This window comes from Melospiza georgiana, chromosome 7 (assembly GCF_028018845.1).
Source record: "Melospiza georgiana isolate bMelGeo1 chromosome 7, bMelGeo1.pri, whole genome shotgun sequence".
Lineage (NCBI taxonomy): Eukaryota > Metazoa > Chordata > Aves > Passeriformes > Passerellidae > Melospiza > Melospiza georgiana.
Genome location: NC_080436.1, coordinates 40,772,168 through 40,911,692, shown reverse-complemented (window position 1 = coordinate 40,911,692; position 139,525 = coordinate 40,772,168). Strand labels below are relative to the sequence as shown.

Sequence of the window (139,525 nt, the reverse complement as noted above, 5' to 3'; positions counted from 1 at the left end):
AATGGCAAAGCAGTACATTTAAAGTACCTCTGCTTTATCATGTTCTTTAACCATATCAACAATATGGAAACAGGCAGATTTAAATCACATCATTATTAACAGTTACTATCCTTAAATGTCTAGTCTTACATCTCTTCACAAAAAGGGAATCACAAAAGCTGTTTTTTCCACAAATGGCTAAACTTCTTCTGGTATCTGTCCTTCAATAGGTCATAGTCTGGAATGTTAGGATTATCAGAAATCAGTGTTGTCTAGCTGAATATTTTATACTTATCCCTATTAGTAAGTCATTCTTCAGAAAAATTCACTTTTAATAACCATTTGGAGATCGTTTCCATAGACTTTTTGTTAAATTTCTGAGCACATTTTTTAAAATGCGATTTAGACTGCATCTTGAATATTCATTTGTTATGAAGGATTTCAGGCAATATCCTAAGATCTTAACCTTCTTCTTAGAGAGAGAAAAGGAAGCAAAAAGGTTTCAAATCTAGAAAATGGATTTTTATATGGCAAGTTATAGCATAGATGATCCTGAATATTACAATAGCCATTTCTGAAGGTGAGGGGCAGGAAGAAGACCTCCATGGATAGCAGCCATTGTGTCCAAGATAAAGGAAAATGCATCCTTGAGACAGAAGTCCATTTATTCAACATTCACTATGAAATACAGTTTTTAAAATACATCACCTGCCATGGGTGTGTGGCTTAGACAGCAGAAAAGGAATACGTTGAAGAACTTGCAGACAAGACAAAAAACCAAAACAATCTCAAATCATCCTTTTAATGTGTTTTTTTTTCTGCACTAAAATGTTACTTTAGTTTACACATGGACTTTTTCTTTTTACTGTGTCAGCTAGAACAAGGACTAAGAAGATAGTCCCTATGGTTGATGCTATGCACATTCCTGGGGCTGTCTTTAATGAATTGAACCCTTGCCCTTTCTTCTTTCTGCAGACTGTTGTGTTGGGCACTGGGCAGGCTCCCCAGAGCAGTGGCCGCAGCTCCGAGGCTGCCTGGGCTCCAGGAGCATTTGGACATTGCTCCCAGGCAGAGGGTGGGATTGCAGGGGTGTCTGGGCAGGGCCAGGAGTTGGATCAAGGATCATGATGGGTCTCTCCCAGCTCAGGAGGTTCTCTGATGCTGTGGGCACTAGAGCTACTGAGCATGACACTAAATGTACTAGAGGTTCCCTGGTTCCTAGCCTGCCCTACGGGGTTGTGGGCTTGCCCCTGGCTGACTTGCTAAACAGTAGGTCTGCACCATATAGGTTGTACAGAGCAAGGAAAACTGGGATGTGAAGAAAAGCAGAGTTCATGTTCAACTGTCTAAGATAAACATTACACAAGAAAGATTTCTGAAAGTGGATGGTAAACCAGAAAGCTGTCCTCAGAAAATAAATCCAAATCACAGTTCATAGCTTAAACAAATATGGTAAATGTGGTGTCTGTAAAAGTCTCGTGATCTCTATCCAAACTGTAAGATAAACGCTGATATTTAAAAAAAAAAAAAAAAGGAAAAAATAAGGAAAAAATAAACATTGCAGAGAATTTAGAACAGATTAAGGCATAAAGAAACTGTAATACTGACAGTGAGAAACATGGCATAATTCTTATAGAAATAAATATTTTTTTTTTTTTTGAGGCAAGGTTAAAATAACTGCTTTTAATTTTTTTGATACAGGAAATTAATTTAAAACCTAATTTTGATATAGGAAGCTTTTTGAAACTAAAATACTTTTTAACATTATCAAAATCAAGCTGTAATGATTTTGGCCTATATGGATCCCAGTTTTATGAGATAAAACACTGTGGTGCACACCCATATTAAAAAGGTTTCCTTTCCTTCTTGTTGTTTTACTTTATAAATTTATACTTTTATAATATCCATCTAAAATCATTGTCCAGGGTTCCTGAGAATTTTTTTAAGCATAAATAGATTTACTTTATCATGTTACCAATTTAATTTAATCAAGAAGCTTCTTTGTGCCTTCTGAATCACATCAGTGTAAAGTAAAAGGCAATTAAACCACATTAACAGATTAATTTTATATGTGTTGCTATACCTTGGGTACATGGATCAAGTGTACCTGCATCTTCTTTTGAAATTTTAGGTTTTGGCTAAACTTATATTTTGGAAGCTAAAAGAATGTGCACTTAAAATTACAGAAATCATTAGAATTTTAAAAATTATTCAGCTCTATTTTTTAAAGGTGATGAGTTCTTTTTTTTCCCTTGTAATTACTATTTCTGGAATTCTAATACTATAGAAAATGTCAATGTTTTAAAATCTTTCTTTACTTCTTTTCTTCTTCCCATGTTCCAAGTCAGGAAGAAGACTAAAGCTCTGTGAAGCACAAAATTGTACTTCTAGTACTGTTTTATTCACCAGGGAGCTCTTACTGCTTATTTTAAAGAACACTGATCAGAATGCTTCAGTTGGTTTGTTTTCTCAGAATACCTACATGCTCTTTCATTCATTTTTGTGGAATAACCAGTTTTCTAAATAGAGACATATAAAGTTAAAACAAAAAAACTACTCAGAACTTCAGCAGACATCTGAAACAACTACCTTTTCCCTTTCCAATAGCTTTATGTTTAAAAAGAAAAATCTAAATATTTGTATACCTTGTGTATACCTTCCTAATAAATAGGAAGAATTCTTCACCTTAAATCACATATGTCAATTGTTTCTCATTTTTGCAATAGAAAAACCTAATAGTGAAAAGTCACAACACGTTTTAGAGAAAAGAGAGTGTTTAGACATCAGTGTTTTCTTTCATCTTCCTATCCAGGAAGATGTCTTCAACCCAGGCTAAAGCAGTGGAAATTACTCCACTGGAGATGAAAATATCTTTGTTTATTGTCCTTTAGCAAGAAATTTTAGCTACTAAAAGCTTGGATAGCCTTAAACTGTTTTTCTATATACCTATTATAAAAATGTAATAGTTGCACAAAACCGACACACATATACATATATATATATATGTGTAAATATATATATGGGATTGAAAGAGTTTTTGAGCAAGAATAATAGCAGTGTAAGATTTTACCAAAAACTGAGCTCTGCTACTGAGGATAGTATGTAAGTAGGGTGGGGAATGCAGGAACGCAGTATGTTTTACTTCCGTTGATGAGCTGGACTGGAATCCAGATTCAACATAATTATTGTTATTGTCACATGGTGACTAATTCAGTGTTAAAGCAGAGAAGGAAGTGGGAGGAGCAAAACATCAGGAATTATTATTACAGTACATTCAACAAGGAGTTCATTCTGCTTTTCCTGTACTTGGCAGTGGAATTGTCTCAAAAGTTGTCTCCAATTAATTTATTGATTTACCTTAATTTTTATGTCAAACACTTTTATGGGTAGGAAAAAATGACTGTGATTAAAACATAATTAAAACCAGAAAGCATTTGCAACTCTTGATGAAACTAAACCTCTCTCTTGCTCTTGCTTTATGATTGACGAGATTAATATCCCTTTCTTAAGGTTCCAGTAGGAAAAAATGAAAATGAACATCTGTGTTTTGCTGGGCACTTAATAGGACCAGAGTAAATCTCTTTCTCTTGTGCCTTAAACAAATGAGAAAATAAATATCAACTAGATTTGACTTAATGAATCATGTGTAGGATTAGGCATATAGGCCTTGTTTCTACTGTTGTATGTACTACGAGTGTATTTCACCTGTGGAAAGAGGCTCAACTCCCCATCTGGCTGATTTTTTCTTTTGTTTTGATTTTTTTTTTTTTTTAGGTTTGCTTTACAGTACAGATGTGGTAGATACAGTGGTGCATTTAAAAAATGAAAATGAAAAATCATTCTCATTCATTTAAAACTAAAGGGTGTGTACCATAAATATAACAAAGGCCTAGCTAGAATTTACATGAAAAGTGATTTACATGTAAAAGTCCCTATATGCTCCACTGTGCCCATTTTTAACCAGCTTAAGATAAAGAAATTGAAGGAGAAAATGAAAGGATTTTGTTTTGATCAAGGACAGGGAACCACCAGTCGGCAGAGACGGGAAGGGAGAAGAAGGTAAATGAGGTGACAGTCCTGCATTTGGATAAGGTATTATTCTTGGAGGTTTTTATCAGGGAGGCTCACATGGGCCTGAAACAATGTGTCTTCACCTTTGCCTCACACAGAGGGGACTGGAAATAACGAGAACACAACATAGCCAATGCCAGAAACAGTTCAAGAAGTGAAAATTGACTTCATGGGATATTTAACACCAGAGGTATTTTTGCAACCTTAATTTTTTTACTGGTGCTATGATAGGTGCTGCCCGTGTTACACAGACTGTGAGACTGGACACCCACAGAGTTTGTGGAAAGGAACACCAAATACCAGACTTGCATTTCAGAGCTATACATCAAAGACAGGTAGTGGCACACATCTTTATGATGACTGGTTATTTTATCCTCACAGACACATCCTGTAGTAGTAATTCCAGAATTTAGCTTTGTGATGTGCAAAAAAAAGGATTCTCTTGTTGTTTTCTTAGAACTCATTATCTGATAATTTAATTTGATACTTCCCAATTTCTGGAATAAGTGAAAGAACAAGAAACTGTTTCATTTTCAAGTTCTGACTTTATAGATACCTATCATCTTGACTTTGAGTTTTGCCTCTCCTGAATTACAGGATTCTAGTCCATTTTTCAGTTTGTGAGTTCTTCTGTAACTTTGAACATCCTTTTAGTTTATTTCAGTGGCTTCTGTGAAAAAACACGGGAGTTTCCCTCTTGTCCAACAGAGTTCCAGCTGTCTCCAAGACAGACCCACTGCTGCCTAAAGCTGAGCCCATCAGCAATGTTGGTGGTGCCTCTGTGATAAAATGTAAGAAAGTGTAAAAACACTGTGGAGCAGCTGGGTGAAAGTGGAGTGAAAAAAATGTGTAATAATCCTACAGACAACCAAGGTCAGTGAAGGAGGGAGAGGAGGTGCTCCACACACCAGAGCAGAGATTCACCTGCAGCCCATGAGGAAGACCATGGTGATGTGTGTTGAGGCCCTGTGGACTATGGAGGACTCCACACCAGGACAGTGCACCTGCAGAAACTGTGCTCCAGGGAGAGGTGTCAGGAGCTGGTTTTCTAGCAGGATCTGTGGCCTAGGTGGGAGAGGAATGGGGTGGGAGGGACCCACACTGTAGCAATCCCTTCCTGAAGAACTGTACCCCGTGAAAAGAGCCCACACTGGAGGGAGCAGTTCTTGAATAACTGCAGCCCATGGGAAGGACCTATGCTGGAGCAGTTTGTGAAGGACTGTACCCTGTGGGAGGGATCCCATGCTGGAGAAGGAAAGCGCAGGAAGAGGAAGGTGTGGTAGAGAGGCGCATGCTGGTGTGCACTGAGATAATTTTCTTCATAGTAGCTCATACGGTCCTATGGTTTGGATTTGTGATGAAAACAGTTTTGGTACCAGGAATGCTTTATTGTGATAGCGCAATCCCCATTCCCCATCCCCACTGTGCTGCTTATGGGAGAGGAGGTAGAAGAGTCAGAACAAAGGAGTAAAGTTGAGCCTGGGAAATAGGGGAAGGGAAGGGAGATTGATTTTCATTTTGGCTTGGTTTCTTACCATCCTGTTCAATTTTAAATTGGCAATAAATTTAATTAATCTTCCCCCAGTCAGTTCTGTTTTGCCCCTGATGGTAATTAGCAAGTGATCTGTCTTTATCTCAAGCCACATAATTTTTCATCTTATTTTCTCCCCCTGAGCTCTTGAAGAGGTGGAGTGGGAAAGTGGTTTAGTGGGCATCTGGCAGGCAGCCAAGGTTAACCCACCACACAGACACTGTTGGAAAAAAAGACTGTCTTGGATGCTCATTTTCTGATCTGATATAGGCAGACTTGTTTGTTTATTCCTTGAATGTTCCATAAGTAGGAAATGTGTCAAACTAAATCTCTGTCAACTACTGACTTTTTCTTTCTCACAAGTATGAGTTTGATAGCTCTACTGGGAAGATGGCTCTATTACTGCTATGCACATACCCCTAAATAAATCTGTATCTTCCTGCCTGGAAGGACTGAACCTGAAATCTGAATCTCTGGTTAGTGACATACGGCTTTTTCATTTGAGGCAAGTTCATGTGAAATTTGGCAAGTCTGAAACAAATTAATTAGATTATTTCCTTTCTAATACTGTGCCCAAACCCATTGGGTGTCTCACATGCAGTGCCTTACATAAAAAGGGATTAGTTTTTGGTCATATTACCTTGATCTGAAAAAGGGGAAATTTTTATGTGTTACTTTGTTCCAGCTAGTGAAGGTATCTTCTCAAAATGCATAAAGGAAGTGACAGTTGTTAGTAATCTTCACTTCTTTCTTTTTATCCGCTGTCTCAAGGGTCACTTTTTGTCCTCTCCTGCATGCCAGGATGCATGTGTGATCCAGAAAAGTTCTAAGAGCCCTGACCCACTGCCTGAGAAGTTGTGCAGAGGGGAAAAGGATAGGAGGGTTACCCAGGATGGAATTGCGAGTTGTGAGTGTTGCAAGTGAGGTAGCATGTTCCCACCCTGCAGATCCCATTTGCTTGGGGGTTTTTGGTCAGAGCCTTAGGAGAAATACATAGTCCTTATAGAATACAAGGCCTATTGCCTTTTTGTGTTCCATTTAGAAATAATACCCTAGTGACTCAGAGGGCTCTGCTCTTCATTGTGGAAATCAAGATGTAAGATTCAGGAATAATTAAATGCAGACTTCTCCTGTTCACATGAATCTTAATTTCATAACTTTGGCTGGGTTTGGGTTTTAGGGAAACAAGAATGGCTTTGTCTTCCACAGCTTCAAGTAGTTTATTTCTGTTTGGTTTTTTTATCTTCCTTCTCTTAATTTTAAATATCAAATACAATATGAAAGGCTTTCATTTAGACGCTTTGTACAATTTTTGACTTCTGTAAATAATGAATTGGTTTTATCCAAACTGTACAGCCTAAATAACAAATATATAACATCACATTTAGAATAAGAAAACTTGGATTTTACATTTTAAATCAGATTCTTAATATAGTTAAGTAGCACTTAACCTTTTCATTCTTAGAGCTTGAGACTACTAACAAATCTATTACTTCCAAAAATAGCCAAAGGAGATTTGGCTACAAGCTGTCAAAACAAGAAATTATCACAGCTAGAAGTATCTGCTTTCTTTGCAGATGTTTGTTGAGTAGATGGGAACTAAAATGTTAGTGAAACAACTGCATTTTTCAAACCACAATTCAAATTAATATTAACATAAAAACCTTTAGTGTTCTGACTGATGGTTTAGTTGTGTTTTGCAGAAAGTCATAGAAAGAAAATGCATGGCAGACTATTAGCATATTCACTTCTAATTAAAGATTTAAAGGATAAAAAAATTCTAAAAATACAACCAGTAACATTTTACTTCTTAAACAATGAACTGTGGGGGAAAAGGCTTTTACAATGGGAGCAGCTCTGAATAGAAGCTGGTAGAGCCTATTTAGAAGACTTTTGTGTGAATCCTATGCTGAACAAAATGTGGAATTTAAGCTGTTGTTAAATGCAGATAAAGGTCAAAGATCATGATCTCCAGAGACAATTGTTTGGAGTATTTCCAACTTCTTTTATGTACAGGACACATGTGCAATGCAAAAAAGTAGACAAGTCACTGCAAAATAAGGTTTTCTTGGCAACAGAGAAGAATTTACTGCTCCTAACAAAGACCAGCATACAAATGGGTTCAAAATTCAGACACAGACAATTGTTGGTATAAAGAACTGATGATAAGCATTTGTCTTGCATCAGCTCGTGGGTAGGAAAAGGATATAATGTAATTTTTTTTTCCCTAGGAAGTTGCCCCTGTGTCACTGGACTCCTTTCATATGAGTTCACACTTAGAATCTGTAATTTGAATTTTTAGTTATAAGCATTTACAGAACCTGTAGTTCATAAATACTAACATGGCTTGTTATGTCCTGTGGCACTCTGTGGTATGGAGTACCCCTTCGGCCAGTTCAGACCCGCTGTCCTCAACATGCTTCTCCCCAGCTTCTTGTGCACCTCCTTGCTGACAGAGCACACGAAAAGGAAGAGTCCTTGACTTAGGATGAGCACTGCTGTGCAACAACCAAAAGCATCAAAGCATCAATATTATTCTCATACTGAATCCAAAACACAGCAGTCACTGGACCAGCAACTGAGAAGAAAACGAAGTCTGTCCAGGTTAAACCAGGACACCTGTGCAGACACTGACATCTCTTCATATCCTAGGAAAACTAATATTGTGTCTAGTATCTGCTAGTGGTGTGATTACTGAAGTGGTTCTGCAGACTTCACTCAAGTAAATAAGTGATATGTAACTGACTAACACTACACTTATACTTACAAATATTACATCCTCTATAAGACAGCCTGCGACATTCTTTCTTAGCTCTCTAGACTGATTATCAAGCAACAGCTCTGATAGGCTGTGGGGCTTATGGATCTTCTCAAAAACCATAATGGTTAGCATACTCATAAATATTTGTAATACAAGTTGTTAAAAGCAGCAAAAAAAAAAAAAAAATTGATATGAAGATACTGTCTGTGCCAGCACTGTGTTTCCAAGTTTGTAATAGGAAGTTGGGCTTGGATACCACTGACACATATTAAAATGGATATTTTATAATTTTTTGAAAACATATGGTTTTCTCTGGAAACAAATTTGGAATATCTGTTTTCACTGGTTTGGAAATGTAACTTTGTTTTTATTCATTGATTACCTTGCGATGTGGCAGTCTTCTGGACTAACTACAGTAATTTTTTTATTTCGGAAATACTGAGAAGCCTGCAGTCAGGTTGCTTGTATAATGTATGCTGTATTTCTTGTTCCCACTGAGACCTGTGCAAAACTAGAAAGCAATTTAATTTCCTTTATTTAAATGTACATAGTCCTAATGCTTTTGTATAAATGCACTAAAACTTAGTTCTAATTAATAGCAATCTAATTTACTCATGAAAAACAAAAAGAATGGACGGACACTATAAAACAAGGACATTGTACTCAGCCAAAAGGTTTCAAATAGAATGGACTATTTCAGCTGGAAGAAACCTACAACAATCATCTAGCACATCTGCCTGACTTCTCAAAGGCTCACCAAAAGTCAAAGTTTGTTTTTAAGGTCACTGCCCAAATGTCTCTTCAATACTTAGGACATACACTCCCTCTCCAGGAGACCTGTTTCAGCATATGACCACCCTCCTGGTAAAGAAATGTTCCCTCATGTCTAGTCTGAACCTTTCGTGGCACACCTTTGAGTCATTCCCACACATCCTTCCCTGGATCCCAGGGAGAAGAGCACAGTGCCTGCCTCTCCATGTCCTTTGCTCAGGAATTGGTAAAAAGTCCAGCGGTTGCTCCTCAGCTGCCCTCTCTCCTGCCCAGACAGGCACAGAGCCCTCAACTGCTCCTCCCAGGATGTGCCTTCCAGCCCTTCACCAGCTCGGCTGCCTCCTCCAGCAGCATCTGAGGAGCTTCATGTCATTCTGCAACGCTGGGGCCCAGTGCTGCACATGGACCGCGGGGTGAGGCCGCACCGATGGTGGGCTCAGAGCGACCATCTCCTTTGGTCATCAAATGGCTCCTGCTGAGCTGCTGCCACCCAGCACCCACGGACTGGGAATTGAAAGTGTAACAGACACTGATGCTCCTATACAAGAAGTAAATGAGATACACAAATGCAAATACTCTGTTGGAAACTCAGGAAACACATCATTAGGCTAAACACAGGACTGCCAGATTATTCTTACATAATTGTATTGGTAAGAGGAATTAGCTGCGTAATAAAAGAACTGCATCGCTTCATGATCAACTGATCCTTGCCTAGGAGAGGTAAAAAGCAAGTTCAGTCTCCTTCTAGGAAAGCTGTCCCTATCTTTTATGAAAAGTCCTAACACTATTGGCTAGGTTGTGTATACAACAAAATAAGGAGGGTGGGTTCTGTCATTTTAAGCTGCTATGTAGAAAAACATTGAAAATCATTCAATATTCATGAAACCAGGAAACAGGATTATTTCTTTTAAAACACCATTGCCTTTACTATTAATAATCAGACCTATTCACACATGAACAATTAGGGTTTTTTTCACAGAAACAAACTGTTCTTCTAGATAAAAAGATAACTTTTACATACATATTTTCACATCCAAGACATTATTTAAAAATTAAGGACCTATTTGGAATGTTAATGGGCATAAATGAAGGCCTCATCCAAAATCTGGGTGGAAAAATTGTTTGAAATCACACTTTTCTTTTGCTGATCTATTATATTTTCTTCCCTAAGACATACAGATTTTTGTTGAACATATTTCTCTTGCCTTATTGATGCTTCCTACATGATCCATCATGTTTTAGCCAATGCCTTCATAATACTTTCTTTCATATTATCTGTAGCATGAAGCATACATAAACAGTAATGACTCAAAAATGATATTTTTGAGATAACTGCTGCTCTAATATAGAGAAAGAATCAAAGATAGTCTTAAACCCCAATATCATTCAAAGTTGTGAATAAACAGCATAGGAGACTATGAAAGCGTATTTCTCCACTGGACGGACAGTGGTCTCAGCAAAAGGCCATCGTGTTTTCAAAGGCCGAATTCTAATCCTTAGGTACAGGAGAGCAATGTAAAGATTGTTGAGACTTAAGTGCGTAAGGGGTCTGTGATCCTTGCGGGTCGCTTCCAGCAGAGAATATTCTGCGATTCCGTGGCGCAGCGCAGGACTCAGGCGACGCTCGGAGGCAAATCGCGGCTGTACCTCGGCAATCCACCCGGTGGCGCCCGTCCCCTCGCAGGGCCCGGGCCCGCATGTCGTAGTTATAAAACATATCGGCTCTGCAGGAGGAAAATTGCTAAATACCTGTAAAATATCTACTGCTTTATTAGAAATCCTGGAAAATAAAAAATTCTGGTTAAATAAAATGCATTTAGCCTTTACCTGAATTTCCAAGCCTAAAAATAAGAAGAATTTAGCCAGAATCACATACAGAGCCAACTCCAGAATTCGCAGGAAATGGTGAGTTTCAGACCAGCAGGTGGGGCTGGAAACAATCCTGTGGGGGTGGCATTTATCAGTTAACCACTGAAACGATACACTGCCAAGATGTCATGTACAAAAACTAAAGAAAGCAATAGTACACCAATAAAACAGGAAAAAACTTTCACAACATTTTATTTATTTAAAATACCCATATGTAGCTAGAAATAAGTTTCTAAAACATATCCCAGGCTCAGTTCCTCTATTGCGTAATCACATAACATTATATGAGGTTTTTTCTCTCTTTCTATCTCAGTACCCATTTCCCTCGCTAAGGCAGCACGGTTTCTTTCCTCTTGTTGTAACCGTTTATTAGCACCATTTGACACAGTAGCACTGACTGGTGAAATCATAATCAGACACCTTGGGCTGCAGTAACAACTGACTTTGATGCATCCCAGGACGCTATTTCTCCATTCTCTTATGAAGACTGCTGTTTACGTGAGTAGATCCTGCTCTGGAAAGCAACACATTGAAGCAATTTTATAACTGAATGATTATTGATTAACTGATTCCCAGTGATGTACAAAGAGGGAAAAGAACACACTGCAAGACAAACTGTACCATCCCAATCCTAGTACTCTCAAACTTTTAAATACCCTTTGAGAAATTGTTTTGGTGCAACCCATTATGCTGCTTTTATTATGTTATTTGTGCATACTTTTTGGAAGTTATATGAGAAGGACAAGGTCACCTATTGCACCACTGAAATAGCTGAGTGTATATACTAAGGATAAGTAAGCCTCTTTCATCTTTGAAAATACCCATGGCATCTGCATCTTCTAATAAATGTACTACTTTTCTTTGGATGCCTTGCTAAAGGCTTGCATCCATGTAAATGCATGCAATTTCACCAGACTGCAAAACACCAGATTCGCCTTGTTTCTGTGTCATTATCAATATTAAAGATTCTTTTCATAAAATATTAGAGACTTTTATTTCCGTTAGTCATAAAGGCTGATGCCACTTTATGCCTTCTGAGTCTCAATCCATTAAGAATTGTCAGGTTTGAAATCAGTCATGGATTTTTTAACTGTCTCCTGCTTCTTCTTCAAGCTCATGTGTTTTCTAATCTCAGAGTACAGCAAGAATTTAGCATTTTGCTGAACAAGTAATATTGCCTGGAATTTAAGTAACTGCCTGGAATTTAAGATTCAGTAAGAAAAATATTTACATTTGAGGAAAAGTGGATTAAATTATGGATTACTGCTTATCTGTGAAGTCAAAATCCCAGATTTAGGCTAACTCTGGAGAGCAAAATAAAGATCTCACAAAAGAAAGCTTATATCTGACATTTTTTAAAACATAACTCAGCCTGCTTCTATTTATTGTGCAGAATTAAAATTTCTTACGCTAATAAATTTAGGTTCCCATGATTACGCTTAGCACAATTAAAGTTAGAATGTGGTTTATTTTTGGAAGGTATTTTTTATACATACAGCCTCAGCATTATTGTCCCTTCTTAAAATAAAAAACAAATACAGTAAAAATACTTGTAATTTCTCATCATTCAAGGCACATTCATGGCATTAGTTAAATAACTTAGTATTGTAGCTATCAAAACTATAGGTTCTTTTGTTTACTTTAGTAAATAAGCATGGCTGCCAGTATCATATGAGGAAATAATGCAGAGAAAAGCAAACACATAACTTGAGTTCCATAACCAAGTTCTAGCAGTTGAAAGTGAGAGGTGAAAACAAAATACAGTGTACTCCTTTAAAACCATTGGTCTGCATTACTCATTGCCAGTTCTAACATAACTGGTTACAGGTTTATTTTATGATAAAGAGTCATTCAAACAATTATCCGAAACCAATATATGCAATTAACATTGATTGTGGTCCTGAATCCAAATAGAGGAAGGAAGGAAGGAAGGAAGGAAGGAAGGAAGGAAGGAAGGAAGGAAGGAAGGAAGGAAGGAAGGAAGGAAGGAAGGAAGGAAGGAAGGAAGGAAGGAAGGAAGGAAGGAAGGAAGGAAGGAAGGAAGGAAGGAAGGAAGGAAGGAAGGAAGGAAGGAAGGAAGGAAGGAAGGAAGGAAGGAAGGAAGGAAGGAAGGAAGGAAGGAAGGAAGGAAGGAAGGAAGGAAGGAAGGAAGGAAGGAAGGAAGGAAGGAAGGAAGGAAGGAAGGAAGGAAGGAAGGAAGGAAGGAAGGAAAGGCAGGCCACAGACAACCAGACTATAAATGAGCTTGCATGTTGCACCTTCTCAAAATTTCTGTCACAGCTCATTTAGATAACAGTTCTAGACTTTTAAAAGCCCAGTGCCATCTGAAGATTCACACAGGATTTTTGAAGCCTGGATAAAATTGATGTTCAAAGCCTTGGGCTCACTGGTACCAATTTACCTGGCATAATACTAAGTGCTTTATAAGGATCCAGACTGCTGGGTTTGGCCTCAGACTAAAATAAAGGTTAAATTATGCCTTTCCACGAATTTTTTTACTAATAAGTTTGGTGCTTCTTGCAGTGACTTTTCATCAGATTGGTAGTTATTATCCTGACCTGAGATACTGGTGACATTGGTGGGGCTTTCTGTGCTCACCTTCCCTGACGTGCTAAGACATGGCAGTATTTTTGATACAGCATTTGGAAAAAAGTTGTGCACTGTGAGCTAAGACCATTGCCCATAGAAAAAATAACATTATGACAAGGGGAAAAAAACCCCACTAATAGCACAATTTACTTAATCACAGTCTGCTTACTCCATCCAACTTCTGTTGCACATCTCTTTCTTAAGTTGCTAAAATTGTTTTCTGTGTTCTTTGCTTCCTCTATGTTGTATATACATATGGACTGATTTGGGAGTCCTCCAAATACGAAGTAGGATAGCTTGTTTAACACTATACTAGCCCAAATATTTATTTTACTTTTTGCCTGCTTTTGCCAAATAAATGTTTCTTTCCACTGGTACTTTATAATGACAAAAAGGAGTATCCTGTTAGAGGCAACAAATCAAGACTCAGGAGAAACCATCATAATTGTCAAAGTGAAAAAGAATAAACATGAGAAACTTGTGTCTTTATCACATGGAAACAAAGCTAATGGAAGAAAGCTTAGAAATAACAAAAAAAAAAAGAAAAAACAGTCTCATTATTTTGAAGAAATTATCTTAATTTTGTACTAAAAATATTGCATTAAAAATTATATCTATCTCACTATCTTATCCAATGATCTACAATAAAAAATAGCAATATGTACGTGTTCTTGGAGGAGTGTGCAGTTGTCTGTATGCATCCATTAAGGACAGCAAAGCAGCTAGTACCATGCTGCTAGGAAACTTGCAAATGCCAGGAGCCAGCAGGCCTCTTACCAATTACCTGCTTGAAACCTTTCTGAAACCATTTATGGCACGTGGCAATCGTTTCCTTTGTCTAGATGATTGCTAAAAGAGTTTTACACTTGAGTATTGTATAAAGTCAATTTACCTGCTTAGTTTTAAGTAGTAAGCCAGTCTGTTAGTTTGAGTGCTTTGTGTTGAAGTATACCTTGAGAATTCTGCTCCTGCCGAGGAAATTAACTTCAAGTGAAGATTAGAGTAAATATTTAAAAATTATTTTAAACAAATTCTGGTAAGATATTTCTTTCCATAGCCCTAAGTAATTTTTCCTCCCACAACATGCCTCTGTTTATATTGTGAATAATCTTTTGCAGATATAAGAAACTCACAGCTCTCAAAAATACGTGTGTGGTTATGCCTGCCTTCTTCCTTTGTCCTCACACACATCTGCCTCCTGCTGCCTTTCCAGAAAGGTTTACTTTCAACCTCTGCCATTCTTGGCTGTCACCCTTTTTAGACTTGAAAAAGATAGGAATAATTATGTAAGCCATTCACCAATTACTTTTTCTTTCATATTTACATGTCTGATGTTAACAGTTAGCATACATAAATTTCAGTGTTTTGTTACAGACTTCTTGTGAAATCCTGGGCAACGGATGTGCCCAGGTCTGATGGACAGGCTTTGATGGAGGTGTGCTCTGAAAGGGGGCAACTTCTTATCTCTGCTTACCCTGTATGTGGAGCCACTGACCCCTGCAGAGGTGACAGTGTTTGCACCAGCATGGTTGAGACATAATTCAATTGTGCATTCCCAAGGAAATGAGGCTCATACAAATGCCTTGCCAGTCCCATTGTTTACTGTCTTGACCAATTTCAACCCATTTTGAAATACAGATAGAAATCTGTGTTCCTGCAACTTTCCTGAAAATCAGTGTCTGTGCAAAAGCGAGTGCCAAAATAATAGTAGCTATTTGAGTGATAAACTCAGGGTGTGTAGGAGTGGAGATTACTAGATCTGAGCCTGACCAGACAACAAGTTGCTTGTTGTGACAGAGATGCTAACTGGAGATCCTGAGTGAGCAGTAAAAGCAGATAGCAAGAAAACTTGTTGGAGGTCTCATTTGGTGGTCGTATCTTTCCAGGCATAAAGGAGAGTAATAAGAATTAATACTTTGAGTGAAGAAAAGAATGCAGGATGCATATGCTGTACATTCTGGTTGGGACAAGCCTCCTGGCCAGCCAACTCTCATGGATTTACATTAGCATAACACAGTCCTGGAAAGGATACTGAAGGGATCATGAGATAAACAGAACTACTGTGATAAAAGAGGAGTCAAAGGACAAAACCCCCTTCTTGATTGTTCTTTTAACTGAAAACTTGCATTTTGTGCAAGCATAAATATTCAGATGTCTTTTAATGACATCAATAAACACAAACTAAAATAGCTCTATGGCTAGTGGAACTACCAAAGCTTAGTTTCTTTTCCCTCTCCAGAAGGCCACATTACAGCTTCTGCTGTAGTTAACAGAACATTAATAGGAGATAGAGCACAGAGTCAATGCAGAGGTTATTACATAGTTTTTAGACTAAAGTATCTATTTTTAAATTCACTTTCCTTGAACAAGTTGGATTTTTAAATAAGAATTAAGCTTATGAAAGACTAAATATTTTACTTATAGAGACAAAAATCTTCCTGAAATTAGTGACAAAATAAAATAGATTCACTACCTTTTCACAGAATGAGGACTTCGAGAAAATATTTTTTATTTAATTTGCCACGCTTACAAAGCAATGGTAATGAAAATTACCTTTAGATTGAGATGCAAAAGTAAAATCATTCTGTCAAAAATGCCAGCACTCTGAGAACAGGAACCTCTAATGAAACACCTCTCTAGTCATGGGTCTCAAACTGCAGTTGTGTAATTGTAGCAATGGCAATACAGATCAGATTACAAAGAGGTATTTTAAATAAATCTTAATGTGTTATTGCATTGACTGTTAATCAAGTGATCTGCTGGAAAGCAACTGAAGTCAAAATACAAAGCCAGATTATCATAGCTGCTTGTGTGTGCAAAATGAAGGACATCAAGCTTCTACTTCTTGTACAGTAGTAACACACACACTATTAAGGTACATGAGGAATTTATCAATTCAGAGACAAGAAGTAGGCTCTAAGTAATGATTTTTTTTACAGGTGAAAATTAATCTGGAACAAGAGCAGACATGAATTTAAACCTATTCTTTACAATATGGTCATTAGGCCACATAGGAGACCATGTTTATGTGACAATTGATTCTGGAATAAGTAGTCCTGATTTGGCATGCTAGTTTATACGTATTAGGAATGATTTTATCAGTTTTCATATGTGGCATATTACAATATGTATTTGCCAACTTTGCTTGATTAGTTTGGATGCTCAGGTCAAGCATCTGTGTTTGGTGAAGATCTTTGCTCAGAAAACAGCTCTAAATTTCTGTCAATGGAAGTTGGTGAATACCCAATACTTTCAGAAAACAGGTGGCCAAACTGCCTATTTAGGTAATAAAGATTAACTATTGAACTTTCAGTTTAATAGAAAAACATTTCATGTCAGAGGTTGAGACAGAAGGCCTGCTTTCCTGAGTGGTTTTCATTTTCCTTAACAACAACTCAATATTTCATTCATTCTGTGGTCCAACTTCTGCAGCAACTGGCTCAGGAATTGAATAGACAACTGCTGCCTTTGTCTACTGCCCTAATACCACACCAAACTACACTAGAATAATAAGCTCATGAGAACAAAGAGGCCAAACTGATGTCATGCCTGAGTTTTAGTCATGTTTGTTCTTAGCTCAGAGAGCTTGTCTGTGAGGTCTTGAAAATATTTTTTTTGTTACAGTAGTAAAATGTAAGGCCCATCAAGTAGTACAGGATTATTTCTATAATATGTTAATTTTCAGTCCTTAGGCTTGCTCAGCTTCATGGATGACTGACATTTAATTAGCTGTCAACTTTGTAGTCCCCTTCAGAAAGATGAATTTTAGATTTTTGTCTATTCAGTTTTTCAAAAAATTTTAACTGATAGAATACAAATCAAGGTTGTAGATTTTCCCTGCTCCCCTCCAAAAGTCTGTTCTTTCTCTCTTTTTTTTAATAGCAGCCACCCAGAATTTAGGAAGCCAAATGCCTCTTTCTTGGCCATCCAAATCTCTACTGCCCTGGAGTGTTCTTACACATACACATCAATATGTAGTTGTCTTTTGTGATGAAGCTCTTGTGCATATAAGCAACCCTAGTAGTGTCCTCTGGTGTGGATTTTCGAACATTGACAAAATATCTGGAATTTTGAGTGGCTGCACTTACTATTCTGCATACATCTTAACATTCATAGGATTTAGATGATCTTTCACTCAAACCATCCTATGATTCCACACAACTGAAACAACAGAATGTGATGACAGTTCAAACAGATCAGATTGAAGGGGATCTCATAAACACCAATGTCCACTCAAATTAAGAACATATTGGCAGGTGTGGAAGATTTAATTTCCAGGGCTGACTGCATCAAGCCAAACTTTCAAGACCTAAGCTGCTTAGTGCACTAGTTGTGCTGGGATTTCAAGTCAGTCTTAGTTGAAATACAACTAATATTTGGACTTGAGAACAAAAAGCCTTATTTCTCAACTCACTCAAATGGTGTAGGAAGCTTCGGCTGGCTAGGCCAAGGAACCTGCAATCCCCAACCCCCCAACTTATTTTGGTTCCGTTACCTTCAGTGCACAAAGAAGACAGCCAAGAAATCTACAGATGCTGGTGACCGCAATTGAGGAGATCAAGGTAAGTCTCAGACTACCGTAAGAAGTAACTTCATAGATAATTAAGAGAGACTGGAAAAATACTGGTAAAAAATAATGCATAGCTCTAACAGCAGAAGCTTATACTTTTGTACTTTCTATGACAGAAAATTAATGCTTGGTAGGAATGGGCTCACAAGTTCAGTGAACCCTTAGTAAACATCTTTTCTTAATAAATACCCATGAAGGAAAGGACAGACTATTGAGGACTTGCTTAATGATAGGTTTCAAATATAACTATGGGAATTCTCTGCTAGCAGTTTCCTTGACATCATCTAGACCTCTTGACTGAAGAACTATAATGATACTATTTAGTTACCTCTTCAAGTTGTCTGAGACTTACCTTGATCTTCCCTCTTGCGGTCATCAGCATCTACAGACTTCGTCTCTGTCTTCTATGCACACCGAAGTACACAGAATGAGATCATTTCAGGTCAGTCGGCAATGGAAAATTGCCAGCTGTTAGCAGTTTGTTCTTACTCTTAAACAATGTCCAATGCTGGAAAATCTTGTTGAACTGCGTCTACCAACATGAAATTTTGAGAGCAGATAGTACATCAAGCCTTTTTTAATAATTCTTTGCTTTTAATAATTACTCCAGCTTCTTGATAGTGCTTTGACAAAACACAGCCTTTTAAGAAGCAAGTACCTATTTGCCTTCTTTGAAGAAGAAGAATCCTTGCCAGTGAAGTAGGTGAGAAAATTTAATTGTGCAATAAACCACTGCAGTTGAGCATGAGGTCACCTCCAGCCAAATTTGTATGAGCAAAAACCAACTTAAAGCAGAAATATAATTTAATAGCCAAGATGGGACTTGGACTCAAGTGCCTCAGTCACTCTGCAGCTAGTCTGGCAGAGGGAGCACAAACTCCAAAAGGCAGGGTGTGCTCTGTCCGAGCTGCCTTGCTGTGCAACCGGGCTGTGAGGCCACGGCTGCCCTCGTAGCTGTGTCCCAGCACAGGCCGTTTCCGCTCACCTGCAGGCCGGGCCCCAGTGCAGGCCATCACTACCGGCCATCGTCGCTTCTCTCACGGGCCCGGTGCGGGCTACAGCGGCCCGTGGGCGTGCGGAGCGGCGCCGGGGAGCCGAGGCCGGGCCGTCTCTGTGTCCCCTCACGGCGCCGGGCGGTGACGCTCCCGCCGCGCTGCCCCGGCCGCAGAGGCCTGGCCTCAGAGCCGTGAGGGCCGGCGCGCAGTGCGCGGCCGGGCAGCGCCGGGCTCGGCGGGCGGGGAGGCCCGGAGGCGCTCTCTGGCGTGCTGCTGCTCCTCTGAGGGGTAACGCTGCCAACAGACGCGTCGGCTCCAATGTGTGCACTGTCTTCAACAGACGGAAATTACAGCCTCAGCTGAGTGTGGGCCAAGGGCCATTAATATGGTGAAAAGATGCAGGGTCTTGTCATGCAGGAATACCTCTAGAGGTATTCCACTATTTGCCCTTTAAAAAAAAAAAAAGTATTTTTTAAAATAACTGTTTAAAGTTTTTCCTAAACTGCTAAAGTACTAAAGAAAATGAGATTGAATTAAGTATATGTCAACTGCTAAAAATACTGGGAAAAGCATCGAGGTTGTTTTTAACTCTTGCAGTTCATGAATATACACAGTCTTTTATGAGATGCATAATATGCAGCTGTATTTATATCTGCTGAGTATGAGTTAATGTAGACATTCAAGACTAGACGCTTAGAATGTTTTTGGCTTTTTTTTTATTTCTCTGTTAATGTTAAAACATAAAGACACAAGAAGCATCACAGTGATCTTTATTGATTTCTGTGATTAAAATGTGATCAGAAACCTGAATTTTTAGAAGCTAAAATTTGGAATTACATACTTAATTTGAGAATACTACCTGTTACAGTCATAAAAATTTCAAACACGATATACCTTTTCCACTTATGATAATTCTTATGAGCTTTCACAGAAGCACAAAACAGTCATTTTACCACACCAGGAAGTGATTTAGGTAAGGCTTTGTCAGAGAGATCTCTGTGGTGGATAGTAATAAATTTATGCATTTTTAGCTTTCAACAAACGAAGTTAATATAATCTGGAGGGAGAGAAGTGAAAAGGTACAGGAAAGGCCAAGACTGGGAGTTTTGTGTTATCAACACATAAATGCCCGATTTCTACTATTCCAGTTACATTAAGTAGCTTTTTGTTACTTTTTTCTTTTGGCCTAAGATATCCCGAAATATGTAACAATAAATGTAGGGCATTTAGAATTTTCATTAGTATAGAAAAGGTCCTTTTCATGCGTGCTTCCTTGCAAAGAAATGTTAGTTACTTATGTAAAAAACAGTTTAAAATTTCTATGCTACATGGTGCAGTCTTTACAGAAACTCTAAAAAATATTCAGGTTCATATTCAGATAGGTGCAATAATAATCTCTGGACCTGTAGTTCAGCTTTCTGTAATCCTGAAAGAAGCCTGATCTTTATTTGGGTTATGTTGTGACATGAATGGTGATAATGTTCTGAGAGTTCTAAGATAGTACAAATAGATGTGACATCAAACGGATGATGCAGAAAATGTGCTCAGATTAAGAAATAACAGATTAGCAAGAGATTCTGAAGACATGGCTATAAGATAATAACTTTTTTTTTTTTAATGGCAATAGTATTGCATTCAGGAATATGATTTCTGAACTCTCTGGCAAATTGTATTATTATAAATTCCTAGAAAACTAGTTTACGGAATGTGTATTTCTTTATCAACATATGCAACTAATCATGGCACAAACCTATTTCTAAGAAGCTCTTTTTAATATTTGGAAGGTGGAACTTCACAGGATTTAGAATCACAAGCTTATGATTTCACCTCTTAGTTCTGTCTACCTCAATCCTTGTCTATAAAAAGGACATAACCATTAGTATTTTTTAAATTTAAGAGTTACTGTTCATGAGGCAATGTATGAATATAACTTTTAAGAGCCATTGTATATTTTATGTTTCCATACAGCTCTCATTTAGAATATAATTTATGATGTTGGTGGAGGGAAATTAAATATACTAATGGATTGATTCTGTTATGCTAAGGACATTCTTGGACATTAGACCACTGTATTTCCTTCAATTAGTGGCATTGCTGTAAAAGTCATTAACTCAATGGCTGAAGAGAAGTGTCAGTGCATTTATTCTCCAGCTTAGTTTTTTTTGCAGTAATCCTTGTTCCGTTTTACATATTTTCTGGTTATGGATGCATCACCAAGGTCTCAAAATATAGGAATGTGTTTATAATGTCTTTAGCAACATGGCAAACAGAATAAGGATAAACTAAGAGAAGAGCTAGAGACTGAAGAATCTGAACTGTGTAAGTAAAGCCAGGTTCCGTCTTGAAACAATAGGTTTTGCAGGCATATGAGACCTTAATTAAATAAAACTTGAACAGCATGTGTCTCTTAAAAAAAAGAACAAGCCAGAAACCCAACCACCCAACCAACTAAAAAATCTTTGTTCTATCACAGTATTGGTGTTCTGCATAATTCTGTTTTAATGTACAAAAATCATCTAGACAATATGCATACATTTGATGTAGCCTTAAAGGTAGCCAATTGGATGGTATTTTATGGGTAAAATTATTAAAAGTACACTAAAGGCAACATCATTGAAAGCCTAAGTGCAACTTGAAAATGTATATACTGACAAAATAATTTGCCACAGGTCTTTTTGGTGCATACAGCACTATATATGCAGTAGTATTATGCTGTATTTTAAATTGAGTTCATGGGCAATTAACTAAGGAAGGCTGTGCTGAATTTTTTGCAAGAGCTTTATATCGTTGTGACCTGGCCAGGTTCCAAGTTGGCTAATCACATAAAATTATTTCCTGCTTAAATATAGTTTGATAAGAGATGTCATCACTTCCTGTCCTAAACTATTGTGTAGTCTTGTCTGCTATGTAACAGCTGTTGCGTTCCACCCTGAAAGAGCTTCTTTGCACTTGTGGGTGCAAGTTCTACACTACATCCTTTGATCAAACTAACTGTAGTTTTGGTCTCGAAGAAGAGACCTTCGTAGGTATAAGAAAATTAACCAAGTTGTTATATAAGGTATTTTGTAGACTTACATAGGGAAGGGAAAATGCCAAATATAACTAAATAGTGAAAAGCATCAATTTTTTGGAAGAAGATAAAAATTAACTGAATTTGCAAGTTAGTATTTCCTTGCTTTAGTTCTTCGAAAGCACCTAGTGAAAAAAGTATACAAAAGTAATCCCTGTTTCTTTTGTTTTTATGTATGTCTTTTAGACATTTTAATTTGCAAAGATTTTGATAGAACAATGTGAGCTGTCATGATAATCAAAGATTTTCAATACCTTATTTGCTAACATTGCTGTTGGTGAGGTTGGTGCTCTTCCAGTCAAACAGAAAAACCTACGTCTTTTCTAATGTGGAGGTAATTTATTGCCTGACCGTAACATTTAAAATGACCTTGTTTTTCATTAATTCTAAGGGTAAATATAACATCCTGGATATATGTCCCAAACAACTTGCAATTGAAAGCAGCCTTGTACTTAAAATCCAACATTGGATCTGAGTACAAGTCAGACCCAGATATTTTGACTGTAAAATTTGACAGGAATATGGTACAGAAGGTACCTAGTGATGAACGTTTTTTTATCTCTCTACTTCCAAAGGGTTAATATGTTAACTGTTTCGATTGAACTGGCATTTCCCACTTTCAGAGATTTAATTGGTTAATAAAAATACTATTTTGGATCATGGACATGAAAGAAATGCTGGAGGAGCTATGGAAGGCAAGGTTGGAGTATGAGACTGCTGAAATGGGATTGGCAGAACAGATCACAGATTTCCCTATCTTTTAAGATGAGCAAAAGTATCTTTTAACAATTTATGAGTGACAGGAAGTAACACATAGCTGCTTTCACCGCTCTCCCAGTGAGATGTGTTGTAAGAAGAGTGTGCTTTCTATGCAGTGTGTTTGGTAAGTTGTCTGTAACACAGGCTGATGCAGAAACTCCTTAAGGAAGATTTCTAGGCTTTTATAGAATGTGTGAAGTCTAGATTCTTGCAGTCTAGATTCTTTTCCATCCTTCAGAAGTTCTTATTTTGGTACTTCAAATCTATGTTTTCTGCACACCAGTTATGACTGCTCTGTAGATTAATTTAGTTAAGCACCTCTGCCCAACTTCAAAACAAAATTTCCCTTCATACTGATTTTCAACAATTACACAGCATTTCTTAATGAAAGCAGCTTAGTGGTGAACATATTGATCCAGTTGCAAAACTATTAAATTAGTTTTATACTTTTTATAAACTTATTTATGTTTTTAAAGATTCCTTGGCCTTTTGTACTTCGACCCTCATTCATTGTAGTGCAGTAGATACTCATTTGAGCACTCCAGGACAGCATAATAAAACCACATGTATAAGAGCATAAAGCCAGGGATACTTAGACATGCTAAATTGTTTAAATAGCTGTCAGAGAGTGGTAGCATAACCTCTGCAAATGCTTCCAAGTATCTGTGATGATCTCCTAAACACAGAGCAAATTCAGCAAAAAGGCTTTGCAATATTTTTGAATGTAATATTTTAAAAACAAATTGCACATCACAATTGAATGATGTATTCAGGGTTTTTTTTTTAATCAACCGTTTAATTTTTTTATTAATAGTATTCATTAAATGATAACTACTTCAACCCTTCATTGGGGATGGACTAGCCCTACTAGCCTTGTAAAAATGTTGTTATTTTTGATTGATAGTAACTTCCTGCTGGTCCTTACAGTGTGGCCAATCAGTTTTAATATATTTTATGATAATAAAATGCATGCTTCGCAAACAGTGCATAGCACACCTGTTAACAGAATTTTATAATATAGTCTCTAGTCCTTAGTGAATACTGCATCTCCCTTTAAAATACTTCCAAAGACTTTTGTTTGTTTAGGTGTATAAGAAGATCTGTCTAGAACAGATCCTGTTACAAGATCAGAATTTGGAAATGTGTGAGTTTTGCCTTTAGTGTAGCCTCACAAACATCTGGATTGCTACAAATGAAGGGCTGTAAACCTGTGCTGCTAGGCTGTGCATAGTGGTGCAGAAGAGAGAAACCTTTTGAACTGTCTGTGCCTCTGGAGAGATCATTACAGTGAACTCTACCTCTGTGGTCCCACAGGAATTTTGGATTTGACCTTCCAGACATTTATGCATGGTATGTAAATGGCCCCTGTGACATCAGTGTAATTATTCAAATGGGAGATTACATGTCTGTAAATACCTTCCTTATTTTATTCTTTTTTCTCCCGATTCAGCAGTTAAGATTAGGAATGCATTGATGCGTGCAGCTAGTTAAAAAAAATATCGTGATAGGGTCAAAAAGCATACCAGAAAATACTAAGGGAACTACAAAACTCTGGCATGGTGTATCTTTTTTATGGTATTTACATTGGAAGCCTGAAAATGCAAAGGCTAGGAAGCAAAAGAAAAAAAGAATCCTGTTTTTGTAGTATACATGCTGCAGGTTGAATTTGCATTTTTTAAAATTGAGTATTCCGTCTTTCATACTGCCTGAGGGAGAACAGCCAAATTTGAAAGCTAGGGACCTTTCTGATGTAATCGTTAATCACTTTAAATGCATCAATAATGTCCACTAGCAACAGCTTCTGTTGAATAAGCATATTAAAACAAAGGAATTGTAATATGTTTTTTTGAAACCTTAGTACATTTTGCAGTAGTAAAACTGATTTGTTTGTGACTAGTGGAAAAACTGTAACTTTTTAAACATATTTTGATGTAGACTATAAAATATTATATAGCTACCTAAGACTACATTAAATAGTTGACCAAAAACCAAATTAATATTCAGCACAATGAGAAAGATATTTTTCATATTTTGATGACAAATATAATCCAGTGGTGTAGATTTGGATAGTTGACTGAACTTTGTGAAGAGAAATATGTGTTGGAACCTGTTGTTCTGTGCTCACAGATTAAATTCTGTCCTGCTGAGCATTACAGAAAATAAAGATTACATAACATTGTCCAAACATGCACATATTTTTATTTGTCACAAGATACTGTAATTCCTCTTAGTAACAACAAAAAAATAGATTTACAATGGTTATTTAGAGAGGTTGTAATAATACAATTTCTATTATTACTAGAATTTCTTTTAAATGTTAAAAGCAGCAATATTAAATATGCACCAAACATGCAGTAAATTTGATAGTGAATTATCTAAATCCATTGTTTGTTCCCCCTTACAAAACTCTGTAATCTCATGACTGACAGTGTTGTTGTATTGCAAAATGTGTGAGCTTTTGATGGATAACATTCTGAGCAAAGCAGCTGTTTATTGTATCTGTACTAGTTCTTATCCCACACTGTTTTTTAGACCATTATTAGTAAGTTTTGAGGTTAGAGAGGTACTGACCCAATCAAACATGTACAGAGCTCAGCCTCTGAGTTAATTAAATGTGGGTTAATAGTATATTATAAGGAAATCATTGTCCTTATTACAGTTATTAGGTAGTTAGTCAAATTACAGCTTCAAAGGAATGCAGAGCATGGAAAATTTTGGACTAAATTATGCATTTGAACCTTAGGCCAGCTTTTACTGTTGAGGCAGTTTGCTGCTAAAAGAAATTGTGTGTCATTGAAATTAAATGCCTTTCTGGGGATGGAAGCTTCCATTTTTTAATGAAATTACTAAGTGTGGTGTAGTGAAATGATTAAAATCTGTATTCCGGGAATGTGGTGGACAAAAAAAAAAAATCAATAAATGCTAGGAAACCTTTGCTGCTGGATGTGAATCTTTGGAATGAAATAGCCTGGTACAAAAATAATAATTAAAAACATATGAGCACATTAATGTATTTAGCATGAGTCTCACAAGACATCATCTTCACTAATTTTTAGCATAAATTTTGCTCTGTAATGAGAAGCTTTTTTTTTCCTCATATCCGTGTTCGGCAGTGTTTTTGCCCTTCCCCCAATGCTCCTGCACTGCAATCATTGTGCTTGCACTTATTATGTTACAAATGACCGAGGTAAGGCTGACATTCTCGTTGCATGCAAAAAGAGCTAGTCTGCCAGGCTTTTTTTTTTTTCCCTAATGAAGCAGCTTTGTGAAATCTCCCCATGTGTTAATACTAATGAAGATCCTCCAGCACAATTAAAATCGCGGCCAGTGGCTGAAAACAGAAGACAATGGCATCTTTCTACATGTGCATATTTCTTTGTGCATAGATCGACTTTATTTAGAAATATTGTTGATTTTTATAATGGTTATATGTAGTATTTAATAAGGTTAACAAGCTGTACATATTCTTGAATTCTGCAAGTATGTTTTTACCAACTCATACTGAAATCAGTTAGATTTTCCTCATTGCACTGTAGTTTAACTTGATGGTGTTAAAGTTATGGTTTGTAGGGAGCAGTCCTTGGGCTCTAGCAGTGTACTTTAACCCTGCTTGAGTTTGAGATTATGCCAAAGAAGGAAGAAAAAAAAAAAATAAAGGAGGATACCATGTGTGTAGTGTGAAGGGTTGGTGTAGGGAAGCACAGCTTTTAATTTTCTACAAACAACCTCTATGGATTGTTTCAGGCAAGGCAAGATGATTTGTATTTAAAAGATGTGTTTTTAATTTAAATTCTTGTGTCAATAGCTGGTGAGTGCTAATACTTCCCCTTGATTTTAATTTCATTCTGGCACCCTTGTGGCTGTCTTTCTCTATCGAGTACTTCACGAACTCAAAAGTTGAACGTTGCTTCTTTAAAATGTCTCCTTTTGGATCACCTCATTTTGTTTGTTTCGTAGACGTCATTCGTTTACACCACAGAGTCTATTGTTGATTTATTATTTTTTTTTAACCTGAACTTAATCTGTAGATTCTTAAGGTGGGCAAACTTGGTTTCTGGCCCGGCCGATAAAGTCATCATTAAAAAATGACCCAAGGTGAACTGGAACTTTGGGTCGCTGTGTGAAGAGCGTGGTTCAGAACTTTCCGCAGCGCGGGGGTCCCGCGGCGAGCCCCGGGATCCCGCCCCCGATCCCGCCACCCGGCCCGGCCACGCCGCCAGCCCCGCGGGGCGCGCCGGCGGTGACGTCACCGGGCCGCGGGGGCCGCGACCCCCTCCAGGGTCCCGCCGGCTGGGGGCGGCCGCCGTGCGCGCCGCCGCCCGCGCGCGCCCCCGCCCGGCTCCGGGGAGCGCCGGGAAGGGCCGGCCCGGCGCGCGCCGCCCGCACAGCGCAGGGGAGAGAGCGGGAGAGTGGGAGCCGCGCGCCCCGCGCACCGAGCGGCGGAGCTTCTCCCAGGTGAGCGGCCGGAGTAGGATGGTGTTCTGCCGCGCCGGGGCTCCCCAGCCCGAGTAGCGTCCGCCTCGCCGGCCGCGTCCCTGCCGGTGCGTATCGCCCCTTTGTTGTGTGGGCCGAACGCGAGTCCCGCTGCGGGGCCCTGCCCGGGCAGGGCTGCGGGCGGGAGGCGGAGTGGCTGCGTGGAGGTGAGTCCCGGGGAATGGCCGGGGCCGGGGTGTCTGCAGACGGGACGGCCGTGTTCCGAGCGATTTTAAACTTTGCTCATGGCCGCACGCCCGTGCCTCGGCCGGGCGGTGCCGGTCACGTCTCTGCCGACGGACGCCCGCAGCCTCCGGGGCGGCGCGGCGGCTTCTAGCGGCCACCGGGCGGCTCTTTTGTGTGGCGCTGTGTGGTACGCTCCGCTGCCGGCGGCCCTCCCGCCCCGTTCCCTTCTTGGCGGCGGGCGCTGCCCCGCTCCCCTCGGTCGGGGCTGTCAGGGCGGGCGCGAGGCGGGGCGGCGCGGAGCGGCCGCGGGGCAGCGGCCGGAGCGGGCGATGCCCCTCGGCGGGCGACCCTCGGCCCCGCGCCGCCGCCGCTCCCGCGCGCTGTGAGCAGCCGCTCCCTCCCTCCCTCTCTCCCTCCCTTCCGCGGGGCGCGGCGCGGGCCGGGAGCGGGCGCCGCTCCGCACACCCGGCTCGCTGCGGGCCCCTCTGTCCGCGGCTTTGTGCGTGTGCCGTCCTTGGGAAGAGAAACAAGCAGCTGCAGCGCTGGGCCAGTTGTTGAAATTTATCCCTTTGTGTATATTACAATATCCTCCATTTTTCTGCCCTCTAAACAACAAGCCTTTCGCCATCTTGGGCAAATTTTTATTTCAAAGTCTGACCGTCTCTTTTACAAGGGAAATAGTAGAAAACCTGAAAGCACTTCTGGATAAGCATTAAAGTTTAGGGAATGTTACAGGGACAGATAGTGACGTCATGTAAAGTTTAAGGGGATTTTTAAAGTCCAAGACTCTGTGCTTTCCCCTGGAATCCCTGATCTAACGTGTTGTAAACCACACTTTAAAGAGAAAGGTTCCTAGTCGTGCGCGCACGTACAGGGGACACTGAGAATACGCTTCCTTACCTGGTGCCTAGTTTCATAGCAGGAAAAGAATCGTGGCCCCACCCTCCCCCCCCTTTATTTTTTTTTTTTACTGCCCCGGCCTTAGTATTTAATGTGCAATGCTTAATTGTTGGGTTATTTAAAAAAACGTTCTGAAGTTACTATGTTAAATAACAAATTATCTGGAAATCTGCACTGGTTTTGTTTATGGAAAGTATGAATCTGATGTGAAGTTTACATGGAACTCTTGGTACAGAATCTTCCCTGAGAAATAAACAGAGTCTTCTTGGCATGAGGAACATGGCTAAACAGACCTCCATTTTTAAATTACAGACTTGGAGGTATGTTTGGAAGCCAACGAACTTATTAAGGTATATTATGAAAAGGTTCCATCTGGAAAGTACCTATAAATATTACATGTAGTTTGGGTTGTGTTCCAGGTACTGTATAATGTGTGTGGCTAAACCTAGTAACTATACTTAACTCATTGAAAGAACCAACCCTGCAACAACTCCTTACCCAAAACCCAACAACAAATCTCTTCTCCTCTGACTACAAGTTTTGCATCAGCTGTTGTGAAAGGGAGAACAATAAAAGGTATTGTTCAACGTGTTAATTTGGTTCTCAATTGCCCTTTTTTTGAGCTTATGAAAGTTTTTCTGGTCACATGACTTGGTGAAACATGTAATTGGTAAGGAGTAATTGTTGTAGATAAATTTTTGTTTTTCCATCCTTTTCTCTATGCTTGTTTCACTAGCTCCATATTTAAAGTCACACTATGGAGAACATGAAACTACTTGTATTTAATTCACATTTTCTTAGTCTTCAGGATTGGGGAAAATACTGACAGCATTTAACATACAAAGTAATAGGAATAGCTGTTTGTCCTGTACATCAAGACTTTCTATCCAAGTCAGTATTGAATGCTGTACTTAAAGTAGCTTTAAGGTTATGTTAGAACAAATGTCAGATTCTTACTTTATTTTTCTTTCCTAAATGCATCAAAAAGTGTGGTTGGATTTGCTATTTCCTGCATGCGTGAATGCTGAGTAAATGAAAATGTTTAAACAGTGGAAAGCATGTGCAGCAGGTGATTCTAAATTATAAGTTCAGTGAAGGTCTAGAAGATTGGATTGGTTATAAATGGTGAGCAACAGAGGATAAGTAGTTTCCAAAAATGGCAGTATAACTTTGACATCTCATAATAAACCACATACAAAATCCTGCAAAATCAGTAAACTGAATAATGTTAAGAAAATGGTAGCCAACGTAATTTTTGTAAAGTATATGTAGAGAAGGGAATCGTTAAGGAATCTTCAGTATTCAAGAAATTCTATGTTCACTTCAGGCAGGTGATGCTCGCTTAATAATAGGGTCTACCAATTCCTGCAAGCAAGGGGAGTATCCATATCAGGTTGTGATGAAATTGTTCGTAAACAGAACTCTCTGGAAAGTAAAAAAAAAAATCTTTAGAGGATCAGGTATTGTTTCCTTTTCATTCCTGATCCAAAGTCTGTTCTGAATGTCACAGTATAAGGTTTTGTGACTATTCTGTATTGAAAATAAATTGGAATTGTGATACCGTGTTCTAGTTCCAGCCAGGACAGGGTTCATTTTTGCAGCAGCCAGGAGGGGCATGGCCAGCACCCTGTAGTTCTGACCACCTTACCTCTGTTCGTTGGGGTGGGAAGGGCAGGCAAGGCACTCTGTTCCTCTTGGGGAGAGAAGGGCTTTCTTCCAAGTGAAACTAGGGTATTATTGTTTCCGTGTGAATCTTTGGGCGCTTTTTTGTAGTCCCTGTCATTAGTATTGTTGCTATTACTATTCGTTTTCTTGTCTCATTGCTGTTTCCGGTAAATTGTGCTTATCTCAATCAGATACCTTTACCTTTTGTGCCTCCAATTCTCCTCTCCATACTGAAAAAGGGGAGGGAGCGAATGAGCAGCGCATGGTTTCAGTGGGAGCACTGAATTGGAGATTACCAATCCTAAACCGTGACATACTGGTATTTCTCATCCAAATTATTTTCTCAAACTAAATTCCACTGTGCTGGGTTCCTTACAGGTCTGTGTTCCCACAAAAAGGTAATTGTTTTTAAGATTCTTGTAGGTTGTCAATGCCATTGTAAAATTTTTTGAGTAGTGTGAGAGGGAAAAAACCTAAATGCACAGTTCATACCTTTTGGTGAAAAATTCTTGGTTTTCTTGAACATGTAATAAAATGTTTTGCATTTTCAAAAGGTAGTCTAACAATATCTTTATATCATGAAGGGAGAGAGCGTTGACTTGACCACTGCAGTATATTTGTTTAATCTTTATGTTGACCTTATGTTAAGAAGAAAGTTCTACTAGACTTTTTTGGTCTTTTTTGGGAGACACGTAAAATGCAAATGAGTAGGTAACAGAAGCCTTTCCTATAGATCCTGTTGCCCTTTTTAATGTTTTCTTTGTTTGCGTGTTTATTGTAGAACTGCATTGTAAGGGAGCAGATGTTTTGCAAAACATCCTGATGTGTTGCTTTTTTCTTCTGGGAGTGCATAACTGTTCCTTCTGATGCATCGATTTGACAGCTGGTTGGTTTCATGAAATTGCTAAGAAGCCATTAGTGGTGTCATTGAATTCAAGTAGAACAGTCCCTCCCAGCTTGAACTGCAATTGTTAAGGTCTTTGTTGCTACTTTTTGTTCCCATGCAAGACGTAGAATATCAGAGTTGCAAAGAAAATTAAGCTTGTGCGCCAGGTCTCATATCCCAGAATGAGGGGAAGGAGTACCTCACTGTAGTTAGTTCTATAATTTTCTTATAATGGTATATTTGGGAATAAGAGATCTTGACTGTTGGGAGGTATAACCAACAATGCAGTTTCTTACACCCTTCCTCCCTCCTCCCTCTGGCACATGGAGGGTTTCACTGTGTGAACATTCTGTGTTCAAATCCCTTTACTGTGATCGTCTCAGAGATGCTAATGTATAGTTATCTTTAAATGAAACTTAAAAGTGTAGATAACGGTGGAATGGGGTTTTTTGTTTGATTTTTTTTTTGTTTAATAAACAAAACAGACCTATTCCATTAGAGTACTAAGAGTGATGCTTAGTGTTTTCATCATGTAGGTAATTTGGCCCCAGGGAGATTCCTATAGTGTACCAGTTTTCTCCCAAGTGTGGATCAACTTCTGAGTTAATACTGTAGTTTTACTACAGTACATTCAGTGAATTATGTCATACTACATTATAAACTAGTTTGTGATTGTTAATTGCCACCACAAGGAACACTGAAGCAGTTATCAAAGTTAGCAGTGATTTTTGTGGTAGTTTAATAGTTTACAACATTCTGAATGTAGACAAAATGTAGTAAGTATATGTTGGTAAACATGTTTTTAGAAATGGGAAGTTTGTATTGAAGAACATTATGCACTATTCAGAATCTAGGTACAGATGATCTTCCCCGTTGCATCAAAGAAGGAAATGAAGTGTCCTTTTTTTAAATGGACATCTATGCTTTTAAAGATGTTTTTGTTATGCTAGTACATTTTTACTTTAAAACCAGTTTTACTGTAAATAGCCACAAACAAACCAGAAAGGAATCACCAGAAGATTTGTATGAGGAAAACAGTAGGTTCTCATTATTTTTTTAGTTTGTCTTTCTTTGGGCTTTATGAAAGCAAGACAGTATTAGTTTCACTGTTACAGAGATAAGGACTCTTGAAGGGTTTAGTCTTTTACCAACATCACAAGTAGTTGGTGGTGGAGGATGAGGAAAGAGCTGCCTTCAGTGACTTTAATCTGTAGTGTGCTGGGTAGTTGTTTTTCCTTGAAAACGGAAATGCGTGGTTTGTTAGCCCACAGTGTAATTGCTATGGGTAGGTAAGCAGAATGCAGCGCGTAGTCTTTAAACAAAACTGGGACCACATATTCATTCAGCCTCTGCACAAGGGCCAGGCAAAATGCAGTATTTTGCCATTGTTTTGTTTCTTAATCATACAATTTTAAGTGGAAAAGAGGTATGTAGAACATATAGTCCAGTTAGCACAGATTTCAGCTATTCGCTGTGTTAAGTTCTTATCCGAGTTCTTTAGTGTTTAAGCTATTTACTGTCTTAAATTTGCTGTTATATAGTGCCCAGGACTCCAGCCATTCTTTGAAAGCAAAAAAAACATGTATACTTTGTTCGAGTCCAATACAAAAGTTCTGCTCAGATTTAAATGGAAATAAATAATAAAAGTAGTAATTTTATGGTATAAAATAGATTTTTGTTTCTTTTTGGGAAGGAGAAATTGTGGTTTATTTTGTGGTGTTAGCATTTCATGAGACATCAGCTCTTGAGACACCAGAAAGAAACTCTTGGAGTGTGAGGTGGTCTTAATGGTTGTTTAACTTTTTTTAATGTAGCAATAAGGAAGAAAGGATACAAGGGTTTTCCCAGTTTAGTTTAACAGAATTAATTTATGTATTTGACACAATTCCTAATACCAGTTCCTTCCCTTTTATAGAGTATCTTTCAGGTCGTTGGAAAAAGACCAATATCAAAACAAGTATGCATTTTAAAACTTTGCTTAGTGACAGATGATCTTTCAAACATAGTCTCTGAAACTTAGGAAAAAATGTGCTGGGCTTGTCAGTGTCTGTATGATGCCTGTTGCCTTTAATGTGAATTCTCTCCTTTTACCTTGCTACCCAAGCCCTTCAGGGCCTCCCGAATGTGTTGTTTTCTGTGTGTAAGGGAAATAAGACTCCTTTCACTTGATGTAGGTCAGGCATTGTAAAGAGCTGAATGGGTTAAGCCTTGGTAGTTTGCAAAAAGAGATTGCAGAGATTTTTCTTGCTGCTGAGGGAGGAATCACCCAAACCCTTAACATTCACACTACTAAAAATGTAAAGAAAAAACTACCTGAAAAATTGTTCTACCTGATGGACTCTTTACATTAGCAGTTAGTGGGACTGCTAAATTTAAGCATTTGTCACCAGTAATGTTTACAGTGTAAAGCCTTGGGAAAGACGGTGGGCTTAAAAATAATACAGCGACTGTCTGATAATGCTGTTGTCTGTTTGGAGCCTCGCACAGAACTTAGTTCTGCTCTGGAATTGTTGCAAAGCATAAGGAAAAATTTTCATTTTTTGAGTAATGATGAACCCTACCAGTATATTCTTACTCCTGTAAATTACAGGGAGTAAAGGGTAGATTTTCTTTAGAATACTTAATACAGTAATTTAAAGGCACAAAATAATCTGCCTAGCTATTCTTGAACTTGAACCTCAGTCCTGAGTCTTTTGGATTAGAAGATAAAACCTGGAAATCTTCCTGAGAGTATTTTTTCCTTCACTGAGTACAGAGATGATGTTTTTGGATTGTGACCCTAATTATTAATCAATTTGTGTTAATGAGTTAATGTTTTTCTAATGCTCAAAGATTCTTTCATAAACAATGCAGTCCATTTTAACAGTTATCTATTTTAGAAGAGTGGTATGTAGTATCCAAGTATAATCAGCAAAATAATTCCACAACCACCTCCTCAGCCCTCAGTCTTTCTACAACAGGAAGCCAGTTGGACAAAAATGATTGCAGTGGTCCACTGGTGCACAGGGACATAATTGTGTGGATTTTGCCCCATTTTTTGTTCTTGCACTTTTCCCCAAGCATGCACTCATTAATCAAAGACACTGTACTGCTGAGGGCAGAGAGGTTCATCAAATTGGCAGCTGGTTTGGTGTAAAGAACAGTCTGCTGAAGCTCTTAACGTGCTATGACATAAATAAGTCTTACATCTTTGTATGCAAACCCTGGAGGTTAATACTGTATAATTCAGTGTCCTGTCTTTGTTTTTATGATGGATGTTTTTAACTGTTTGAAGCTTGATGCAAGCCTTCAAACAGGTCAGGGTAGACAGGCTGAGTGGCTGAAGCAAAAACTTGGCAGAGGGGCTTGTGTGTCTGCTGTGGAGGTTTTCTTTTGGCTTGGAGATCATTGTTGTATTGCCTGTGCTGTTGTAGGGGAGTTCTAAAGATTGACAACCCTTGCTGTGCTAATGGACTTAGTAATGAAATGCAAATAGTTTGGTCCTATTTGTTCCAACGTTACTGCTGTTTGTGTAGCCTTAACAGAACTAACATGTGGAGCAAGCAAAAAACTGCTAGGATTTCCCTGTTAAAATGGTGCTGGGATTTGGCTTTAACATGAATTGGTTGCGTATTCATAATTTAAGAACAGCTGGTTATAGCAAGTGCATAGTCATTTGCAAGCTATTATAAACCATTCTACTCACACATGGCGACTGTGCTTGAGCTTTCTTTTTTATTGATTTACCTGCATTTGAAATCTGGTCACTGCAGCCACAGAGGCCCTTCATTTTAGCTGTGCTTGCATCATAGAGCAACCTCTGTATTAAATATTTATTTTTAACTAAATGCTGAATAAAATGTTAAACTCTGTGCTTTGAAGAAACAAGGTGTAAGGGTGAGCAGTGACATACATCTTAAACATGAAATCTTGTTATGTAAAGACAAAAAAATGTGACATTAGCCAAGCTTTGTAGTCGTTTTGTAACGTTTGTTGTTCTGAATAAGAAATCCTTGTTAGATTTACCCGCTGTTATCTTGCTAACACTGTAGTTGCTGATATATTTTTTTCCCATGCATTGTATACCCAGTGGTCTTGGGGGAAAACCAAGAAATATAACATGTGATTGTATTACACAAAATGAAAGTATAGTAAAATAGAAGTAAGCAGTCCTGTTGAGTATCCCATGGAGAAAATAATGGATGTATTAGGAAAGACTCTACTCTTATATAGGTATGCTTATCTATTATTACGATGTTAAAAGTACATACTTAGAAATATTAGTTATTAATATATATAAGCTGTGATTTATGTATATTAATATATATGTTAATTAATATATATAAGCTGTAAAGTTTATCTCCCTGCATTCAGTTTTGCTTTTCAGTGGGAAATCAAGCTTATGCAGAATAGTTTGATAACTTTTCTGTATTTTTGTTTGGCCTAGTGACTGGAACTTTTATAAGGAGTAATATAATTTTGACAATAAAAGTCAGTTTTCTTAACATCCTTAGTTCTTCTGGGAATAAAAGGGAGCCCAGAATTCCTGCTCTCCATACATCTTTTGATCCAGTACATTGTAAGTTGTTAATTTGTTACTAATTTATAAGCTGGCATGTAAAGAAAGTATTGCTGAGGAACGTTGTAAATAAATTCTTGTTTCATATGTATGGATCTAGGAAAATGGGAAGTCATTAAGGGAGGTTTCTTACTGTGTTAGTCAGCAAGACAAAAATATCAAACATACATGCCTGAAAGAGTCTAGTTTTTCAAGCTGTATCAGTTGATTTACTAAAAGATGTTATCACTCCTTACAGCTCTGGTCTTGTCTGAGTAGTTACAGCAATTGAATAAAGGATAAACTGTGAGAAATGCAAACCAGCATTTTTCCATTGTATATCTGATAATTTTTCTTTCTTGGAGTTACCCGTAGCACCTCACTGCTTCTTTTCAGTGTTGAAGAAAGAGCTAGATCAGAGGTAACTGAGACTACAGCTGTGTGGTTTGAGAGAGAAGTGGGGTGGAAGGGTGCTCAGTAGGTCCCTGGGGGTACCCAACCTCTACAGCAGTTGTAATGCCAGAAACAGTTTGTTCATAACACGATTGTAGGAGCTTTCAAAGCAGCAAGGAGAATTACTGTTTGGATTTTTGAGTGGTTTTAATTACTGAGTCTAATATTAGAAACAATAGACGCTTCCATCTTGGCTCTTTCAGTGAAATTATCTTACACAGGAGTCTAAAGAAGTAAATTGTTAAGGGTTTGGAGGGAAAGCCATGTGAAGAATGGCTGAGGTCTCTTGGTTTGTCCTGTCTGGAGAAAAGGAGATTGAGGTCAGACCTCATTGGGGTCTACAGCTTCCTCATGGGGGGAAGTGAAGGGGCAGCTCTGATTTCTGCTCTCTGTGATCAGGGACAGGACCTGAGGGAACAGCTGTAGCTGTGTCAGAGATGGGTTTAGGGTGGATATCAGGAAAGGTTCTGTCCTCAGAGGGTTGTTGGGCACTGCCCAGGCTCCCCAGGGAATGGTCACAGCCCCAAGGCTGCCAGAGCTCCAGGGGGGTTTGGACAGTGCTCTCAGGGACAGGGTGGGATTGTTGGGGTATCCTGGGCAGGGTCAGGGTTGAATTCAATGATCTTTTTGGATCTCCAATACAGGATATTCTGATATTAGGTGATTACACACCTACCCTCCTCTTAGTAATCGCTGACACTTAACCAACTGAATTTTTTTCACTGCGTTGTCAACAGAGACCATGTTAAAAAGCTACTGTCCCAAAGAAAGTATGAGAAATGGGAAGAAAGTTGAGATACCAAGTCTTGACTAAAGGGAGTGAAATACTGTGGATTATTGAAAAAAATCACAGAAATATATTCTAACAGTTATTATCTTTCTGGCAGCTTAGTTGAGAGTGCGCTTGGATTTAGTCATACCTTAAATGTAATGGAGGATTTAGAGGATAGGGTTTTAGAATAGGTGTATATTTGAACACAAAATGGTTATGCCCCATTTTAATGACGTACTGAAGTGCTTCTGTTTGGTGTTTTTCATATCTTTTTTTGTTTGTTTTAACTTGCCAACAATTTGCCAAATAAAAAATATCTGAACGGTTTTTATAGTTATATACTTGCCACTTAATGCATGTAAGCGTGTTTGGAGCAGTACATTTCAGAAATGAGAAAAAATGCATATGGAGAGAACATATTACTGAAATGACAACAGACTTAGTAAGGGTCCTTTATTGTTCAGCCTTTAATTGTGGTATTAACGCTGTATTTTTCTGCAGTTCTCTTTTCTTCTTTTCTAGAAGTGCTTTTCAGGCCTGATTTTTCCCCCTTTAAGGCTTAGAGGGTATAGCAAGTTATCTTCATGGAACCAAATGTATTTTTGAACAAGAATGGGAAGTACTGGTTCCATGGTAGAGCCTTATACAGAGGGCTAGTTTTGAACTATTTTTTTATGATTTGCAAAATGTAGTGTGTTCATTATACAAACAAACACTCAAAGGGCATGTGGGGAAGGAAGGAACTCACTCTCACTTACTTTAGGTTAAAACTAATGTTAAATGCAGTCAGTTATAAAATGTTCTTTTTCTCCTGGTATTAGGAACTGAAAGGAACAGATTATGCTATGTCATTTTCCTTTTATTTTTATGTGAGAAAGATACAGAGCAGCTTGAAATACTTGCCTGTTTTTTGGGAGATGTTTTTCTATGTCAGTCTGTTTCTGGTTATGATTGAGGTACATCTTTTGACTCTTGGAGATGCCAGTAAATTTTCAGTGTTAGTAGTTAAGATGTTATAGCTATACAGCATATTGGAAAGTTTATTGTGTTGATGTAAGTAGTTTATACAGAGCAGTGTTCAAATGTAGCCTGCAGTCTTTTTGCGGTAATGGAAATGATTTATGTGTTCTGAGAGATCCGTGAATAGTGTAAGGACTTTATGTTAAAACAAGTGTGGGCAATCACTTTAAAAGGATTTCTTGGCCTCTAAATGCTTAATTTTTATAATTGTGGTATTTTTTATACCTTGAAATGTGTTTAAAATAAATAGATAAGCAATTGTCTTAAGGAATGATCTGTGTTACGTGTTGTGGGAGACATTTGAAATGCATGTAAGTGGGATCTTTTTGTAAAGCTGAGTTACTTTTTTTGCTCCATGTGTCTCTTTCCCTTCAAGTACCTGTTGTCAACACGTAAAGTTTTATGACTGGGCTCACCTGTTTGTCCATGTGCCTGTCCATTCCATGCCGTAACTTTTGTTCATCATTTCTTTTCAGACATAATTGAAAGTAGGCTAGATATTCAACTGTTAAGTTCTACAGTTTTCTGAAAATCAATCACTGTCTTGAAGAAGATGCACAGATTAGACCTGCCAGCTGAGGAAGTGGTAGGGCCAGTATTAATGTTACTTCACCGATGCCCCGAGCAGTTCTCTGATTGCTCAGCGTGTGCCCACTGTACAGCAAGTATGTGTGCTGTCAGCACTGTCCTTGCCAAGTGGATTGTTGAACTGGACTTGTGTTTCCTCATGCAGTAGGGAATTGCAGAGGACCATCAGAGGAGCACTGCTCACAGGAGAATTTTTCAGCCACCTCAAAAGTAGCACATGAGGAGACCTGTAGTAAAAAGCTTTTGCATGGTACCCTGTACAAGGGTTTTGTGCACAGTAGAATGCAGATAGTGAATGCTAAATTTTACTTTCTTTGGATCAAAATTTTGTTCTTAGAATAAATTCAATATTTTCAGTTAGAAAATGTTGGTCACTTTTAAGTAACATGACTAGAATGATGTTCACATCTGTAACTATGAGCAATAAGTACTCCAGTAATTTCTGTTGGTGAAAGTACCTTAGAATCATTCCCATGTGTGCATTATTTCTTATGGAGGGCACGCAGATAGTCTAGCACAAGTTGTACTGACTCGTTATCTTTCCAGTGCAGTATTACATGAGAGAACAAGCATTTGCATTTATGAAATGCGTGCACATAATAATATACAGTTTTCCAGAGCTTTCATTGTAGTTGAGGATTTTTCAGAACTGAAGTCTGTGAATGTACCAGTGCCCTGTGAAATGGATTGTGTGCATGTGTCACATGGACAGCTTACAGACAGCTGATTGCTGTTTCATTAATAAAAGCAGAACCTGCTTTTAGTGCTTCCTTTTTTAACGACTACTGCTTATGTAGTCAAATGCAAGTGAAAAATACAACGTTTTAAAATATGTCAATGTTAATATAGTCATAGTTATTTTTTAAAGCAGGTGAGGTGTCTGCCCTCCTCCACCACCTGCCCCCCCCTCCACACCCTGCCACATATTGTGGACTGGATTTCAGTGATGAACAAGATTCACTGTCATCCTGTAAATTGTAAACTAGACTAACTAGAGTCAGACTTGTTTATCAGATATTAAAAAGCCTGCATAGATAGCTACTCTTGTTGTAGTATAAATCATACTGGTTCATGCATGTGGCAGTAATTAACTTCTGTGGATGCTAGAAAATAAGTTGTCATAGAATTGCCGAAAAACAGGTTTCAATATGTTTTCATTTGTTGAACAGAAGTCAGGTCCTGTTAGATCAGTATAAATTTAATTTTTAACAGCAGAAGTGTAAGACTACAATTTCTACAGGACTTGAGGAGAAGCTTAGCTTCTTAAACAAGACATTTAAGTTCCTTTTTAAATGTTTTTTTCTTGTAAATAGATTATTTTATATATAAAAATCAATGAAATAATCAGAAGTTGCATTTTTAAAAGCAAATGGCCTCAGGATGATTAATTTTCAACTCGCCTGTTGCTTCTTTTCTGGTTTTTTTTTTTTTTTTTTTTTTTTTGTTTTTTTTTTTTTTTTTTTTTTTTGTTTTGTTTTTTTGTTTTTTTTTTTTTAATGAGCCATAAAGAAAAAGGGCAGAGGTCAAATGATCAGTGATCTGTAGATATCAAACCGAAAGTGAGTTTTAGAACAAACTTATATCTTGACCGTCTTTCCTTCTAAATAAATGTAGTTTGTTAAAAACAAAAAGCTATTCCATGATGGATTCTTACTAATCTGATTCAATGTTTCTTGTCTGAGATACTCAGATACTGGTTGATACTTAGGGCAATATTTTAAAAATATGTAGCATTTCTCTTTATGTTCTTCTTAGATGTACTTTGAATTCCATTAGTAGCAGAGTTAAATTAGTGCTAAGCAGGGGTGAAGTTTCATTTTTGAGCTCAAGCTCCAGCCTTTAGGAGCTGAACAATCAGGATATTCTTCTAAGAAACAATTAATTCAGACTTGCTAGCTTGTGGCCTCTTATCATGTCATACCCTGTAGTGGTCCTTTCCACACTGTTTTAAGGCCTTTTTTTTTTTTTACAGTATTTTGTCTTTTAATCAGTAGACAATCAACTTCCTTTTACAGATTCTTAAGTTATCTTGTCAAAACTGTGGTCTTATCCTGAGCTACTTCTCACAGAGCAGAAGAAAATGCTTGCAACCTTATTTTTGCCCAGAAAGAATAGGGAAGCAGAAGAAAAATACTTTGAAACACAAGTTGTAGATTTTCAAGTAGGTACCCATTGTAGTATCTTCAGGCTGCTGTTAGCTTTCCAACTTGCAGAAACCTAGTAGAATGTCTAGTACATTGCATTTGTACTAGAATGATGCTAATATAATGAATGTAATACATGCTAATGGTTTGAAGTAAAAAATTATGACTACCACTAGTTCCTTATTTTTACACTCTATTTTCTGAGTACAATTCACAGGGTTCTTTGGGTTTTCTTTCTCCATTGTGTATGTGGCCAAGATTCATACAATTGCTTCAGCAAGACTGAAGGAATAGGGGCAGTGGAGAATCCTGACAGCAGAGCCCATCACTCACACCTAATTATCAATTTTATTTTAAACTAGGTAAGATTGCTAGCTTGCATTACACTTTCGACTTCCAGTGATTGCAGTCTATTGTTTTGCTGGCACAACACTATCGCAATATTTTTTGTTCATTAATACAGTGGAACTGGTATGCAAATTTTGTTTCTTTGAACTAGTTGTTACCATAAATCTTTTTGCCAGAAGAATTACTGTTGTAAGCACACAATTTGTGGTAATTGTGAGTGGGGCTGTGGCTGAGCCTCATCCCTAATGGGCTACAGCTGTGCTGGACAGGTGACCAGTGTTGAAGGCAGTGAGACAGGGAGTGCCAAGGTGTACTGACCGATGACAAAAAGGTACAGGGGGCACACAGGTGGAATGCATGTAAAATAAAGAATATAAAAGGTTGGACTGAAGAACATTAAAGGGCAGATGCTTGAAGCCTTTTTTGGTGTGGGTTGTGGCTCTGCCGTTGTTCCAATAAATTACTACAATTTGTAAGTTGTTACCAAAATTCTTTATGGCATTTCACTGTTCAGAATGCAGTTAAATGGGTGCTGAAGGACAGAGGTGAGGTTTGTAGAGTTGTGTGTGTAGCTCTGAGCTCCTCAGCATGGGACTACTGAAGTGCATCTGATAAATGGCCCTTAAGGAGTTGAAGGGTGTGGAGCATTTTACTTGCAAGGAAATAGAGTTTGAACTCCTCAGCCCAGAGAAAAGGTTCAGGGGAATCTCATAGCTGTTTGGAAATACCTGTCTGAAAGGTGCAAAGAGGACAGAACCAGGCTCTTTTCAGTGGATCAGGACAAAGATGGGCACAGACTGAAACACAGGAGGTTCCATGCCATGTGCTCTGGGATTACCCTGCTTGAGCAGGGAGGCAGGACCACATGACCTTCTGCTGTCCCTTTCAGACTGACCCATTCTGTGAAGTTGCCCTCAAATATCAGGAAGCACTTTTTATTTGTGAGGATGGCTGCACACTGACATAGGTTGTCCTGAGAGGTTGCAAAGTCTTCACCCTTGGGAATACTCCAAAGTCATCTGCACACAGTCCTGGGCAACTGATTCTAAGTGACTACTTCAGCAAAGGCTTTGACAAGATGGTCTCCCTTTCAATCTCAACCACTCTTTGATCCTGTGTGTCACTTGTTCTATATTTTAGGATGTTTTGGTGAACTGTTTAAACCTACTTTATGTCAGAATGGTGCTAGGAGAGCATGCAGAGTCATGAGTTTTGACCAGAAGTGTAGAATATTGCTACAGTCTTGAATTAAGACTCTCAAATTCCGAGGTCTTTAGGATTCATTGAAATACAATGTGTGAGGATTAAGTTACAGGCTATCCAGTGTGATCTTTAAAAAGATAACTTTTTGTTGTTCTGCAATTTCTTAGATTATACTGTTTTGACATATAATGCTCAATGTCCTGAGATAGGAGGACTCCATAAAAGTGTGCCTGAAGAAAATCAACAACTATGTCAAGTACAAAATGGGTTTTCTCCTGCTGCTTTTATATCATGTTAGGAGAGAATGTTGACACAGATGTTTTAGTAACTTCATACTGAACTGTGTGAGCACAGGGAACCCAGAGTACCATAGGTTAAACTTCTGTTCTCTTTGCTGCTTTTCCTCAGAATAATAAAAAGGGTTGTTTTTTAGAGATTGTTTTATTATAAACTTAGTAGTAAGTTCTTCAGTTCTGTCTTTGATGGATTACCTTATATATTTACACTGTCAAATTCTCCCTTACCCAAAATCTGAGGGGAAAGGGAGAAGGGTTGATTTTTCCTTAAGTAAAATTTGCTCCTTTGTTTTTTTCCTGAAAACCAACAGTTATTTCCATTCAAATTTATCCATGCCTAAACAAAATACTCAATATTTGTGTGTGTAGCTCTATTCTGTCAACTATATTTTGCATGGTAGCAGAGAGCAACATAATTTCTCTGTTCCAGAATTTTTAGTGATTGTCTCTGTTGCAGGATTTGCTTTGCCTTTTAGTTTCAGGGAAATGAACCCTCTGTAGCAGTACTCTGTATTTAGAAAAATCTGTGGAATAGACTTTACCACTGGTATGGATTTTTTGTTTTTTTCGGGTAGCATGTTGGTACTTACCATGTGATCTGTTAAATCAACTATATATGCCTGGTAGGTGGCTCATGTCATGCCCTGATGACTTAGGGATAAGCTACAGAAGATGTCCATTAGTACTGTTGGGTTTTTTTGTGATACAAGTTTTTTTAATTACCTTTGATACACTTGGACCAATTTAAAGCCTTTTGTTGTTCCAGAGGAGTAATATATTAGAATTACTGTATTAATAAAATCTGTTAACTAGGGTTTTTTTTCAATGGTTGTAATTCCATCATCAAATACATAAAGTGTATGTGTGTGTGTATGTATATATATAAACATACTGTCATCTTCAAAATTAGGAAAACCTGTGTTTCCCTTTGGTCTTTGCAATGCTAAAGTTAGCTTATCAGCTGCACTGCTTTGTTTTGTAAGGCAGTAAACTTTAATACATGTTAAAAAACAAACAGAAAACCCCCAATAAACCCCTGTTTGTAATGAAACCCTCTATTTTTTCTTTTTTAGCGGTTGTTTTGAAAAGTAATGCTGCCTAGTACTAGACACGTAACTAGGAAACACGCTGATTCATTAGCTTGTAATTTTTGTGATTAATCAGAAGTGTTTCGATCTAAATGTAGTGTTATGTAAACTGATAAAGATGACTACAAGATTTTTAATGTAAATAAAGTATTTTACTGAACATTGTAAAATGAAGATAAAATATTTGAATGAGACATGAGGTATTTTATTATCCCAGCTTCTTTGAATCCTGATCTATTTTCCTTATTGTACTAGTTATATTACTAGACATTTGTTGTTGGCATGTTTCAATACAAGGCTATCCAAGTCAGATGTGAATATGTGCCTCTTCTGTCAAAGCATGAAGTCAGACTCTGGTTCTCAAGAGCAGAATGCAGGAGTATGCATTAGGAAATGGACAAGAAGGAATGTGGTATAGTTAAGGACTATGTGATATGTGAAGTAACTGTTATTCTGGTTGTTTTGTATGACAGCTGCCAGTGCAGGAGTCTGATTGTTGTCCTGGAAGAAAGAGTGAGAAGCCTAAAATGGTAGGGTTTTTTTTCCCCTTCCCTGCTGAAAGGGAATGGTGTTTGAATATTTTGGCTTTGTTTGTGGATAGATGGAAACTGTAGGTCCCTGTGAGACTATTCCAGTGTCAGAAAATGTTACATATGTGCTTAAGGAAGATACTACTATCTTGGGCAAGAGTGAATTAGAATTGCAATAGATTATTGTTCTTCCTTAACGTGTATTTATAGGTAAATAAATATCTATGGGTATTTATTTTATAGATAAAAGCCATCTCTATTGCTAAAATGATCTTATTTGTCAAATCTGTTCCTGTTTTATCTGATGCACCTATAAAATATAAGTAATTATATGTAGTAAATGGTTTGATCCTGGCATTATCAAAGATATTTTTTCTGGAAATGGATTTATTCTTGTCCTCCAGTACTTCTTTGCCAAATAAGCCTTCCAGTACATTACTTAGGATTATTTTCCCCCACATTTTAATTTGTGAGTTCTTCTTTATGAAAATCCATTATGTCCTACTTGCTTCGGGTTATGTGGTTTCTTGTGTACTTATGTGGAAAAATTATTTTATGTATGTGTAGTCCATCAAGAGAATAATTACAAGAAACTGTAAACAGTTCTATCTGTGTTTCTGCCTCAAAATACTGCTTCTGCGTTAGGTTTAAATTAACTCTTCAGTGTCACACAATATGGGGAATCTTTTTCTGTCATGGTATCTTGGGCTCTGAACGCCAGGTGATTGGTGGGACAGGTTTAACTGAGATATTGGGAAGGAATTCTTCCTCATGAGTGTGCTGAGGCCTTAGCACAGAGAAGCTGTGGCTGCCCCATCCCTGGAAGTATCCAAGGCCAGGTTGGACAGGACTTGGAGCAACCTGGGATAGTGGAAGGTGTCCCTGTACATAGATACATATACATAAACATATACACATATATACATACATCTTCGAAAATTTATTTTTACAAGTTGGATTAATGGTTTTGTAGACAGGCGGGGCAATGTTTCTGTGACTGATGTAGAAGTATAAAGACAGAAGATCTGGTACAAAGGATGTTTAAATGTAGCTGTGCTTGATAACCAATTAATTTCCAATGTCATTTGGTTGAAATGCTTTAGCATGCAGTGGTAATTCCTTTTATTGCAGAAGAGACAAAATGTTTACTGTTTGTCACATCACAGCATCTCAGTTTTGGAGATCAAACTGTTTTTTAAGGACCTGGAAATAATATCTTTGCATGGAAAGAATTATCTTCTTGTTGCAGTTTTCAGAATAAGACTCTTATATTAGCTTGTGTACTTGAAATAATCTAATTGTGAATCAAACCTATATTTCATACTTTTTCTAACCATTTGTTGCTGGACTTCAGTGCTGGGAAACTTAATAATTAAGTGACTTACTGGCATTTTAGATATGCCTTAACTATGTGCTGCCTCTGTGATAAACAAATTCCTGATAAAGATACCTGTACCTTCATCATCATCATCTTCATCCTAATAGTCTCACTTAATTCCTGTGAGACTTTATGGTTGCATTGCATTTTTGTTCTTAAGTAACTCAATCTATTAATTGAAAAAAAAAAAAAGCCTTTTGAAACTTTCTGATAGCTTTGTTTTTTTCTTATTTTCTTCCTTTGTCAGATTTTTTTGTTCTTGCTTTCTCTGTCTTTTCTCAGCTGTGTTTGTGTCTGTGTAATTATTGCCTTTATGATTGCCTAGGAGTCATGTACAATGCAGTGGAGCTTTGTCTGTGACTGGGGCACTATGCAAAACAATTCCTGTGTCTTTTTGGCAGATGCAGTAATTGTCTGGAGCAGCTAGCTCTGCGAATACTGAAGCCATGTCTCGCTGCTCCCCTCTTGTTTGCAAGATCTTCCAGCATTGCAGAGCAAATATGCAGTCTCAAGGTAGCAGTCAGTCTTCAAAGAGAGGATCAAGTCTTACTAGTGCAGTAGTTCTTAGACTTTCTCTTTTTCTGTAGCTTGAAATGGGTGTTAAAGGCTGAAATGGCACTTTGCTAGAAGAAAAAATTATTTTCACATTTTGTAGTTTTCTACTGAAGGTGACCACAGGAAGAGGAGCCGTTTTGGATTTTTACCGACTATAGTTTTTTTTCACTTTGTACTGGCATTATAGAGTCGTGAACCAGCATTTCCTCACTTGTTAGAGAGTAGCCTTGACACAATTTTTGTTTCTCAAATGCACGGAAGTGACACTTAGGGAGGTTATATGGAATGGCCATGCTTTTTAGTCCTAAGTGTGCCTGCTGATACCTGGAAGTGCTGAGTCAGAGAAAAAATCTGTCATGTCTGTAGAATGTGGGAGTTGAATGAAAACTAAGTAAAGTGATCCAAAAGCCTTTCAGCACTTTTGGGCAAGCTTTGCTAGAAGATAATTTTTTCACAAGTGTTGAATCTTGATCACAATACCTAATTATGATGTAGGTAGGCCATGTCATAGCTGACATCTTTGCTTTCAGCCATAATAACAGTGAGAAGTCCTGTTATGGAAAGGTTCATGGCATAAGTGTGTCCGATGTGCTAACAGAGCTTTGGCAGTCCATGCAGCTTTTGTTTCTTCCACAGTGCCTTCTTTTTCTGAGCAGCCAGGTGTTGGAATCTCACCTTGTCGAGCTGCACAAAATGGTCAACAATGTGAATAAACCCCCATAGCTCAGCTTTCTGAACTTTCTTGCTTTTTAGCTTGATCTAGAGAACAATTATGCAAAAAAGTGGTGTGTTTTGCGGGCATATTTTACCTGAAAAATGCAAAAAAGGATTTTAAAAAGTTGAATTTGTTTTTTAATACTACTGAACCAAATAAAGCCTCCAGTTGATGGTTTTGCTTTTGTGGTTTTTATACTGAAGCAGAAATAAACTCAAAGGAGGAGTGTCTTTATTCTTCACATAGTGAAGATTGGCATGGAGATTTTTCAGCATTCGGAGATCAAATAATGAACAATTGCTTTAGTATGAGAATTATTAATATTTTTCAAGTTTCAATATTTTCATTTGAAGATGGTCAAACAAACAAGTTAAAATTAATAGAGACTTAAAGAAATATGACAGTTCAAAGGATAATAAAGATTCTGTCTAGAAGGTATTTACTTTGGTATGATTGTACGGTTTTGTGCCAGGGAAGGCTTAGATTGGATGTTAGGAACAATTTCTTCCCTGGAAAGGGTTGCCAAACCCTGGCACAGGGTACTCAGGGCAGTAATGGAGTCCCTATCCCTGGGAGCATTTAAAAGCCACGTGGCACTTGGAGACGTGGATTAGTGGTGGCCTTGGCAGTGATGGGGGGGAACAGTTGGACTCTGTGGTCTTGGAGGGCTTTTCCAACCTAAGCAATTCTGTGTAAGTGGATCTCTGTACACAATGATTGAATACGAGAGATGTCTCCAGCTGCATGGATCAAATTACTTGGATAAAAAATATACAGTGAAACTATGTGTGAGCCCCAGTCAGGCAGTTTGGGGCCAATTCATAGTTCCTGTGTACACCATTCTAGCAGCTAACTAACCTCCGTATTTCCTCTATGACCGAGAAGTATAGTCTGGCCACTGCAGAATCAGGTACTAACCTAAGGGTTTGTGTGGCTTCTGCTTTCAAAAAGCAGTGCTGCCATACTCACTGTAAAAGTGTGGCTTCTTGCACTTAGGACATTAGTCATAAAAATGGACAACTCACATTTGCTGCTGAAAAGATGATTTCTTAGTACAGTGAAATTGATTTAACATTTCTTATCTTCATTCTGTTTATACAAACTTAAAATGTGGGTAAAGGCCTTAGTTTTTCTCCCACTTCTAGAATTTTGTCTAATGTAGGTGAAGAGGGGGCAGTTTTTTGATGACTGATAAAATAATAATATGAGAAAACGTGGTACTTTTGGGGAGTAGGAGTTATGTCTGTGGTTCTACACATCATAATCTGAGGAATGTTCAATTGCAAATGACTGGAAGAAACAAGAACATCTTGAAGAAATGAAGCTGAATGTAACTAGACCGTATCAAAGATCCTTTAGAGTGTGGGGGTTTTTTTTGGTGGATCCCCACTTCCTGCCCCCTCAGTTGCATTGTTTCTGTTCAGAAGGTGCAGCAAGAGCTGTGAAGAGCTTATCCACTGAAGGGTTGTGCCCAGTGGGGAAGCATGTGACAACTGAGTCTTCATGGGCCAGTACTTGAGAGAGTCACTGGGGTGAGTGTGTCTCTAGATGGGAGGCTGTTGTGCAGTGACTGTAGTGTTTCTCTTAGATGATTGTTGCATTGGGAACTCCTGGTAAGGCCTCATCTGGAATGTAGTTTATTTCTGTCTGTTCCAGAAAGATTGTTCATATTCAAGAACCATATTTGTAATATAGGTGAAGAGAACATACACTAGGATTTTGAGGGCAATCTGGAGATTTATACAAGAATTTGAAAGAATTTAAACTGCTTTAGTTTTAGCAAAATTTAAACCTTGCATACTTGTGACCCATGGTGCACAAGCTCCCCCCCAAAAAAGTGTAAAGAACATAGAAATTGCTGGATTCAAGCAAATAGAGTGAAGCTGATGAAGAGCAATTTTAAGATGAAAACCTGAAGGATGTAAAGATTGGAGAAGGAAACCAAATTCAAAGGTGATATTTTATCTATTAGAAGAATTGTGTGATGTGGGATAGGAAGGAAGTAAATTTGACCCAGAAGTTATTTTCAGTTCTGTGCTCTTTCCATACTGGTTCACCGGTTTGTTGAAGAGGGCAGGGGGAGAATTGCAAGCAGTCAAAACCCAACAATCTTTTAAACAAAATTAAACCCAGAACCCAAAGTCTTAGAGAAGGCAATTGGTTTCTGTTACTTAAAAGTTCTTCATGCCAACTGATGCATAAATATGATGATGCAATACTGAACTCCTGTTGTACTATCAGTTTTTGAAATCATAAGGGATAATTTGGCTTTGGCAGTTTCAACATTTTCTGATATTTTTTTTTGGTTGATCTTTTGCTCTAAATTCATTTTTTTGAATGATTGGTTCTCCAACATTAGTTCACCAGAGGAGATGAGTCTTAAAAAAACCTGTTAAAGTATGTGTGTGTGGTTTTTTATATCAAGGTACTTTTCTAATACTGTGTTTGGGCCCATGACTTCTCTCTTTCTTTTGACTATTCAGTGGAAGGGGTTTTCAAGAAATATATTGTCATGTACTAGTCTTCGGTAGGTATTGATGACTTTTCTGCTTTTAAAACGACCAAAACTACTAAAAATGGCATGTCTTGTCTTACACAGAGAAACTTGCTTCAGTTTTTTTTCAAATGTTCAGGTAAGTTCAAGAGAATAAGGGCCCCCCATTTTATCAAATGTACTTTCTATAGGGTTTTTGGCAACTACTGGTTCCAAATATTAATAGAAGTATGAAACTGATTGATAATACTCCCTAATCTCACTTTCTCAGTCTTTTATAAATGCTACAACTTCAATAGCTTTCCCATCACAGTAAGCTTTCAGAGCAGACAAGTTCTGAATTAATGAATGAAAGCCAGGAGGAGTGTAACCTCATAGCAGTGGTCTTTCAGTCTTTGTTTGCAATGTAATTAAGAAGGGCACTAAGTTTTTAGAAGACAGGCATATCTTTAGTAGTATGTTTGCTTTGGAGAAATAAGCAAATTACCATCAAGATAGAAAATGTCTTCCCTCACAGCTTTATGAAAACGTTTTATTTTGCTGCATTCTGCGGTGCTTTCAGATACAAGTTTGGATTTAAATGAGAAGATGCCATTCCCAGAATGTAAACCAGTTATTCTAATCTTGCTTAAAAACCCACCTTGCAAAGTGATAAGAGTAACAAAGGTGGGAATTCACCTCATCCTGACTTCCCACTGAAGTCACACCTTAATTAGCTTCATATATGTGCTAATATTAAGCACAGGAAGCTTCCTTTGTCTTTACTTTTACACAGTAAGGAAATAAAGCAGGGAAGCCTGATTAGGTGACATTAATGTTGCATAGTCAATATTGAAATTCGAAAACAATAAAATCACTCTCGTCCATTGTAAGTGTCCCATTCTCCGTTGACCACTCTCAGGTTTCTGTTGCTGTTGTGGTTTTAGGTTTGTTTGTTTGTTTTTGTTTTTTGTTTTAAATACTCAACTTCCACCTCTCTCCATTGTTACTGAGTATGGAATGTTGGCTGTTTCTGGCCTTTTATTCTTAATTTGCTTTAGGATTTTGTTTGTGTCTGAGGATATTTTGTTTTACACTTTCTAATAATTGGTTCTAAAAACAAATCAAAAAAAGAAACCACAAACAAATGCTTGTAGGGCCTTAATAGAATAACTGGAAGTACTGAAAGGAAGAAGAAACTAGTGTCAAGGACTTCCAGTATTTGACAGTTAAATGGTTAATCCTGAGCTTGTCATGTTTGTGTGTGTACAGTTATGTTAAGAAAGAGAATATTTAATCTGAAACAATATTCTTTGGTCCATTAGCTTATTTTTTACTGTATGGAGAAGTTAATGTTGTATAATTTCTTTCAGTTCATGCCAAATCATATCTTTGCTATTGAGTTTTACCTTGGTTTTCCGTTTAGGGCATCTGTTTATTCTGTACATTGGACACTGGGGCCAAAGCCAGTCTGTGTGCTTTTAATCAGGGAGCCATAGTAGATCCTGTTTTTAAAACTATTTCATGACTTGATTCAAGGCTGAAGAAGCCGTGGCTGTGCAGTATCCCTGCCTGCCGGGTGCTTGAGTAGCTGGTTATCCTTCTTGGCAAGTGGCAAGCAGGAACCTGAAGAACTTTTTTTCGCTGCCTTCTGCTGAACCTCTAACCTTTGTCCCTAAGTTCAGGTCTTGCGGGACTATTCAGTGCCTTCAGGACTGATTCCAAACCCCTAATTCAGCAGTGCCGCAGAAATGTATGTAGTCAGAAGTAGAATATACTTGCAGAATATTAGCTGAGAGCAAGTACTTGAGCTTTGAGCTTCAGTTAATGCAGGAAGTGCCATGTTTCCAACTTAAGAAAGGAAATACACCTGTGTTTTCTACATTTGGGAAGACAATTCAGGGCTCTAGTCAGCCAGCAGGATGATTGAGAATGTAGCAAAATGCATACTTTTTTAAGCTTCCCCTCTCTCAAGTGTCAAGTTGTGCTCCAGTTGTTTAAATTGTATAATTACTGTGTGGTATCTTCTATCTTCTCCCTTGTTTTGGTTCCAGTAGGTTGGGATTTTTTGGTGATGTCAAAGTATGACAGTAAACTAGAGAAGGTGAATATCAATGTTCAGATTTCCCCTTGGGAGAATAAACATGATACCTTTCCTTTATGGGTTCTTGATGTTGCCACTGACTGTTGTGAGGAGTGTTTTGTTCTTGGCTGTCCTTTGTCAAGGGAGAAAAATAGCTATTGCTTTTCTGGCAGGCATGGGTGTTTAGGTTGACATTGGTGGTCAGAAGAAACAAAAAAAAGCAGTTGGAGTTAATGCCCACACATTTCCAGGTTGTAATTTAAGATTACATTAAAAAAAAGTATGGCTGCAGTTGATGCAACTGCCTACCTAGCTTTAAATTAGCTAGCTTGCCTAACTCTTAAAGAAGTTCTTACTCATGTAGATGACTGAAGTTTTGTTTGTGTTAGCTTATTTGTGTGCTTTCCTGTCTGTGCCACTGTGAGATATGTGAGAGCTTTATGCTCCCAGCAGTGTGATGCCGTAGAAAAGGATCTAGAGTAAAAATACCTGTTTTTCTATGCATTTGTTTTCTAAAAAGCATTCTGTCTAAAAGCTCTAATCAAGGCAAACCCAGAGAAAAATCCTGAAATGCCATTTTACTCTAGCATTTTGATACGTCGGCAAATTATGCCGCTTTGCTTAGTTAAAATTGTCTCAGTGTAGCTGCAGAGAGCGCCTCCAAGCTTTGTAAAGCAAGTCCACATTTTATTTTACAGAAGATATTTTTAAAGTACCAAGCTGTAAAATTTCACTCAATCTTTACATGTCTTCAGTGAAAAAAAAATCAGAAAATCCCAACAGTATTGGATTTCTACTACTATAGCAATAACATTGTTCTGAAATGGAAATGTTGCATCTGTTTTGCTGTTTTCGGTGTCCTATGCACTGTGTGTGAGCTAGGTGTTCAGAAAAACTTGATCTGCCCAGGAAGAAAAAAAGTCTGGGAAGTAAACAATCCAAACAAGTGCTGAAAATTATTTTGAGTTTAAAATTTTCAGTGCAGTATGTGTGGTTGTGTACTGACACACAGATGCTTCTGAATTCTCATAGCATGAGAAGAATTCGAAATCTGCATGCTAGAAGGCATCACTAATGGAATGAAACTCTGGTTCCATTATTGAAAATAACATTTTCCATTATTTTTTGGGAATTACTTTGCATTTTGACAGATTCCTTTGGCTTACTGTGTTTATCAAAGGGGTGCCTGTTGTACTGTATCATTCACAATTTAGTTATAGTAAAATGGGTATGTGTATTTAAGCAGATGATTGCAAAAACAAAAAGTGTTACTATGTAAATTTATCTTCAACTGTTCCTCTTGTAATGGCTTCATATCTGGCACACAGTGCTTTCAGTGTGCTGGAAATGCCTCATGTACTTTTTAAAAATAAATTTTAGTGTTCTGTTTGATGTGTCTTTGTCCTTGCAGAAGTTGCTTGATGACTCAGTTGATCATGAGTTGTTTTCTGTTTTCAGGTGGCTGAACAGCAATGTCACACAACTGACCACGTTGGTCATAGTAAGTAAGCTGTAGCAGTAAGCATTCTGATAGTTCTCTGAGAAGCAAAACTCATACAGGGAAAAGGAAAATATTATTTACTGAATGGTCTAATGCTAAATTCTTCATCCGGGTCATGATTTCAGCCCGACTTTAAGTACAGCCTCAGCTAAAACTTATGGATCAGTCTAAGTAAAACTTAGTCTGTGGGTGCAATTATTTGTGTGACTTCAGGTTTAGCTGTTGAGAAGGTCTTTAACAATTAACATAATACTGTTATCATTCTTTCTGGATTACTTTGTATGTAGGCTTGAAATATAAATTTGATAGCATATAATTTTAGTGTATACCTTTAATGAGTTTGGTGTCTCTTGTACAGTTTACAGAGTACTTAAAACTAATAGAGAGTTTGTGCTGCGAGGTGAATTCCAAAATCAGTTTTAGCAACTTTGAAAGGCATTTTGCACAGTCAGAGAATATGTGATACTTTGCTAGATGATAAACATGAGTTTTCTTGTATTACTAGACTGGGCGATAACAGTGGAGTTTTATGTCTTAACAGCGACCTTCTGGACCTCATCCCAGATGTAACTTTGCAGTTATAGAGGTGAAATGTGCACTGACAGTAGAGAAGAAAAGCCTAAAACAATAATTTATGCATGCTGGTTAAAATAATTTGTAAGATTAAATTTAAAAGGCTCAGGTTTCAGAAGTGCTTTCTGTTCAGTGTGGAAGAAGCTGTGGCCGCTACTACATGTGTCTTAATATAATGTTTGTGGGGATGGCAAGGGCACCGCCTGCTAAATTCAAAGAACGAATTGGTTAATACGAAGAGAGCAGATCTAAACTGGAGGGATCTGGACTGAAATGAAATAGAGTACAAAAGAGCAGTTTTCTAGTGAACACATTGCTTGGCAGGCAGTAATAGGCAAGCAAGTAAGGGTGGAGGTATGATAGCCTGTGCTATTTCAAAATCATGAGCAGCATCCTGAACCATTAAAAAAAATCAAAAAGTAGAACTAAGAAACTCATTAAATAATTTGCAATAACAGAAATAGGAAGGGTTTATCTGTATTTAATGTTTTGTGCAGAATCAGCTATTGTGAAACTTCCTCTAATGTGGTGATGTACTGCCAGCTTCTGTAACCTTAGCTGGTTTTAGTGAAAAAGCCTTCATTTAACAAAAGCTTAACCCTGTTGTTTTTTTGTTAATGTGGTAATGTTTTTTGCTGGGATGTATTAACAGTGCTACTTTCCCAGCCTCCAGTGATTGGAAGGATGTAGAAACTTCATGGATGAAGCTTCCAGTTTTGCAGAGGATAAGGGGATGGAACACATAATTGGTATTAAACGTTACCTGTATGTTTGGCTTTGAAAAGCTAAACCCGCTAGCTTTCTGACTTGAGAAATTTTGTTTTAAAAAAGGTCCTTTACCTTGGAAAGGAGATAGAATTCTGCTAAGAACACAGGTGCATTGCTTGAGTTAAAAGTTTGTCCTGACTTCTGAACCCTCAAGTGTTAGAAAGGCTCCTTCCTCCTTAATGCTCTGGGAGTTATTTCTATGAGTCCTACTTGTAGGGGCAACAAGTCCTCCTCTGTGGGGCAGTTTTTCCTGCACCTCAAGTGTGGAACGAGAACTGCTACTGGCAGCAGCTGACCACTGTTACTCTGTGGAGTCATCAGGATGAATGCTGAAGAAAAGAGTGCCTTGCTCAGGAAAATGAGAAAAATGCTTCATAAATGGTCAAGTTGACATGCATGAATTTCGTCTCTTTAAGTATGCAGTTGGAGAAGAACAGGAGGAATTTATAGAAAGATTTATGCTTTTTGGTGAGTTTTCTTGTAGGCATTACAAAACAACAGAGAAACAATAGCCAGGTGTAGATATCTTTATTTCAACAAACTTCATTTTGCTGCTGGCTGTTAGTACTAACTCAGTGTGCCAGTTTATTTTCTTTGTGTGTTTGTCCAACCATGCTTAATTATTTTCTGAGAGATGAAAAATATCAAGCCTCTGAATAATAATAAAAAAATGTATCCTTAATAAGCTAACATTTTTGTGAGTACAGTCAATTCTTTAGCTTACAGAACATACTGTCTTTGCTATGGAAGCAATAATAACCCTTGCATCCATACAAAGAAATGGCACTTCAGTGTGCCTTGGGTTGTAACAAATAGGTCGATGAAGGGAGAACTTGAAAAGATTGGGAAAAAATGGCAAGTAATAATTCCTTCTGTGTTGTCATTTGTGGTGTTGGTGGTTGGTCTGTTTGTTTGGTGAGATTTCTTTTTCTTTTCATGTTACAGTGATGCCGTTTTAGATAGTTCTTGTGGATGCTAATTTCTTCTCCCCAAATACAAATTTTTTTAAATTCCTAATTTTGTCTCCTTTTATTTGTACAAAAGGCAGCAGTGGTGAATTCTAACAGTCCCAATTTATTTGGAGAAACAGCTAATTTAGAATGTTCACAAAATACTTGAAAGTTTTGCAGATAATACTTTCAAAAAAATTTTATATGGTTGTAACTAAACAAGGTATTAATGGCTATAATTTAAAGAAAGAGTTCACAGTAAAAGATCAGCTCAGCAGAAGGCTGAGCAAAATTTTCTGGACTAAAGTTAGGAAATTAAGAAGAGAGGCCTCTTTGACAAAAATTGTCATGACAAGGTAAATGTCATGTTTTTGAGAGATGTTGCCATTACAGGAATACTGGTGTTGGGGTTAGTATGGTGATGAGCAGAAGCATCTTCATAGGGGAGATCTACACTTAGGGATTTTCCCCCCATTTTTTTAGAGGGGAGGGCAGAGGGGGGGAAAAAAAGAGCAAAGAAAAGCAACATGTTAGAAAATTCAGAAATCAAGTGTCCTACAGAAAGTTTAAGTAGGGATTTAACAGGTTTTGAAAACGACCCATTTTCTTTTCAGTAGCAAAGTATTCAGTGGCCTACTTTGAATTGGTGACTGAGTGTGAAAGCAAACATCAACAAAAAATGAGTGTGAGTCTGACCCATGAAAGATTTCATGTATTTCAGTTTAAAATAAGGAAGCAATTTGCCAAGAAAAACTCTTACTTGAAATTTAAATGTAGATAAATAATAGCCTGTTTGTAGCTAAATAAAAGAAGACTTGCAGAAACAAGCAAGTTAGGCAAACAGTTTTTATTTTATTTTATTTTTATAATACCATCTGTTTTATCACTTGCAGCTTCTATGTCTCAGAATAAAAGAAAATTAACAAAAACCCGGATTACTGAACCAGAAGTGAAATTTGGTAAGTCTGGGCAGCTAATGAGAAACTGTTGATAACAAGTTGGAACACACTTTACAGAGAAGTAGGGAGGAAAAAAGAAGAAAAAATTGGTCATTTCAGGTTAATAGGAGTAGTTCTATAGTTTTATGGCAGTTTGAATTGGTATCAGTAGCTCCCTCTCCACAACTGTTCCCCTTCTCATCAAAAGTTAACTTAAGCATTTACATATATAGCTATATTTGCCTTTTTACATCATGTAATTACTCAAAAAGATGCAGAGAATTTCTGGAAATGTCCATTTGGTTGTGGAAAAAGTGCCTCGGTTTTTATATTCCCCCAAAACAATTCTGGTGCCTACAGTACAAGGAAAATGTGAAGCTGCTAAAGTAGGTCTAGAGGAGGCCACAACAGTGATCTGAGGGCTGGAGCCCCTGTGCTCAGGAGCCAGGCTGGCAGAGCTGGGAATGTTCCCTGGAGCAGGGAAGGCTCCAGGCAGAGCTCAGAGCCCCTGGCAGGGCCTGAAGGGGCTCCAGGAGAGCTGAGAGGGACTGGGGACAAGGGCTGGAGGGACAGGAGCCAGGGAATGGCTCCCAGTGCCAGAGGGCAGGGATGGATGGGACACTGGGAACTGGGAATTCCTGCCTGGGCTGGGGTTGCCAGAGCAGCTGTGGCTGCCCCTGGATCCCTGGCAGTGCCCAAGGCCAGGCTGGAGCAGCTGGGACAGTGTGGGGTGTCCCTGCCATGGCAGGGTGAGACTGGATGGGCTTTATGGTCCCTTCTAAACAGAATCAGTCTGAGACTAGAAGAGGAGGCTGTTCATGGTTTGTGATAAGAATGTTTGAAAAGTTGCACTTTGGGGTTTTTTTAACTGTGTAGCTGGATATACACTTAGCAAGCGCCAAAAAAATTTAAAAGCTTCCAAAACATGCCCCGCAGAACATGAGAATTTGCTTTCTTCATACACGTGTAACAGCTGGAGATCTAATTACATCTTCACTTTAGTATACTAACAATTAACATTGACGAAGAAACTAAAGATAATATGATTGTAACAGTTTCATGTGCTTGCAGTAATTATATTGAGCGTAAATGAAATGCAGGACAATTGTACCTTTTTTCTACTTGTTTTTATGTTATTATTTTTAGAAAATCATCTTATAAAAATTGGAAATAGTTTATTGCTGTATGTTGTCTGCAAATGTGGTTAGTGTGTATATACAAGTGTGTACTTGTATATCCTTCTATGTATTTAGATGCCTTTATTAGGTAAAACACCATGCTAGATCAAACAACTAAAATTACAAAAGTAAAACTACGAAAGGACTGAAAGTTTCAAGGAAAGAGTTAACGAACTGCGTATTTATCTGTGGAACAGATATTATTATAATTTTATTTTAAAGTAATAGTCTACATTTGATGTGTTGTAAGTTGTAATAGGAAGGCAATTAAAAAATCAAAACAAAGCATATAGCCCTTTTACTGACCGTTTCTGTAAGACTTACTCCCAACTTTGTAAATGCTTCTGCTACAAACCAGATTTAATAATGGTTATATGCTGAGGGGCAGATTCTAAATTAGTATTGTAAATCCACTGTTAGGAGGAATAAATGGTTTGTTAAACTTTACTGTACAGATGACAACTGGAGGAGCTCAGATGTAAATTCAGTTTTTGGTAGTATCACCGTGTTGTTTAGACAGCTGATTTATCTTTGCAATAGCAACATTCTGTTTGCACAAGAAAGTGTTTTTGTTGTTCACAGTTCCTTCAAGTTTAAAAGTTCAGAAATCTTTCCAAGTACATATGATTAGATTGGAGTTCGCACTTTGTTTGCTTTGGCTTTCTTACAGAAGGAAATGTTGTTAGCCTTTAAAAATAAAGCTTTGTCCACTTATGGGAAATGAGAAATATTTTTTCTTACTGAATTTCAGTCTTATTATACAGTAGCTCTGAAATTTAGATGTTCAGGTTAAGAAGACATTTCTAGTTGACTGTTGAAAAGATATTTTTCCATATGTAAATTGTTGGCACCTTCTTTCAGTCTAATCTTCAGGAGTTTTCTGACTGATAACTCATCTTGAGTATTGTGTTCCTGTTTCAACTAGAAAGCTTGTTTTAGTAGGACTCGACTAATTCACACAAGGAAAACTCCAAAAAGCCTGGTCTTTGTAAGGGCTGTGAGTTCAAGGAGGGAGGCGTATTGCATGTGGGGTTTTTTTGCTATTTACCCAGACTACCATTGATAATTTTACATTTGATTCTTCAAAAGTTGAGATTGTAAAATAGGTACTTTACAGGTGTTATGAAGTAAATTTTTCATAAAGATGCTTGTAAACTTCATCTAGTGTTCGTATATTTTGCTCCTGTATACTTAGCATCTTGAGGGTTTGTATGGCAGTATTTGAAGTTCTGGATATCATATGTGATTACATACGTATTTGTAATACAAAATTATTTATTCTGTGGTCCAGTTTCTCTGTGAAATCAAGCTGCAACTTTGCTCGTTTTAAAATCAGTCTAGAGTACTGACATTCATCTGCATTTTGAGACTCCAGAAGTTGCTATCTATGAGTGCCTGCATTAAAGTCATGTTGTAATGAGCCTGATGGAATATGAATTCTTGTACTTGACAGAGAGCGTACGTGTGCATGTATGTGTGTGTATATATATGTTAATGCTTAACAATATATATATGTGTGCCTGATTCATTTTATTGATCCAGGTATAATCTGTTTTGTATGAGGACCTAATTCATTAGGTATTCTTTTAGTAAGTCAAGATTCTCTTTCCTCTTCTGACCTATCTCTAATCTGGATTTTTTAAAAAAAATCAGATTGTGTATGCATCAAGAGCTGAAAGTAGTTTTGCTAGTTTCAGTGAGGCTGTGATAGTTTATTCTAGTAGTAGGTATCTTGCCAGGCGTGTTTTGTTTATAAGGGAAAGAATAAAGTAAATTGTGATGGCGTGCATGTACATTATGTAAATACAGATGTTTTCTAATGAATTTTTACATGTTTTGTCAATAGTCAAAGGTTTTCTTTTTAGATTTTTCAAAGGTAATTTCTTTAGGGCAAACACAACAGGGAAAAGGATGTATACAATTTAGTTTTCATGTTCTTGCACAATTCAGAGGAAGTAAAGAAATTATGTATTAGAGTACACCTTAAATGCATATCAATTGAATAAAGCATGGGCTTAGAGATAGCTGAGGGTTATATGTATTATCTGCTTTAGATGTTTTACAGAGGTGATGTCAAGGTGAAAGCATACTTGCGGAATGGTTGGAAATCATTGATATTCTGACTCTGAGGCTGTAAATGGCTCTGTGGCAGATGGAGGCTTTGTCAAGGAAGAAAAATGGCAGCTCTGCAACATCATAGACACTTTTGCTTAGCAGCTCAGCACATAGCCCATGACCTTCCAATGTTCAGGAGTTCCTCCTGTGCTTTAATAAATTGTCCTCTAGTTTTACTCCCGAAAAGTAGATAAATGGTAGTCATTGGAATTCAGTACAATTTGTAGTATTTCATTGTAAAAGAAGTATGTCTGCTTTATTGCTAGGTATTTAAAAGTAAGCTTTGAAGCATGCTTACAATTTCTGCATTGAAGTGCTAGTAGTAGCATTTAACTAAGCACTGTGTACTGCTGAAAGTGTAGGTGTTAGTGTGCATGCATATGAGTACGAGTAAAGCAAACACAAAACCTGTATATGCAAACTGGGTATGTATATGTGTGTATTCTGTATGTCGGCGTGTATATATTTATGAATATTCTCTGGAATATTTGAAACACTATAAAATGGACAGTGTTAAATTTTGGAATATGCTTTTACTCTGAGTATCTATATCTGTGATTTATTGCAGCAATATATAGAATTTTAGACTATATACTGAAGTAGCTTCCTATTTGGAGTTCGGAGAGAATAAATACAAATAAATAAATTTCTGGATTAAGGCCTTTTCTTATTGATAAAAATTCAAGTATGTTTTAGCATGCACTTGGCATTATCTTATTCTGTGTGATGTTGATACAGTTTCATTTATATTCTTGTCAATACTTTTAAAATAAGGGTTCACTTTCATTAGTAGAATAACTGGTTTCTGTGTTCTCATGCCTGTGAAATTTATGCCAAGTTGTGAAATTTGTGTGAGTTGTGAAGTTTTATGTTGTGTGCCTAAGGTATATGCATGATTGCCTAGTGTCAACAGCGATGTACCAGAATCACATATTTCACATGTACAGTAAATTTGCACATCTTGTCATTCTCATTTGAATTAAGACTGTATCATTTAGCAGTTTTCTATATTCTTAGCTTTCATATCCACTAGATTGATCACTAATAAAGCCTGTGATGTCAGTTGCTGTAATATGTGGCTTCAAGAGCCTCTAAGATCTTGTAGAAGATGCTCAATTGGACTGTTGATCTATATGACGTGGCAGTAAGTCATTGTTAAAAGTGCAAGCTTTTCTCAGCTATCATCTGCCAGCCATACTCTTTAGCCTACTTTACAATTGTTAGTTTCAGAAAGCAATCACAGGAGAAAACGACCCATCACTTTCAGGGCTCAGGGTTGTTGCATTAGAACTTCTTTATTTCAGAGCCTAGAGGTCATATAGTCCTTGTGTTTAAATTAATCATGCCTCCTGTGTCTCTTCAGCTTCAGTCGTTTTGAGATCTAATGTGGATGGCTTCATTGCAGAAGGATAAATGCTTCATAATTGAGAGAAGTGTTTTTGATAGTGTATGATAGTCTTCATACATCTTTTTATTGGGACGTGGTAATGTGTGAATGAGAGTAGGACCTCTTCATATGACATACGACAGGATGTTTGTATCCGGTAGCCACATATCTTTAAAACTGAGGAAAATGGAAGAAAAAATAAGGCCATGTGTTTCATGCCTTCAGCTTTCAAAGGCTCTTAATGACATTGGTGCTTGTTAACTTAGCAGTGGAGCTCATACAAAGACAGTTTATGGAAATTTTTGTGCTTTCAGTTACTTACCTAGTTCATTATGTCCAATATGTTGGTAGTATTCCTGGGCTGTATAGAGACCATTTGATACAACTTGCTCCAGGGTTGCTTGAGTCCATATTCTGACATGTAATTATTTTTGTCCTCTATTTTTTCAGTGGTGTTTTATGCCACTTTAAAAAGTGGCATAAAAGAAGTTTCTTTTGGACTTTTTTTGATGTTGGGATGGCTGCTGTAACTATAGAATGCCTGAATGGCTTCCTTACATCCCCCAGATAAAATAAATTACAAATTGCTTCCATTTATTCCATGATAGTTGTGAGCAATTTTTGTATACTAGAGTAAGTAATTATTTGCCCTTTCCTTTTCATGGAGTTACGGTTTTGTAGTGTTAATTAAAAAAAAAAAAGAGAAGAACACTCATACCCACCCAAGCAAGCACCATGTAATGTGTAACCCCCCTCTCTCACCCGCTGCTGCAAAAAAAAGCCAACCCTACCAAACAGGTCTACAAACATTTGTTCCCTATTGTTTTGTATTAGGTTTTGGTATGACTTTGGAGCTTATCAACAATAATACTCACTTGATAGTACCATATGGCCACAATGTGTTATTTGTATTAATTCAATAGAAAAAAAAAATCTGTAAAATGAGAACAGTAGAAGAAATTAGTGCGCTGTATTCTCGTTTCAATAGTTTTGGGGTGATTTCAAAACATGCGTTTAATACTTTTGGAGCTAGGGGTGCAAATAGATTGCTTTTTATCTATGAAGTATAAGACAGCCTATAACCTGCAAAACCAAAATATAATATTGGTATAATGAGAGAAAAATATCTTTTAAAATACATTTGTAATTTTTAATTTTTTATAGTCACCTCAGAGGAGTAGCATAAATAATTCCAGTCTGTATTCATCTCTTTTTCAGTAAAGTGTTTTATGTACCTGTTATATATAGAGCATACTTTAACATACTGTCACTTGCTGGATTATTTTAGTTTTTTTCATTATGGTCTTGCATGTTCAGGCAAAGAAAATACATCTGTATTCATGTAATGATGCTTAATTCTGTCCTGTTTAATCATTAGATAAATAGAGAGGCTATTTTGTAAAATGTGGTGTTCTGTTAAATTCTTGTATTAAGGGGTGTGCAACTTGAGCTATGGAAGTATAGTTTGTTCCAAGTGACAGCCAGTTTTTATTAGATGTTCCTGCAGTTTTACAGAGGAAAACTCCTTTGTTTCTATAGTACCCGTTGATTTTTCTTTCAAGGCTACATTCACAATGCTGATAGAAGCTGTGCAATTAGAATCTACATTTAATAGTAAGCAGAGAAAGAAATTTTGTAAAATAATAGGTGTTCTACATACAGTGTTGAAATATTGTGCAGTATTGCTGTACTTGAAGCACAGAAACCAAGAGGATAGAATACTTGAAAGGTCGAAAAATGAGAGAACAAATGATGCAAAAAGAAAATGACACTGAGGTCTTGGTTTAATACAAATGTATTCCAGGTTGATGGCTGATTTCATTAGCAAATCTCATTGTTATGCAATGTCTGTTCTTCTGCAGCAAAATGAATATTGTATTCTCAGAGTGTCTGTGTGTGTATGTGTACTTTGATGATAGATAAAGAATATTTTTATTATTGTTCCAAGCTTTAAAAACTTCTGAAATATAGTTTCAAAGTAATTTATTTGCAAATTTCCAATAATGTGGTAAATTAATGGTTATTTTTATGGAAAATAGCAGTTTAATTCTACTTCTATGTGCATTTCTCTACCTATGTGATCTTTTCTCCAAAATCTTGTTTGACCAAATGGCAATTAATACTTAATTTATCCCCCCAAGCACATACATGTAAAGAAAATTAAGAATATTGGTTTCTGTAATGCTTTTCAAAATGGATGATAGTAGTGTATGCAGAACATGGAAATAAACCTCATCTTGGTGTCAAATCTCATAAAACTCAAATGACTAAATTTTAATAGATTATATTGAAAAATATCAGCAAAACTTTATGGTAAGATGTATCAACTGTATCATGAAATTACACTATTTGGTACATAGGACAGCGTGTTCCTTGACATCCTGATATGGTTTCGTTTGGGGTTTTTTAGTTTGTTTTTTTCAAGTTGCTAGTTAAAACCATTTAGTAATGCTAAGAATGAAAAGGAGTATCCGAGAAAGCTTTGATACAGGAAAATGAAAATGTGCTGAAATTCAGGTTTTTTTTTTTCTGTGCTCTTTGATTATTTATTCCATGTATATATATTTTGTGGGGTTGAAATCTAGTGGCAAATGTTTGAAATGCCACTAACTGAGTGAGTGATAGTTTGGGGTTTTTTGTAGTTCTGTGATGAGTTTTAGGTAGTGAGCTTGCATGAAGAATGATTTTGGGCACTGAGGTAATGCAAAGAATAAGCTAGTTTTCTGGGTTTCTGTGTGGCTTCTTATGTGCACTGAAACAATTCTGTACTTACTAGGGTTTTGTTAGAGGTGTATATAGTAAGGGTAGAATATGGCTCTTTCTGAGTGATGTTCACTGGTAGCTACTGTGTTCATTTCAAATCTGAGATGCTGTTTCAGGATCACATTGACAGGTGCAGTGTTCATGCATTTTGTAAACAATTCAATGAGGACCAAAGGGCCTTTAAAATAAAGCCAAATTGTGAGCAATATGACCCATAAATGTGACTGGGATATGTAGGAGGTAGAACAAAGGGAGGATTGTTGCCTCTGTTCTCCTTGGGAAAGGGCACCTCTTTCCCTTGGCTTTGGTAAGGGAAATAACCACTGTTACAAGGATGCAGATTCCTTACTGTCAGCTGATGTGTTTTAATGATTGGTTGATGTAGTTTGTTTTGGTGGTGAGAAACTATTTGAAGTAAGGTAATCTGTCCCTTGTGATGCATCTTTGTTTTCAGTTTGGGGGCCAAACTTTAGACCAATCCAATGAGTACTAGTGGTACTCAGTGTAAGAGTTTAACTCAAGAGTGGGCTCTGTACAGTAGCATATGTAGGGAAAAAATGCTACTGAGTCGTGTAAATGTTGTCAGAGTCTGAATTTACAGGGATGCAAGTAGGACTTGCTCTGGTGTGCCATTGCATGAAGGTCTCTGAGGAATAAATGGTGGTTGAGACTTCTGTTTCAGGCTGAATGAGGGGAAGAAAGTTGGTTGTTGGGCCTATCCTTTGTGGACACTTCTGTCCTCCTGCCAATCTTTTGTAGTTTAGTTGGAGGTCACTTCTATTAGCTTGATAGATTTTTCTTGAATGAAAAGATTATTTAGAATCACTGTTATTCCTTAAGTAATGAATTATCCCTTTTGTGTCCTCCTTATTGGTCCATGCAGTTAGTGTCAGAGTATTCCAGCTAAAATAGCTAGAAGCAAAAGGTAGACTTAATACTGCATCTGAAACTTTTATAAATAAGCATATTGATTTAATAAACTGCAGGAAGTTTATGCTCTCCAACACCATTGATGCAGGTTGTGTTAACAGATGACACTGGATTCAGGTATTGGGCCTGTATTCATAAATGTTTGCTATTTTGAGCAAGTATTTCTGGTATGAACATGTGGATTTTGCAACAGTTTTGAAGTTGGATCAAGTTATGATACGAAATGTAGATCTCTGGCTTTGTTAGCATTCACTGCAGGTTCCATAGGGATTACATGTTCTTCTCAAGTGCTTGTAAGCAACATTTACAGCTTAACTGCTTTTATATTTCTTTATCACAGGGTAAACTGAGACCTTCCAAATCAAAATCTGTGGAATTGAGATACCTCAATGAATATAGGTAGTTGTAGATAGACTGAAATCTAGTAGATGAAGTTTTCAGGATTTTGTAATTTCTTTATGACCATAGATTTATTTCCCATGAGCAGTGTTTGAAATCTCAGTGGAGGAGCCCTTCAATATTTTACTTAATGTAATCATATGTATTATTCTGTAAAGATTTTAGTTTTTTCCATGGATATAGTTTACCTAATCATACCCATGGCTAGAGTTGTATTCAATAGTATTTATATTTAGAATTTGCTATATAGAAAGTGATACTCTTAAGAAAAGGAAATCTTTCACAAAGACAGTAACTCCACATTTTGAGGCCATGCCATTTCATGAGGGCAGGGGCTGATGAGTATTTGAGATACAGCTGGAGTAGTTGATTTATTATATCATATTAGGTCAGTTTTATAAATGTAATTTTTTTCGTGAAGCTGAGGTGTTTGACCCACCAGTGTTTTGGTAGCCTGTAAAACTTGTGTCTGAGAACAATAGCTGAATCTCTCTTGCTGACTGACATAGAGGCAGTGTGTTATAGTTCAGTGTATTTAGCTTCTCTGATGGCTACAGTGATAGAAACTAGATCTGTGCTTTTAATGTTTCACTGACTGTTACTAAGGTCTGATTGAGCCTTGGGTTTGGAAAATAAGTATGGACCTTTGCTGCTTCCAGTGGCATGTTTTTGTTTCTCTCTCCTTCATTGCTCTGTCAGTGTTAAACAGCTGTTCCACACTAAGTATTTCTCACATTATAAGCAATATGGATTGAAACAATTTTAAAAAATCATAGTTTATGAGCTATTACTTTAACACGTGGAACTGTTCTGTGTGATTCTCCTGGAGTCATGCAAGAACCAAATTATTCATAGCTGTATTTTAGCATGCAAATTTCTGATATTAGCAGATTGAGGATTCAGATCATGGTCTCCTAAATCTTGCAGTGGAAGTTTGTTTGCAGTGATACTAGTACCAAACTACCCCAATTAAATACAATATATGTTGCTTTTTAAAACAATTTCAAGAGTACTCTGAAGAGTGCTGCTGATAGTCTTTGTTTTTGCAAAGGCTTTTCTCATTTGATGTTTTGGAATTCTACTGTTCTCTTCAGAAAACCTGCACACGGTGAGACAGAACTACTTTTTTGTAAGACAGGAAACAAAAAGTCGTGTGAATGAAATGCTGAAGTTTTGGTATAGTTTAACTTAAGGCAATGAGTTAATATGCAAGTGTCTGATGAGGAAATTGTGGCTGCACTAGTTAGGTCTGTAACAATCACAGCCTGCAAAATTCGTCTTGGTGTGTTGTTTTGATTGTAAAGATCCCTCTTAATGTATCTTTGGCTGTTTGGGAGATCGTGAGTACGGAATCACTCCTTCATTGGCAGAGGCTGCATTTTCACTATCAGTGTTTGCTGATACAGATGAACCCCTTCATATTTCTTGATCTTTCCAGTAATGCTTTCTGTATTTTTTTAAGAGTTTCCTTTCTTTCTTTCATAATTGTGAAAAGTGGCTGCCAGGTATTTCTAACATTGTTATTAGAAACTTTTTTGGTGTCTTGTTTCTTGATTTGTTTTTTCAGACATGTTAGTTTGGTGTGTTCCCCAGGTTGTCTTTGATGCTGCTAGATTTCTGAGAGGGAAGAATTCATTGGTTGATCCACTGCCCCCCAGCCCCTAGTATCTCTGCATCTCTCTACTGCCATACAAATGATTTTTCTTGGATTACATGTTGTGGTTCAGACGCTTGTGCTGTTATTTTCGGTCACTGTAACAGTTTCACTTGTATAAACAGATTGTCAAATAAGTTAGCTATATTGATCTCTTGCAGAAATTCTGTATTCTGTTTTTGGACCAAATACTTTATTCTAATTGCTTAGGAGAAGTGAGCTTTATTTCTGTTAGTGAAGGGTTTTTTTAGGTGGCGAGTGTTCTTATTTATTTGTTGGACCCTCTTCAGTTCCACCATGAAAATACAGTTTTTAAACGGAAGCTTGTGGAAATTAGTTTTTGGAATGATTATAGGTAGGGAACAACCTGTAATCTCTTCTCACCGAGTCATTGCCATATGTTTAGTCCATATGCGATTATATGATTTGTACAGGAAAAGTTTTTGGCAGTTTCAAGAAAAGTAATTTGAGTTGGTTTTCTTTTAAAATAGTGTTAATTAATTTTTATAATTTCTGCATTATGTTAGTAGATTTAATTGTGCTTAAATTCACATGCAGATGTGAATTCACATGATTAGAGTTTGTTTTTCTTAGTTTCAAATTTTTCCAGGGTTGTTTCAGGGTATAGTTTTGTAGCACTTTTACTTACCAAAACGACTTGGAGAGCAGTTGGTTCTGGAGACAGAGAGAGTGTTTTTGTGTGTGTGTGTAGATAGGCATAATTTACATAAAAATAGAGATTTTCCTTGGGCTTGGCATAAATGAGAAAACAATGCAGCCTGGCACTGATGCTTATGTAACACTGTGGGAAAACTTTCCTTTATAGTTCAGTTGATTTTATGTTTTTCTGCTATTTTTTCTCCTCATGTAATTAAAGTGCAGATAAAGCTGCATGTTTTTCCTGGTTTTGGTCCGTGAGCAGCTGTGTTACTGGTGATCCAAGTGCTCCACCTGCCTTTCAGTTTGTTTACCAGGAAATCAAGATGTGTAAACTGCAGGAAGCGCTGTTTGACCCTCTCCGACAGTATCTCATTACAATAATTGCTAATCTCTGAATAAGACAGCCATGTTTTATGTGTAACACAGAGGGAGCTTGTGGTAGATTTTAGATGCTTCCTTAAATACAGCTTTGTCAATGCTTGCTTGGATTTCATTTTCAGGATAGCTTTTGACAATAGGCGTCTGGCGACCTTTGGGCTCAGCGAACTCGGACATGATAGCATGTGTGCTTTCTTCCTTCTTGACTGAAAAAGAAAGCAAACAACAAAAACCTCCAAGACCAAACCCTCGGCTTGTTTTGGAGTGCTGTCACTGCTCTGTAGCGACAGGATAATGGCTACTTCCTGATTAAACCCCTCTCCACAGTAAGCTGTTTGTGTTCTTTATCTATTCTCCTGTAATGCCAAGTGTTCAGTGCTTTTCTTCTGTGCTTCCATCCCCTCCTTCCCCCCCCCGCCCCTCCTGGCCTTCCCTGGGTTAATTGTTTGAAATGTTTATAGATTGAAGAATGCAAAAAGAATATATAGAATAGCAAATTTTTTGTTTTTAAATTCTGAGACAACTGATGCTTCTTGTAATGCTTATCTGGCAGCAGTGATGAGCAAAAAACCTGATTTTCATGAGCTTAAAAAACCCCAAACCATTGAAGTCTATTTAGGTTTCAGCAAACTAGTATTAACTTTATGAAAAATTCTGATGAATACTCACTGGACAAATACAGTGACATAGAATGTGTGTTTCATGCAAATTCTAAAGTATTGGTGTTTTCATAATATTTTTATCACTTCCAGAACTGTTTTCCTGTCAAACAAACTTAGTCTTCAAATAAAGCAAAACAGCCATTTTTTCAGCCTTATATGATCATGTGAGTACTGTTTCTATCTTTATTAGAGTTGATGTGTTATTTTCACTTTAAGTAATTTCTTGGCCCTTGCTGCTGAGGACCAGGTGAGTGTGAACTATCACCCAATACCCAGGTGTGGTCTTATTTTTCTCAAGACTATCAGTCTAACAGATTTCTTGTTGTCAAACAATGGTTACAGAGTGTTTGTGGTCTTACCTGACTTGCTACGTGGGTCTACAATTTTTTTATTCTTCTTAAGGTTGGTCTTGTGTTGTGCTAGTATAAATGGCATAGCATTTGCAGTAGTGCTGTATGTACCATGATGAATGTTACTGGCGTTCTATAGCATATAATACCAGTTTGTGTTCTTGGTCATTTTGTGGAAGTTTAGAATAGCGCTAAATTAAATTTTGCAGTTCTAATTTAAATTAATAGTAAAATAATATTGTGTTCTTGGTACCAACGACTTTTTTTCTCCTTTTATAAACTAGATCATGAAAAACCTTGTAATGAATTCATTACAAAAACCTTGTAATGAATTCCTAACCAAAATAGTTGTTGCTCTTCAAAAGTCCATTTTTTCTATTATCGTATTTTACATGCAAATGAAAGGATGTACAATTTCATTTAGTAACACAGTATATCCACTATATTAACAGAAACTGGAACCAAAAATGAAACATGGAGAAAAACTATGATTCTGTTTAAAGGAAAGAGATGTTTTTATAATAGATGGGTAAATAAGACATTGAATTAAACAGCTGTTATTAAAAAACTTGTAAAGTACACAGCATATATGAGAAATGTGTTTTGTTCACTCTGGGAGAAAAATAAGTAGGTGAGGAACAGTGTTCCTTCAGCTTGAGGTAGAAAGAGGTTTTTGGACATACTTGACCTATTAGTTCACATGAGTTGTTAGCTATAGAGAAAAGGGTGTGGACAACGGAGTGGATAGAGCATGTAGATACAGGTCTATTTTAAGGAGAACAAGGCAGTAAAAATGCCATGGGGAAGAAAGGAAGAGGGATTCAACATATATTACTTTTTAAAAGGGTTCTCTTCTTGCGGGGTGGTGAAGACCTGGTATTTGGAAGCCATTGATTTGAACTGTTTTCCCCTCCAAATACCTGTGCTATATTCTGAGGATTGCTGAGGAATGCATGCCATTCTCTCTGAATCTATGACCTTTTCTTCTTGAGAACACTGACTGAAAGATAAAGGATTCACAGGATAGCCATAGGTTTTGTACAAATGCTGCCTCCCTTACAAGCCCTTTATTAATACTGTTATTTAATTTGGAAGCCAAATAAACTGGAGTACTGTCCTATCCTAATGTCTCTTACAGAACAAGATTCTATTGATTTTTTTAACAAAAGACTGAATTGCTGCTGTTAATAGTTAAAATTTATATAATATGATATTCCAGATAATTTAAGTAGTGTTTAATATTGACTATGTCTATGAAATGTCCTAGTCTGGGGACCAGCAAAACATAAATATATTGTCTTCCAGCAGGCTTCCTTGCTGTCCAACCTTCTTCTTGTGCCCCTTGCTCTGGGTGTTTTGAAAAGGTTTTCTTGCTATTTGTAATCCTTTTGCATATTCTACCTCTGAAGACACTCTTAAAGCTTGGTGCCTCACAGCTGACCTTGTTGGCTCAAGCTTCAGCTTAATTTACAGCAGTTATTCCTGCAGAGCAGGTAGAGCAGCCCTGATGGGAGCTGGAGGAGCTGCGGTGCCTGGGCTGCCTGGGGGAAGGGAAGTGTGGGAGGCAGCCGTGGCCAAAGGAGGCGGCTGTTGGTGCTGTGCAGGGAAGGGCAGGTGCTGACCCTGGCTCCAGCCCCAGGTCCCCACGGAGAGCTTCAATTGAGAGCTGGCTGGCAGCACTTGGGACTGCTTCGGCTTCTTGCTCCCACACTCCGTGAGACAGCCCCAGCTTTATCTGTCAGATACGACCATCATTGAATGCTTGCCTTTGCAGAGTTTTTTAAAGAATTTTTAAAATTTTTCAAGAATGGCTTATTTACAGTGTGTATCACTGTTAATCTTTAAAGGGTTTTCGAGCTTTGCAAGAAAACAACACATGGTGCACAGCAAGAGTGGACTCGTGCTTTAACCAGTGTTCTTTAATCATGTAGGAAAATGTAATGTTTAGCATGTGGCTTTGTTAGTGCTTAATGTCTAGATACAAGACTTGTTTCAAAGATGGAAGTATGGATGGCTTATTGTCTTCTTTCTTTCCGGTTTATGGAAATAGAATTGCGATCTGTTAGGGTTTTTTGTGTCTAGGCACATATTTCAGGTTTGTAAATAACATCAAGATGTCAGATTTGCATCTGCTTGGTTTGTAAAAATAATGTTGTGAATGGACTCAGCCAGAATAGTCTTCTGACACAGTCATACCTGCTGTGGGTTCTGTTAAGGCTTAATTTTATTTCCTTGTGTCTTAAGACCCCATTATTTTTCCTTCTAGTTATTCTATTTACCTAAACTTTAGTGGACTCTGTTGTTGTTTTCTGGGGGTTTTGTTTTGCTCAAATGTCTCGGGTTTTAAAAAAATCCTCATATCTTTCCAACTGGAAGAAACAATGAGCAAATAACATAAGAAGGATATTTTGGAAAAGGGAATGGATGCCAGTGATGAAGCTGACTCAAAACAGTGGCTGTTACGGCACGTAACGCTTCCTTCAAGAGCTGGTTCTGGGATTCCAAAGAACCATGAGAGTGTGACTGCATGAAAATGTGGAAACCATTTATCTGTGTCTCAGCCAATTAGTGGGAACTATTACATTCCTTCAAGATGACACCACAAGTTGCTTTTAGAAGTTCAAAACTGAGGAATTGGCATTCCTCAGCGATAAGTTTTTTAATCAAGGTGCCCGAACTCAGTCATTGATGTGAGAGGCTGGTAGACTTCTTCGTTCTTCCATGGGCTAAAACTAGTTTTCGCTGGCATTGGAGAACCTAATGTACAATTTAGATGTTTGGGTTTTTTTCTTTTTGCTTAAACATAAAATATTAGTGTTAGAATAATCAGACTGAAGTTTGATGCTATTCTAAAACAAAATCAGGACCCATTGCAAAGCCTAAGGCTGGTACCGGAACACATCGAAAAGATTTGTTTCTCCTGGATGCTTTTCTGAAACTCTGACTTGGTACCATAATTCATTTCTCATCAGAGTTTGCTGGTGGTCATAGTTTTTAGCAGTATTTGAAGGACTAGAATAATAACTTAAATTGTTAGGATTAAAAACTCCCAACAAACAAAAAAACCCCAAAAATCTCTAGACCATTTGTTAGGAATGGTCCATTTGCCTACCATCCTTGCCCCTGCGTACTTGTTAGAGTGTATGTGGTCTGTAAGTTCAGGACTTCAGGGTAAAGGAACCCTTTTTTCAGCATCTCATTTTTTACTGGGCAGTGCCCATGGACTTGTTCTGAACTCGTTATTTTGACACACATGGCTTTCATGCCCCCAAATAGATATTAGATTTGTAGTTATTCTTTCCCTAGATTAATTTTCCTTTAGATCATGTTTTAAAGATGAACCGAAGTTTTCTTAATGCGGTAATTTCTTTATGTTTTTTTTCCTTGCATAAAACAAAATAATACCTAGTAGGAAAACCACATTGTTTGTTGTGACTCCTTTTGAAAGTTCTTATACATATATATATTAGAGACAATACTTTAGCCTTCACAAAGTTAGGTGCTGTTTTAATGCCTTCTGTTATTATTTGGCAAAGTTAGGCAAGATTCAAATATAGAAGTACTACAAAAGGCATGTTTGGCACAAGCACTGTTGAATGTTAATGATGCCTAGACAAGCCTGTGGCAGCTTTTGCTGTCAGAGGTTCAGCAGGGCACTCCCCCTCGGTAGGTGTTTTCTCCAGCTCTGATCGTGCCTGTAATTGGAGCTAAGCCTCAGTCTTGAGCTTGAGATCAAGTCTGGCTTTTGAACTATGGGAAGAGGTGTACTATACAATGGCTAAACAGGAGCTGAGTTTCTGAGTGGCAGAATACCACCCGAAAAGCAGAAAATTTGCCTCGGACGGGTTAAAATTCAGGTTTTGAAAAAGCACAGAAAAAAAAAAGGCATTGACATCAGCTGTCCCAGTTGTTTTACTGATTTTTGAACTACTGTTGCATAGGATTTATATTCTTGGGGTTTCTGTTCTTAGGGTGGGTCAGAACCACCTTAAGAAAGAATTTTTGCTATGTATTTAAAAAATGTTGTATTGATTATCAGTATGCAAAGATTAAATAACACTTCATAACTTTTAAATTTATAGAAGTAGTTGTAGATAGCATTTTATACTATTACTTCAGTTTGTGAGGGCACTGAACAAACTAAGTCTTACTTCTTTAGAAGATGCAGTAGTACTAGAATCTGGTGCAAATGAACCCCAAGTTATTGAAGTCTCATAACTAGAATATTAAAAAGAAGATATGTGGGGAATGGAAGAGTGGACTTTTACATTGAAACCGGAAATATGTATTTAAGTTGAATGGTTAGGCATGAAAATAAAAACTGATATTCATCCCAAGACAGTATAAAATATTGCAGTGATCCGTTTGTTTTTTGGTTTGGGGTTTTTTTTTAGGAACAGAAGGATTTGTAAAACCTCATTTCTAAAATGCTAAATCCTTTGTTTTGGTTTAATGACAAAATCTGGTGAATTTCCCTCTTTGGGCCATTTACCAAACTGATGCCAGAGAATCTTTGCCTTTGAATGTTCTTCAGATGCTATTATTTTAGCCTCTGCAGTTATGACAAGAGTCTAGAGTTTGCATCAGTTTTATGTGGTACCACTCTTTATTTGCTGTTTGGAATCTGCTTAGAAGCGTTGGAATACAGATGTGTAGTGCCGTCATCTCCACTTCAGGAGCGGAATGTCCGTAAGCCTTAATGTCTGCACAGAGTTGCACTGTACAATTGCCACCCTGATATCTGCATCCTGACTGCTCCTCTGTTGGTAAAAGGAACTTACAGGATGGTTCCTTTCTTGTCATCTGAAATTTGCTGTACTGTAAGTGGCTTGGGCAGCTGCTTTTGTAGGGTGAGCATTCCTGACTGAAAGTGTGTTCATCTGTGTAAGAAGCTAATCCCACCCATCTGCTTCTGTGTTTTGAGGGTGATGGTGTCAGCTTCTCCTTTCCAAACCCAGCATAGAAGTGAAAATAAGTGAAGGGATGTGTGTTCTTAAAAAAAGTGGTAACTGCTAAACATGGAAGTATAAAGTTGATAACCTCATACAGAATAACAGATAATGCAGATAGATTTTATTTTAGGAGGGTAGGCTTTGATTAGATGTTAGGAAGAAATTGAGGGTGCTAAGGCACTGACACAGATTGGGCAGAGCCATTGTGATCTCCCCATCCCTGGCACTGTTAAAAGACAGGTTGGATGGATCTGTGGGCAGCCTCATCCCGCGGAAGGTGTCCCTGCCTGTGGTGGTGTGTGTATGTGTAATGAAATGAGCTTTTAAAGGCCCTTCCAACCCAAACCATTCTGTTTATATATTTGTTTAAACCAGACTCTTAGTTTGTTACTCTGGGTTTGAAACATTTAGGAAGGCTTGCGTCACTTCAACATTAAGTACCTGTCTGTGGTGCTATGTTGCCCCATGGATACTTAGTATGGCCGTATACTTTTTGTGGTACAGATTGGATAGGTTAATGCCCAGCATTATGCAGCTTTCAGAAATAAATTCTGAGGTTTGTCCTGAAGTGAGGCTTATGAAGGATTGTAGTTTAACCTGACTTGTGTACCTCTCCTCCCTCCATGGAATGTAAAGGAAGTGAATTATAATGCCCTCTGTCATTTGTGACTATTCTTTCTTTACCAGGATCATGAAAATTACAAAATGTGCAAGTGCAGAAATACTCAAAGTTATGTTTATTTCTAATGGAAAGCAACATGGTTACTTGTTCATTGATCTTAAAAGTTGGGTCTGCTTTGAAGTTGCTCTTAGTAAGTCACCTGATCTGGGTAAAGTTAAAACAAATACATATGGAATTGTAATCTCTATGGGATTTTAGGAATGTTTTGACTGTTGTGGATTCTAATGTGATAAACAATGAGTTGTCATATCACCATTTGAATATGGGTGATGTGAGTCAGGGGAAGGCTATAAAGCCCATTTGGAACATAACACAGGAACGTACAGTCTGCCTCACACAGTATAACTGGCAGTTAAGTATTAAGTGTATTGGTGCATAAAAGTGTCTTTGTATGATATCTTTGAAACACAAGCCAATCATGCTTTTGATTGACAAAAAAAGGTTTTATTGTGGTTGTTGATTGAATAAAAGAAGTTTTGCTATGGTGGCTTTTTTCCCCAGAGAATTTTACATAAAGTACTTAGTGCAAATTATTCAAAGTGATACAATTGCAGTGACATTCTGCAAAATTTGCAATATGTATCAGTTAACTTGGCTTTTCTGGTTTGTACAATATTTGAGACAGTGGATCTCACTAAGTGTATAGGCACTTTTATTTGAGTTTAAAAATCTCAATGTGTAGAACACCATAGCAGCAGTAGACTGTGTGTTGGAAGGTTTGTGACGAGGCCTTGTCGGCAGAGCACGGAGCATCAGCAGGAGCCTCTGGTGGCCATTGTGTAAGGAGCTGCACCCATTCCTGTGGGTACCTCACTTCCTTCTCACCTGAGGTTTGGTCAGCGTGCTTGCTTGTTCTGTGGGTGTTTTTTGTCACACCGCTTGTTTTGAACCCACTCCTCCTTGGTTCTGTGGCCCTTGTGGAAGGTGTGGAATGCACGGGTACTGCATGGCCTGCTGAGTCACCTCTGAGCTAGCACCCATGCTCTGTGATCACCTTCTGAGCATGACCTTTTTGGACACTGCATTTTGCATTTGTGATGTGCTGCACTGTGTGTTCTGGGACTCTGATGTGCTTCTCTTCATCACCTGCAATATTTCTGGCAGGGGAGCACTCATTGACACGAGAACTAGTGGCAGACTGACAGTGTTATGATGCAATGAAATACCTTGCTGTAAGGCAAGAGCATTGTGGGACTCTTCTATAGTTTGGGGTCAAAATTTTACAAATTTCACTTGTCATTGAGAAAAACTGAAGTGTATTTTTACTCAACTTCTTTTTTCACTGTGTTAGAGGTAATAATTGAAAAAAGGAAGCAGTACATGGGAATGTAGTAGCTAAACTGGAATTTGGAGATGAGTTTAGTGTTTAGATGTCTTCAAAGCATACTTCATAGTATTCACACATCCCTGCTAACGTTGATAGGATAAGAGTAGGAAAAGAGTTTCTCTTCTGCATTAGGGTACATTTCCATGAAGGTTTTGAGCATAGAATAGATAGGTGATTGACTGTAAAGAAATTTCAACCTGATATATTTGAAAATCATTTGACTGTTGTTTCCTTCAGTAAATATTTTTTTTAGTGTTTCTATTTTTACTAAACAATAGTAATTTTTTCCCCCCAAAATACAACATTTTTCCTGTGTAAAGCTTCACATACTTCCCCTCTTTGTTCCTTTTTACTAAGAGATTACTTTCTGTTTTCATTCATAAGTTGCATTAATGATGATTATTCACCATAGGAAATTCTGGGAAAATAGCTGGAGTTTCACACAAAGCATTGGGAGGAACTGACATAAATCACTACACCAGGAAAATTTTAAAAAGTAATTTTCTTCTTAGTTTTACTTGATGTTTTTTGTCTTTGACAAATATGAGAGATTAGTAAATGGCAGTTCATAACTATTGAGTGACAAAATAACTCCAATGAAACAAATGTCTCACTTGAGGTTAAAAAGGATATGGATCTGTTGTAACTGGTATGGACTTTTTAGTCACAGAATGCATTAGGTCTATAGTGTAATTATTGCTGATCCTGTCTAATGACTGTTTTGGGGATTATCTCTTTTGGAGTTAGCCATCTGCTGTGGTTAGAGTAATTAAACATAATTAAGGGTTAACTTAGTTTGAAATCAAAACTATGTATGTCTCTAGGAGAAGAATGTAAATTTCTTCCATTCAAAATAATTCTGAAATACCAATATTCCAGTTCTCTATTAGAGACATTAAACAAGCAGCTAAAACAAAGTTTGAAAAAGCACCCTCTCAAAAAGACCTCTCGGACCCCTACAAGCTGAAATAAAAGGAGCCGGGTGGGGGTGAGAGAGAGAGGAGAGCCTTAAAAGGGCAGCTTATTACTGTTGTCCCAGTCCTTATTTGATCAGACAGATGGCCTATGTTAGTTAAAAGCTTGCAAGTGTAGCTATATTTACTTTTCTGTATTTAAAAAGTATTGATTTGCCAAGGATGTCTTATTTATGACTCAAGTATAGATTGCTTGTAGGTGGTTCCTAACTGTGCTTATTTATAAAATACTTCAGATGTTCACATCTGAGAAACTCCAGGCCTGCCAGCCTGACCTCAGTGCCCAGGAAGGTTATGGAGCAGATCATCTTGGGTGTGGTCACAGGCGGCGCATGCAGGAGGCCCGGGGAGCAGGCCCGGGCAGCAGGCCTTTGGGAAAGACAGGTTCTGTCACACCACCCTGATCTCCTTCATAGCCCGGTGACCTGACTAGAGAATTAGGGGAAGGCTGTGCATGTGCCTGCCTGGACTTCAGCAAAGCCTTTGGTGCTGTCTCCCACAGGATTCTCCTGGAGAAACAGGCAGCCCTCGGCTCGGACGGGTGTACTCTTTGCTGGGTTAAGATCTTGCCTCCCCCCAGCTGGTTCGGGAAAGAATTTCCTCAGAGACAAGTGGAAAAAACCTGTTGATTTAGCAGGCAAAGCACTCCCCCGGCACACAAAATGAACAGTTCTGGATGACAAAACTCATTTGCTGCTCTGAAGAGACGACAAATTCAGAAAGTCTCTGGTGGGTGGTTGCTCTGTATCAGTCCCTCTGGCACTGGGAAAGGCTGCAGAGAAGGCCCCAGCAGGCTGCAAAGTGTGAGCTCTTGGTGTTTCCTTGGGTTCCAGTCTGGAGCAAGTCCGAATGGTTGCAAGAAAAGGGAAAGAAAAACAGTCCAGGGAAACCTCCGACTGGCTTTTAGCTAGCTAAACTAACTAACTAAGTAAAAAGCAAAAGGAGCGTGGTATCCATGCCCAGACATCTTCAGTGTTCCCGCAGACTGTGGAAGAGGAGTCCAGTCTCTGATAACAAAAATCTGCACTTCTTCTCCCCGCCTTCGCTCTCAGCCAGTCTTGGGGACACAGAATATAATATCCAGCATAAACAGAACACAAGCATAACGTCACCCTTGGACATTGATTCATGATAAATTGGACTGTAAAGAGTAAAAGCAGTGAAGTCTTTAGGTGCTGTTGAGAGTGGAGTGGCTGTTTGCAGTTGGTACAGAGGGTAGGCAATTCTGTATGACAGACTACAGACTGTACCTCCCATGTTAGCAGTATTTACTTTCCCAAAGTAGTATACTTTGTTCTGCTAGCCTGCAAAGCCTGGAGACTTTCCTCATGCATACAAATTGCAGTGTATAAAAACTATTAGTGACAAGGAATGAACAATTTAGTTGAAATGGGCGCAGTGTATCTTCACAGTATTTTGTGTTTCTCCATTGATTTTGCTTTTGTATTTGCTGTGGCTTTTTAAATTTAATTTTTACTGTCTGAGACAACCAAGGATCTACTTTCTGGAGAGGCAGGTAACAGGTTTTATGCTGTCTTTCAAGTGTGCATTTGTGAAGTCACTGTTTAATACAGCTTTGGATCAGAAGTGCTGCTTAACATACCAGTTTTCTAAGTTGTTTAAAATAGAATTTAGAAGAGTGTGTCTTTCTTGTGTATTTGGCGTTCTGTTTTACAAAATCTCATTTTCACTGGGAATGAGATTTTATTAGTTGTTTCATTTAGGTTCAGTTCTTACCCCTCAGGTTTCAGGTGTAAATCTGAGACAGGGTGTTGCCTGTGTCCACGAGGGAGACTCCATGACAGGAACAGGTTTCTTGGAAGTTTCCCAGTTAGGAGTTCAATGTGCTTAGTCTCATGGCATTTTTAATAGGACAGGGACTTTGGAATTTTTTCTCCACCTTATTTATACTTGATCTTGACTCACCATCATCTGCTGCTCTGGCAGATTGAGTCAGACAGTCCGTTGATGCTGCTACCACTGTGAAAAGACATCATTGGCATGGCTGCACTTCTTAAGTATTTGAGAAACCGCTTTACAGAATATGCTGAGTTGGAAGGGACCCACAAAGATCACTGAGTCTAACTCCTGGCCCTGCACAAGTCTGTCCCCAAGAGCCACACGATGTCCCTGAGAGTATTGTCCAAACACTTTTTCTAGTGTTTCTAATAATAATGTTACTGTCTGTTTCTCTTAAAATACACATGCTTGTTCCATGAGATAAGTCTGGTGGCTTTGGATTTAGACAATTCATGGCACAGATAAATGTCTTATTTTGTATGAAAAGCTCACCAGGAAACAACACCACCACCACCAGAAACTCCTAGCAAATTACAGGCGTTCTTGTTCTTATATTATCTCACCATAATTGCTGAGTCTTTTCTTAAATTAAGAGTCTAGATATGGGCATTTTGGCATGCAGTACCGGTTGTTTAAAGTTGTCTGTCAGAGGGCAGTGAAGAGCAGGGCTGTTCTGCAAGGAGGAGTAAGCTGGCAGTTGAGGATTACACAGGCAGGGCTTTTGCCTGCTCCAGCACAATGCTGCTCACGCGGTTAGACAGAATAGTGGAATCTGTCATGCCCAGCATCTGTCTGGTTGCCTGATGAGAAGTAGCAGAAAATGGGAGCTGATGCCATCCTAGAGGGCGGCTATAGCATGTGATGTAGCCAAGACATAGGGGCACAGGCAGGCTGCAAGAGTGACGGGCTGGCTCTGTCCAGCCTGAGCTGAGTTGGAGCTCCTGAGCACAGAGTGTGGTAGCGGCATTCAGGGTGAAAGGTGATGTAACTCTGAACAGCAGTACCAAATTCCCACAGTTCTGCAGCTCTGCTGAGTTCCCTGACAGATGGGTGCTGTTAGTGGGCTGTACCTGTCATGGAAACCTCTTGAGAATTTAGTGCAGATCCTGAGACACAGTCAGCACAGACTGTCCCTTGTGGTTTCCCGTGCTGCCATAGAAGACAGATATTTATCTTCTCTCTTCCAGATATGGAGTCTGGAGAGCGGTTAACGTCCTCATCAGTCTCCTCTACTACAGCTGCTTCCACTCCAGCATCTTCTACACCGTCGGTCACTTCAGAAGTATCGAAAGGTGGCCTTTCCTCTGGAGCCGCGACACTGAGCTCCACAATCAACACGTGTGGTAAAAATGACTCAAGTCTATATTGCAATGTCATTGTAGTGTTTGTCAGCACTTGTAATCATTATTACAAGTCAAACGTAATAAGGTTGCACAGATGCATCCAAGAAAAATGTCTGAGGTTTTTTGTTTTGCCAAGTGGCGTTCATTTGCTGTGAATACATTTTAAATAGGTACTTACTTATTGAAGGAATGAAATTAATTAAAAATTACTATTTAATATGTGGAAAAAAAAATTCCGTTTGCAAGGCTGCCTTGAAAGTGAGGATCAAATAAAGGGTTCATCTAGCAAACTCTGCACCATTTTCAGATTAAGCTGTAATAATCAGCTTCTTGAACGTACATCTTGTTCTCATCTTTTAAGTCCAGCCCATACTGTAGTTTTACATTTGGACGAGTAGTTTCTTCTAATGGAGCTTGAAATGGAAAAGATAAATGTCACAGTCTTGGGTAATCTTGACTAGAGTGAAATATCTTACCTTGAATCAGAAATATGTATGGAAGATTTCTCCATGCAAGAATCTAATTTTTGCGATTGAAACTCCCATTTCAGCTGAACGATGCAAACGTCATCCACAGAAAAAGAAATGGTAAACTCTTCCCTGCTGTTTCTCACTTAACTGTTCATAAACAGATCTTTTTTTGGAGAACATTGTTTCTGTTAGGCTGATTCTTGAATGATATATGGTAAATAGGAAGTTTTTTCAGCTTAAATTAATGGTATTCTCCTGTTTTCAGAAAAAACTCTGTTCTCGCAGCAAAATGAGCAAAAGTATATTCTCCAAACTGATACAACTTGATAATAAGTAATGGTAGATTCCAAGTCCCCAATTTCTCCTGCATTTGTTTGTTTGTAGCTGCCCCAAGAAACTGAAACCGGAATGTCTCCAGACCTAGAGTTATGTCTCAACTATTTATTTTAATTTCTCTAAAATCAGCCAGAAAATTCTTAACTAAAACTCTTCTGGAATAAATAATGAAGTCTTTCATTTTCCAGTACCCCACTAAAGATTCATCTCCAAAAGAATTTTTGGTCTATATTCATTAGCCCATGCCACTTAAAATGGGTTTCTTTGGTGGTTCCTAGAATGTAGCAGGAGTAAATTTCCATATGGCTGTGAATGTATAGTCCTAACCTGAGGATTTCTGTGACTCATTTACCTCTCCTTGCTGCTTTTGCTGTATGCATATTACATCATGTAATTCTGTATCTACTGTTAAGGTTCTGTGCATTTATAGGGATATGTACTTGGTCTGCCAAAATACAGTAAGACTGAAGCAGATGAATAATGTAATAAAGGTACTAAACTGGCAGTTTTGTTCTTCATTATGAAGCACAGCTAGTTCTTTAGTAAAGGCCTTTTAAAAATTCTGTTCTCATCTTTTAATTTTAAAAAAGTGTAATTTCTGTCTGGTAGCTAATAGTTAAAAAGACTGATAGTAATTACCAGCATTCTTTTTTTTTTTGATGGTCAGATTGTTTGCCTGGCTGCATCTGATGTTTAAGAGCATACATAATTTTTCAAGGGCACTTTGTCTTCCTAAAACCAAGCTGGAATGTAGTTTACTATCAATACCATCAGTTTTATTTATGAGTATGTCTGTTTCGCTGCTGACACAGTGCACTGTGGTTTACTGTTGTATCCACTGTGAAAAGGTTCCACCAAGTGTTTATGCTGCCAGCCAGCTGCGTGTCTCGAATTTACAAGATACTCTGTAGCCAAGATAGACTGTATACTAGCCAGTTCTAAACTGCAGTGTTCTTCACTCCTGTAATATTTAAAAAAACCCAAAAATGTCTGCCAAACAGGTAATTGAATTATCTTCAAATTTAAAAATGCATTTCTCTAGTATCTAATAAAATAATTTTTTAAGAATGAGCAATTATTCTTACTAAGAGAAGGTAATGCATCTTAATGCATGAGATTAGAGAGGTTCTTTTTAGCCCAAAAAGATCTCTTTATTTTCTTTGGAGCAATCAGTAGTCTATGAAGTAGTCTCTGCAATAAACTTGATTGCATACCATGTCAGGTGCCCATGATACATGATGAGTTAGAACTGGAAGTCTTCATGCTTTGCCAGGGAGATTAAAATACACGTAAATTATTTTGGCATATTCCCAGGTCAGAAAGACAGAGCACCTCTGTGAAACCATTGTGGAATATATCACATACTGTTAGTTTAATTGATTAATTTGCACTAGTTCCTGAATAATTAAAGCATTCTAGTCTAGTGAACAGAGATTTTATTTGATTTCTTCATATCCACCCATTGCTGAAAATAAGGTGCATTGGAAAAGTAAATTGCCTCTGGAAAGAGGTTTACATTCACCCTCATGAGAATGTTATCAACTTTGGAGGAACATAAATCAATAGCTTTTTCTCTAAATAAAACCATAATTCAGTGTTTTGTCTTTATGAAAAGCAATAATACTAGTGTGAAACCATTCTAAGCTGAACTTTTAAGCTGTATTGTTTTGATGTTATCAGAGCTGGAAAGTCTTTAATTTTTATTTTTCAAAAAAGGGAAGTTCATTAACTTTTTATTAAATAACAAAACTTTGTTTTTTCTCAGACCAGAAGCTGTTTTTGGTAGAGCAAAATTGTTCAGTCTTATTTGGAGTTCCCTATTTCTCCATAATGAGATCCATAACAATTTTAAAATTGTGTACATAAATGCACAAAGTCATTCCTTGTTAGTAAGAGACCAGGATTGTTGAAGTGTATTTTGCCCTTTGGAATAATGCTTTCAGTCATTTATCTGTGCAGTGGTTAGTAGAATTTAAAAAATTGTGCTCAAAAATATTTAACCTATTTAAAAGTAAGACAATGTTAAGGACTGAGATTTAATATGAAATTTACCTATGCGGAGCATGTTTAAGTTAGTAACTTCAAGAGTGAACATTAAAATAGGAAAATTAAGGAAATACTATAATTATTTGGTAAGCAGACTGTTAGTATTTTCATGAGATAAGAAAGAGGGGAAACGTCATCACAGTTCAGTGTAGTGTTACAAGACTTCTACCATTTTTTGTTGGTGTTTTATTACTTCCACATGTTTAAATGTGTATTTTAAAATGGATGACTTCTCTTTCCTAGATACATTAGGTAATGATTTAGATAGCACATTTAGTATGTCTTCTCTCAAGGCCATTACAGTGTGTAGTATAGTGTACAGAAAGCTGCACTTTCTCTATGATTGATGAACAATCTCAAAGATTCTTTTGACTCGGAAAGTCTTCAGAGTATTATGAAACTTTGCAATGCAGTGTTGCTCATCAGCATGATTGGGAATCACCACTGTGGTCTGTGAGAGAGAAGCATTGCAGAAGAAGATACATAACTGAGGTTTGGGTTGGTTATGGTTGGTTTTTGGGTCTTTTTTGTGATAATTTACAAAGTGATGTTAAAGCCATTTGAACTAAATTCAGCAAGTGTAGACCTGAAACATGATGCTTTTAAACTCATGTTAGAAGCTTAGACAAATACTCTACACATCACCTGCAATAGTTAGCATCAATGAAGTGAAAATCCCTTCTTGTCTTGGAGGAAGGAAAAAATGGCACCTGAACCAGAAATGTGAAATCAGTAAGAGGAATTTCCCTGCACTGTCTATGTAGTATTCCCATTATGTTGCCTTGTAGTTGCTACCTTGTAGTTGCTAATAAATGAAAAATCCTAGTGAATGCCCTTGTGTTCCTAACACCTAATAGGATGAGTTACTACAGTCAGGAACTCATTCCAGAATTATTCCTTATATACACAAACACAGTAATAATGTTGAAAACATGTAGAGGGAGAAGTAGGATTAGTAAGTTAATGGTTTGTGTGTAGAACTCCACCAGAAGCATGGTCAGTGTGCAGGGGCCTTTGTTGCTAACGGGAGTCTTCTGGAAAACAGGGAATGCTGGTCTTTCTTATGCTGTCCTTTTGGATGTGAATGCTCTTTCTATTAAAGGGTGGCATGCATGAATTTAATGTTCTTTAATGTCAGTCTTTTCCTGCTTTTTATCTCCATTAGGGACTACATTGTTCTTCTGGTTATGTATGCTTTTACAGTCTGAGAATTACATTATTTGTTTTCTGTACTTGTGTTCAGGCTATCTCTAAAGCTGTAGTTCTGAAACTCCTATGAGATTTCCTCTACCAGGATTACAGAATTTCTAGGCCTTTGATTTTTGTTTGTCATCTTAGCTATTGTATATTCTTACTTTGTCCTACCCTGTGAATATATGCTGACTTGCCTGCTCTCTTCTGTGCTGCCCTTCCCCAACCTTCCAGTGTGTAGCAGCTCAAATAGCTTCTCTATTTACTCTTTTCTGGTCACTTCCTCTGTTCATTTTCCTTTTCACATATTTTCCTTTCTGTATTGACTTCAATATCCTTACTGTTTAAGGTAAGCATAGGTCTAACTATGCTTACATTTTGCATGTAATTTTTAGTCTGGTTCATCTAGCTTTAGTGCTCCCACTAAGACCACATTGCCGCTCTCTTCTCCCCTGCCTCTCACCACCACCCTTGCCCTTGAAGAGGGCTGGAGGCACAAAAAGCCAAGGTCACAGGTTGAGATAAGTACAATTTATGGAAACAGAGATGAGATAAGAAAACAAATATTAACATCAGCAATACTGACAGAGGATATAAGAAACAAACTATTCAAATGGAACCCCGCCCATCCCAACAATAGACAATTACTAACTTCTGCCGCTGGTGCGCCAGCTGGGAAGAGAGCCCTTCTCCCTGGAAGAGTCCCTTTCACCTGCCAGTGGTGTGAGACTTATTTGAATAACCTTTGGGTCCTGGCCATGCCCCGTCCCAACGACTGCAAAAACTAACCCTGTCCTGGCTGGAACCAGGACAGCTCTTCATCACATCTGATCTTCATCTTGTCTTCCAGCCTCCCAGTCTGAGAGATGGCATAACGCATAGTGAAGTTAGAAGCAGATCACCAGTTAATACTAGGGTATTTGAATAGGGCTGTTACAGGAAAAAAAATAGAGGCAGCTTTTTTTGCAATGCAGTGTCAAACTCAAGCATAGAAACCTCTTGCAGTGGCGGTAGAGTTACCATTGGGTAGCTAGCAGTTCCTCTGTTTAATAGATGTTCTCATGGGGAACAGCTTCAGATGTGGTTTTGTGGTGGAGGCCTCGGAGTATTGCAAGACTCAGATTGCAGAGGTGACTGAAAGCTGTTGTGTTACTTTGTAGTTCCAATATAGGAAGAGTGCTGAGATAATAATAAATGTTAAAGGTGAATACTGATTCAGTTCATAAGACTAGCAGTTTCACTTTGGGGTGATCAGTGTCATATAGCTTTCTATTAAGTATTAATTTTCAGAATGCATTTAAATAAAACTGCATTGCAATCTTTATCAGCATGGCTTTAATGACTTAAGACCAGAGTTGCTTCAAGAAATGTATGTCATTGAGAAGTTCCTTAATGTTTTGTTTTTACTTCTAGATTGAGTAAATCTGCTCTGAATTAGGCACAGCAGTATGGTTACTGAAATACTTAAATACAGCATTAGAACAACTGAAGTTTGTTTTTATTTCCTTTGTGGTTCAGAATGGTGGCGAACAGCAGACACACACTCTCGTCCTGGGGCAGCTTTTTTCCCACCGCTCTTGGGAATTCCCACATTGTTTGCTCCTCCTGCACAGAATCATGATTCTCCTTCATTCCACTCAAGAGCTACAGGAAAAAGTAGTCGGAGTAATACGGACAAAGGTAATGGCTGGAAGTAATTGTATTGAACTTCTGCACATGCAGAAAAATGTGGAATTTGACCTTTACTTTCCTCATTTTTCCCATTCCTAAATAGTTCCATAAAAATTGGTTCTGTTAGGTAAGGATGATACATATCAAGTATGTGTTTGGCCTTTAAATCATGGATGCTCTGTATGATTAAACTAAAATAACTCCAAATCAGAGTGACACTTAGATGACAAATTTTAATATATGTGGCAAGTAGCTTGTAAGTATCTAGGATCTTGTTACATGTCTATGGAAGTTAGGTGACTGGAGCATTTCAAAGAAGTTATCTGTTACTTCAGATTTATTTTAAATGTCACTTTGTAAATCTGTCATCTTTAGGTATGAATGGATCACTGAATGGCAACAGTACCAGTGCGGTCTCAGCTCTGAGCACATCCGTGCTCTCCACTAGCATTGCAACATCGGCAGGACCAGTGAAAAATGTGACCTCAGGAGCTGGGGGACGCAAATACAACCAGGAGCAAAGCAAAGTTCAGCTTTTGGACACCAGGGCTGACAAAATCAAAGACAAGGTAGATGCGCTGAAAGAAACTGAAGAGTCAGACAAAAAAATTGATATGCTAAGTGTTCTGCACACAGGAGCATTTTTAAGCGTTCTTTCTGAGTACAGAATGTTTTGGGTTCTTCTGATCTATTAGAGCAAGATCTGTCTCCCTGTCTCTGTAGGGATGTTTTGCGTGTATTGGTGTTTGAAATTTTTTAAAATTGTTTGGGGTTTTTTTGACATACTTATGAACAAAAAGGTTACTATTAGTGCTAATTTCACAAGTTAATAAGTTAATAGCAGTGTCCAAAACCTTGTTTCATTTAATTTATCTAATTTTTAAAAAATTGTATTTTAAACACCAGTATTTGATATTTATTACAGTATATATACGCATATTATTTATTACAGTATATATACGCATATATATTGGTATTACGATTATAATATTATCGATTACTTCTATGGATTTAATTAGGTTTTCATGTATCGTATAAAACCAGAAAATTTTTAGATGTTAAAAGTGCTTTTCTGTAAGCCATTTTCTATTTATCAGAAGAAAGAACTATTATTCACTGCTATGTTTCAGCAATAATCTTAGCCATCTAATATGAAAGACATGAGTAGTCTCAGTGAGTTAGTAAACCTTATATACTGACCTAAGCTCTCTAAGAACTTTGCTGCTCTTGGAATCAAAACTATTAAAGCAAAACACAGAAAATGGTGTACTGGGAAGGTGATTACTGTCAGAATAAAAGCTAAGGGAGTAATTCTTTACCGATAGCCATCTAGGCCAAAATCTTTTTCTTTCTTTCTTTATATCTATTTATTTATTTTTGTTTTGTGAGTGAATTGGCTTTCTTGCTTTCTTTCTGTTACTGAACTACATTCAGTTACCAAGTCCAAATGTTTGAAGGTGAGAGGTTGGCATTTTCAAAGGACAGCTGGTGTTTGATATATCTTCGTAAAAATAGGGGTTAGCACTGAAATGGCTACTTATAATTGTGTAGTGATATACAATGTTTAGTATATGGACAATAGGAAAATTATTAAGAATATTTTCTCTCAAAACACTCTTCATGTTCAACAGTTGACACCTTTTGAAAGTATTAAGCTAGTTAAAAGTATTTGGGAAATTGTTGACTTTTTTCAGGCTTAAATGTTAAAAATGACTCTTTCTAAAATTCTGCTTTTATCCTGGGTATCTACATGCAAAATTTATCTTTCTTTCTGTGGTGCAGAGGTAAAGCTTTTTCAGATAGTGTTTCTGTATTTCTGACTATTACTATTACTACAGTTGGGCAGGGTACCCATTACATTTCTGTTTTACTACTCTAAACACCTTCCCAAAAGGTACTTTTTGAATTTTTGCTTTATTCAGAAAATTTTACTTATTTTTGGCCATTGTTTGTTTGTGTTTTTGGTTGGTTGGTTGGTTTGTTGTTTTGGTTCCTTTCTCCCTTTTTCTGTCAGGATGTCTGTCAGCATTGTTGTCTTCTCCTTTGTGTTACCTTTCATCTTTAAGTATAAATTTGATGCTGTTGATAGATTTCTTGATGCAAGCACTGATTTCAAACTCCAGTTTTATTGACTAAATACTGAGGTGCTATAAAAGGATGGATTTGATGTGCAAGTACCTTTCTTAAGAATGTTGTGTTCCATATCTTGACTTTTAAGTCCTTTGTCTCATGCCAATAAATGTCAGGTTGTCTTTTTTTAAAGTTCCTGTAGTAAATTTTGAAATACTGAAATGGAGCTTTTGTTCCTAATCTTACTTGATATGCTGATGTTCATAGCTTCTTTTCTTCTGAAACTTTTATGAGGTAAATGGCATTTGTCAGTGTAATGATTTGAGCAACCTTTTATATCAAAACAGAAATTACTCCAAATGAGAACTCTAATATGGTGATGATTATGGTTATTAAAGCTGAGCTTTGTACAAGTGATGTTGTGCTTTTAAATTTCTAAGTGTAAAACTTGTCTTTTCTTAAAAGCATGTCTTATTTTAAAACCTTTTAATATACTTTTCTAAAAGTTCTTTTATTTAGGGTTTTAGTTTTTTAGTATTAATCTTCTGATTTCATCAGTCATCTCCTTAGTTGTAATTTCTTTTTAGGGATGGTTTCTAAAAAAACCTGCTAAAATATTTATTTAGTTTTAGGAAAAAAAGAAAAAGGCAAAGCTGATACCAAGGTGTTTTTACAGTTGATGAAAATCTAGGGTTACTTTCGAAATAATGTATTTGTCAGAGTATTTCAGCAGATTCTGGTCCATTTTTCAGAAGCAAGTCCCAGAAGCAATTTGGTGAACATACTCTTTTCAGTCCTCAAGACTCTACATTGCTGTACAGCCCATACTGTGAAAGTAGCTAAATGAATGCATCACTGAAACTTTCGATAAACCTAATGTTTGTTTTTCTTTCTGTGCTAACCTGTACCACAAGTTTTGGGCATGAATTTTTTTGTAATTGGCACATTCTGTGGAGGTTTACTAGACCCAAATTCTAGGTCAATGTTCTAGGCCTAAATTTGGCATTTTATGCCAAATAATATAAATTTGATGTAGTCATGTCAGCAGTGGTCAGAAAAAGACTTCAGTGGAACTTTGCGACTAATTTTAAATTTTCATCACCTTGTGAAGCACTTTTTCTTTAAGCATTGCAGATCACTTTTCTCCAAAGTCTCACTCTTCTTTGTTTCAAAGATTATGTGTCATAATAAGATTACATAACAGATTAAAATGGAAGCATTAACAGTGAATTCATCTTCCCGGTAGAAGCCCAGAAAAAAAGCAGTGGAAAGCTCGAGTAACAGCGACAGTGATTCGGGCTCCTCTTCAGACACCTCAAGTGAAGGTGTAAGTAGTAGTGACTCTGAGGACCTAGAGGAGGATGAAGAGGAGGAGGAGGAAGACCAGAGTGCTGAAGAGAGTGAAGATGATGAATCTGATTCTGAAAATGAAGCACATCACAAAAGCAAGAACAAGGTATAGCACCTCACTGTCCTGTCCACAGTCTTGTTGCTAGAAGCTGTTTGTGACAAGTTGACCTGCTCATGTCTGTGAGCAAATAGTCAACAATTATTTACCTGCACATTAATAAATGCTAAGAATATCATTTTAGGTTTGCTTCAGCATTTTCTGTTTGTGGGTTTTTTTGGTTCTTTTGTGTGCTTGCATGTCTTTGTATTGCTGTTCTTTACAGGGATTTTACCATTGGTAGACTTATTTTTGTTATGAAGTAGGCAATACAAAGAAATTAAGTACTGTGTGGAGGTAGTGAATTGAAAAAATATCATTGTGGATATTGCTTTGGCAGTTACTTTTTTCCTAGTAGAATGCCTGCCTTTCCCTAGTAGTAGAACAGCAAGATTGGAATCTTTGGTATTCTATTAGGTTTACAAACACATTTAAGAACAACCATGGTTTAATACTTGTTCTCTAGTAAACATTGTTGTAACATGCTGAAAGTATCTGGGTGAAAAAACTGAAAATGAACAGTAAATATATTACTGATTTAAAAGTTACTATTCATCCTCTGCCAAGACTAGTGTAATTGTTTCAGTGAGATATGTTTAGCCTTTTTAAAAGGATCTTTAACTTATGTAATGAACACTCAAAAATAAATATTTTGCAGGTGCTAATGCATAGTGGTGTAACAGATGCGAAAACCGATGGACAGAAGTCACAGGACAAGTCTCAAGAAAAAAGAACACACCAGCAGATACCTCTTGTGTCTGATTCCCAGACTCACTCATCATTCCAGTCCCAGCAGAAGCAGCCTCAGGTTTTGTCACAGCAGCTTCCGTTTATTTTTCAAAGCTCTCAGGCAAAGGAGGAATCTGTGAACAAACACACAAGTGTAATACAGTCTACGGGATTGGTTCCTAATGTGAAACCTTTGTCTTTGGTACATGAAGCCAAAAAGGAGACCTATTTAAAACTCATAGTTCCTTCCCCTGATCTACTCAAAGCAGGGAATAAAAATACCTCTGAAGAATCTATCACTTCGACCAGCGATGTTAGATCTAAACGGGTGAGTGAAGTTTTTGATTATTTGCAACCTGTGTCATCTACTTAAAAAGGCATAACATTGTGCCATCAAACTCTTTTAAATATAGTGTATTAAAATTATAAGTATATATATTTTCATAATCATGGGAGTTTGTGTTTTTAGAGTTGATCTGGATTTCTGAATGGTGTAAATGAACTAGATTGTTTGGGTCATGCATCTCTTAAGAACAATGTGCACCTGAAATCAGTAAGAATAAGAATAATAAGAAAACTGTAAATATCAAAATAAGTAAATTGTGTGGTCTGGATATTTTTCCTATGCTTCTGTGTTCAGTGAAAATACTTATTTAATACTTCACCTATCTAGTATGTAAGCATGACTTCACTTTTTTTCAAGTTCGATAGTTTCAAGTCAAAGCAATTGAAATCACCTATTTTAACCATGATTTTAAACAAAGAAGCTGAAACCCATCAAAAAAAACCAAACATGCTCGTTGTAATGTTGAGTTTTGTTTGCTCTTTAAAGACAGGTGTTTATGCCCTGATAGCTGTAGAAACTCAGTATGGCCATTTCAATAGTTTTTTTAGAATCAAAGAGTGGCCTGGATTGGAAGAAACCTTAAAGCTGTTACCCTGTCCCACCCCTGCCATGGCAGGGACCCCTCCCACTGTCCCAGGTGCTCCCTGCCCTGTCCAGCCTGGCCTTGGGCACTGCCAGGGATGCAGGGGCAGCCACAGCTGCTCTGGGCACCTGTGCCAGGGCCTGCCCACCCTCCCTTCAGTTTATCTTCCTTTTACTGGTCAGGACTGTACCATAAGTTTATGTCTGTCTTAACAGTTCTGTGGCTTCTAGAATTTTTAAATCCTCAGTTTATTTATTTTTTAATAGTAATTAAGGTGACTGCTGATGAATTTTCTGTTTAGTGAGATTTTAATGGGGATTCGAAGAGAATAAAAATCTGTCATTTTACAAACATCGAGGCTCAGGATACATACAAAAATAAATATATTAAAAATACATTTACAGAGGCAACTCTCATTATTATTTTTTTTTTTCAAATTTTGTTTTAAACTAGTAGTATTCAGGAGTAGTAAACTCAATTCTGATGCACAGCTAACCCACAGACCCTCAGTGGGAACTGAAACATCCTTAATTTTTATTGCTAGACTAGAAGATAAAAACTGTTTTTCCTTTCCAATTTCTTGTTACTACATAAAATTCAAGTAAGCTTGTCACTTACCAGGAGTGGCTAATTAAATTATAATTATGATAACATACACCTTTGCTATTGAAAGAGGCTTCTGCTTTCACGTTTGAGTCTGTAGCTGGTGATAAATCACACATTTAGTAGTTTGATTTCTCTAAAACTTTTACTGGAGGTATACACTCTGTGAATATTTATTTTAGAGATCTTCATAATTTCTTATTCAGTTTTAAATGTTAGTAACTAGTATGGTCTTTGACTTAATTTTTAAAAATCGTTTTTAAACTGTACCATCTTTATTCCTTTTAATTGTGTTTTCTTTTGAAGATGATGTGAGGGTTTTTTTTCTTTAGAAGAGTCTTTAGACTAAAGACACTGTAAACTTTACATGCATTTCTGAGCTATTACTAAATTTTACATGAATAATTTCAAGTGCTACTCTTTCAGTTAAACAGTTAACATATCACAGCATTTCTGAGTAGTACCTTTTCCCTCATTCTTTTAAAGAAATTTTTTCTATACCAAGAGTCCTCAGTTGGTTTTCTAGTATTGTGGCCATTAGTGTGTTTTATTTAGCTAGGGCTTTAAAGTGAACAAATTGTTAAAGATAACTGTGTGTTCACTAATGGGATTTTTATACACTGAATTAAGTTATAAGAAGAGGTTTTCCTGTGTTGATACACAAGAGTAGTATCTTTCTAAAAATGACCTTTTCCAGAATGTTTAATACCTTTATGAAAGTCTCTGTCTAGAGCATTGTAGCAGGTGAGAAAACTTCCCTCAATAATTTGAATCAACTTCATCTTGAGTTCGTCTTTCTCTACTTGATTTACATTGAGAAAATCATGCAAGACGTGTGTAACCAGTAGTTAACTCATCTCTTCTGATGTACCTAGTCTAGTATCTGCATTTGGCTTTCTAAAAATGGCTTAGCAGATGTTTAAAATTTCGTAGAACTTACCTGTCAGAATACCAAAGAAAGCCAAACAAACACTTCCACATTTTATTCCTCTATCTTCTTATTTCTTTAGGAACAATACAAGCAGACATTCCCAGCACAGCTAAAGAAACAGGAATCGTCAAAGAGCCTGAAGAAGGTTATCGCAGCTTTGTCAAGCCCCAAACCAACATCTAGTTCACCAGCTCATCAAAAACTCACATCCTTGGAAAACAACCATTCTAACCCATTCCTGACAAATGCACTTTTAGGTAATCACCAACCCAATGGAGTTATTCAGAGCGTCATCCAGGAGGCTCCTCTTGCACTCACTACGAAACCGAAACCCCAGACCAAGATCAATGAAAGTGTAGCCATTTCTAGTAGTGCCCCCTTTTCTTTGCCAATAAACTTGAGTGCATGTGGGAAAAAGCCAACTGGTAACCGTACAGCTGTTATGCCCTCTACCTCTCCTGTGTTACCTGGTTCAGGAAAGGATAAAGCAGTCAGCAATAATGCAGTAAATGCAGTAAAACCACAACACCGCCTTCATTCTGCAAAGCTGGTGGTGGAGCAGTTCAGAGGGGTAGACTCAGATGCCCCCAGCAGTAAAGACTCTGACGACTCAAATGATGATGACGACGATGATGAAGATGAAGATGAGGATGATGAAGAAGATGATTCTGATGATAGCCAATCAGGTGGTTTAACCTTTTTAATAGGAAAAGCAGAAACTTAATTTTTTTGCATTTTGAAAACATGCATTTCCCACCATATTTTAAAATAGGGGCCAGAAATACTGGGCCAGCACGGCCCCCACAGTGCCCTACGCCTATTGTTGAAATTAGCACATGTCCCCATTCTCCATTGTGTCATGTCCAAAAATCATGTTTGGGGTGTTCAGATACTTGGTCAGGTGTCCTGGGGAGGTGGCTCCTTAGTCTTTTGGAAAGGCTGTCAGAGGCATGCCTTCCACATTAGTCACCCAGCCTGCAGCTTGATGTGACAAAGTGCTTAGGAAGGGATTGACATTAAGGCTGATTGATGGTTGATGATCCTGGCAATCCAGAGACCAGCTGCAAAACAGGTTTCCTAGCCAGAGAGGGACTAAACAAGGGCTTTTGTCAAGAGTGGCAAGAAAAGCATGTTTCTATGCCTCATTCAGGAGCACAGTAGTCCTTGAGCAAGTAATTGGACAGTTTTAAGGGCTGCAGACCAGGCTATGCAATTTGGACTGACAAGGCCTGTTTTAAAGAGTTGACTGTATTCACAGTCACTGCTTTGTCTTTTGTGCTGATATCCCTTGTGTCCAGCCTCCACCTTCATCATTCTCTTCCCCCTCTCATCCAACCTCTACTAATCTTTTTATCTCAGGATTGTATCTCACCTTTAGTTCATTACTCTCTGACACCTTTCAGCCCGTATCCAGTTCTGTTGTTTTCTTCCTCTTCATGATGGATTTAATGCCTGTGAAATGCCCTTCCTGGGGTAATGTCCAGCTGCTGCCAGTCTAACAGAAGGATTTTCTGTAGCTCATTCTGGGGCAAACAGTCTTGAGATACTGCAGCTTCTGTCACTCATCTGTTTCCATTCAGAAGAACAATGTATTATTGTGCAGAATTACTTAGTACTGTCATATTTGTAGTAACTTTAAAGCTTAGATAGTTAATTAGAAGCTCATATTTTTACTCAAGGGATGTTATTAAAAAAGCATGTATAATAAGAGAAAAGACTACACAAGTGTTAGGACTTTAACGTACTTGCTAATAGCTTCCAAGTCATAATGTGCCTTTTGCCACACTTTCTTTAAACAGAGTCTGACAGTAATTCTGAGTCAGATACAGAAGGGTCTGAGGAAGAAGATGATGAGGATGACAAAGACCAAGATGAATCAGATACTGACACTGAGGGAGAAAAGGCCCCGCTGAAACTGAATAAAAGTGCATCCTCTGTGAAGAGCTCTTCCATCGGTCTTACAGCTCATTCTGCCCCACTTAATCTCCAAGTAGCCAAGACATCGAGCTCGGCACCAGCTGCCTTGTGTCCTGAGTCCCAGCCTGCAGTGTTCCTCGGGACAGGGGCCTCCACCCTCACGCCAAGTACACACTGTGGTATCTCACTGTCTTCTCTTATCCTACTACCATGCGATAGCTAAGGTCCATGTGTGGTGAAAGTAGTTGCAAAAATAGTCCAGGTGCTGGTTTTTACCCTTAGAACAGCGATTCCCTGAACTCTAGGGAAGTGGCAGAGTCACCCTCACTTGAGGTTTTCAGATGCTGGTTGGTCAGGGTGCAAGTTAATCTTGGCAAAGCTTCCTTTCCAAGGAGGGCTGGAGCAGGTGTCTTTTGATGTCCCTTCTGACTTAGGCTGTTGGGTGACTCTGTGATCTTTTCATGGGTGTTTGCAGCAGTCATTAAGATCTGTCAGCCAAATTGCAAGTTCTCCGGACTAGAACATTACACGTAGATGAGGACATTTTAACTTGTGTAATTATTTAGAGGACATAGAATTAAATATCCAGATTTGATATTTATTACATTAAAACTCTTAAGTCTTTGGAATTTTCCATTTTATTTTAAACTAGTTATTCTTCTGATTCTGAACGTTCTGGTTTATGTTCTGAATCTTCAGTTTTTGTCCCTCAACGAAATTTGTAACCATATTTTGTTAGAGCATAATTTTCTAGTAAGTCTTCCAAAATTCTCATTAGAATTTATGGATTATGCACAAGGATTTTTTTTTTAGAAGTTCATGGGAAGTACATTTAGCATTTGCCTGATATTATATAGTTCTTACAATCCATCATTTGGTGACAATTTGTAAGATTTAGAAATTACTATGGCTACAGTAAAGAATGCATTTTTGAAAGTCACATTTCTTATTTGTGTGGTAACAATGATATTAAGTCCCATATTTCCTACTTTGAATTAGAGACTTGCTGTTTATTAACATGGGTGTAAGCAGATTTTTTTAAATGGGGACATGTGTTTATGAATAGCTTTTTATATTTGGATTCAGTGGAATAGGAGCTTCACTCCATGTCATATATGAGCACTGCCTTCCTGAGAACTTGGTCTGTGTGCATAATTCACGTCCTGTGGCTGGCTGAGAGCCTAAGGAAAGCCTTTCACACTAAAAAAACCCCACATTTGGCAGTTGTCTCTGGGATGCTATTGATTCAGTTGCTTGACAAGCACCAAACAAAACATCTGTTTGAACTGGGGAAAGCTGAAGTAGTTCTGAAAATTTTCTGCTTTGACATTTGACTGCAGTCTATAGGCAGTGCTCTAGGAAGACTAAACCTATTAGAATATGGATCTTTAAAGTAAAGTGTGTTTTTATTTGCATATTCTTCACTGAAAAAAAAATTTATATTAACTTGTCTAGAAAAACAGGCATGCAAGGAATTAAACTAACAATATTTGAGAACACTAAACAGGACAAGCTGATAGGTATGGGATAGTTAAATTTTCTATTTACAGTTTCAGAGGATGAGGTTACAGGAACTTAGAGGAAAATGTATTTCAGAAGAACACTTCCATTAGTTTTCTTGGTACTTGAGGTACATAATGGCGAGAATGGAAAAACAGTTCTCTTTTGTTTTTGGGGATAGAAACATAAAAAGTACATTTTAGGAACATGTTTTCTTTTGTAAGCTCTGTTAGGTATTAATCAATGATTCTGTTTTAGGTATTTCAAAAAGACGAAGAGTAGCAGATGAACGGGAGCTGCGTGTTCCTCTTGATTATGGGTACGTTATGTATGTACCTGACTTTCCTTAGAGGGACATAATGCCTTCAAAAATCCATTGGTAAAGAGATGAGTTTAAAAAATTTTGAGGCTGAATACTAAGGAAAGGGCTTCAGCAGTTTAGATTTGTGACTCCCAGTGACTGTGAATCTCTTTAAAAAGTGTCAGCGTATTTCATATGTTAATTTTTGTGCATTAAATTTACTCTTTTGCAAATGACCCGTCTCTTAGCTGTTTTGCTTTGGAAATTAATCCTAATGATCTGAGCCGACATAGACTCCAAATAAATCCCTAAAGTATAGTTCTAAGCTGTTTAAAATCTGGTAATATGTAAGTCACTTGATATAAATACATTCATATATTTAGTTAGTTTGGACAGTCTACATGATAAAATTTTCTGGTTTGGTGTGTTTGATTTATGATACTCTAGTCACATTTTCCTCTTCCTTTTTTTGTAGAATTCTTGAATTGACACAAATTACTTGTTTTTTAAAAAGTGTATTGTTGTATGCAACTATTTCATATTACTCTAGCTGGCAAAGAGAAACCCGAATAAGAAACTTTGGTGGTCGTCTTCAAGGAGAAGTAGCATATTTTGCACCTTGTGGAAAGAAGCTGAGACAGTATCCTGAAGTAGTAAAGGTACATTAACTTTTTAACGTCTGTGTTCTAATGTTAGTAAGCATGCTTGCAGTTAAAATATTTCTCTCCAATAGAGGTACTTATTTTCTGTGATGTGAGGTGTAATGTAACTCAGTCTGTTACTGATTTGATGTCTTATAAATGCGTATCCCTTTGAGAGAACATGCAAAACATTACAGTCACAAAGTTAGCTGTGCATCAAAGCTGGGTTGTAATTATTTACAAGCTGAAGTGGAAAAATATGTGATTTTTTCAGTATCTCAGCAGAAATGGAATAATGGATATCTCAAGGGACAATTTCAGCTTCAGTGCAAAAATAGGAGTGGGTGACTTCTATGAAGCCAGAGATGGACCGCAGGTATCCACTTTTTAAAAAGTAAAGTTTTTGATCCAAGGAGCATTAACTTAAGTTTAGGTAAAGTAATTTTTGCTACGATCTGAAGCATTACCTGTTTTTAGCTAAATATTTCTAAAAGCTGCACGTGTTCTTAACAGCAGTTAGATTGAGACATGGAGAGCTTGATCCTGGGCTGTGTTGAGAACCACATTCAGTGACTTTGCCCAGAGGGTGCTTTAATGATCAGCTCTGAGCCTGGCTTGGTCTAGTTTGAAAACTCAGAGCTGCGTATTTTATCTTAGCATTCAGGTATTTCTGAATTAAGACTTTGTTTCTTCTTTTATTGTATACAGCCTTGTATCAATAGTAATTTATGTGTAGATGTTAAATCCCACTCTGTTAGTGTGTTCATAATATATGTATGTTTGTATGTGTGTGTTTATATATATGTGTAAATTACATATTTATATACAAGTGTCTCCTGTATCAAGAATACTCTGTGCATCCTAAAGCATGACACTTTTACAGAGGGGGATGCAAAACTATACCAGTTATGCCGTGCAGTGGTATAACTGTTGAACGGTGTGTAGATAAACCATACCAGGATAAGTAAAACTAAAATTTTAAGGAAATTGTTACTGTGTTTGTGCCTGCTGTGTTACTGTATTTTGGCCATGTTGCCATTTCTTCAGGATGTGCATGAAATTTTTTTTATTTTTCTCAGTGAAGGTGTTTGCTTCTTTAAGGTGTAAGTGTTCTGAACATATTACTAGCTCTCAACAGTCTTGAGTTCAGGTTTGAGTTAAGCCTGATGTTCTTGTAATGTCTTGTAGAAGTATGTAATGTTAGTGTGAAATGAAATTGAATGTCTTTAATGAAAGCTTTAAAGACTGAATTAATGGTAAGGAGCTACTTCTAGGTGGGCTTCCTGGTTTACAGGCTAAAACATTCCTAAACTTGCTTCATGTTTGGTCTTCAACAGTTACAAGTTCCCGTAGTTATGAACTTCATTATGTACCTGCACGTCTTGACTGAAATAATTCATTTTACTGTGATGCACTGTAATGGCAGGGTATCTGCTCTCTTTTTGCCCTGTTCTATTTTCCTTGTTTGTTACCTGTATAACTTCATTAGTCTTGTCCCCTTCTTTAGTTATATCTGTCTTCTCCCTTTAATTGATTTGCAGTTTGCCCTGTGATTTATAAAACTTGAGAATGAAGGCAGTGTGAGGGGAAGATTTCTACAGGCAAGACTGGCAATGTGAACATTAGTTTTGCTTACACATCATCATGAGCTTTGTACTGATGTGGTTTTTGATAGGTTCCATTGAGACTTGGGTAGACAGAGGAGAAGTTTTCTTATTACAAAAAGAGACTCTGGGCAGCTTTGTCAAATGTGCTAAGATGTGTTTACATTTTATGTGTGAATGATGAGTTACAAAACAATGGAGCTACACTCAGGGTGATAATATTGCTTAGTGAAACAGTATGTGGCACTGATACTTTATAAAAAGAGCTTGCACCCTCTTTACCAAAGTTTTTTGAATCATCCAGATTCAAAATAATATATGATAATCATATCCTCATGGATGTCTGGAGGTAATTCGAGAAGTTTTTATTTCTGCTTTTGTGGTAATTTCAATTATTCTGTATAGCCTTTCGTGATTATTCTTCCCTTCCTTTGTTATACATTTCTGTCATCTTTTGGGACATGCAACATGTTCTGGGCTGATTTTCACACAGCTCTAAGATGAAACAAGATGTGAAAAAATTATCTTAAGGCTAAATCAGTATTATTAAAGATTTACCTATAGCAAGGCAAAAGTACGAGGATTTCATTCTTCTGTTGGTGCCTGTGTTTCTTTCTTGTGGTATGCAAACCACCAAATATTATGGGTTATTCAAAGCAGTGTTTGAATACTGTAACAGAAGCATATCTGGCAGAAGTGGGCCACAAAGGAGTAGGATTAGAAGAATTATTGAAGGTTGGCAAATGTGAAAATTCAGTGACTGGACTTGGAAGCTTTAAACTGCTGTAATTTAGAAAGTTTGGTATGGATGTGGTTTGGGGTGATGGAATAAACATGGGTCCTCATGAATTTAAGTAATACGTATAGGATGTTTGTCCTATTCTGAGTTCTGCAATTCAGTTTGGAAAGCAGTGTTGTTAACTTTTCCCCACAAATCTAATCTGAAATTTAAGTGGGTTTTTGCTTCTTGCAAAGTGCCTGTGTTTTTGGTCATTAGCTTGATTAAAGGGATTTGAACTTGATTCTGCTTTCATGCATAGTTGTCTGGAGTCTTTTTGGCAAATGTCCTGATGGCAGCACAGTATTGTGGTACATGGGTAGATGCTTGAAGGTGAGAAATTGAATAAAGTTATTATTTTTATTAGTTTGAACAACACACCACAACATTTCACAGTGTTATTCCCCTTTTTTCTCTAATATTTGAATAGCAAAGCTTCAATTTTATGGAAGCCTGTGATTCTCCTATGTTAGGGCACAACCCCTGTATTTCATCTTTGAAATGTCAAAACCCCAGAGTTTTTGTACATTTTTTAAATAGAACATTCTGACTGTACATTCTTTTAATAGAAATGTATTCTGGGTTAGATTTTAAAAATTGTTTGAGCACAAAATATAGATGGTCAATCAACTCTTGCTTAACCCTTTATGGCTTTGTTCTGGGCTGTTTTTGTCTTGTCCTCTCATAAACTTGTGAAAAGTTGTGCATCCACAATGGCCTTTGACAGGGCAATAAACTTTCTTCTCCCGTCCCTTGAAGCGCCTGCTCCTTTTGCTTACTGAGCCATTGCTCACTTCATTTGATGGCCTCTAGTTTCTCTTTTAGGTGGCATTAGGAAAATGTAATAACCAACATGGTCTCTGGTACTAATGATCTGGTACACCTCTTACTTTTTTGTGATGCTTATTAATTATTGTTAGTATCATTAACTGCAGAAAATACAAATACAGGGCAAAAGCAATCTCCATTGCCATTCTAAGGTACTTTTTGAACTATGGCTGCTTCTCCTGCTCTTCTTTGATTTCTGTTTTGCCTCCCTTGGCATGTACATTTTATGAGATTAGGTTTTCTAGGTTGGAAGTTGGTGTAGCTCGTAAGTACAAGTATTAAATCTACCTCAATAAACTGAACCCGTGAGAAACTGCAATTCAACTACGAGGCAGAGAAATAAAAGTTACTCTTTAGTACTCTTCAAGATAGTAAGGGAATTAACTTCTAGTCAAGTGGTAGAGGTGAATATTTTGGGTTAAAGTCCTTAGGGGTGATGCATGATGATGTGGTACACATTAATGATGTGGTCTTGGTTCTGAACAGTGCATTTTCAGAACGTAATTAATAACAAAGCCCTTTGGAATGTGTGCAAACCAAATGTGACTTGTACTTTGGGGATGATCTTAACTGGGAATGATTCAGACTTTAGATAAGTATCTTTGCAGATACTGATAACTCCTTTGAAATCTGAATGTCTCATTAACAAACTGCCATTTCTTTTGCTGAAGTTATGCAAAACCTTTGTAATTGTGAAAAATGAGCAGAAATAATTAAAAGACAAATTAAAAGAAAAAGCAGAAATAATTTATGTTGTGATACAGTAAATTGGATTTTAGGGTTTATGTACATATAAGTGTGAAAACTAAAGCACTCTGAATATATTTCTTCTGAACTGGTAACTTAAAAAACTCATTAAATACCAACTTTTCTTCTTGCTCTGGGCAGACATTTTCAAAGTTTTTTACAAACCTTGCCTTTTTAAGGCAAGATATAAAGAAGTCCTAAAGGATGCTTAGCTTGCAGATTTTCACCGCATTTGTCAAAAGCTTGGGGAAATGGTAAAAGAGGTTAAAATTTTGAAATACTGTTGTTCAATTAAACAGGCTTACCTAGACGGTACATATTTTCTGCTCAGTAGACACAATAAACTCTAGTTTTAGTGGCCAGTTAAATAAAGCTATTCCTTTGTGAGAATTAACTTGGATATTTTTATCAAGAAAGTATTTTAGAATCTGCTTTTGTGATGCCTCAAAATACTGCAGGGCATGCTTTGGTTAGAGAATATAGTTCATGTAGCTTTAGATATGTGGATGCTTAGAAGTTACTTTTCATTGATTCAAGCTGGTGCAGAAACTGGTGCAGAAACTGTTTTGCAGCGAATGAGGGGCGAACTCTGTTGTACTAACTAAAATTAAATTATTAAATGCATCTGTGTTTTCTCAGCTCAGTTGCTGAGCTCTAGACACTCAAAAGCAATATTTGAAAATACATTACTGCCTTTGCTTGTTATGTATGCCAGAATTTCTGTAAACACGCTCTGTTGGAAAACAGCACCTCATAGCTTGACACATATTTTCATTCATGTTGAATAGTGGATTATATGAAAGCAGAATATTATTCATAATATTAAATGAAAGCAGAAGTTGTTAAGTTTACATAATTAGGAAAAATCTGTTTGGCCCTTTAGAAAGGGTTGAACAATTTGATTTAATGAGAAATAATTAAAAATAACACAGTAATGGCATATCTACTAGGTAAAAACTTTGCATCTGCTTGAATAGTCTTCAAAGTCTTTCTTAGTGGTGGAATTTGTAGAAGTTTTTAGTGATAGTCTCTCAATAGATAGCTTCTGTGCGTCACCAAGAATTTGTCGTGCCCAAATAATACATCGCAGCACTTGCATATTTAATATCTACAACTCACCTTCGATTTCGGGTTATTTTAATCTGTGTTTGTAATACCTCGTTGTGGAATGTGTCAATTGCAAGGGCGTGCAGTGGTGTCTGCTGAAGGAAGAGGAGGTGGTTCCCCGCATCAGAGCCATGGAGGGGCGCAGGGGGCGGCCGCCCAACGCGGACAGGCAGCACTCCAGGGAGGAGCCGCGCTCCCGGCGCCGCAAGGGCCGCCCGCCCAACATCGGCAGCGCCGAGTTTCTGGACAGCGCTGACACCAAGCTTCTGAGGAAGCTCCAAGCTCAAGGTAAGACCTGTGGTAATATTTTCACAAAGAGAGGGTGTCAGTATATAGAGAGTTAATATTTTTCCTATAGGAGAGTGATTTGTCTCACGAGGATATTAGTATACAGCATTTTATTTTAGGTATTTGTTATGTGCTGTTATTGAAGACTTTTTGATAAACCAGTAAATGTTTTATCAGTATAGGTTTTAAAGAAGGAAGTGCATACGTAAAGACGTGTCTAAAAGCTTACTGTGTAGTTACTGCTCAGGAAGCTGACAGTGTTCTGGGGAGTTCAAGCGTGCAGGTCCTGGACCTCAGTCCTTTGAAAAGGAAGCTAAATTCATCCTCCAAAACATCCGTCCTACAGTTGTCTTCTATGAGTGTGTCCATAAACAGTTAATTTAAATTTCAGAAATGCTATCACAGGGTCGTAGAATGCTTCAGGAGGTTACTTATTAGCATAAGAATGGCTGACTTTAGGTAGATGCAGGAAACAGGCATGTGGCCCAGGTGACTGTGTTCTTGCTTCATTAAGAAATTATTACATAATTACATGAGGTGACTTGTAAGGAAAACTAATTCAATGCTTTCTGAATAAAATGCTGATTTAGTAGTTTTGAAAAAAATGTTTTCTGCTTTAGAAGAAAGAGGAAAATGTTTTTAAAATAAACCAGCATAATTGGTATGATTCTGTCACTTAAATAATTTTTTCCTCTGAAACTAGTATTTGTTTTATATAGAAAGTATCCATGATCATTTGCACTGTCCACATGGTTACTGATACATGATGTGCCATTAATGGTGGTTCATAGAAAAATTTTGTAGACGCCAGTGTGTGCAAAACAAATCCTCTGTTTGCGCTGTCTTTACAGCATACAAATGTCTGCAACATGAACTGTATCTTTATTGTTGGACAGCACTGTTTTTATGGACTTAATATTTTCTTTTTCTAACAGAAATAGCTAGGCAAGCAGCACAAATAAAGCTACTGAGAAAGCTTCAGAAGCAGGAACAAGCACGAGCTGCCAAAGAAGCAAAAAAACAGCAAGGTAAGTGCTACTTGTGCAAGGTTGTGCATGCTAGGGGATTATTTTGAAAAGTGTTTATAAAAAATTACCTGTGTCTTGCCGTGTTCTGCTGATATTATTTGCTTTTGTTTGTTAGCTATTATGGCAGCTGAAGAAAAGCGAAAGCAAAAGGAGCAGATAAAGATAATGAAGCAACAGGTAAATTATGCAATTGCTAAATAAGTTTTTTAATGATATTTTCATTATCACTCAATAAGGTATTTCAGATATTTAGTAAATTACTAAGAATACTGATTACAAAGTATGTGTTTTAAATCTAGTTTTAAAGCACACACAGTGTATTAAAATTACTGTATTAAAATTGTAAATATATTAAAATTCTGAACTTCATTAAATCCACCATTAACCCATGTCCCCAGGTGTCACATCAACACATCTTTCAAATTCTGCTAGGGACAGTGACTCCACCGCTGCCCTGGGCAGCCTGTGGCAGAGCTAGACAACCCTTTCCATGAAGAAATGTTACCTAATATCCAAGTTAAACCTGCCTTTATGTGAGGCCATTTCCTCTTGTCCCGTCTCTTGTTCCAGGGAGCAGAGCCTGACCCTCACTTGGCTGCACACACCTGTCAGGGAGTTTGAGAAAGCAAGAAGGTCCCCCTGAGCCTCCTTTTTTCCAAGCTGAGCCCCTTTCCCAGTTCCCTCAGCTGTTCTTGGTGCTCCAGCCCCTTCCTCAGTTCTCTTGCCCTTCTGCTCTGGACATGCTACATCCCCTCCACGTCTGTATATGATCTCAGCATCCCAACACTTGGAAAAAGTACTAGTATTGGTTTTCCTGTAAGTGACATGGGAAGAGGACAGAGATGCTGCTTGCCGGTGTAGAGAGAAAATTCATGTGGTCAAAGCTCAGTTGAAGTTGAAGCTGCCAGAATTGTGGGGGACAACAGAAATAAGTTTTTTCAAATACAATGATGACAATCCTCGTTGTGTTTATAAATTGGGAAATGAGGGGCTGAAGAGCAGCTGCAGGAAGGGATCTGGGAGCCCTGGCTGATGGCAAGTGTGGTGTCAGTCAGCAGTGCCCTGGCACCCAGGAGGGATATCTTTGCCCTGGAGGGCATCAGGCCCAACTTTGCTGGCCAGAAAGGAGGGGCTGTGTCCCACTCTGCTCTGCACTGGGGTGGCCTCCCCTCGAGTCCTGGGGAGAGCTTTGGGCACCCCAATATAAAAAGGACAGTAAACCATTAGAGGCTATCCAAAAAAGGCTGTGAGGATTGGGGATGGGACTGGAAGGGAAGCCTTAAGAGAAGTGACTGAGGGAGTTGGTCTGTTCAGCCTGGAAGAGACTGAAGGGAAACTCAGTTGTGGTGGTCAACATACTCTGGAGGGGCAGCTCTGATCTCTGCTCTCTGTGACCAGTGACAGGACTTGAGGGAACTACTGGAGCCGAGTCAGGAGGTTTAGGCTAGGTATCCGAATAAAGGCTGACCAGCCCAGAGGGTGGTCAGGCACTGGGCAGGCTCCCCAGAGCAGTGGCCACAGCTCCGAGGCTGCCTGGGCTCCAGGAGCATTTGGACAATGCTCCCAGGCAGAGGGTGGGATTGCAGGGGTGTCTGGGCAGGGCCAGGAGTTGGATCAATGATCATGATGAGTCCCTCCCAGCTCAGCATGCTCTATGGTTTTATGACATCTTGAAGTGTTAAAAAAAATGAAAATACTAAACCCTTTCACATTTTTGAAATCCAGGTATTAAATCCTGACATTCTTCTTTTTTTTTTTTTTTTTGAGTAGTAAACCTGAACTGGTGTTACTTCAGGCTACTTTTAATATTCCCTTAATAGATAATAATTAATTCTTGTTGGTAACTGTTTAAATATTTCGCATTTTTCTTTTTTTTAAGATAGTGCTCATTGTAGTAGGTATAGAGCTAGAAGCTGTCACTCTACCTTGTATGAGTTATATTAGAAAAGGCTGAGAGCTGGGACTGTTCAGCCTGGAGAAGAGGAGGCCCAGGATCATCTTGCTAATATTGCTAAGTACCTGAGGGAAGGTTGCAAAGAGGTGACTTTTCTCAGAAGTACCCAGTGACAGGAGGTTCCTTCTGAACATTGGGAAACAGTTTGTCACCAAAGATGGCAACTGAGAACTGGAGCAAGTGGCCCAGAGAGGCTGTGGAGCCTCCCACGTGGATTTTCAACAGCAGCCTGGATGTGGTCTGGGTAACTGGTTCTAGGTGACCCTTCTGGGGCAGGGGGATGTGGACAAGGTGACTTCAGATGTCTCTCCCAGCCTCAGCCAGTCTGCTCTTTTGTAGATCGTGACAGTTTCAACCTGTCCATTTCTCAAGGCAACCCATACTTGTTAAAGAAAAGTAGCACACTATGATTTTCAAGTGGTCCTTACATTCCGAGGGGTCCAGGGAGCAAAAATTTTTAAATTGTCAAATGTATCAAATCCAGACCTTGTTTGTCATCATCATATTCCTTCTTGATGTGTAACCTGATAAAATTCATTATTTCAATGTGCAGAGTACTTTCTTCTCTGATACAACTCTTTATTCTGATCTCTGCTGAAAAGTTTGTTTTGTTTTAGCTCTAACCTTAATGGAGTTGAGAGTCCTGCATTTTGTCCACAATAGCGCCCTGCAGCATTATAATCTGGGGCGGTGAGGCTGGACAGTGGCCAGGCAGGAAGGGACCTGGGGGTACTGGCTGACAGCCTGCTGAACATGGGCCAGCAGAGTGCCCTGGTGGCCAAGAAGGGAATCAGGAATGGTGTGGCCAGCAGGAGCAGGGAGGTCATTCTGCCCCTGTGCTCGGAACTGGTGAGGCCAAACCTCGAGTGTTGTGTCCAGGTCTGGCCCCTCTGGATGGGAAGGACGTTGGGATGCTTGAGCGTGTCCTAAGGAGAGCAACGGTGCTGGAGAGGGGCTGGGAACACAAACCCTGTGAGGAACCCCTGAGGGAGCTGGGGGTGCTCAGCCTGGAGAGAAGGAGACTCAGGGGTGCCCCCATCACCCTGCACAGCTCCTGAAAGGTGCCTGTGCTCAGCTGGGGCTGGGCTCTTTCTCCAGGCCAGAGGTCACAGTCTCAAGCTGCACCAAGGGAAATATAGGTTGGATATTAGGAAAAGGTTTTTTACAGAAAGGGCAATAAAGTTCTGGAATGGTCTGCCTGGGGAGGGGTGCAGCCACCATCCCTGGGTGTGTTTAACACAACCTGGATGTGGCACTCAGTGCCAGGGTTTGCTTGAGGTGCTGGGGCTGGGTTGGACTCGATGGGATTGAAGGCCTCTTCCAACCTGGTCATCCTACGAGAGGGTGTAGCACATGCTTTCAACTTTTGCACTGTTTTGATTTAAAGTATAATGGAGGATAATAGAGATTTAAGGACCATGCTGTGAGCTTCACATGGAAGCTTCATGTGGAAAAAGTTCAGCATGGTCTGCGCAAGGCCTCTTGAGTTAATTTTATTGATAAGGTTGTACGGTGTTGGACTTCTCAACAGTTTACAGAGCTCATAAACTGGAGTGTAGACTTCATGTAGCAGCTCTATTTGTCGGAAAACTTTGTACATCTTTCTCATCTGTCATTGCTCTTTTACTGTTAAATATTATAGACTGTCTTTTCTTAGGAGCTTGGTTTTGGTTACTTTACAATAAAGTATATACATCACTATGTATATACTTTATTGTATGTATCACTATGTGTCACTGTGTTCTCCAGAGAGTAAAATTTTAGAGTGATCCCTGTTCTCAGATTCTAAGGCCAGCTCACAAGAAAACAATGTATTCTGTACAGATGGGCTTTACTCATGCTGTTGGGAAAGCGTCTGCTGTTCCAGAGAAGCTCATTGAGCTTCTTTTCAAGCTTCTGGTCTAGGCTTCCCCCAGCTTGCAGGGCTATTCCATGATCTGGGTTTTGCTATTAAAACTGTACAGAAAGTCCAGCTGGATGGATGCACTTTTCTTCAAAATGGTCCTTCCTAGTCACTGTGGCTCAGTCAACTCTTTTGAGATAATCGCAAATAATGTGCTAATGAATTTTTAATAGCTAATTTAATAGACAAACCTATGCAGCACAGGTAGTGTGAAATGATTCCAGTGTTTGCAATGATTGCATTTTTCAATCAATGTAATAAGATTTGGTTCAGATTTTAGGAATTAATTTATAAAGAAAGATATATTAGCATATGGTTGCCCAGCATCCATCTGTGGAGTGTATAACTGGATAGGTTTTTTTCACCATGATGAAACATGCTTAAATATGTTGTAGTACCCATGGTTCCTGTTCCAGTTACTTCTTTTGTTACAGCATGTATACAATTCCATCACTAAACTGCATACTAAAGCTTCCAAAATTAGCATTAATTACCTGAGTGCTTTAAATATATGGATCAACTGAAGTGTATTTAGCTGAGCATGTTACCCAGGTTGCACGTGGGTGAGTGTTCCTGGCTGACAGAGCATGGGCTTTAGGTTTTTCTGAGCTCAGCTCACTGTGCTGCCTGCGGGACCATAATGGCCTGAAAGAGGCTGTAAGAACTGAGGCACAAACAGCTTCAGTGCTTGGACAGACCTTGCTATTTCTTGGTCAAAGAGATCACTTCAAAATATCATGTATTTCATGGCATAGCTCACCCTTTTGTTCATTCTTAAGTAGCTTCACCATTGTCAGCTGGAATTGGAATACTCTAGTTTCCTTACTTGGTCATTAATCTGGTCCTCTTGAAGGTGTTAAAAAAATAATAAAAACTTTGACAATTTAAACATGAGCACCCATGCATTACTAGATGTGGTTTCCTTCAGGGTTATACCAGACATCTAATACTACTAAAATTTCTGAACATATGGGCATATGACTAAAAGGCTGAAAGTCAATAACAAAAAAGTATGTATAAACTTTGTCATTTTTAAAATGTAAAAGTAAATGTATAAAAAAGTATAGTATGTAAAAGTATATGTATTTTTTTAAAAGTATTGTTTCCTTTATATATATTTTTTAAAGAAGTAACTTTCTTACCCTTGTAGGAAAAAATTAAGAGAATTCAGCAAATTAGGATGGAGAAAGAACTTCGAGCTCAGCAAATTTTGGAGGTACAAATAATGGCTCAAATGTTATTTTTCCATTGCCATTCTAAAATTTATTTTAGTAGTCACACATGTAGTTAGAAGTGCAACTAAATATAACAGCTCTAATGACCTTATTTCTGAAGGCCAGTTCAAATATGTGTCTTAAATTATTTTTCTAAAATGATCAACATAAACCATGATCCATAATCTTACAAATATTCACACTTGGGCTCACGGTTTTCTGTCAGAATAGTCTTGTGTGTACATAAGTTAACAGCAGAACAATTCCTTAGTTAGAGAAAAAGTTTGCAGTAGTAGGATGTACAATACAGTGCTGTGGGTGTGCTCTGTATGAAATGCAGTGGGTTTAAAAATACTGTGGCTGTATTAGAGTATACTCTACAGGTTTGCTAGTGTAGTAGCAAAGATAGATTGCTAATTTTCAGGTCTCCATTGACATAAAAATTAATAGTAATCTCTTTGCTGTTTCTGTGTTTACCTGCCTTCTTAAGATAGTTTTGAGTGAAACAGTTTTGAGTGGGAAATTTTGGTTGAAATTTTTTGTTTGAAATTTTGGTTGAATTTTTTTAAAAGTAACTGAAATGTGAATTGATTGATCGTGAAAGCTGCATCACAGATTTCTTGCAATGTACACAATAAGTGATGATGTTCTTAACTTCTGAAGATACATAACTTTGCTTCTAGTCAGATTATTTTCAAGTTGTGATTGTGCTGTTGTGTGACCTGTTTTGCATGCACAGGCGAAAAAGAAAAAGAAGGAAGAAGCAGCAAATGCCAAATTATTGGAAGCGGAAAAACGAATAAAGGTTAGTTTAGAGGAGCTCCAAAAACAAGAACTGTGTTATTATATGTTGCAGTGTGATGTAACATAACTCAAATAATTATTCATAATGTATGTAGATGTATAAAAGCAATAGATTTGGGAGGCTGTTCATTGATGCTGAAGCTGTACATAGAGACAGCAAATAATGGCATGTATGTATCGTTATAAAAAGCCATGAAGCATATGCAGAGGAGTTTGCGGCATACACACACAGATATACAGAGACAGTACTTTATATGCCAACCATATACCATGGTTGGCATAACAAAATGTTCTGCAGTAACATTATTCACAATATTCTTTTAAGCACACTGTATCAAAAAATGATGTTTCTTGGCGAGCATAGTATTTTCTAGGCTGTAATGCATGCAAAACTACAGAACTCTTTTACAAATACTGGAAAATACAGTGTCTGTGTGTGTATATAAGTACTGTTGCTGCTTCGGCATTCTAGGTGTGTTCTAACATGGAACTCCCAGCTCACCAGACTTACTGTCATGTGTGCTGTGTATACTTCTCTGTAAGTTAGGATTTAAGTCAGATGTGCTGTTTTAGTGTGGTAGAACTGTGCAATGTCGTAAGTAAATTTTTATTGATGTTTTAAAAAAATACACTTCTGTTCTTCTGTTGAAGGAGAAAGAGATGAGAAGGCAGCAGGCCGTTCTTCTGAAGCACCAGGTTGGTATAAGTTTGGTTGACCAAACAGACAGAATGCCAATTGTCAGCTACTGCTTTCAGTTGGAGGGGGGGGGGGGGGGTAGAATCCTCATAATATGCCCTTTTTAAACTTCTGGGTTTGATTCCTGCACAGATTTTCTTTTGCCTTATGATTTTTTGCTTTGCTTTGGTATTTGGGTCTTTTGGGGGATTATAAAGTGGTTTTATGACTTTGTGATTTCTGTTTCATAATGTTGTGCCAACTCTTTCTACCAGGAGTTGGAGAGGCATAGACTAGATATGGTATGGGTATGTTTATTTTTGTACATCTAACACCGCATTGTGATTTGGTTGTGATATGGTTGTCATAGCAATGCATAAAATGTAGCACTGGCTGCTGTCATATTACATACTGCTGCATGGCTTTACAGCACAGTGCATTGCATACATCTGCTTGTCTTGTCTGTTAAGGAAAAAAAAACATGTCTTGAACATGTGTATAAATTGAATGTGGCAATAACTAGATGTGGTTTTTAACCAGGGATCTATGTTACTGATGTCCCAGTAAGAATCTGACTAGTATATAAAATTAGGGATTGATGCAAAATCACTAGGATGGTCACTTGGATGATTTTTGCAAGCCTTGTCCCATTCACTGGGAATGAGTCCAGACATTTTAAATACCATTTGAATTAACCTGTTTTAGAAATCAGGGTGATGTCTTCCCCTTGTAAGATACTGAGGAAATAGCTTTCAGTTGGTGGTAAATACATAATGTTATAAATATACAATGAAATATTAGAACGTAATCCTAGCCTCACTAAATTAGATGATAAAATTCCTATAGCCTTTACTGGGGCCAAGATTTGCTCTTCAGCTGTTAAGCTGAAGGAAAATCCCCTGTACTTAGTGCCTTAGAATACTGCTCCTTAATGTATTTGAAGCTACTGACATAATTTACTGAGGGACAGGCATCAGTAAATGCAAGTGTTGTTGCATATGTATATGCACCACTACTGGCTTGATTAAAACTGATCTAGAGCTGATAAAAGTAATCATGTTAATTTGTTGCTTGGTTAGAAAAATGTTAATACTTGCAATGTTTGAAAAAAACAGTTTAAAATTTCTGCTGAATTGGCTATTGAAGAAGTAAATTGCAAGTTCCATCATAGCAGATGTAAGGTAACTGACCTGTTCCAGCCAACCATTATGCTTTTTGTTCTGCCAGCTTATGAAGGAGCATCACAACTGACCATAAGTAAATCTGTATGCTTCTTATTTACACTGTCTCCATGTTCATTGCTTTACCTTTTTGCTTTTGATTGTTCTTGTATTTGCTTTCTAAACCTGAACTAAAACATGCACAGACTTGGCCATTCTTGTCCTATATTTAGTATTTACTGTGACTTGTCTATTAATGCTAAATTTGTTACTCTGCTTTTTTACTGATTTGAAAATGTGGTTTAGTTTTGCTCTAATATTACCCGCTTCAATAGGAACGAGAACGGAGAAGACAACATATGATGCTTATGAAAGCCATGGAAGCACGTAAAAAAGCAGAAGTGAGTATTAACTCTGAAAGTTTGAAGTTCTCATAGTTTTGTTCTGCAGTCATCTGTAGAAGAGCAATGTCCTTTTACATTATGTATAATTTGATTTGTGTACATTGCAGCAGTAGGACAAGAATCATTAGGCACAAATTGGAATACAGGAAATTCTGTACAAACTTAAAAAACTTTTTTACTTGGAGAGAGATGGTTGAACATTGGCACAGATGGCCCAGTTTTGAGAGTTCTGGATGTTTTTGAGAAGAAACAGAAGTAAAATACAAAAAACCCCACAATTACTCATTTGCTTTTTCGTTTACATTTATGTATTTCTGTATCCTGGGCCTTTTTTTTTAAGTCTATATCCTTAAACTTTTGTAAATAAAGTGCAGATAATGAGGATATTGAAGTAAGATAGCCATCATTATAGCAAGTAGTTGTTAAGGAAATTGTCAAAACTTCTTTCTAGGATGTATTTGCAAATTTCAGTAAATGCAACTGACCAAACCCAAGAAAAACTGAATAATAGTTCATTACAAGGAAATAGGGGAAGATGATACCCCAAGCACCCATTCCACTGTTGGAAGTCTGGATACCAGGCTAAATGGTCATTTAGTCTGATCCAGTGCTCCAATTATATTCTTACTCTGACAGATATAGAGCAGTGTTTATTTCAACCAGTAGAAGTAATATTTAAATAGATTTATGAAATGTAGTACAGCCTAAAGTTTTCAGTTTTAATCATAACTATAAATTTCTGTGTGGACACATAAATATCCATATATACATCTCTGGTTTTCTTCTGTTGTAGAACATTTCAAATTGGCAAAAACAAGTTGTAAGCAATGCCAGCTGATCTTGGGACATTGACATAGGCTAAGATAAAAGGCAATAAACCATTTTGTCCATTGGGATTTTTCAATACAAGATGTCTCTTATGAACTCAGGGTAGATAAAGAGGGCCTGCGTTGGCAGTACAGAGAGTGCTTACACAGCTGTAGGGTAGCAAGCAAGTGGGCAGATGGGTAGTTCTGAATGTCAGTGCATTTTTTTCTGCCAGTGTAAATTTACTGGTCCAAATATGTTCTTTGTATGTAACATGAAATTCGATCTTGCTTTCCACTAAAGACTGTAGTAGTAAAAGTCATGATCTCTGTGCACTCACAGTGGTTATCCACAGTTGTCAATAGTGGTCTGATAATACTCCATGTAGAATCAAAAGGAAGAATAAAAAGTCATGGGGCCTGCCAGAACTCTACAGAGAAGTCAGTGGTTAATACTGACCTACAAATGCAGCTGAGCCCTGACTTAGTATTGCCCATACTCTCATTGTTGCAAAATATGGTGGTAGTAAATGGAAGAGACTAGAGAGACCTCTTAAACTAACAGAATAGTAGGGAGTGGTTCTGAGTAATGGGAGGCGTCTTAGCTTGGTTCTTTAGCCCTTCTGTGTCCACAGGTGAAAAGCACATGCAGCATCTTCAGTTTTGTATTGTATCAGGTTCTTGAGTGGAGGCACATGCACATACGTGTGTTTGTTTATACACACAGTTCTGTGCTCTGAACAGGTGGTGCTGATGTGTGGCAGATTCCATACATTTTACACTCGATATTGGTTGCACAGAGGTATGTGGGCAGTTGTGTCATCAGGACAGTGGATTGGCAGCAGAAACCCTGGCACGGGGATGGGAAAGGCCATGGGAGCTCTAGGTTCATTGTCTTGGCATGTCACAGAGTTGGTGCAGTATTGGTGTGACTCCACTGTGGAGAGTGTTGAAGAGACAGTAGATGCTTGACTTGTCACTTGATGATGTGTGTGTTCTTTATAAGACATAAAGGACAAAATGTTCAGTTTTAGGTTGCATGCAAAGTGTATGGTAATTCAAGGCCAGAAGCTACCTGTGTTTGAAAAGATTGGTTGTGTTTTATAAGGCATTCATACTTAGTTTATGCATTATGGGACTTTTTCAGCCATGTATTTTTCAGAGAGGTTTCTTGAGTGGTCTCTGCTGCAGCAGGTGCAGATTAACAATACTGGGGTGTAAGCAGAGCCTTTAAAATCAGGTGCCTTGCATGGCAATTCTTTGCCATATTTTCACTCAGTCATCTTTCTTAAATGGTACTTATAGAGTTTTTCTTTGCAAACATACTTAAAACCTGTGTGTCTGTGGACAGGAGAGAAAAAAGTGAATCTTAGATTGCTTTACAAATTCAGTGATTTTGTTATAGTTTTCCCCTCCCCTTTACTTTATTGCAGGTTCCCTAATTGATGTGGCGATTCTTAAGGTTACAGAACTAGTGTTCTTCAAATTCTTAGATTGTTCCTTTGTAAGTTTAATATGTGGGGTTTATTTTTTTCCCTTTTAATTCTCTTAAGGAAAAAGAGCGGCTAAAGCAAGAGAAACGTGATGAAAAAAGATTAAATAAGGAACGTAAACTGGAACAGCGAAGATTGGAATTAGAAATGGCAAAGGAGCTAAAGAAGCCTAATGAAGATATGTGCTTAGCAGACCAGAAGGTAATCACAACTACGTAGACTTACTTTCTTGCTTCTTGTTTTTGTATTTTATAATTCTGTCAATAACTTTCTTCTTGCACTCACACTCAAAGCATTCAAGTTTTAATTGAGGTAATTAGAGAGCTATTTGAAGTACATACAAATACAAGATACCAGAACACTACACAGTAGCATATGTTTATGTAAAAGCTTTTTGTTTAAAAGAGGCCTGCTTCCTAAAAGCGTGATTGCTTTTTAAAAATTCTTTACTCAAGCTATTTTTACACCAGGAATGTGCATCATGTCTCAGTACACAGGCACTATATAGTTATCTAGAGAACTCTTACAAGTTGTTGCTCAAAAAGAATTACTCTCCCAGTCTTCCAACTTCTTAGTTTTTGTCCGTAAGAACTTGACGAAGGTTGGTTGGAGTCAAAGTCTGTTCCAGAGAAGTTCCTTCCATTTTCCCTTAAATAGTTTTACACTACCTTTTACAGTAATTTGGCTCAGAATAGCTCTTTACAATGTCACCTGGCCAAAAAGGAAGTATTTCGTAATCTCTTGCCTTGTGTAATTTGTGAACACGTAAATGTGTTTCAGCATTGAATGGGCAAGGGTGCAGGGACCCCTTGGAAGGAAGGTTGCCTGTACCTTCCAGCATTGTCATGCTGTAGGTCAGAAGGAAGTGTCAATCAATTTTCCCAGCTGTTATAAAAAAATTTCTTTTGAAATATGCTACCGAATCTTTCACTTTTTTTCTTTGCTTTCCAGCCTTTCCCAGAGCTGCCTCGCATCCCAGGCCTTGTTCTTGATGGAGGCACATTTTCTGATTGTCTCATGGTAGTGCAGTTCCTGCGTAACTTCGGTAAAGTTCTTGGCTTTGATGTGGCCATAGATGTTCCCTCCCTGAGTGTTCTTCAAGAGGGTTTGCTCAACATAGGGGACAGCATGGGAGAAGTACAGGACTTGCTTGTGAAACTTGTCTCTGCAGCTGTGTGCGATCCTGGACTTGGTACAGGATACAAGGTAAAAAGAAAAAATCCATAGTAAACACCCTGTATATACAAATGCATTCTTCATAATGTGTCTCTGACACCTCTCTCCTATGGATTTCTTTTGACTTTCTTAATTCTTTTCTTGAGTGTCATGGTTCTAATGTTACTCCAAAACTTTGTGTCCCATCAGCCTTCCCATTTTCCGGACATGATAAATTTCAGTGCATTTTCTCTTCACACAAACACACATCCCATTTTTATTTGGATCTTTTGTAGGGCACTGTCACATCTGTGGCCATGTCTTTTAACTCCTTTCCAACCATTCCTTTGCATTCTTATCCTCATGTTATATTCTCAGGGAATTTTGCTATTTCTTTCCTTAAGGTCTGCTGTCTAGGTCACTGCATCAAAACCTCAATTCATTCATGACTCTCTTTCTTACTGGCCTTCTTTTTCAGCTTTCTTCCACTCTAGAGTTCTTCATAGTATCATTGTACACAGCAGTATTCATGAATTTTCAGATGGACCATGCCTTTGTACATGTAATCCATTTAATTATTGCTAATAGTATCTCTGTTTTTAAAAACTTAGAGGTGAAGGCATTCTAATTTGTTTCTGTATTTAAGATTTACATTTGAATAGTCTCAGAGAATAATCATGTTTGATGTACTTATGTAAAAATGCAAACAAGCCCATACTGTCTTCTATGAACAATAATATAGCCTACAAAGGAAAATGGTGTTTTTAAAACATGACTGTTTGAAATGTCTTTGTTCTTTTTAGGCTAAAACTATTCTTGGGGAGCACTTACTGAATGTTGGTATCAATCGAGATAATGTGTCTGAGATTCTGCAGATTTTCATGGAGGCTCATTGTGGGCAAACGGAGCTGACAGAGAGCTTGAAGACAAAAGCTTTTCAGGCACATTCTCCAGCTCAGAAAGCATCAGTACTTGCTTTTCTGGTCAATGAGTTAGCATGCAGCAAAAGTGTAGTAAGGTAAGATTTTTCCCAAACAGGTGTGTGAAAATAAAATCATAAAAAATGTTGTAGTTCAGAAATACTGTGTATTCACTGTATTCTGTTACAGGGGGACTACTTATGTTCTTCTTACAATGAAAGCTGAAATTGATTGAGTTACTGCTTCTTATTTTTATGTACTGTTGATATGATGGAAGAATATAACTTTTCTGTGTTTGGTCTGTAATTCTGTTTTCAAAGCTTGAACCAAAATTTCTCTAGCAATTTTAGGAATAAAAGATGAGGTTGATTGCCAAGAAATTCACTAGGTATTCTAGGGAATAATTTAGAAGAGTTGTTCAAGGCTTCTGCAGTACACTATTTTCCCTTTTTTCCTTTTGTTTTTGAAGATGTTTTGAAGATGTTTCTTTAAAAGTAGGGTCATAAGGTGAGGTGGCAAGTATCATTGTAGTAATTCAAGAAAGTGTATATGTTGCATTTGTGGTCAGTAGTGTATAGTATTTCATAATTTTAAATCCCCCTTATGTTCAACAACTTGTCAAAACCCACCAATGTGGAACAAAAAGTTAGGAAATGCCTTTTTCTGGGATACCTGTTCTTCCACAGACTGTCTATGCTGAAGTGTTTCATGACCTAATTGAGTGCTGCTTTGTTTCTTGGTGTATTCTGCTGGGTTTGGTACCCTGTGCTGCAAATTAATCAGGGTCATGTAAAGCAGGAATGGAAGAGATGCTTCAGGTTTTCCGAAGTTGGAAGATAGCAGAAGTGGGCAGTGCAAGTGCTGTGCATCAACTGTTCAAGAAAGTTCATGTGTATCAGTCAAATTCATCATAGAAAGAAACTTCCTCTTGTTGCAGACGACTCTTAGGTCCTGTTTGTAGAAATGATCACTTAGAACTGGAGTTTCTATATTTTGATCATAGAAACAACGGTAATCTGGTGAATTGCTGAGGCCAGGATGTCTCAGCACGGGCACGCAGATGGTGGCTGCACCAAAGCCCTCTTTTTGGTTCTTCAGTTTCTGCAGCGAAAAGTGAATGTTGGATTGTAGGTCCCAGAGATCCTAGGTAGAATACTTCAGATGTACCAGTGGTAACTGTTTTTTCATCACAGGGCTATGTGCTTTGTGGCAAAGACATTTGGAGGCTTGACACTGAACTAGAGCTATGAAAAGAAATGTTGAGTGCCATGCTCCTTGTGGAAAGAAAACTGAGTGATATTGGGGATAAAGACTGACATAAGTACAGCAGTGTGCTACATTGGCATTCCTAGTATTGTGATTTCCTATATTTAAAATTATTTATTTTGAAATTTAAGGATTTCTCAAAAGATAGTTATTTGAGGGAAAAGTGTCTATATGTAATGTCTATCAGAAAAAAGATACATAAGTTCACAGTTAATGGATTATTTTCATCTTTGACAGTGAAATTGATAAAAACATTGATTATATGTCAAACTTAAGGAGAGATAAATGGATGGTTGAAGGCAAACTTCGGAAGTAAGTTTCATTTCCTTAAATATTACAATATTTTGCTTTTTTGCCTTTGTTCACATACACTGCTCTATAGGAAATTGGTTCTAAGCATAAAATCAGCCGATGAAGTTACAGGTTTACCAAGATATTAGTAATCAAACTGCTTAATTAAGACAGATGTGGGTTTAGGATGTTGCAACACCAGTCTTTTACAGTCTATTAAAGATGCATGAGATTCAGAGGGTTAGTGTCACTCAGATTTGGAGCAAAGTCAAGTCTAATTTTGTATTCTTTGGAGGAAACAAAAAACTTTTAATTGGAATATTAAAGGAGCCATACAATTGTTATTGACATAATCAAAGTTTATTTGGACCTATCAAAATTTCCAGTGTTCATTCTGAAAGGCATTTTAAGACAATGTGATTTTCATACAACAATTGCCAATTGAATTTTGCTAATTTATGTTATCTTAGTGTTTCTCATCTGTCAATGTCACGTCGTTCCCTATAGCTAGGGATCATATGTAGAATGCAAGCTTTGAGATATTTTTTATATTTCTTATATTTCTGTTTAAGGTAAAATTCGAACTTCTTAAAGGTTGTCAGTTTCATATTCACTGTTCTCCCATCCTACAAGACAAAATTCCATACAGCAACCATACTGGCTCCAACTATCAGGAAGCTGGACGGCATAAAGTTAATGAATCACAGGGGGTAAAAACGCATAGCCAGACTCTGCTTTTTTTTTTTTTCTTTGTCATCTTTACCTCTTGCTAGGAACGGTAAATCCTTTCTTAGTCCTTGCTTTAGGTACTTCCATTTCTAATCTTATGTCTCCATTTTTTCCCTTTAATGTATCTCAGAAGGAAGAAGGAAAGAAGTAAAGAAGAAGGACAAGAGGGAGGTAGATGAAAAAATTAGACCAATAAAAAGACATTTTCTACTAATACTACAAATCCCAGTCTGCACAGAGTTAATGTATTTTAACCTTTAGGTTAACCCAGTTACTTTTTTCCTGTCTTCATCTGTGTCCCCTCTATGGGATATGGTTTAAGAAGTGTTTATGAAGTTCTGATGTAGCCAATTTACCATTAGCAAAATGGGACCCTTCCCTGTTCTTGTCTTCTTAGGGCCTGCTTAGTCTTTCTCTCCCTCCATCAAACTGTAAGTACTTGTAGATGTAGGATCTTCCCTTTTCCTTATAATCTCTCATTTCTTCCCTGTCAAGTAGTGAGCATCATACTCTGAAGTCCCAAGCTTGTCCTCCTTGCTACAATAATTTTTCCATTTCTTGGAATTTTGCCTCGTGTGTGGATTTTGGGGTCCAGTGGTGCTCTCCCTATTTTTGAGTGCAAGTACTGCAGCAGAGCTTAGAAAGGTTGTTTTTCTGCTTCTTTGAATTCAATGAGCTTGATTCACCTCTCTCAATCTTGGATTCAAAATTATTGAGTTTTCCACTTTTTCTGATGAATTCCAAGAAGGTTCTAGAAGACTCTTCTTCAATCAATTTTAAACAATATTTTCTTCTTTATGATGTCAATTGTGTTTTCCATAAACGCGTACAACTGTTCTGGGGCTTCTCTGAAATGAAATCTGTACACATCAGTCTTCTTTTTTGCAATTTTTTTCTGCTTCCAGACTTCATTCTTACATGTTGTCTTCCCCATCCATTCACATCTTGATCTAATTTTTAAGCATCCTAGTCCCAAGGAGTTTTGCATGGCAATAACTGGTTAGTTGGGTGCTCGCTGTGAGATCAAGAGCTGTAACCTCTTTTCACATGCCTGCAGACCTTTACGTGCCCCTCCTGCGGGAAGTGTGTAGGGGATGAGTAACGGAGGCTGAGGAATGGATTTATGTAGTCTCAGCCTGTTTGGCCAGTGTTTGCTGTCATTAATCTTCAAACCACTGTGTCCAGGTTGGCTACAAGTATATTCAAGGGGGATGAGAAAAGATTCTATCTGCATCACATGTGTTCGATGAAGGAGGTTTTAATTTTTGCGGTTATGTTCTCATTTTTTAAGGACATAAGCTGGGGAGGAGGGCAAAAATAAATGCAAAAGCCTGTTCTTGACAGATGTAAATAAGCAACAGTGAAATCCCAGGTTGGAAAACAGAATCACTGTATTTTGTTTTAAGGGATGCTTTGCCTCTCACCCCTTTCCCCACTCTTCCCTCCTTTTCTCCTCCTTCCCTCAAGGATCTTAATAAGTGTAATGTAGATGATTGGAAATCTGAGTTCTGAACTGCCTGGACTGTTTCTGCTTAGCTGATCTACAATGAGAGGTTGCATCTAATTCCTTCTCTGTCACATTTTGCTGTGAATCTTGGTACTAATCCCTTTTTTTGTAAAGGTGCCTATCTCATATGATCAAGTCATCTTTCTTTGTGCTGTCTATGTGACAGCTGTGGTCAGACTCTCACCTGAGATGATTCTGTGTTTTTTTTTTTTATACTAGATAATCAAAGTCTCAGCATCTCCTTTTCTATTACATGTCTTCTCTTTGGCATCTCTTTTGTAGTGAGATTAACATAAAACTGAATAAAAATGAAATACTGCCTCTTAAAGAATTAGATAATAATAATTTGGTTTAATAACTTGTTTATTATAATAATTTGTTTTTATAAAGGACTTGAGTTTTTCACTGCAACAGTGTTCTTTTCACATGCCAGTGTTTTGGTATGCTCTGTGTAAGTTAATTTCTGTTGAATGAAACCATTTCAGCTGTAAATGATGATGGTATATGAAAGCCAGCATCACTAAGGGGAGAAATTGCACCCTGAGTTTAGGTAGGAGATGCCAATGCTTTTTTACCAAACTTTAATTTTTTGAGACGCAAGGTGAAGTACATGAAAAGTACAATGTTCAGAATTTCTTTGCCTTGGTACTACCTACTACGTACATGCAAAAATTATGGGGGAGGCATGAACACTAAGTCAGAAGGTGAATTTTCCTTTTGTGATCTAGTTAGCATTATAGTTGAGATTAGAGCAGGCTTAAGTCAATCATCTGGTTCTCTGATGGGCCACCTACTCTTTTTACAGGTCAGTAGACTTCATGATTCTCTCAGCAGTTGCAGATGCAGGTTTGGTCCATACCTGAAAGTGAGAAAGACAGAACAGTTTCCTAAGTGAGGGTTTTCTTCTCTCAGTGAGCCATATGTCTAGGCAACAACAGAAAATCATGCTGCTTCTTGAAATAACTGTACGTTTTTAAAGTTATGCTGGCATTGGTTTCTGCCTCTGCACTGCTTTGAGTAGGGACTGCAGCCTTCTTCTGCTTGTGGTGCTATCAAAGAACAGCATCTTTGGTTCATTTGCATGCTTGATGATTTGCAGTATTGTGCAAGCTTCCTTTAGTGCTTGACAACATTACATCTTTATTTTTGTTTTCAGCAGAAGTAGCCTTTTTTGTTTCTTCTGATTTCTTTTAGGTGTATGAAAGAGGTGTTGGCAGGTCATGGAACATTCGCTTGCCAGCTTTATTACTGAGTTGTCTTCAAGATTATCTTAGTGTATGTAAATTGTCTCTAGAATCATCCGGCACTGCAGCAAACAATCCACTCATTAACTAGTGATTTTGGTAGTTAATTCCTGTTTATTGGCAGGAATTTCCAGTCTACGTGAAGAAGCTTGAAGTTATCCTCTTGAAAAGGAAATTAATTTTCTAAAAAACTTAATCAATAGCCTCGTGGTATTGATGCGCAGTGAGACTGAGGGTTTTTGCACAATACCTGAAAATGTTATTTGCTTCCAAATTCACTAAAAGGCTTGAGATTTTTTTAAACATATTTTAAATCACTAAAACAGGCAAACATCCACTTGATATGGAAAAAATAAATGTATAAAACTTTATAAATTCTCCTGTGGAGTAACTAGTGCATAAAAACCCAACTCAAAACAACAGCAATAACAAAACCATACCAAGAAACCAAAGCCCAGCAGTTTTCAAGTCCCTTTGATGATTTCTTGGCTAAAAGTCTTTTTCTAAAAAAAGCACTGCTCCCAGTTGAAGAGTGACACCTTCATTTCAGTTTGTGCTGTTGAGAACTGGCTCTGGTTATCAGTGTTTTAGAAGGCTGGTTCATTTGTCAGTATTCCCTGGAACGAGTACTTGGACAGCACTCATTGTACTTGTAGCTACTTGCTGTATGGAATATTGTTCTGTAGGATGGGAAGAGAGAGGAGTACGACAAGGAAAAATTACGTCCTGGTAATTGTGTTTGTCGTTACCGTTCTGCTTTTCCCATCCTACCTTCTTCAGTCATCTCTTTAAAAATCTTTGTCTTTTCTACACGTTTATGAATCTCTTCTAAGTCAGTTGCGTTTTTGGTCTGCGTGATAAGTGACTGGTTCAGCCTGGCTATATACACCTCCTGTGGTTCAGCATGTTTGCCTGCAAGCTCCCTGATAGGTGGAACTGTAATTTTTGCTGTGTGGAATCTTGTCTTATAGGGGTTTTGTAGAAGAAGGAGGTCTACTACAACCATAATAACTGGTATGTAAGTTTCCCTTTTCTTTCATAAAAGGAAAAATGACAGTTTGAGTAATCTTTAGTTGTTGAGGTAACTAAAATTCCCCAGGAAAAAAAGTGTATCTTAAAATAAAAAGCTCAGCTAAAGGACTGAGGTCAAATAATATTTAAAGTTCATAAAAATCTAAAAATAAAAAAAAATTTAAAAATTCAATCAGCCTGCTGTTGCCATGCAGTGTATAGAATTTCATACTTCCAAGTGAGTCTTTTTGCTTTTTTCTCCCTGACAGTATACACAAGTATTTTGTCATCATGTTCTTAAATGCATTAAATAAAAGATAAAGAAGTTGAAATGGTTCTTTCTTCTGTATCGTCTTTCCTGACTTCTCGAAATCCCTCCTGTGTTTCATTTCTTCTGAACAGTTACACAGTAAAATTGACCTGGGAGAAAGAAAGTCTATTCAGGATGGAACCACGAGTAGTAAGGGTTTTATAACATCAGTTTTTCTTGTTGACTAGTGACAATAAATATTGAGAAAATTCAGTGTCATGATAGATCAGAAGCTCTAATTCAAGTCTGAAATGTATGATTTTCTTTCAATCTCATAGGAAGAGAGGTATGTTTATGCTACAGCCATAATCCATCATTTCACGCTTTCTCATGTGTTCCAAGGCTTAGAATCATTCATGCCAAGAAAACTGGTAAAAGAGATGCTGCGGGGAGTGGGGACGGAGGCGAGGAGCCCCATTCCTTGGAGACGCCCGCGCCTGGCCGCAAGCGCCGGCGGAAGGGAGGGGACAGCGACTACGATGACGACGACGATGATGACAGCGACGATCAGGCAGATGAAGATGATGAGGATGAAGAGGACAAAGATGATAAAAAAGGAAAAAAGGCAGAAGTTTGTGAGGATGAGGTGGGGAATTGTCAGTATAGTGAAACTTTATTTGCAAATAAGCTAAAACTTGTTTTCCTTCTGTTTTTCTGTAATATGGCACTGTTTCCCAAAAAATGTTGCCATAAAAAGGAGGGAAGAATAACTTACCTCCAGTGTTTTTAAATTTTGATTAGTTTTTATTATTTTGTTAACTAAAAAATGAGCAATGCAGTTGCCTTTAACATTCTCTGTTTTGAAGCTTGAGTGATCTTCTTGTGCATTTTTTTCACAACTTCCCCCATGTAATCACTGCCTGACTTTATTTGATCACAAGATGATAAATTTTATTTGTCAGTGTCAGATATAATACAGGAAGTATCAACGAAAGATTTTTTACCTTGTTGAACTGGATTTTAATGGAAATGCCCAGGCTTCCACTGGATGGAGCCTTTTACAAGGCACAAGCAATAGAAAATACTATGTTTTCAAGCACGTGATGCAGCAGTGGGTATTTTCTGTTTGCCAGAAAATTATCCATTCATGCAAGGTTCGAAGATTTTTAAGACTGCTTGAACAATGCATGTATCCAACATATGTGAACTCAGATGTTTGCATACACCCTTAATTAGAAACCCAGCTCATTTCTAGTGTAGGAATAGCTCTCAGTGCTGCTATTGTGGATTTATTTCAAGTACTAGAATTTGTATCAATTTAAGAGACTACCTTAGAGGAACAGCCCAAAGTACTTAAAAATAATTCAGAATTTTTAAAAGATTAATATTTAGATTTCTAATCTCAAGTTGATCCCTCAATCCTTTTCCACCTTGTACAATCTCTTATGTTGGTACACTGGGCATTTCATAGCCAAAATTCCAGTAACAGTACAGAAATTAATTTTCTGATCTACCAGAAATTCCATCACATTTGTATTCTATGTAGTATTTCAGATGGCCTTACTCTTTTACGAAGCCAAGAAATACAAGACTGGTATCTTATGGTGGAGATAATTTTGACCATATTCTTTTGGAAAATTACTATCTCCAAAGGTTTTCTTCAACTAAATTAAAACTCTTGTCATGGAAAAGACTCTAAACAGGCAAGAAGGTGGCAACCACAGACTTAAATCATGAACTCATTCCTCTTAAAAAATCAGCAAGATTGAAGCTGTAACTTTTATAGCAGAGTTGTAATTTCAATGTCTACAATTTCACATAGACATTGAAATAAAATGCAAATGTGGACTGACCAAAGACTTACTGATAGGATTTTAAGGGATGCCATTATTTCATGCATGAGAAACACTTAAAATTATTTTGGCTATCTAAAAATCTTCATAGAAACTAAGATTAAATTCTGTAGTATTGTGTTCATGCACAAACTGATTTACTTCCAGTTTTCAGCAAACATGAGCTTTCTCCTTTGTCCACGTCTGGGTGGTTTCAAAATATTCAAGGTGTGTCCTCTTCTCAGTTGTGTTGTTGCTAGTGAAATATATTGCACAAGCACACAATTTGAACTTATTTTTTCTCTTTAGTATTTTCCTCTCATTTTCTGTTACATCTTTTTTCTGTAATAATGATAAGACATAGTAGTATGATTTTATCCTGTAATAAATATGATGTGACAGTATATTTGGTGATTATAGGATGACGGGGATCAGACAGCAAGTGTTGAAGAATTAGAGAAGCAGATTGAAAAACTGACAAAGGTGAGAGATCATTACTCTTTTTTTCTACTACAAATGTGATCACTGGGTGTTATGAGTTACTGTATTAAATGTAAATTTCAATGCTCCGAGTTAATATAAATTGAAATAAGTGTCTGCTCTTGTTTTGTGAAAGTATGAATAACACTCCAATTCGTGACACCTGAACTGTGAGTTTCGTCCGGTGGCACTAAGTAGAGGTCACTCAAAAGGCAGTTAATAGTAATAGTTGATAATATATTTGCACTTCAGACAATAATGTAATTTTTATCCAGATCTACTTCACATATTCCTGTTTGTTGATCTTAGAAAGTGATGACAAATTTTGTATATCAGAAGCAATGGCTTCACTTATACAATGAATTGTTGTTCTCATGCCCTTCTTTTTATGCTGATTTCTGCCATTGTGCTCCAAGCCAATACAGAACTGTCTGGGCTTCACATTTTGAAAGAAGCAGCAATAGAATTGGAAGAGCAGTATAAGTGAGAAAGTTTTAATGTTGTATTTAGGGGTACTCATGACCCATATTTTTATTGTTCCTATTTGTCATGTATGACTTCATGTGTTGGTTTCCCTCATGATCCAAATTGCAGTAAATCAGCACTCCAGGATTCCACCTGAGTCCCATCAGTGTGAATTTAGCAGAGCAAGAACTGAATAAACTAACTGAAGTTCTTGTTGGCCCCCCTCAAAGAGCTGTGTTATGTTCAAAGACAGAGTTTATTTTTGTCTATTGTTGTTGTCATTCTTTTATGAACAGTTAAAATATCTCACTAGTCTCCCATCAACAGTTGCATTATCATCTGTCTTCAGGGCTCTGTTTACCACTTGCTGATGCTGTGTAATTATTAGGATTTCAGCTGTTCTTGTGCAATGATATCTTTCTTTAATCCACTGCTTTTTGAGAGTCAGGGATAAAAAGACAGGGTGCACCATTGCAGTGTGTTTTTAGAGGATAAGGCTAGGTTTAGCCAGGGAGTACTTTAATGGATTTTTTAAAGGAAGTTTTGTAAGTAAAATAATCGAGGCAGTGATTGCGAGTAGAATATCACACAGATACACACAGACACACCACTGTCCCGAGTCTTGAGAGGGCCTCCTTGTCTGACCCTTGAACTTCTGTTCAGTCTGGCAGCCAGATGTTTTCTGTAATAATGAGATTTTCTTTTAACCGCCCACCGATTTATAATGCTCTCCCTTTTTTAATAGCAACAAAGCCAGTACAGAAAGAAGTTATTTGAAGCTTCCCACTGTTTGCGTTCAATGATGTTTGGTCAGGATCGTTACAGGCGCCGGTACTGGATCCTGCCCCAGTGTGGTGGTATTTTTGTAGAAGGCATGGAAAGTGGTGAAGGTAAGAGCCATAAAGGAATGGTGGCACACACAGGCATACAAGGCCAGGACATTCTGCCCATCTCTGGAGGTGCTGGCTTTGTGCAGCAAGGTCTTCACCCTCAGCCAGATGGCCTCTGGCTGCTGTCAGTAGAACTCACCCCTTATGTGGTTCTCTGGTATCTCTTTCTGGTTGTGAAAGATCAGGTAATACAAAACAAGGATTGGTATTTTGGAAGTTTTCAGTTGTTATACTTCTACATGTTACGCTTTTACCTACCTGCAAAATTTCTTGATTCTGAACTATTTCACCTTTCCCTATGGCAATGATCTCTGTGTATGAAAATCAGGAGGACCATAGAATGCAGAAAAAATTTTCATCCTCAGATTTTCTGCAAATGCACAGACTGTTCTGTGCATGAAAATAGGATAGATGGCTGCAAAGATATGACAATTACTTTCATGCAGTGAAGTATCTTGTTTTCTAATAAACGACATGATTTAGTTGATTTAGTGTCTATATTTTACCAATCGATGTTTCTTTAGCCAGCAATTGCTGAAATCACTTTGCTAAAACTAAAATGTAATTTTGGGCTTGTGACAGTTATATATTAACTGTGGTTGAATTTTTCACACACTTTTAATTGGATAGATGCAGAAATTTTGTATCAACCTGACTTTTTTGTTGGTATTGGAATTTTTAAACATAAACTGTCATTTTGGCCACAGAGAAATCCTTTCTAATTTTCATATAGGTGAACCAAAACCGCATTTCTCTCACATTTTTTCCTTCAAAAAAATAACAAGAAAAATATCTGATGCATATCAGAATTGCATGATCTCATGCAAATTACATATTCTAGAGAACTGTTTAATTAACTGTAACAGTACAGCATAGTAGGAAATTTGAGCCTGGTTTGTGGTCCAAAAATGAGCCCTAGAACTTCTCCTGAATGTAATCTTGATGATCAAATTCTCTTTCTAAAATGGGTAGCATAAAAAGTACTTTCCTGTCTCTCTCTGGCTCCGCATTAAGTTATGCTCCGTGTTAGGAACGGTTTTGCACAAGTAGCTGCATACAGAATGTGCTGCTTGCATTTCTTTGGTTTGCCGTATTTCATTGTATTTTAACCAGATGAATTCCCAAACACTTTGGAAATGATACACAAAGAAAATAGTTTACATGTACTTACCTGTCTTAAAATAGTAAAAAAACGCACACAAACCAATCCACACAAAGTTTTAGCCAAGAGCTGTAGGGCTAACCTCTGTTTTTTAATGTTGTCTTAATGAAAGTTTAATCACCCTGAAAAGGAAAACAGAGGTATTCTTATATTTTCACCTGCCTCTCTTTCCCCTCAGCTCTTAGTTTGCCTTCTTTATGTAAATTCTACACTTTATCTGTTTCTAATTCTGTAACCCTAACCCTAAATCTTGGCAATAGGAGACATAAAGTCTTGAACGGTCTGTCCATTTAAACAAAACTTCTCTATCGCTTTTGTGTAGTCATTTAGTCATTTTCATGTTTATGCTGATACCTAAAATGCTTATATCTTGATACAGACAATAACTATGAACACATTTTGGAGTTTTAATAAGAGGGGATGTAACTTCTTTGTAGAAATTACCATTTTTCAGGAGCAAGTAAATATTTGTAGATGCACTTGCCATGAACTGTAAGCTGTGTGTTAATTTGTGACTATGGTATCTGATAAAATAAGGAGTTGGATTTTCTACCTCCTTCCTCTTATGCAATCAGTTCACTATTTAAAAGCATTTTATACTTTTAAAGACCTTTTGTCTGAGTTAGCAGTCAGTATAAGGGTAGAAGAGAAATAGTTAAGAAAGACTAGTAGTGCAGAGAAAAAAAAGTCTTTTCCTTTCATAAAAGCTAGATTTTCAGATTTTTTGGACCTCCTATGTTTGAATAAACTTGTTTTATTTTTAATCAGCTTCTGCTTGCTGTATTTTAAATTGATTAGATGTTAGCTGTCTGCTTAGTTGTGTGGAGTTCCAGTCATGCTGCGTGGCTCTTGAAAGAGAATTAAACTTCGTAGACTGTTGATATTGTTTCACAGTTAAAGTTGTTAATGATTTGTATTGAAAGAAGTAAAAGGTTTAATATTTTGGTATTTGGGGAATATTTTTGTAACAGGAATTTTGGTTCTCTGTTTCATAGTTGGCTGTGTGTTTATTGAAACAATCAGTTGCAAAAATAAACTTAGGAGTGAAAACACTGCACTCTCTTGATATCACCAGAGAAGCTTCTTGATGAGGCATGCAGAGTTCTGCAAAAAGAAAGTTGGCAAAAATTTGTCCCGTTCACAGACTTTGCACTGGCAAACCGCTTCTGATGTAGTACTGGATGAATTCAGTAGTGTGTTAGCCACGTTGAGGGGATTTTTCCTAGAGGTGTTTAGTCGTGTTTAAATCTGTATGCCTAGAAACTTGCTCCTTTGGCAAAGTGTGCTGTAAAGCGAGAAGGGATTTCATTAACAGCAACAACAGCAAAGACATGGGAATCTAACATGTATTGAGCCAAAAACGAAGTTATTTTTAATTCAAACTAGGATTATAAGAAGTTTGTAAAATAATTGATCTGTTACAGGTAATCTGTGTTTCTTGCACCTTTTTAGGTCTAGAAGAAATTGCAAAAGAAAAAGAGAAGTTAAAAAAAGAAGAAAGTATGCATATCAAAGAAGAAGAATTTGAATCAGAAGAAAAATTGCATTGCTTAGCTACAACTCACTGTGAGCAAAAGGAAAATCTGAAAGAAAAGGACAGCACTAACCTGTTTTTACAAAAGCCAGGGTCATTTTCAAAATTAAGCAAACTGTTAGAGGTAGCAAAAATGCCACCTGAGTCTGATACTATGTCCCCAAAACCCAATGGCAGTGCAGCAAATGGCTGCACATTATCTTACCCGAGTAACTCAAAAAACTCTCTCTGCAGTCTTCAACCCCCTGCATCACAAAGCTCTGTCGAGAAGCCTGAGTCTAATAATATTTTCAGTCCTAATGCCAGTGGGACAGGAAAGTTTTACAGTTCTCCACTAATTCCAAATGATCAGTTGTTAAAGACTCTTACTGAGAAAAGCAGGCAGTGGTTCAGCCTGTTGCCGCGGGTGCCCTGTGATGACACTTCAGTCACCCATGTGGACACACCAGCTACCACAGCTCCACTCACTCCTCAGTCACATCCACCATCAAACTCACCCTCACCTGTTCCATCTCCTCTTCTGGGCTCAACCTCTGCACAGAGTCCAATGGGATTAAGTCCTTTTGCATTGTCACCGCTGCAGGTAAATAAATTAATTTTTGAATAGCTTGAATTTGCAGAGTTTATTTGGGCAGGATGTCTGTTCATACAAATTATTTCACAGACCTGCGATCATTATATCTGCATTTTTAATTTTTTTTCTATTTCTAAATGTTAGTAACTAAATACAGAAATTTTATAATACTAGATTATGATGTATCAAGTAAGCCAATGTATGATATTTTGTACGTGCATTTCAGTAATTAATTTGGCTTTTAGAGTGGTACTGGTATTAAATGAAAAGCAAGTAAATACAAACTAGTTTTTAGAAGTGTAACACACCAAACCCTACCTTTAGAGGCTGTTGTTTTTTAGCATTAACAGGGCCCTAATAAGTATTACATGTCAGTGTTACATGAGTTTTTCTGAAGCTAACTGAAGTATTGAGTAAAGGCTTTCTTTGTGTTTTGAGTATTGTTTGACAAATAGCATCCTAATAATAATTCAGGTTTCTTGGTTATAGTAATGGTAGTTGTGCTTTCCAGCAGATGAAGACAGGACTACCTATAATGGGACTTCAGTTTTGTGGATGGCCTACAGGAGTTCTTACTTCAAATGTTCCATTTCCATCTCCTTTACCTGCTCTTGGATCAGGGCTGGGATTATCAGAAGTGAATGGTAACTCATTCTTGGCATCTAGTGTTCCTGCAAGTAAAAGTGAATCACCAGCACTACAAGCTGAAAAAATAACTTCTGCCCCTTCTACAGCAGCTGAAGTAGCCAAACCTGTAGATTATCCTAGCCCAAAGCCTATACCAGAAGGTAAGTGTAATGCAACAGTAAGGTGATAATTTCTGCAGTGTCTCTATCATGTTACAATTGTTTTAATAATTTGCCTATTGATTTTCTAATCAGATCATGTGTGATCACATAAAAAAAGCACCTGCAAAGTGTTCATATGCTTGTCTTGATTTAGAAATGCAGTATGGATGGTGGAGGATTACTGATCCAGAGGACCTAAAATCTTTGCTTAAAGTGCTGCATCTCAGGGGAATAAGAGAAAAGGCCTTACAAAAGCAGATACAGAAACACATGGATTATATCACTCTGGCCTGCATCAAAAACAAGGATGGTATGTAGTTTATATTTGTTACACATGGTGTTGGGGCACCAGACAACAGATATAGAACTCTCCTGGGGTATGTTTAGCAGGAGAGTTAAAGTAGTGGTTGGAGAAAAAAGTTAAAGGTCTCCTCATCTGTAGCTGCATTTTCACCAGCCCTGTTCTGGAAACTTACTGTATTAGAGAAATGCCATGTAATGTAAATAGTTCTTGTGATATAAGTAATCTTCTTAAGCCTTGGTAACCTTCTGAAGCTCTTTCCATCTCTGTAACACTTGGCCTTTCCTTCCCTTTCCTGCCCTTAAATTGCAAGTTTGAAAGCATACAGAATTTGTTGTTCATATTGGGTATTTTAAGAATAGTATACTTTCACAACAGTTTTTGAGCATTTGACTGGAGTGACGGGTAAATCAGCTTGAATTTACCAGTGCAATTGTAATGTTAATTAAAATAATAAAAATGTGATTCTCAAATACAGTTGCAATTATTGATATCAATGAAAATGAAGATAACCAGGTAACTCGGGATGTTGTGGAAAACTGGTCAGTAGAAGAGCAAGCTATGGAGATGGATCTTGCTGTTCTTCAGCAGGTGGAAGATCTAGAGAGGAGAGTTGCATCAGCTAGTTTACAAGTTAAGGTAAAACCAACTTTCAGTAAAATGTCTCTTTAAAATAAGTGGTATGAATTTAAAGCAGATAGCAGTCTTTGTATATTGGTAAGTGCCTTCTTATTCCATCCAAATTGCCTACAAATGAAATAGATGCACTGTGCAGTATCATGGAGATTTGTGTTTGAAACATTTTATTGCAGTTCAGTCTTCAGCTGGAGATGCTCAGATTGGCAGTTCCTGGAGAATGTTCTCCTACAGTGCAGTTCCATGTACGTTTTGTTAACCTTCTCTGAATGCAAAGACCGTATTTCACAGAGACTGCTTAACTCTTGGGGAGGTTGCCACAGTTCTGCCTGGGTTGTGTGATTTTTGCTGTTAAAGCTTTCAGAAATGTCTACAAGTACATCAGAATAATTTGCTTGGGTATTGTAGAGCCATGGAGAACATGTAATGGTTATGAGTGTGATACAGTTAAGAATTCTCTGGATTTTGAAATTTTCCAAGGTGGGTGTAAGGTTATCAAATTGCATATGTTTGGCTATAGTACAGGTGCAGTGTTTGGGATCTAGTTTTTGGCATGAGATGGATGTTAATTTCCTGTGTCCTGATACAGCCTCCTGAGCCTGATGAACAGGTAGACCTGTTCTGATGTTTCAGCCAAGAGAACGGGATACTTCACAAGGGGGTAAAAATGCAAACTGTTGCAGAAAGGTCCCTTCAGAAAGTCCAGTAATGCTTGTGTTTCTTGATTAATTATTTTAGTTCTCTGGATATTTTGGAAAATGTCTCTACAGATGGATTACAAGTAACCAAGATCTACTGGAAACAGCGCTTCAATTACTTAGTTTGATTCCATAAAACAGTTCCTCTGATTACACACTGAGTTAACAGCAACCAATAAATGCCCAAACCTTTCTATTGACATAGGGTTGGCTGTGTCCTGAACCTGCATCAGAGAGAGACGACTTGGTATATCGTGAACATAAGTCAATTACTAGATTGCACAAGAAGCACGATGGGGATTGTGCTGGAGGCGGAGAAGGCAGTGCCAGCTCTCTAGAGCGGAGGAGTGACAACCCTCTAGATATAGCTGTAACCAGGCTCGCTGACTTGGAGCGGAACATAGAGCGAAGGTATCTGAAGAGCCCCTTAAGTACCACCATTCAGATCAAACTGGATAATGTGGGCACAGTTACTGTCCCTGCTCCTGCACCATCCATTAGTGGTGATGGTGACGGGTAGGTTATTGAGATTAACTTGAAAAATTATTGTGCTTCTTTGCTAATTGGAGCCTATTTTCTTATTGCCTGTTATCTATGTACTTTCTTGTATGTCTGTGATCCATATGGATCATCTTATTCTGCATGGTGCTTTGTAAAGAATTTTTTGTTATGTTTGTTAATATTCTTGCAAAGTTATCTTACATTTAACTGGTTGTGACTAAGCTTTGAGGCACGTAGCCACAGTCTGTGCACTACATCAAATTTAGTTGCTTAAACCTTATACTTATTGGCTGTGTATGTTTTGTCATTGCTTGGCTTTCGGTGTGATAATGATTGTCTCACATTTAAACATGAAAAAACACAGGTGTGACCTACTTAATTTGCTTGTATTTTAATGCAGAACTGAAGAGGATATTGCTCCAGGGCTAAGGGTGTGGAGAAGGGCGCTGTCAGAAGCACGCAGTGCTGCTCAGGTAGCTCTGTGCATTCAGCAGTTACAGAAATCAATAGCATGGGAAAAATCCATTATGAAAGTTGTAAGTATCTAAACTGTTTTTGCTGTATCTTGTGTTCCAACTTCAGACATTTTAAGTTAATGTATTTCTTATTACTTCACATAAAACCTCACAAAGTTAAACTGTACATTGTGCACAGATGAATAAGCCTAATGGAAAAGATTGTCCCTTGATTGCCAAATTCAGCATCCTGAACTTGCTAAGATAGAAAGCTCTTGTAAATGGTTACGTTATTTAAGATGGTAATTATTCTTTGATGATGACATAGAGGTAAAAGTCATCTTGCTCCATCTGATGAAATATACTGGTTCTAATGGAGTGTTTCTAACCTCACCCGTGACACAAGTTTTATGGAGGTTCAACTTCATTAGGGATTTCATTTTTCAGAAAGTTGAGATGCTCCAAATATGCAGCTTCTTTGCATGCAGAGTTCTCACAACTGAACATACAAATTAGTGTGTGAAGAGACAAGCTGAAATATCTGTTTCCATGTACACTCAGCAGGTCAGTCTGTGTCAACTACATATATAAAAAAAGCACATGAATAGGATATGTCAAAATTTCAAGGACCTCTGAACCTCAAGTTCCTGAGCACAAAACTTGTTACTACAGCAATAGTGACTATGATGTGATCAAGTATGATCAGTGTTGTGTAGATGGTGGCAAAAGTGATTCTTCCATTTGTGGTCCTTTGCCTAATTTTTTAATTTCTGTCACTCCTATATAAATTCTGATTACATCTGGACAATTAAAGGATGATTTAAATAAAGGCTGTAATGTCAGACTGTACTTTTGAGTTTATATAGCTGTTAGCTTTAAGCAATAGCTTTAGTGCAAAACGCTTATGAATTTGGTAGGAGCACGTGAAAAGACACTGGAACATATCAACATGAAGTAATAATATTATATATATACTTCAATAATTATATCAGAAAAAAACGTATCCCTCTCAATTTGGTTTAAATATTCTTTGCATTTAATTACAACACAGTTGGTTAGAGCAGGGTGCTCCTAACACCAAGGTCACTGATTCAGTCCCTGTATGGGCCATTCACTGAAGAGGTGGACTCGATGATCCTCATGCATTCCTTCCAACTCAGAATATTCTGTGATACCAATAAACATTCTGCTGTATGTTTAAACATATGGTGTATGTTTAATCATGTATTTGGTGAAAATATTTGAAGATTTTTTAAGTTCCTGAAAAATAATGTCTAAAAAGAAGGTAATTAGCAAAATCACACAATGTATTTAAGAAAATTGGCAGTCCTTTAGATATTTTTAAGTTAGTGTGAATTTTAGGAAGTGCTGGGATCATTTGTTTTGCTTTACTGCATTTGTTCATGGTTGCCCTTGGATAAGATCCTACCAATTATTATATGGGAATGCCCTTGTAAAATATAAATTGTCTTTATTAAATAACAATTTTCATATACAGTATGGGCATAAATGAAGAGAAGATTTCTGAGATAGTGTGTTTGGGCCAACAGGTTTTGATAGGTATACCTTTACTTCTCACTCACATTAATGAATTATAAAAAGTGCTCATCTTTTTTTGTGCTCTAGGGACACTGGTCTTATAATAAATAAATTGCTTTTCCAACATGTTCCCCAAATGTAGCCTTTAATTTAGGTCCTTACATACTCCGTATATTCCTCTATGGATATGAGCACTAGCAGATTCTGACTGAAGTAAAATGAAAGTATTTTTGAGAGTGAATTTATGTGTTTGAAGGAGAAGGGTAATTTAGGTACCATTTATGTGTTTCAAATTTTGAAAATTGAATTAAACCCATTTTCATCAATTACAGTACTGCCAAATTTGTCGAAAGGGAGATAATGAGGAACTGCTGCTCCTTTGTGATGGCTGTGATAAAGGCTGTCACACCTACTGCCACCGACCCAAGATCAGCACTATCCCAGATGGGGACTGGTTCTGTCCTGCCTGCATAGCAAAGGTAACACTCCTGTCAGGATGAAGGGGCTGGAGCAAGTGACTGGTTTATTATATGTGGTAGAGTTACAGGTCTACCAGTGCTTTTTTCAGTGAAAATAATGGTCTATATATTTTATGGGGAGCTCTCATTAAATTATGAAATTAGTAGTTTTATTTAACTTGTATTTTAGTAGCAGTAAAGGCTGTAGTTTTATTTGTTCTAAACTATGGGCTTTTAAATGTAAGTAGGTCAGAATTTTCATGCTTATCCAGTACCATAATTTTTCATTGCTTTTTTAAAAATTATTCAGTATTTGTCTTTGAAATTTCATCATTAAGTGTTGACAGATCAATGTGTCAGGTTCTGTTCAAAAGAAAAATCAGAGAAAAAACGTTGTGATTTTTTTTTTTGTATGTTTGTATCAGTCATTTAGTAATGGACTAATGTACTAATGTTTGTCTAAATGTATGCCAACTTGGTTGTTAGGAGGTATTGTTGTACTAATTTGAATGCCAAGTGCATTTGTATTGTCACAAGTTGAGAGCCTAGGTCATGAGTACCAGGAATTTCTGCAGCCTTATTTGTCTTCAGAGAAGAGCAAAAAGTGAATAATCTCTAATATTAAATATTTAATTTATTTTGGTGCTTCTGTTTCTGATCTTCATTATTGTCTATCAGTGTTAACAGAGGTTTCTGTAATTTCTAGGTTATTACTTATTTCAGTTGTCTCTATTGTAGGCAAGTGGTCAAACTCTAAAGATAAAAAAACTTCAGATTAAAGGTAAAAAAAGTAATGAACAAAAGAGAAGCAGGAAATTAGCAGGGGAAACAGAGGATGAAGACTCTGCAACTACAAGCGTTGCCTTAAAAAGAGGAAAAACAGACCCTAAAAAAAGAAAAATGGATGAAAATGTTTGTGTAAGCCAGTTAAAGCAAGAAACTTGCACTGCTGTTAAGAAACCTAAGAGAGATGGAGACTCCAAGGACCTGGCTATATGCAGGTAAAGTGTCAGATGCTAAATTTAGGGGTAAGTCTTATTGAAACAAGTAGTACTTGATCCTTTTTCTCTCTGTTCTGGGAAACAGGAATGCTGTTCTTTGACAGACGTACGTATCTATACACGTTGTGTGTGTGTATGTTTGTATGTATACCTGCACACATGAGTGTCTCGTGGAGAAGAGCGAAGGCCAGCCCCAGTAGCGGTGGCACTGACACCTCTCTCAAGGGTATCGAGGACAATGTCCGCTTCCAACGGGCACACGTGAACCATCTGCTGTGGTGGCATTGCTGCTCAGCCTGGTCACACTCCTGCAGTTTTGACTAAAGTCAGTTTTAGCAGCTGGTTTGCAAATGGTTTCCACTGAGGATCATAGTTGCAGGACCATGTTTTCTGTGGGAATGTTGATCATTGAATTTCATCTCACATAGGTCGCCTGGAGAGAACTTAATGCTATATTAGTTACTAAGTTGTCTGTCTCTATGTACATTGTTCTCAGCCTTCAACAGGGCGCAGAATAAAGTTTTCCTTTTGTAAAGTTTGGCAGTTCATAGGAATTCATGTAATAGTGAAAACACTGTGAATATATGAATAAAATATAAAAATACTGATTCAAAACCTTATCTTATTTAGTATGATTCTCTCAGAATTGGAAACTCATGAAGATGCCTGGCCTTTCTTACTTCCTGTAAACTTGAAACTTGTTCCTGGTTATAAGAAAGTTATTAAAAAGCCTATGGACTTTTCTACCATTAGAGACAAGCTAACTAGTGGACAGTAAGTAAATCTATTGTAAATTGTACTTTACATTTTAAAAATATTTAAACACTGAAATACAATACATGTTTAAAATCAGCCAAACTATATTGTTCTGCTCTGACACATCTGTGATTACTTTTACAGTCAAAATAAAAATTCTTCATTGTATGCTTTTATCTTTGCCATATCCAAGTGAAATAGCATGTTGGATAGGAGAATGTGAGGAACTGGCTGAAAAACAATAAAACTGCCAGGTCAAATGCACCAAAACAATCAAAAGGAAGCTTTTTTCATGGAGACCCCTTAGTGTTATTGCGTGTCAGAGAGAACCAGCTGTGTAGGCTTTAAGCTTCTGGAGTCCCTGTAAATGATGTGGCTGTGGAGGGAAATGCCAGCTCTGTTGTAGGTAACACTCCTGTAATGGTGGTTAATCATTTTATAGTCCTAAAATTAAACTGCATGGATTCTTAAAGGAGAAGACCACATTACATGCCTCTGTGTACCTTCCCTCCTTGTTAATATCCCTATGCTCTAATGAATCTGTGAAGATGGACCCTCTGCAGTGTCTGTTGGCTCCACACAGCAACTTCCCCAGGATAGCACAAGAAGCTTTTTAACCTCTTCAGACTTTTCCTTCCATGAATATGAGATTTAAATGCTCCCCATGTGTTCATATCACTAGACTTGTAACTTCTATTATTTTTAATAATTCCTGTGAATATTGGAACACTCTTTGGGCCATTCAGGGGTATATTCAGGATAATAAAAAGAATTAGCAAAGACAGTGATCACAAGATTATTTGGGCAGCCTTTTTTTGCACACATTTGTTCCTCATTTAGATAAATTAAGCTCTACTCAACATTTTGAAAGGACCCTGAATGCAAGAATAGATGCATAAATGAAAAATAGCCATAGCATTTTAGCTAGAAAGCTGTTGAAGAGAGGGAGGAATTAGTTTTCTAAAAGTTTGTTTTTGAGTGCAGGCATGAAATTCTACCTTACAAAACTTGTGAGGAAAATAACAAAACAGTGACAAGAGAGTATTTCCTTTCACTGATGTTCATTTTCTTGTTAGAAATTCTAATTTAAATTCTTACTTAAATATTTTCTCATTTAGTTGAAATATTTTTCCTCTGTGATTCTCTGTGTTCCAAAAATTATTCACTTTTTTCTTCTTTTTAGGTACCCTAATCTTGAAGCATTTTCGCTGGATGTCAGGCTTGTTTTTGACAACTGTGAAACTTTCAATGAAGATGATTCTGACATAGGCAGGGCTGGCCATAACATGAGGAAGTATTTTGAAAAAAAATGGACAGAGATTTTCAAAGTGAGCTGAAGCTACTAGGACTCTTTTTTTCTTTTCTTTTTTTTTTTCCTTCTTTTAAATGAGGACTGATAAGACCAGCAATGTGAACTATATTTACATGGAAGTGCAAGGCACATACGTAACTAATTTTTTCCTTCAGAATATCACGGAGTTGTGATACTAGTTTTAAAGGCTTCACTCCTACAGCAACCATGGCCCCTTGGTTATTGGATTGTGTGTTTTAACAAACTAATGTAGGTAGAACAGGGAAGCACACCCAAAGAATTTCAAAGAAAGGGGTGTTATAGTGCAATAGCAATTTATCAAAACGCACTGAATATTCAACCACCAGAGCTCTACTTGGGGAAATGGTTCTCTTTTCCCTTTCAATAAATATCTATTTTTCATTTTTTTTACTTTGTAGTTTATTTTTTAGTGAATGTATTTAATTTTTTGAATTATTTATGATTATACAGCATTCAGAATCTTCGTTTTCTGTGAAAAGGAAGAACTAGAAAATTGCTTTAAATATTGAAAATACAACAAGGAATGTTTTAAAATATAAAACAAAGCCAAGTAAAACTGTTTACACTGATGTGCTGTGAAGGCACTAAAAATTAAACTTTACTGTAGAGTTACAAGTACATTTATATATATGTTGCTGCATCACTTGTGTAGTTAAATTGTATTTCAAGACAGTGAAGAAAAATTGAGACATGTATATACTGTTCATTATTGTTTATATTAAGTCTTGTTTTAAATATGTATGATGTGTACATATTGTTTGCAGACATTATTGTTTATGCCTTAGGAGGATGGTAGCATTTTATTTTAGTCTTAAGGTAATTATAGCTCTATGGCTTGTACAGTAATTATCCTCTACCAACACTGTGGAGTCTCCTAAATCTTGGTAGTGCCTGCCTTTAAAACAGGGTGTAGGGGATATTAGTTTTCCATTTTTCTATTTTGTTATATGATTTCAAGCCCCCACGGCCTCAAATCCAAGTATAATCATTATTTGTATCCATGTGGAAGAAAATTGTGACAGTTTCCTACGCACACAGTATTTTTTCATAGAAACATTTCCTCCATTTGCCTTGCCACAGAATAACACAAGAAGACATTTGTAACCACTGTGTTTTATCTACTGTGTGTTGTGGTGGCTTGTTGGGGCAAATAGATCGGAATTTTTTTTGTACTAATGTAAGAGTACTTGAAGTTTTATTTAAAAGAAATGTTGTGGAAAGGTAGCATTCTTTTTCTTTTCCCTTTTTAGGAGTGTTATTTTTCACTAGTATGTGTGGCACGGATACAATAAAAGACTGTTTTGCAAACCAGATTTTCTTGACAATTTTAATACTTCAGGTCTTATGTATACAGGTTTTTTGGTTTGGGGTATTTTTTAGATAATATCTTGGGAGTCTTGCATTTAACATTGAGTTCTTCTTATGATGCATCTAATTCTCTTGGGCATTTAATAGTAGCTCATAAGGAAGCAGTTGCCAAGCAGTCAGAGAGAAGTTCCCTACCTGTAAATAACGGAGGTGTGCAAGGTTGAGATCACTGTCCTTACAGACATGGAAATGCACGTTTGGTCATGTTCCTGAAAACTGCTGTCCTTGTAAGGTTCTGTCCCTTCTTTGGCCTGTAGAAGGGCATTAATCATACTCCTTGCTCTGACTGAGGAAAATACAGAAATTACAAACAGATATTGTGGAACTGCAATATCTGCGTTTCTCTCAAAATAATGTTGGGGTGTTGGTTTTTGCTTTTAAACTAGGTCTGCTGTGTTTGAGTCTTAGTGCCTATTTTTTAATTAATGTTTCCATTGCTCTCCCCAGAATATCTTGTTCTGTAATATTTACTTTATTACAAAGTTCTGTTAGAATAATCTTTATTACTTTGAATAAAAAAATCACATTTGGGTGTCAGACAGTCTTACATGCTAACGTGAACTTCCACACTGGCTGCTCTGTGCCTTTTCATGACCTTTCTGAAGACTTCAGTAAAGAGGTTTGCTGACATGTACCAGAGATGTGAAGATTAATCAATGTTTTGAATTTATGATGGTAAGTTTCTAAAAAGATGTTATAAATATGCTTAGGTAATTGAGAAATCTAGTTCTTCAATGATTTTTTTCAGATTTTGTGCTGGTTTATGCTTTCTCTGCAATACTAGACCTGTTAGTTTTCTGAAATATCAGACAGGTCACTAGCTACACTCCATATAATATCTATAGTACAAGTTGCATTTTTTTCAGTTTGTATCCCAATTCAGCTGAACAGCCGGGAAGGTGGCAACATCTACTCCTAGAGTGGTGACAGTGAGACAAGCATCACCTCTAACTTGACATGGCCAGTGTGTCACTTTCCTTGCTAACAGCCAGTGTCTTCATTTCTCTTGCAGTAAAATTAAATTTACAGGAAATACAGTATTTGAATAGCCAGCTTGAGTCATGCATATTCCCTCATAGATCCATAGAAAAGAGCAGGGATTTAACCACTAGAAAAACGTTGGTAACGTTTCCTCTTTGCTAATTTTCTCTCCTGTTGATGTTTGTATGTCTTCTTAAGAGGAAAAATTTTCCAGTGTGCTCTCATATTTTCTGAACAAACATGACCAGTCTTAGTTTACAGAATTTATTCTGAAACTTTCAG

The 139,525-nt window shown here is 37.5% G+C and overlaps 1 protein-coding gene across 7 annotated transcripts; it reads left to right on the top strand.

Moving 5' to 3' along the window:
• Window positions 1–27,331: 27,331 nt before the first annotated feature.
• On the top strand, window positions 27,332–138,207 carry BAZ2B (bromodomain adjacent to zinc finger domain 2B). Of its 7 annotated transcripts, none has more exons than XM_058027643.1 (36): window positions 27,332–27,420; window positions 79,387–79,542; window positions 85,104–85,265; window positions 85,632–85,825; window positions 88,573–88,782; window positions 89,432–89,830; window positions 92,045–92,651; window positions 93,765–94,061; window positions 95,641–95,701; window positions 96,234–96,342; window positions 96,599–96,700; window positions 101,466–101,676; window positions 102,612–102,704; window positions 102,820–102,881; window positions 107,712–107,777; window positions 108,515–108,580; window positions 109,231–109,275; window positions 109,531–109,563; window positions 110,751–110,816; window positions 113,179–113,319; window positions 114,070–114,324; window positions 115,077–115,291; window positions 116,697–116,771; window positions 121,894–122,137; window positions 123,744–123,806; window positions 125,014–125,158; window positions 127,773–128,437; window positions 128,940–129,216; window positions 129,371–129,526; window positions 129,996–130,156; window positions 131,057–131,367; window positions 131,753–131,888; window positions 133,679–133,825; window positions 134,543–134,805; window positions 135,436–135,579; window positions 136,745–138,207. In XM_058027643.1, the coding sequence occupies exons 2-36, from the start codon at window positions 79,389–79,391 to the stop codon at window positions 136,896–136,898; spliced, it is 6,489 nt and encodes a 2,162-aa protein (XP_057883626.1). In that variant the 5' UTR covers window positions 27,332–27,420; window positions 79,387–79,388; the 3' UTR covers window positions 136,899–138,207. The 7 variants fall into 7 exon arrangements, with proteins under 7 accessions (XP_057883626.1, XP_057883622.1, XP_057883629.1 ...); XM_058027639.1 differs by lacking the exon at window positions 27,332–27,420 and adding an exon at window positions 55,925–56,009 and having other exon boundaries at window positions 128,943–129,216; XM_058027642.1 differs by lacking the exon at window positions 27,332–27,420 and adding an exon at window positions 55,926–56,009 and having other exon boundaries at window positions 109,531–109,557; window positions 128,943–129,216.
• The last annotated feature ends 1,318 nt before the right edge of the window (window positions 138,208–139,525 follow it).

Excerpts from the sequence above, each read along its gene's own strand:
- BAZ2B (XM_058027639.1), top strand. The coding sequence starts at position 55,949 with ATGTCTCAGAATAAAAGAAAATTAACAAAAACCCGGATTACTGAACCA. Across the intron at positions 113,320-114,069 it reads TGTGCTTAGCAGACCAGAAG|CCTTTCCCAGAGCTGCCTCG; the intron begins GTAATCACAACT and ends TTTGCTTTCCAG. Across the intron at positions 130,157-131,056 it reads CAGCTAGTTTACAAGTTAAG|GGTTGGCTGTGTCCTGAACC; the intron begins GTAAAACCAACT and ends CTATTGACATAG.